The 128,578-nt window shown below is 38.0% G+C and overlaps 2 protein-coding genes across 10 annotated transcripts; both read left to right on the forward strand.

The window, feature by feature from the left end:
* Positions 1-14,288: 14,288 nt before the first annotated feature.
* PDPN (podoplanin) lies at positions 14,289-32,101 on the forward strand. Of its 6 annotated transcripts, none has more exons than XM_049811322.1 (6): positions 14,289-14,585; positions 26,840-26,925; positions 27,550-27,682; positions 29,777-29,812; positions 30,178-30,289; positions 30,913-32,101. In XM_049811322.1, exons 1-6 carry the CDS (start codon positions 14,516-14,518, stop codon positions 30,917-30,919), a joined length of 444 nt encoding a protein of 147 aa, XP_049667279.1. In that variant the 5' UTR covers positions 14,289-14,515; the 3' UTR covers positions 30,920-32,101. The 6 variants fall into 6 exon arrangements, with proteins under 6 accessions (XP_049667279.1, XP_049667306.1, XP_049667286.1 ...); XM_049811349.1 differs by having other exon boundaries at positions 30,178-30,283; XM_049811329.1 differs by having other exon boundaries at positions 30,178-30,279.
* A 15,087-nt stretch (positions 32,102-47,188) lies between these two features.
* Positions 47,189-121,293, forward strand: PRDM2 (PR/SET domain 2). Of its 4 annotated transcripts, none has more exons than XM_049833898.1 (10): positions 47,189-47,277; positions 54,967-55,040; positions 63,956-64,073; positions 65,353-65,456; positions 69,009-69,161; positions 75,386-75,512; positions 97,636-97,746; positions 99,166-103,540; positions 117,025-117,160; positions 118,379-121,293. In XM_049833898.1, the coding sequence occupies exons 2-9, from the start codon at positions 55,032-55,034 to the stop codon at positions 117,131-117,133; spliced, it is 5,106 nt and encodes a 1,701-aa protein (XP_049689855.1). In that variant the 5' UTR covers positions 47,189-47,277; positions 54,967-55,031; the 3' UTR covers positions 117,134-117,160; positions 118,379-121,293. The 4 variants fall into 4 exon arrangements, with proteins under 4 accessions (XP_049689855.1, XP_049690022.1, XP_049689943.1 ...); XM_049833986.1 differs by having other exon boundaries at positions 47,221-47,277; positions 55,013-55,040; XM_049834065.1 differs by lacking the exons at positions 117,025-117,160; positions 118,379-121,293 and adding an exon at positions 105,534-107,363.
* The last annotated feature ends 7,285 nt before the right edge of the window (positions 121,294-128,578 follow it).

The raw sequence follows: 128,578 nt of genomic DNA on the forward strand, positions 1-128,578 counted from the left end.
GTTTCAACCTGCACCTAAGTTTCAAGCAGTGAAGCTAAACAGAGAAGGAAATTTGAGCAATTTCTCAAAGCCCCAAGATAACACAAAATTTAACCCAGCTCTGATGTAAAGCTAAGTAAGTTGTTATTTTTAACCCATGATTGCCATTATAAACATGGCATATTTGCTTCAAAAGACAGGAAACTAATAACTCTTGGGAACTGATTTCCTCCAAATTGTGCACTCCACACTCACTCTTTCTAGCCCTTCTAGAGAGAACAACTGCTAAACACTTTATCAAAGCATTCAGAGGCTGAACGCACCACTGTGCAACCTGGCTGAGCAGAGGGTAAAGTATGACAAATGGTGGATGTTCTAGTGAGAAGGAGGCAAGTTTTCCTTTCTTGTAAGGAAGGAAAACCAAAATTATTCTGAAATATCTGGGAAGCAAATTTGTATTCTCTCAGTAGGAAGTATATAGTTTTAATTTGTACTCTGTGCTACCTAGAAAACCCTTTGGAGATTCCTCTTTGTTCTAATGAACAGCAAACAGAATTACACAATTAAAACAGTTGACAGCTAATGTTTATAAAACTACCACATATATATTCTTTGAGTATAAAACCCTTCCAGATCATTGGGTCTGCATGGTACAGCAGAGAGTAAAAAAAAAAAACCAAAACAACAAAACAAAAACACCCCCAACAACCAAAAAAACCCCAAACAAACAAAAAAAGGACTTGAATTAATTTTCCTATTAACATTGTAACATTAATGGGCCAAATGTCTTTTCCAGACCAAAGAAGAAGCTGCACTTGTGAGGATTTTATGCAAATTCATACCAAATATACACCCAGCAAGAAAACAGTTCCATTTACAAAGGCACAGCTAATTTAATTGGAGGTCAAGGTCTTTTAATGACTCCTCAGTTTGCTTTGATAAGGGAATTTCACAAAGATATTACAAGCTACCTTCCTTGGCTGTATTAATTTAATTTATTTAATGTGGTACAAGCTAGTCACAACAGGGAAAAAAAAAAACCAAACAGGCTAGATCTTCTAGATCTTTTTCTAATGCAGAGAAAAAAAAACCCAAGACAATAATTTGTGCTTATTTCCCTTCTCCCATCTACCATACTGACTATTGCTGCATACACTTCATGGATTTAACTATGCAGAAAGCATGTTTGTGTCAGTGGGAATTCTAAGCATCAGTTGAGCGGTAGAAATAATGGAAATAATTATTACACCCTTCTCTGTTGCCATTTACCATAAAAATAGTTCATGAAAAATATAACTAAGTGCTTAAAAGATCAGACTGTTATTTCCAGATAGGGCTTGAAAACTGCCCTTTGAAGTGCATCACACACTCATTAAATCTCATGCACCATTCCCACAAGTGTGCAATTCCATATTTTACAGGTTAATTTTGAACAACTAGTTTTCTGCAAAATAATTACTCCACAAAAACGCATCCATCTCTGCACTGGAACCATACAACATTAAGGAGCACAAAGGGACAACAAACAATAGATTAGGATTTAAGGCAAGACAAGGAACACTAGAATCTTGCACTGTGTTCAAATGGAAGTAAACTGACAGAATAAGTGTGTGCAAATGTATGTTTGTGTGTATGTGCCCATATCTGAATGAATGTATGTACAGTTCCTTCTTAAAAAAAAAGCAACAAAAAACCACACAAAAAGAAAAAATCAAATACAGAGAGTGCAGAGAGGGCAATCTAGCAGAAACAACTGAAAATTTGGCTCTTACACTTTATCTGTAGAGCTCTTTCTGTGGACAGAGCTGTCATCCTTTTTAATCCTATGTTAAATAAATCAAATTCCCTTTCTACAGTCAAGAAATACCTGGTTCTTTTATACTCACATGAAGAACAAAACCAAACAAAATGGTGACAAAGATCCTTGAACCAACAGAATGAAATCCCCTGATGCAAAGGACTTGTTTTTACCTTTAAAGTATAAAGTAAATGTTGAAAAGGCCCGTACGCTTTAGTGTATGCAAAAAAAGTTTGCAAGATGACAGAAACTCATTATAGTTACCAATCTCTTGGCATAACTGAAGTATCTACAGTCCTGTACATGGTAGATGATCCTGGTCATTCACTTGTCTTCACTCTTTTCTATGCTCTTACAAGTTTCTCTGGCTATACAGAAGTATAATGTCCCTTAGGGAAGGCAGCGTGTTTTGACTTAATGCCTTCTGACATTTCACTTGCGTTGTTAATACGATGGGTGAAATGTCAGGTGAAATTATATCAGTGAGTGCAGCAATCCCCAAAAGGGAGATGTTTGGACCCTTGTAATACTGCCTCCGGATATGCTTTTCAAAAACACGGTGATAACCAATGCTAATTATTACAATAACTAGCTTTCATAATTGTTTCAGAAATTACTTACCTCACCGACAATGAGTTGGGGGTACTTCTCTGGTACTCAGTGATACCAAACATAACTTCCAGAATTTTATTACAGTCACACTTTGAATGGTGCATTAGTAATCACTGGCACAGCTGCTCTCTTTAACACAACTTCTTTCAGCCTACATGCTGATACTGCAGTGGTATGTAGTAGTTTTAAATACTAGAACTCCAGTGGGACCCTTAGTACTGGGAGGTGGGGCTGTCTTAGTACTTGGTTGCACAGTTCCAGCATCCAGGAGTTGTCGCACACTACTACACAGTGCTATTGTGCAAGGGGAACTCACTGCCCTTTGTCAGGAGGTATATCTGTTTTGCATATATAATTAACGTTTGGATGAACTCCTTCATACATCTGTTTATACAGTCTTCTACTATGTTGGGGGCTGCCTCATTTCAGAGATACTAAAGCTGAGAAACATCACCAAAAGAAGGTAAAATGCAGAATTTCCTCCCTGGGGAATGTTAGTGAAGTTAATGGGCATTAGTGCTGGCAGTATGCACTGTGTAGTTCACAGTCATCACAATCTCTGGGATGGTTCTACATCTTTTTTTTTTTTTTTCCTTCAGTAATATAAAAAAAAAAAGCAATCTCACAAAAAATAGAATAAGTGAAGTCTCTTAAATCTCAAATTTGAAGGGAAGCCAGAAGAAAAAGTCTGTTCGCTTCAGGCTTTTGTAAATTTTTCAGTAAGTTAATAGCACAGGAGATGAATATGGTCAAAATATTGTTCACATGGTAACTCGTGGAATGTACTATACTCTCAATTTTCTCAGGCTGTGCTCTAAGCAAAAAGACATTTTTAGGGATCATGGAATGGCTGCAGACCAAAAATAGAGAAGCCAAAAATGTCCAACAAAACACTATCAACAAAAAACTAAAATTGGAAATTAATTTTAACCGCTAATTTGTTTTCTTTTTAGAAAGTTTTTTCAGTTTTTAACCAGGGATTTAATTTGCTAATTCTCACATTTTCTCTATGTTATTCCTCAGTAGGTTATCATCTTCCAAGTTTTCCAAAAAGTCACCTCCTATAACTTATGGTCAGAAATGTCTCATCTAAACATATAATGCAAGGCTTCCATTTATTTCTTGACACAGACACTTACACAAATTACTTAGTTCCTTCTACCAATGCTAGGCAAACACTTGCTAAAATTGTATGTGTGGCTTCTTCTGAAACAGATCTTACCTTATAAACACTTTATTTGCTTTTCCTGCAAGTACAAGTCTATCTTCTTGCTTTTCCTTAAACAAGAAGGTTTTATTTGTTTTAATGAAGATGGTTTGAAGTTAACTTCTTAGTAGGTGCAGAAGCAGCCTAGTTATTCAGAGCTACCACAGACAGTACTATATCTGTGTCAAAGCATTTATGTGACTATTGTGGACACAGGCATGGAATAGCTGTCAAGGCATTGATATGGCACCCGTGCAATCCTCCATAAAAGTTACCCACCAAGAAACAACTCTGGAGTGTTTGGAGTTACTGACAATGAAAGATTTTGATGGTGGTGGGAGGGGCACTTAGTTTAAAATCACTTTTTGTTATATTGCTATTGTTGGATCCCTAAAAGTGGGACCTTTCTTTTCACCAAAATGATATAAGAATTCACAGGTTATCCAGAAGAGCATGTTCTCTGGCTACTATTCCAACCAGGTATCACACGCTGTTCCGTGGGATGGCCAAAGGAATCTAGTTACAAGTTGTACCACTGAGAAGGATTTTAGTGACTAGTTTTAGAATAAGATGAATCATTCTAGATGCACTTTTGACGCTAAAAAAACCTACAACAAAACGCCCCATAAAGGATTAGTTAATGCAAGTGTTTGGGAAAACCCTAATGATTTTTAGCTTGCTTTTAGACTTGTCAGTTTTCAGAAAATATAGTATGCTGAAATATTGTCACATGGCTACTGGGCATCACTCAGTAGAGCAGACATCTTATTGTTACTTTTAAAAAGTACTGTCTGGTCTGTCCACTGCCTTGTGGCACATCATTATTACCTTAAGTTGACACAGGGTAAAAGCAGAAGGATGAAGGGTCACAACTGCTGAGCCAAGAATAGAGCTCCATAATTCTTGATGAACTTTCTGGAAGATTTATGTGCACACAGTTTTATGCAACATAAATATTATGCACGTTAATAAAGTGCAGGTCAGACTCCCTGGATACATGTTCTAAGGCAAATAAAGCCATCTAAACCCCAGCATTTTACCTTAACCCACACATACAATGTAACACCTCAGGGCCTCAGTTTTCCTTTTTTAAACAGGGGAAAGGATAAAACTACTGTAAGACTTACAAGCTATACAGGGTATAAGATATATGGCTCTAAATCCCTTATTTTAGGAGTAATCTTCTTCACTGTGAAAGATGCTGTATTATCAATAGCGCCTGCAGGCAATTAAAATTGTTAATATTCTTTGTATTGTACTTGGTGTACAGCTGCCTACGCCTACAAATACATGAATCATGGTCCTCTAATTCAGTTTCCTGCAGTGAAACCAAAAAGATACTAACATTCCAATAAAGAGAAAACCCTCTTAATTCATTACTTACATTTAATGAAATAATTTATGGAATAGAGACAGTGTTGGCACTGGAGGCAGAATCTGCAATACTTCTTTCCACTCCTGATCTTCTGTGTAACCTTGGAAAAGTCACTACAGCACTCAGTGCCTCAGTTTCCCCACTGTTTCATATGGAAATAACTAGAAGCAGCAACAGGATGGAGCTTGAAAGTCAGATGATATTCACCTCAAAAGCTTTCAGCATTACCATTTTAAAAGGCATGGGCTTTTAAATATTTATATTTTAACAATACAATAGTGCCTTGATCCGAAGACACAAGTAGATGGCTTGGGGCTATTAAAGTGGTGAGCAGGCCTCCAAGAGAGCAACTATCTCATTCTCCTTTGTGTCCTAGAATTAGTTTATGCAAGACAGGTCTTGCAAATACAGAGCAAAGCATAAAACATTTATTTCCTAATTTAAAGCATGAATTAACTTACCCCTTAGATAGGAAAATCCTGCATTTGGACTGCCTTCCCTTCTTTCCCTCTCCCCTGACAAGCTAGTATCACAAAAAGTGATCTCATGCAATGGTTTGAGTAATGCAAAGATAAGGTCTATCTTTGTGAATTCCAGTTTAATCACATTCCTCTACGTCCACCTTCTAAACTCAGACTGGGACTTTACCCCTCTACACATTCTCAAGTCATCATTTCATTTTATCCAGACATAAATGATTTATAGTGTAGTTCAGAGAATAATCAAGCCCTGAATCTAATAACTGTTTTAATTATGATGAATGTTCATTAGATATTTTTTTTTTGTGTCCTCTATTGTTCTTGTTTCCCTTGCTATGATAGTTATTTACTTTATTTTTCAGGAAAACAATCCAATATTATAAACATTTGGCAAAAATATTTGTAAAGCCATGCTATTAGTCTAGTATTGCTGCTAGACAAAGCGCTAGCAGTTGCAGCTGAGACTCTTTATTAAATTCAGTGGTATAGCATTTCATTTTAAGAGATTACAGTACCCGATTCAGTTACGTGTCAGTGGAATAACATCTGAATTAATTCAGATTTTGCAACAGCTGAAACATCCATGATTCCTGCCCTGATTTCAGTGCTTGGTTTCATTTTCATTTGAGGTACCCTTTGACCCTTAATAAAATTCTTCAAATTGCTGCTATTTGCTTAATTTGGTTGCCATTCAGAAGGTGAGCTGGGGTTACCACAAGAGCTGTCATTTCAAGAAAACCCTTGGTTTCTACTGTTGAAAGATCACTATGCCTTATTTCTCTCAGCAAACTCTTCACTGAAGCATGTATTTTCATACCCATTTGGACATGTAGCCAGGATGGAAAAACATGCTGCTGCTTGAAGATGTGGCAAAAAAACCTGTAGCCCAAAACCTTACTTGTCTGGAACATATTTCTCTACTCCATTTCCTCACCGGGACTAGGGAAGTGGTGAAATCCAGCCCTGCAGTGAGTGAATTTTAAACAAAACAGTACCTGTGAACGTATCACTCCCTCTTGTGGCTGCAGAGTACTATGTAGATGGTCTCTTTCTGTTTATTCATTTATATTATTTGCAGATAAATCCCAGCATATGAAATATGGCACAGTCAGGAACGGCCACTGGAGAACATCACTTTGGACTCACTCCTTCCCCACATTCATAAGTATCCATCCCCACAATCAGCCTGCTTTTCTGTCCCCGCCTGCCCTCCCCCCATTTGAAACATAAACTATTCTTTCCACCAGCTTTTGTTCATCTTTGCAATTCCTCCATGAAGCTGCTTATTCTTGGGAACATGCTTTGTATACAGAAAGGAAAAGAAACCACATTCTTTTATATGGGATTCCTCCCTAAAATCAAAGTTGAAACAGGAATTCTGTCATGGAACTTAATGGGGGTAATATTTCTCATTTATTCATCCATGTGCATTTCATTTATTATAAAAGACACACAAGCTTATTCAAAGAGACAATTACTCATTTACAGAAAAACTGGGTGCACCCATATGCTGTGTGTGCCTTAGTCCGTCCATCTCCTTGTAAACCCAGGCAAATCCTGCCCCACGCTGAAGATGCCCAGAGAATTGATGGCCTGGCTGCTAGGACAGAGTATGGCTTCAAATAGTACAGGGATTGTGCTGGGTTCTGCTTAAATTCCAAGTAGGTGTGATCTCAGCCACATTGTCAGGATTGCAACATTTCTTGGTGCAGTTTCAGCACACTAACACAATGTGTATTCAAAAAATAGGAAATGTAAAATCCTAATGACAGGCATTTGCTTTATCTGTATAAACTCACTATAAAAGCAGTGAAAGTCTTTGGAAGTATTAAGAAACAAACTCATAGAACCATTCTGTAATAAATGAGAGACTGAGTACACAGTACGTGTGTGTTTTTCCCCCCCTTTTGGCTCCATTGCTGTGTTGCTTTCCTTATATAACTGTTCTAGTTAAAAGAACACTACTGACCTAAGAAAACCTACGTCAACCTTATAATTTTTTGTTAAATACATGGTGGTCATCCACAGGTTTAAAAGTAGTAAAGAGTGGGCATTCCATATTTAACTCTGAGTCACTCCATTGTATGTCACGTAGATACAACTGCTGGCAGACTTTGGAAAGACTTTTTCTGGATAAGGTACTTAATAACAGAAATCCCAACTCGTGTCCTCAGGAGCATGCCCACTCCCTACACTGTATGTAACCTGTTGCATTCCATGAAATTTATGTTTTCAGGACTGTGCCCCCAGAGAACTTCACTCTCTCAGGAGAAAGCTTTATTGAGAAAGCAGCTGAGCAGCTCTGCTCCAGAGGTCTTTTATAAACAACCAACACACATATCCTCTTGGGAAAGGCTGTAGAGACTGTCTACCAAATCTGTCTTACTCCCTTCACATAGGTATTTTGCTTCAGGTAGGCAATGGTGTTACTCAAAGGTTTTAATTCATGCTTTTGTGTTAAAGAGCTCCAATTAATCTGCTTCTAATGAAGAGCTTCACAGTATGAACAAAAGTAATTTCAATTTTGAAATTATAAAAGCAGGAAATAAAAGTCACTTCAACATCAAACCACAGACTTTGAAACATCATAGAGAAATCTTGACGTTTTACATAGACCAACTTGGTCTTACATAAAACTACTGTGTAGCCCTCTCCATCCTTTCCCTGTCCCAGCCCATCTTAATCAAATCTTTTCAGGACTGACTGAAATGGCATCATAGAGAAAAGCAGCTTGTACAAAGAACAATCGCCCATAAATCTCGAATTAAACTATTGCAAGTGTAGATGCTTACTTCTTTTCCCTTGAATACTAGTTTATTTTCAGAGTCAACTCAATACATCTGGATTTCCTTGCTAGGATGGGACCTGCCTGCTTCAGAATTGCTCTCTCCATCAGCCTGTTGTATAGCCCTGAGGCGCTGGCTCAGTGTGTGCCTGTTTGTCAGATCATAAAATATTTTAGCTTGCCTCGATGCCCCATAGATTGGAGCACTGGTTTTTGAACACTGGTATATATTGATTTTGGCGAAACTGAGTTATATCAGCTGAAAATCTAGCCCCATGTCTAAAACTGGCTGATAAATATCATTACTACTCTAGCTTAAGATCTCTAACTTCAAGCATTGTTGCAATTTTCCAATTCGATTATCTCTCTTCTCTGCATCTGACAGCTAGGGTTGCTCACACATCTGTGCATATAATATTTTACAGTCAGGAGCACAGATGGTCAAGGAACAGGATTTGATTTATAGCTGCTTATCTTAGAAATAGCTGCATATATGAATATTAGTATTTGTCAACACTAATACCAATCCCTTCCCATAGGACACATTTTACTTTTCGAACAGTGAATTCTTCTGTCTTATATCAGCTGCAAGTCTACCTTCACATCAGAAGTGGTATCCCTGTCAGTCACGAAAGCTTGCCTGAAACACAAATAGGGTGAAAGCAGCATCCTCCAGTTCTCCCATTCCCTGACACCTGCCCAATGAAAAGCTTCTGGATTGCCATTTTAAAAGCTAGAGAATAAAATGCAAGCTATGAGAATACATACCAAATGCATTTCCAGAAACAAGAAACTAAAAGCATAGTGACTCAAACCCAAAAGCTACCACAAAGCCACGGCTATTTATTTAAGGCCTACGCAAATCAATGAAAGAGATAGGATGAACTTCAAGAATATGTGAATAAGGGAAGGTAAAAGCCACTTCTGAGGACGAGGGTCTGTATTTCTGCAAAAGGCTTCTAAGAATGACTTCCATGTAAATAATCCCATAAGATGGGAACATAATCATCCATAACTCTCAGTTTAAATTCTCCTATGTACATCTAAGTATGTGCATGTACATATACAGATGACTTCTCTCTATATACACACATATAAAAAGGCCACACTAATAAATGTCTCATCTCTTGAGAGAGGAAGATCCAAATTACCCCTCTACCATCCCACAAAGTCTCACAAGTTGTCAGAGATTGTAGCACGGTGACAGACTCAAATGTCCTGGCTTCTGCCTGCTTATTACAGAATTTTCCATGAATGTACAGCTCCATGTGCTGCTAGAATTTCTCTTTCCACAAAACCATCTCCAGTACAAGTGAAATCTTAGCTTACAACATCTCCAGAACATGAAAGTAAACCCATATTTTCCCTTCCTACTCTTTCACTTTTCAAAAAGTGTAAATTAAGCATTCAATTTGATGATATCTTTTGCAAATCTGCACTGTAACTAAAAAGGTACTGTCTCTTTCTGTTGCCAAATTTCCTGTTGCTGTACCCTGGGGGCCCTGCAATATTTGGTCAGAAGCATAAAAACTGTTTTCTGCAAGCTTTATTAATTTTCAAGCCATTTCCTGTTTTCCCTTTGCAGCCAAATCCACCCCTTTTGGCAGGTACTGAAATATAAAAACACCCGATTCAGTCTGAGGAAATGTTCTATTACTTGAAAGAGGAGATCCAGAATGATAGGTACAAGTTTTCATTACCTGCTTTCAACAAGGCAACTTTGCTTTACTGTGGGGTAATCTTTCAGCAAATCATGCTGTATAGAATTGCCCATCTCAATTTTTGAATCCTTCACATAATAGATTTAGTCTTAGAAAACATTGTACAAGTCACAAGCAGAGCGTGTCCACAAAACAAATTCTTCTGGAAGCGGGAATAGAAAGCAAGTTCTATTCATAGGTTGCATTTTTCAAAACTGATGTTTAGGCAGCTTCTTTTGATACGTAACCCAAAACTGTAGAACCTTCTGTCCAGTTTGAGACACTAGAGCCTCAGTTTGCAGAAGTGACAACCATGCACAGGCTCAGACAATTTACAGGAGCTCTGCATGCTTGGCACTCCTGAACATCAGCCCTAGAAGATGCAGGTGTCCTCAAAGGGTTTCTAAAAAAAAAAGAAAAAAAACAAACAAAAAACCCCAACCAAACAACAACAACAACAACAACAAAACCAGTAAAACAGTCGCCCCCCCCCCCCCCCGCAATCAATTCTGGTAATACAGCCCTAAAAAGTTTAGACCTTGATACATGTAATTCCTTGTGTTTTAGATAGCTGTAGTGAAAAGGGGAATCATTCCTCAGATATTCCAGGAAAATGGTAATAATTTTGTTGTCATCCAAGTACAATTAACAGATTCATGCCACACCTGGAGCTCTGTAACAACAGGTCCCTTCTTCTCTCCAGCCCATTTACCCCAGAAGCTGAATCAGCAATGTCCCCAGAGTTCATTGTCACACTTTGCCCTACGTAGTATTCCTTACTTTTTGGATGATAGTTGCAGGGAAAAGAAATCTGGAGCTAGGGTTTTGAGGTGTAAATGAATTAAAACTACACATACACATTATTTCATTCAGAAATGCAATCAGATCCAGAATAAATGGCCAAACAAATTGCCAGTTATAAAGCCAAACCAATACCAGAGAGCATCATAAAGCACTATGCTTTCAGAAGAGTGTACTTAGGTGGACTGACCAACCCTAATACTGCAAGCAACCATACATAGGCATGCACAGTCATAGAACTCAAGCTGTCTACATTTACCCCCTGCATGACATCTCTCTTATCAGCAGAGTTATACAGAATCAGTGGCAAGGCTGCCTTTGCTGATACTGGAGTAGCCGTTTAAAGGCCTAGTTCAAAACCCATCTATGACAACAGGGAGTCTTCCACTCCCTTCAGTGCTCGTAGGTTCATACTGCAACATTGACTGATTCAGGGAAAAACATACCATCCCACACAACTTCTGCCACTGAGGTGGCAGTGGATACAGTCTTCTACTTTGCAGGATACAGCCACTATTTTCCTACTCCCCCAGCTATGAGACAGCCTAAGCCTCTCAAGGCTGTACAAATGACTGATATGGTCAGATGGAAAGAACATATTATGAAATGAAAACATAAGGGCTGCTTGTACTCTAGACCCTTTCCACCTCCTCCCTTAGGTCACTGTGATTAAAAACACATAGAGCTGCCTGGCCAAAAAAAAAAAAAAAAAAAAAAAAAAAAAGAAAAGAAAGAAAAAATGTGACCCATGCACTCATATCCTGGCAATTTGTCGGTACCATCATAACACACCCAGAACAAAAAAGACCAAATTACAACATCTCTGCATAGACCTAAACCTCATTTCATTACAGAATTCGAGCACATGTGCAAGTCCATTATCAATCAGCAGACATACACTTACATATAGGTACACACTTACCTTCTATTTTGAAACAAAGAGACCACGTAATTAAGTGCTGATTTAAATGCAGATGAATTGTTAAATCAGAACCTTAGAATAACTCCTTTCTTTTCACAAAACCTATTGGCTTAACAGAATTATAATAGTGAACTATAGTTTAATTAAAAAACCCTCCATTTGGTACAGTTCAGAGGAAAACTGCTCCCTCATCGCTCTCTGGTTCCATACCCTCTCCCAAGGGTATATTGGCTCTTCTGAAAGAATTTTGTTGATATTTTAAGTCAGAGGGCTCAGCAATGGCTAATCTCCTTACTCAGCAACATGTTCACTAGAAGGCAAGTTCCTGTCATGGTTGTCATTAAGGAACAATTTCATCCCAAGATGACAATTAGTAAGACATTCCTGGCTTTTTCACCAATTTGCTTTGCACCTGTAGGCAAATTTCTTTCCCTTTGTTGCACTTTAATACTGTGATAGAAGCTGATTTTATTAAATTCTTCATAGTTCAATAATTTTATCTAAAGAGTTTTTCTTTGAGGAACAGGCTGGAGCAGGAGAAATAGGCTTATTGGGAAGAACAATAGAAATGTTAAAAAGTGTTGAAGTAGCCACTGGAACTTGGACATCTCCACTTCCTGAAAGCTCAAAAACTCCAGTTCTGTACCCAGAATAGAGTATAGTTTAAAGGAAGAACTGATTTAATTAAGCAAATAGCTTATCCTTCTTTAGAAGGGCTTATTCCTAAACCTGAGACAAATTTGCTTACATGAATAAACATAAAAGTGAATGGTCTTCAGAGTACCTTCAAAGAAAGTTGAATGAAATCCTAAAAATACTTTCTTTTTGTACCTGATAAAAATTTGTTAACATTAAAAAGTCAGTGTTTGTTCCAGTTTGTCTTTCATAGTGTGCTACATTCATTTTTTGTTCTGAAAATACATACAGAATTCCAAATGTTCCATTCTGATAAGGTGAAAAATGATTAATTTTGATTTTTCAAAGTAAGTTTTAACAAAACTGACATACTCCCCTACCAAATTTCAGTTTCATGCGAGTGGCATTTCTGAGTAAGCAAACATTATTTTAAATAAATTCAAACCAGCATTATCAAGGAATAACTAATCCCAGATTTTAAGATTCAAGACATGCTGAAAGTTAGTATATGGGAATATTTATTTCACTGTTTTTCTAAAGACAATAAGCCGGTATTGCTTGTTGTTTCTTTGGATTAGTATTGACTGTTTTCATCCTACTCTCCTAGTGATCTTCAATACAAAGAACACAGCTATAGCACCATAACTTATATCTATAGCTAACAAATTCTTTTGGCACCTATCACTTTCAAAAGTAAACCCCTATGGAAGGTGTTCCATTTCCCATTTGCAGCCCTCTTTACATCACTGTATCATTGCTTATATTTAGACTTGCTTTGGTCCTTCATAGCACAAAGTGTTGTGGGGTCTTAATGACAGGTCTGACTCACATTCACTGAGCAAAACAACCTAGCCATGTTTTAGGGTTTTTTTTGGTTGGTTTTTGTTTTGGTTTTTGTTTTGTTGTTGTTTTTTTAAAAAAAGATAAAACCTCTCCCACAAGCCTGCCCCATCTTCTGCACAGGTTACCTCCTCCACAACTGTCAGCAGAAAAGAAACAAATTTATGCTTCTGCTGCTATGCTTCAGAGTCTGATGTCCTAGCACTTCAGGACTTCGAGGTACAGAAACTGAGGGAGAAGGTCAAATACTTCCTCCACTCAGCTATGTGGCACACATAGTGATACAGTTAGTTCACATGTGAGCACTGATTAAAACTCACTGCATTCCTAAATAGATGTGAATCAGTAGATTGATTGTCCAAGACAAGGGAGGGTTCAGAAAAGGATTAATATAAATCATTGGTCCCCAAGTCCTGCTTCAGCCCCAGTTGCTGTCTAACCACCATTATTTGTGAGAAAAAGTATCTGTTACAGGTGTTGGTAGAGTGTTAATCTGGTCTTGCATACGTGCCATGCAATGCTGATGCACAGAAACATATAGAAGAAAAAAAGTAACTAGTCTTGTACAGACCATTGTATAGCTGTAGTACTAATAGTTACATACGAAAAGCAAAAACCCTCCGTCTCTGAAGGGTGATATTAGCACACTGAAGACAGCAAGCCTGTGGGCAGAGGTAAATGCTAGAGTAAGGCTAGGATGTCACTTGAGGACACAAGCTGAGGGAGACTTAGACATGCAGAAAAATTCAGACAGTATTTACTGCAGAATTAAATAACCTGTCCTAAAACTATTTCAGTATCCCTAAAAGCACATTCACTACCACACTTGCTCAGATAAACATGGGGGCTCACTTTGAAATGAAAAAACCATCAGTTCACTGCTGGAAATAACAGCAAAAAATGTCCTTAGTGTTGTTCCTTAAATATTTTGTAAGGACAGTTTGCAGAAGGGAGGGAACTCCTTGAACACCTCAATCTGCCTAAATACCCTTTCCCCCCTTGCTAAATAAAAGTCTTCTGAAAGCCACAACAGCTCCTGTAACTTTAAACCTGGGCTGAGATCATAATTTTAGTACTGACCAAACAGAGTGCAGAGGGCGGGCCTGGCTCTTCTTTGAGGACCACCTTAGGCATGCTCCCACCCCTTGGCTAAAGAAAGTAATGCCAACTCCGTTCAGTTTTCTTTAGCTGTATAGTTATCATCTGTGAAAACCTTCCCCCTTTAGACTGCAGCAGTTAACGGAATATTTGGAATACCAAAGTATTTTTTGCAGTGATTCCTTTTTGTGATGTCAATTCGCCTCTGCCTCTAAAAAAGTTAATCAGAATTTGAATCCATCTGGTCTCAGGATTGGAAAGCTATTCTCGAAGCAGATCAAAGATGTTTATTAAAGTTCAATTCTTCATCTTCGTTCTAGGGAGCATGCCCTTCATAGCACTTGCTGAAGAAGGTAAGAAGAAACTTCGGTTAAAATTATTTCCAGTCATTTCCTGTAATTTAACAGTGTGTGTGCTTACTCATAGGCAATATCGTTGTTCTGTCCTGCTTATAAAACTTTCTTTTGAATTCTTAAGCTACTACTGGGCATCTACTATGGCTGTAATCAGGAAAGAAACACATCAAAAGTTTTCAGATGGGCTGAGTTATGCTCTATTAGAACAGAACTTTCTGTGTGTCTGTGTAAGGGAAGGAGAACGGTACAAGCAGTCAGGGAAGGCATTACATTAAGAGCCCTTGGAAATGTCTTCGGTTTCACTGTAATATATGGAAAGGAGACTGCAAGAAATAATTTAGTTCTAACTGACATTTAGGTGGTGAATCTCTCTATGAAAGTAACTTATAAATCTTTCCATTCAAGTGTTTAGCCTCTATACTTAGAAGCATTACAACAGCTTAGAATTTGAGCCTTATGCAGGGTTCTGCTAATACTAACTTAGCCATAAGCAACATATACAAGTGAAGGAAACTAAAACAGGAAGAAGTATTACCTAAGACAGATTTGAAGTGTTATGTATCTACTCAGATAAAGTTTATTTGGCAAACTATTTCTTGTGAATTTTCTAAGAAAAACAGATGGTACACTTTTGGGTAAAACAGACATTTAAGTCTTTTTTTACAGCTAAAGGAGAAGTGTCTGATTTATTAACAGTAAATCAGAGTTACCCTGAGCAGTACTTGATTCCAGGAACATCACATTCAAATTCAGTCTTTCTGCATAGTATTTGACTCATTATGAATGAATTGGCCATCAGGCAATGTGCCTGATGTATGATGTACGTGCAAACAGAAAGTGTGCCTGTAGCAGTGAAATACAGCTACCGTTGCTATGGAACATGTTCCAAGTACTAGTGCTCCAAAAACAATAACCTGAAACTCAACTCACTAGTCTTCCAAAGCATAAATCTACTTGTCTGATTTGAATTTGAGGACCCTAATTGAAACATATGACCTGATTTTGGCTTGGTGACAGTCAATATTCTGCTGGAAATAATGGAGCTATATCAATATACACTATGTGTGGGTGTTGGCTTGAACCTTCTAATGGGAATTCCAGGTATTCTGTATGTCAGATTATGAGGCTGAAAGTTTGGAGTTATGCTCCAAAATTTCACAGAAAGTCTAAAACCTACAGATATTAGGCAAGTCCCAAATACTGCTTTCTAGGTTTTCTCTGGGATATGCTCTTTATGGCTTACCCAGCTAGCTTACCGTTAAAAAGCACCAATATTAAAAGCACCAAAGTTTAAAGACACTAAAAATGATGCAAAACCCACCACAATTTTCCAGAATTACCTTAAGCAGTTTCTAGGATACTAGAATTACAGGAAAAAACATCTTTTGTCTTAAGGCTTTTGGGGAATTTTTAAGCGTATTCTCTCTCAAGTCTGAAAGGAAGAGTCCAGCAATGATCACATTGAAACCCTATTAGCCAGAAAAATGTTAAAATATTTCCTGCTTGCAAGATTCTACCTCTGTTTTATTACCAGTATAGTCTGCATTGAACTCCACAGTTGGATTTAGAATATGGTTTAAAGTATTTAAGGCTTTCTGTGTCTGTTCAGCTTTTATGACTTTTTCCTCACATGGGGTCAGTCATTTAGGGTAACCTCCTAAGGATACACCAGGAAAATAGACTCCAGATATAAAATAAGGAAGTCCCAAATATTTAGCATGGGTATCACTGCTGTTTACTGATAACCATCAACAATTACAAGTTAGAACAGACTTAAAATGACAATGCCACATTCTGCAACCTGTGCCTGCACTGACAGTGAAGATGGAGAATTTTGGGGGCTTGTATAATACTAGGTGGAGTGGGTATTCAGATACCTGAACTTCTGGGGTAATTTGGCCGGAGGGTTTTAGAGAAAAAAGTTTCCTTATCAGATTCTAACACCTCTTAACCCTGATCAGGCCATAAATAAATCTACAGCTACCCTTTTGTTGTATTTGGGCATCCCATTTTCTGGATTGAGACTGAATCAAGAAAAGCAGGTTTATTTCGATGAGGAAGCATATTTTCAAAATTGTTATTAATGGTTCCGAATTACTCCTTGAATTGCCAAGTAATTTGGTTTCAACTGCTGATCCTAGTGGTAAGCATAGCATTTTTCCCCCTCCAGATAGCAATCCACAAATTGAGTAGTTTCATTAGTATCTGTTGTCTTTGAGTTACTGCAACTTTACAAAAAAGCCACAGGCATGGAAACCATCTCAGGACCACTGTGAACCAGAACCATGATTGAAAAATAGCAGTTACCACTGATCTAATAACAGGACAATCAGCCCATGAACAACATTTCAGTTGTAACCTCTGAATCTTAAAGGAGACTCCAGAAATGTGTAAACATTCTTTGCTCATAGAGAACATGCAAATAACATCTAACATTAGTAAGTTAAAAATGAATGAAGATTTCTGTTAAAATTTCCTGGGTTGGTGCTACTCTTAACAGGAATATTTGGTCCCAAAGTCAGTTGCTTTCCAAACGAAAGGATAAAGGCTCCTTTAATTGCGTCACATAAAGCAAGACAAAGCTGTAAAAGCATAAAATACTATACTGATGTGGAAGAGAAGGAAAATTAGCTTACTAATTCACTTCACTCTTCATATGTGAGCTTCCAAATAAAATTAATGACAGAAATTAGCAAAAACACAGGAAGAAAACCTAGTAACAAATCTTACACCACTGCCTACTTAAAAACACATTCACACATACTCTATTTGTGTTATCCATTCATGGTTTAAATCCTGACTGAAACAGACAGTATCTTGTCTTTCTTACAACCAAGGACAGCCTTGAGCGCTATACAAGCTGATGAATATTTAGACTAAAGCATTTCCTATTGAATGATTAGCAGATACATTTTTGTCCTTCTGTGATCCTGTTAGGCATATAAAAACTCAGGCAAATCTTCACACACAGGATCAGACCAAATGAGCTGAAATGGAAGTTGGCCTAATTTTTTTCTGGGCACAGCATTAATCAAACAATTGAAAGCTCAAGCATTCAAATGAGTGCTTTACAGAGACAACACATTTCCTAATTTGAAACCCTTCCCATGGTGCAAGTATCATTGCAGAGAAGGAAGTTACTCTATTGGCTGTCACATAACATGAACAAAAATTAACATGATTGTTAAACAAGTTACCACATGTCACTTGAGCTGTATCAGCTGTCCATGTGCCTGATCTTACCTAGAGGCAAATACTAGGTTATAACTCCTTATGCAAGTCTCAAACAGGTTTATACTAGGTCATATTACTTTACATTTGTTTTGGACTAAAACTAAGCACATGGACAGGATAATTCAGATGAAAAGTGTTTATATGGTAAGAAAGCAAATTGAAGTTTACAGTCAACCATGAAAGTCTAAGAAGTTTTCTATGTTTTTCAAAATCATAAAAAAGAAAATGGACAAAGTTACAAGAAATTATTTTCTTCAAAAGTATCTTGATTTACCCAAATTCTGTTGCCAGTTCAGTAGCAAAACTAAGCAACAAAGTCCAGCAACTCTAAACTTTTCTGAAAATCAAGTTCTGTAACTGCTGGTACTAAATAAAATGAACAACCAAAATGAAGAGTCACACGTGACTCCAAAAGGGAACTAGTCTTCTACTAAATAAGCATGACAAAACCTTTCACCCTGCATCTGGCTGCATCATGAATGACGAGTGCACTTGCCCATCTGTCCCCATATATGTCTCTTGTGAACTACATTAGTGTGATATGAATGTAGCTCTACATGTCCAATACCTGAAACTTAATTACCACAAAAAGTAGAAAAACATCTTACTGGGTCTCAGTGAGTATGCCTGCAAATTAGTGAGTCTCTATTTTGCAGTGTCATAGTGAAAGACCAGCAGAGAACAGAAAAAATTTGCTTTCTCCTCTTCATTGGGAAAGCAGAAGCTTGCCCATCTGTATCTCAACAGTTAGTTTTTGCATCTGTGTAACTTTAAAAGCAAAGGAAATAGTCATATTTAAAGGCTCACAAGTGGACCTTTCATTAGCTCAGGCTGCACAGTGAAAACTGGAAAGAGAGAGGCCAGATTCTCAGCTCCTGTAATTCAACGGTTTCCACTGAACCCATGCATTTACCCCAGATCTAGTACTTGTAAATCATCTGCAAAAATAAGCAGCTGAGAACCTAGAGAGATAAAAGAGAATTTTAATAGATAATAAAAAAAAAAACAGCAAAGGAAGGCTAACCCACAGCATGCAGGCTGTTGGGCTCTGACAGAAGCATGCAGTGTTCCTTCCTTGCGTCATTTGAGGCAAGCCATACATGCACACCACAGACATGACTACTGTTTGCCCAGTTCTAACATATGGTCTGTCTCAGTTGCACGTTTGTTTTGTTGGTTTGTTTGCTTTTTGTCTGGATGCGGTCAGGGACTACAGGATGGAACCCAAATGCTGCCAGGTCCTACTATTTGCTGCATCCCAGATCCATGCTGCAGACAGGCAGCCTCTAAAAGGGCCTCCTGCGATTTGTGTGTGCACATCCCATACCCTCAGTTTGAAATAACGCTGCAGCAAAGCTCACATAGCTGTGTGGTGCACAACTTGCTATGCAACATTTCAGAATAAGATGTAGGATTGGGAATATAGGTACGTTGGGATGTTCTAAAGAGAAACAAATGAGAAAAAGTAAGACAGCAATTTGCTATTGATTTTCATCTCACTGTCTCAGAAGCCTGGCCAAAGACTCTCAAAGGAAATAGAAACTGTGATGCTGTGCACATTCTCATGTTGCTTTATGACTTCCTTGTGTTTTTCCATCTTTGTATTTGTTGGTTAAAAACACTACAAGATCCAGCATAAATTTCATCAGGATAATCCTTTGTGAGGGCACAATTCCACTGTGTACACCATTTCAGGCAAACACATACTCTCTTAGGAGGGCTTAAGTAGTATATGAGCTACTGATGAATTTGTAAAGGGGACACACTTAATTCCAAATGTATATTAAAATGTTTTTATGACTATGAAACCCATCCAAATATTGGCTAGCATGTTATTAGTTAGTATGAAAGTCAGACTAAACGTATCTGAATGGATCTTGCTTGCTGTGTGGCAATGTAAAGCAGCTAGCCAAAAATCATTGTGTGAACAAAATTAAAGCCTAACCAGGTTCTAGTTATAGTGTTTAGCATACATATTTCAAACAAATTAGTTAAGAAATTATGATGCAAACAGTTCTGCTGGCAGATAGAAGGGGTTAGTAACCTTCATCAAGGCAACTGTGAAAGGGCATATGGCTACAGCCTCAGAGTTTTGGGAAGGAAGTGATTCAGGGAAAAAGATTAGTTTATTACTGTATTAGAGGTCCTTTCTTAATTCCTTTAATCTGCATTTACTTATCCCAATATTTGTACACAGATTGTCTGCTTTCTGCTGCACACCCCATAAAATTTGCTGATCCATTACACGAAATTTTGTACTTTTCTCCTTGTCTTAGCTCCAACGCTCATTCCTTGTCAGCCATGGAGTGATAAACAGTACTGTAACGCTTCAGTTTTAGGTGCCACTTACAGAATGAAGCAAAAGAGACTTACACCTTGATCACAACTCCAATCTTGTTGCCCCAGTCAAACCCTTACTGCTCAAAGAAAACAAAGAAATTGCTAGTAAGACTTCAGTTGCCACAGGGTCACGGGCCAGCAAAGATCAGTAAGAAAGTGACTTTATCCCACATTCATGGGATAGCAACTCCGAGGTCAGTGTACTTACCAGACAAGAAATCAGAGACTGACACAGCAACACTATTAAAAGCATAAACCTTAGAAGTCTCATCACTAGTTCTGCGAGGAATATTTTAAAGGAATATCCCATAATGGAGCTAAATAGTCTTTTTCTTCTTAGTGCCCACAGCTCTGTGGCCAATTTTATCATGCATAAGAGAAAGCTTTGTAAGTTACCACCTTTTCCTCTCGTGCCTTAGTTTCATAACTTGGTTGTGGGTCATATACATATAGCAAGCACTTGAAGAGCAGGTTTTTTTCTCTGTATCTGCCCAGTTAAAATATATTTTGTTTTGGTTTCCTGTGGGTATCCTATATATGGACAATGTAGAATATTGTAACATTGAGAAGACATGTGATTTGCTTCACAAGCAGCTGAGTGGTTCTTTGCTACTTGGCACTGTACATTTTTAACTCTGGCTTTGTTCCTTTGGCTAAGCCAGCCACAGCAATAGAAACCATCTGTAGTAGGGTGTGGTGACCAAAGGAAATGTTTCTGACAATTCAGCAAAACATTGTCATCATGAGCTACATGGAATACCTGAACAAAGTCAGTCATACTCTAAATGAGGCTGAGCTAAATCCTTCCTTGTGCATCATGGCCATTTTTCAACTGCCAGATACTTTCCAAACTGCACGGTATTTTGTCATCCAGCTTCCTTCATTATATAAAGCAAAGCTGTCAGTCTTTGTATAAGGCAAGTACAGTAAGCACTTCAGGATTTAGACAGACAGTACATACTTTCTCCTGAACAACAAAAAGTCTAGACACTTACACATATGCCAGAGCATTTCTTTATCATGGCACAACATATTACTGCAACTTCCAGAAAGAATTAACAGAAAAGGAGAAAATGCCAATGCTGTGGCCCCAAATGGGCTAAGGATACTGCAGATATCATGAATTTTGCAGGAGCCACAAGTACAAATGAGAGTTTCAGTTTTCATTAAGAAACTTCCTCACCTTTCTACAGTCTGAAAATTTTAACTGTCCGAAGGCTCAAAATCCAGAAGGCAAAACCCAGAATCCACTCTACTATAGTCTTCAAAACCTCAAATTTTCGAAGTCCAAAATATTTTGTAGCCTAGCTTTTCCAGTGTTACACCATTTCACAAGAGACACCTATATGCTTTTTTTAAAACACCCCAAAATGCTTAAGAAATTATAGAAAAATAGAAAACTACTTTTAGAGAAAACTAAGCTGATGAGGTAGATTTTGGACTCGACTATGGAATACATTTAAATTGAGGATGAAGCCAAATAACAGACAAAATTGTATTTGAAAACTACAGAGCTGCTGCTGAGACATTATGTATTCAAAAGGCAGATACCTTATCAAATCACACATTTTTGTTAAACTTCCACCACCATGAATAAAAGTTTCCACTGAACTACAACTGAACTGATTCCAGTAATGAGATACGGACTTTAAGACTCATTTTGCTCACAATCAAATTAAAGTCTGTGAGCAAAGAACGCTTCCTCAGGGATTTTCTGTATCGGGACATAAATTCTGAGTAAAATATGCCCAAAACAGGATGACCAACACACACGTACATACACAGCCCTTCAAACACCACCACCTGGTCTGTAACAGTTCAGGAAGCAGATACTGAAAAACATCAGTCAGCTCTAGATAGGTAGCTCAGTATTACCCCAAGCAATCAGTCCCACTGAATTCTGTCCCTTGCTTTTCTAGAGAAGCATTCCACAAAGCACCTATCTAGCACAGCTGGACAGGATAAAATATGATATCAGTAAGATACAGATAAAAATAAACTTGAATTTTAAGAGCCAAGCTTTTGTTTGACACTTAACCTGCTGGTTAATTTTATTAGCTGTTTTAAGTAACTGAAGCTGCCTTTCTTTTTTTAAATAGGAGCAAAGGGGCAATGACCAATAAAGATTACTTCAGCTCTTGCTAAGAGGGAATCCTTTAGGGTTAGCAATTTTTACCTACGGGTCTCTTATCACAGAGATGGAAATTCATTCTATTTTGAGGGCTTCCTATTTCAAGGACTAAGCTAAAACACAGGCTTAAAACTATCTTTGCCCACTGGTGTCTGGGTTTATTCAGACCACTGGGAAAGAAACAAGATCCGACAACATTTTTCATCTTCAAAAGTATCTTTGTTGGTTTTGGAAATACCTGAAAGAAATGCTAATGAATAACAGTTTTACAACTCATTCTCCATTCCAACACAACCACGGTGCTTTGAAAGCAACCCTCAGAGGTTTTTCTAGTAAACTGCTGCTCCATGCATAACAATGACTAGTGAGCTCATCTTCCCCTAAGTGGGTCATGGGATGCTTAACCATGGGATGCTTTCAAAGCAGTATTAAACTTTTAAAGACATCAAATTTTCTCCTGGTGTGAGAAGTTGCAGCCTTATAGCAGCTGGGGACTTTGAACTGAAACGCACCCAGCTGGAACTTTGGCAGAAAGAAATGCAATGATTAATTCACATCTGCAGCAATGTATAGCTGCGAACAGAAGAGGCCATAGTGCTAGTTGGAGACAATCACAGCACTGTGAGGCACTGTTTTTATTTACAGTCTCCTCTAAGATAATATTAAGAACATATGCAGAAGCACTATTTAACCCTATGGCTCTTGCTACGTTTGACCCCCCATCAGATGAAACCAACAAATGACTAAAGCACATATACCCTTACATCCCATTTACATTCTCTTTGATGTCAGTGGTATATATGCCTTGTACTGGGTACAGGGAAAGACGTTTCAAGACCAATAGTTTTTCTCAATTTCATTTAAATATTTTTTACTTTATTATGACTTTCTCTGACATAGAGCTGTCTAGTATCAGATATTCCTTCCTACAAATGCAATATGCTGGTAACAAATCACCTCCTAGTCTTTCTTTTGCTAATAGTTCAGTAGTGTCTGCTTAAGTACCACCCAGATTACCTCCAGTGTCTGTCCCACAAAAACAAACATGGAAATGTAGTCCAGGCACTATTCTCCAACAAATACAGGACCTCAGCTTGAATGCAGTATTATGCAGATTGGATAGGGCTGAACAAGACCTTCACACTGATAGAAATCAGTTCTACCTGTGAGCTTTAGGAAGTTAATAGGGGAGCCATATTATTCTAGTTTCCCTTTACAGTTACGGAAAGGCAGCGCTACCAAGGACAACCCAAACCTCAGGTGAGCTGAATTACCTTCTAGAAGTATTTATCTTTCCCTACAGACCATAAAAGAAGATAAGGGCAAGCAGACACCTTATTTAGGCATCTCTATTAAGAACCTAAAATTAGGCAAGATTAATCTGGGCCACCTCCTTTTGTCAGTCACTGTACACAGAGGCCCAATGCACTGAAATAGATTTTCTACATGTCACTCATTATCAAGAATCTGCAGTAACTTTATCACACAAAGAATAATTATTTCCTGTTTCTTTGTGACATTCAGTAATTCTCTACATCTTTGTTCTGTGACACTGTTTCCTTTCCTGCCTTCACTGTCAGGTAATTCTTCAGGGCTGAAAGCTACTGCCATGCCAAGACTATAAGTAGCTTCTCTGAATAAGCTGCTTGTTGTTAACATAAAAAAAACCCCAACTTATTTCACTTTCTACTTGGGGTTTTTCCTCTGGTAGTTGGTTTTCTCCATCTGTGCTTATTTTGCAACTAGTGAATAAAGGATGTTTTTTCAGTTCCAACTGGGGTTATGAGGTACACTGGTCCTTCCACAATTCATGTTGTTGAGCTCTATTGCTATTTCTTTCTTTACACTTAACATTTACATTGCATAATCCCAATATTGTACTTTAAAGACATTAATTTATAACCAAAAAAAAAGTATTATAAAGTTATGCCATATCTTAAAGTGCCCTGATATTTAGAAAGTGGCGAAATCAAGACAACTTGAGTGATGTCAAGCTCCTTTTATGCTATCTCAGCAGAAAATTTTCAAGGCTGCTTACCTGGAGTATTTCAATCAAAAATGACCAAAACATTATTTTTACCATCTAACTTAGAAATATGATGTACCCTGGCCTGTTCTAGTCTTTCCATGGATTATAAGGTGACTGGCTGGCTTAATTAGCCACTATATTAGGGAGCACGTTGGCATAACATGAATATACTTTTTTCATCTGTTAGTGCCTAAAGTACTACTTGCACACCCTTTTGGCTCTTAAATAGAAAGTGTATCTGTATTCAGGCTTATAAAGGTATAAAAATATAAAATTCTATTTACTTGAGTAAACATGGAATTAGAAATCTAAGTTTAGATCAGTGTTTATTCTCTTGGCGATGGGACAAAGCTCTCAGTCTTGCATTGCTAGAGATGGATGAAAAATTCTTAGTTTGGTTCTAAAATGAGTTTTGGGAACAAGGAAGAATATTTGCAAGCTTTCAGTAGAATTCAGATGAGAGTTTCAAGCAAAAACAGAGATTATTTTTTTCTAATATCAAATCGTTCATCCCCTGTATGAAAAATTTCCTTTGAAGTGCCAGTGCTTTTTTTTTTTCCCTACTCGTTTCAAAATGAAATATTGGCTTTTTCATTTGAGATAACATTTTTCTTTTAAAAAGAGGCAGATGAAAAAAGAGCAAAAGTTAAACGGAACTCACAGTTAAAGAAAAGTAATTTCCAAGTGATATATGCACAGCTGATCCAAAGTGATTCCATCCTTTTTCTGATTTTGACTGATATCGAGCAAAATAACCATTCTTTCTAATTTCAGTCACAGAACAAAAATTCTGTTTACTTGCCTCTATATCATATACAACACAAGTAGGGTACATTTAGGAGTATTAAAGTCTCTCATAAGAAATAGTCTTACTATTTGGAACTAGTCTAACAATTCAGGAATAGTCTAACTTCAAGTGCAGAGGAGATGAGAATGTTTTTAGGTCACTAAATAAAACTAGGTGAAATTAGTAGAAACTGTGTTAAGATTTAATAAAACAGATCATGAATATTTCTCTTACATAAAATATTCAAATGGTACAATAAATCCCTGATTTTAAATAACTCATGTGAATAGCTGTCTCCTCCCTGAAGAGATCACTACACAGCACTACCAATCTACTACTTAGTATTTACCAAATTACAGGGGTATCAAACTATCTTGCAGAAGAATAAAGGATTAGGTATTCTTTGTTCATAATTAACCTATTAGCAGCTGACAGTTGTTACCTTACGTACATCATAGGCAAATGATGTGTGAGCATCCAGGGTTTTCTCCAACACCCCTAAAAATTCTCTGCTTTTTAAAGAGAATGAACATGGCTCTCATTCACATAACCTTCAGCTATTATTGCAATATTTCCTAGCAATAACTCAGTATTATGCCAAAAAAGTATAAATTGGATTTGAAAATGTTTGGACAAAATATTGCTCTGATTGCTGAAAGAAAAGTTAGATGCAGGAAAGAGTTTTTCAGAAGTCTGGGGTTTTTGCCTGAAGTTTTTGCTCAGGACAATGTCTATTATTAGCTCTTTGCTAAAACACTGGTATCTGGAATTAGCAGAACTCTTATGCCGCAGGCAACAGCATAACAAGCAGCCTCACCTAGCTTTATAATTGTGGTGAATTAGAAACTCCCAAGAGATATTACACTACATTAACATCATACTGTGTATGGTCATAGTTTTATGAACCACAAGAAACTTAATCAAATGATACTTATGTTTTTGACATTTTCTTGATACTGCCAGTTATCTTCACATATCCATATCCTTCACATTCTACCGTGTTCCATCTCATTTTTCCTACTGATGAAGCGTGGCTGTATTTGTAAAGAAAGAGCATTGTGCGGGCCAAAATTTAAATGTCCGTTACACGAAAGAGCACAGATGACATATATAGGTCTAGAATAAAAAAGACGACCTTACATTGTTACCTAAAAAATTCAAATTATGGCAAGTAAGGTTTGCAACATTAGAAAAATCTTTGAATAGATTTCTGTAGGAATATTTTCTAAACTATAGCTACACCCATAAGCATTAATGGTAGTTCTAAAAATAAAGGTTGCACCTGGGACCGAGCTGAAAGATGGGAGAAAGCTCTTACTATTTTAGGAAATAGAAGATGCTTGAAGTAATTTATCCCAATACAGAAGGTAATGTTTAACTTGAAATCTGGAGTGGTCACATCCACCCAGGAAGGGAGGGGGGAACCTTTTCTTAAAAGAATAAAAAAAGAAAAAAGAAATCTTTTCTTGGACAAAGTATTTAGTAACCAATAGGTTTCAAGGTTGTGCCAGGGCTAAGTGATATGTACTTAAGCTCTTTGTCCTACAGCTGTGTGCAAGAGTATAGCAGAATTCAAAGTTAATCCAAATAATTTAGCAAACATAAGTGTGCAGGGGCAGAGAGATGGAACACTACATAGATCTCATGTTTAAAAAAATTTACATGTCAAAGTAGCCAGAACATGTGACTACAAAGTAAAATCTTAACTAATTTTCTAAAATTTTATTCAGCAAGCTCAGTTCTAGAAGGAGAAGAAAGTACAACAATTGATTTCAGAGACAGAAATGATACAGAATTTGAAGAATTACCAACCCTGGTGAGTATCATTCTAAATAAAGGCTCCTTTAGGTTACCCTGATTTCATATTCCTGGTATTGTCTAGTGGCTTAGATTTTGAATAATCATTATAAAGAATAACCTTGAGTTCTAACATAAAAAGATCTAATGCCAATGCTTTTGCTTTGCAAGCAGTCAGGTTGAAGGTGACAAAGTTGAAAACTTTTTGGCAGTTCTTATGTCCTGCAAAAAGCACTGGTAACCTGCTTATTCACTGCCATTTGCCTCTTCTAATTCAGTATCTCTCCACTAGCTTCAGTGAAACCTAACTGACAAACTAGTGTAAAAAAAAAAAAAAAAAAACACCCCACAATGAAAAGAGGCAGGTCTGCAATATTCTGCAGTTCTCTCCTACACCTTTTGTAGTCCTACTGAGAGGTTATCTGATCTAGAAAGCCTCTAGCTGGGCATACAAATCAGCTTACTACTATGTTTTGGTGTATTGTTTTTTTTGTCACTGTACACAAGTCAAAGATGACAAGCAATAGCTTAAAAGCATCCACAGGGCACCTGACAGGTCAAGAAATTTAAATGCGTATTTCATACACATTGACTGAATGTACTGAGGTTTTGTTTTCCCTCTTTTTCCCCCCAATTCTTGTAGTTGCCCACAAGACTACACAATGTAACAAATCTCTTGCAGTTTGGACAACTGATGACCACACAAAGTGCATTTGCCCCAGCTGAAGACAGTGATAATTCTACTGGTTACGAAGTTAACACAGAAAGTGTTGATGGTAAAAAATATTTAATTTCTATTTTATTATATCAAAGTTCTACTGCCATCTACTAAACAATATCTGGAAAATTCAAATACCAAGTTTAAGGTGCTGCCAAAGGTAGCATTGCTGATTTTGGAAAGGGAAAAGTAAGATTTCTAAAATTACTCCTTAATAATCACTCTGCATCCTAACTTCATAACAGCTGTGCGCTGACAAAAGGAATGAGTTGCTATACGATCTTGTTCACAAGTGCACTGCCAGTTCTGCCCCAAGGCAGGCAATAACTCTGAAGCCTACACCTTCTTTTCAGATTAGTATGAAAATCAAACAGCTCTCCAGAAAAAGAATTATTTTTTTTTTTTCTGGACCAACTCTAAGGTCATCAAATGCAGAAAACATAACTGTTACAACCTGGCTGCCCTCTTGATTTTTGCTGAGTTGTCTGCCTTTGTTTCCCTGGAAGGACACAAATTACTGTCATGCACATACAAAGCAAATTGCACCCATGTTCATACAGTAGTCAATGAGCAACAGATTAGTACAAAAGGTTGATAAAGTGCATTCTGACCTGTTTACCTTATGCCTGCTTAGCTGTCTTCCAGAGAGCTTGCTGAGTACCTATGCTTTTGGGTCTGATTGTGTACAGAAGAATGTATGGGCACAAATAAACAGGCACATACTCAATGTGGCTTTTGGACCAGGATTGCTCTTAGCTGTTCAGTCTTGTGCATACCAGTAAAAAGTAAGAGAACACAAGCATTGTACTTTCTGCTCTGATATTCCAGTCCTGTTACAGTGTCAATGACTGGTCATAAGTTTAACAAATGTCACTTTAAAATGGTCAGATGAGCCATTATGAGAAAAAAGGTCTTTTTGTTTCCAGACCAACTTTTTGATAACTAAATGCAAATTTTGCACAGTGTCTAAATAAATGAAGAATGGTTTCTCCGATTTATGCGAACAGTAGTAGCTGTTGCCAACAGATGCTCAGAATGCACTTTACCTGAAGTACAAACTTAAAACTTAGACCACAAATATTGGAAATCTGTGAGGCTCACAAATATGTCAGATTCACCTGTCAGAATACATTAGCGATAAACTAATTCACATGAATGACAGTCTGTCAATCACATTTCAAGTCAGTTTGGTTTTTGCATATAGGTTTTGCTTTGAAACAGATAGTCAAATCAAATCCTGTGGCAGTTGTATTTCTACAAAGTCCTGTATTATGTATATTATTTACTACTTCTCCCCTAAGTAGCCTTAGCCAATTTCCTCTAGACAACAGCTATGAGCAAATACTTGCTTTGGCTAGCTTCTTTCTGAAGCTTCTGTATTCTACAGCAGTTTCATATCCCTCAGTAAATCAGACACATTTGTTTAAAAATTGTATGTGCTTTTACCTGCTTTTCCCAGCCTACTTGTCTCTGCTAAGAGTGTAGATCTCTTGTTTTGGCTTACCATTAAATAATAGAAGCAGCGTTCAGCAGATTTTAATTTTAGATAGAATTTTCAGACTTTTCCTAAAGGATATGGTAAACATCCAGAATGACATACTTCTAATGAATTAAAAATAGCATTTGTGTTTCATCTGCTTCTGATGGGGACTCAGCTACAAATTCAATTCCAGAAATAAAGAAGTGTACTAAACAGATTTTGTACACTTACACACACACAAAAAAACCCTAAGGAATTTAAGGAATTTTTAAACTGACAAAAAGCCTTTATAAATAGTTCAGCAGATACACTGAGAGCAGGGCAAAATTTTATCAGCATAAATCACTCAGACAACTAAAATCTGATTTCTGTCTTTATTATTATTTTATACCAAGTATATCCTTATTGATCTTAACTAGATCACACTTAAGTTTCACTAGTATATATCAGATGACAGTCCCTTAGATTTTAATTTCTGTTAGAGAGCTCTTTGCACTCATTCTCTCAAGCTTTTCATTTGCTCATTCTCTATCAAAAGAACAACCTATTACACAGCCCTCAAACCATTGTGATATAGTTGATAAAAATTTTCCTTGCATATGACATTATAAAATTGGGATGCAAAACTCTGTACAGAGTAATTAAGTAATTATTCTCTTTCTGGCTTTACAGGTGGACTGAGTGGGGAACCAGAGAAAACTGAAAAAGGTATTAAACAGAAGAAATGCTTGTAGAGACAAGGGAGAACTTAACTGCCAGGCGATACCCTTCTAGAAGCCACTAGCTATGCCCATGCTATTCTTAGAGTCTCAGGAGGAGCCACAACGTGTTCCCTGATCTGCTTTCTCTGGTTCACCTGATTACTGTCTCCATAGCCACATCTGTATGGAGCCCTCCAGCCCAAAGGCACAAATAAGCCTGCTGAACTTACCAAACGTGCCTCAGAGTTCACAAGATATAAGGAAATTTTCCCCAAGGAATGGGATGCAGCAGAACAGTGTCAGTTCTATCAGTAGCCTCTTATCAATGGTCTCCATGAGAAATATGCTAACATTCCCAACTTCCTCTTTCAGGTGGTCTAGAAACAATTGCACTGGTTGGAATAATTATTGGAATCATAGTTGCAGTTGGAATCCTTGCAGGAATAATAATCGCTGTTGTAAGGAAGATGTCAGGCAGGTACTCGTAAGTAAATTGCTAATCAGGCTTTTTAAACAAGCATTATCCTCTGAGCAAGGTCACAGGAACCACTCTGGAAATTTCGAATACTTCTATTTTGACAAAATAACTTATCTTCATGTTACACGGTGCCTATCAATTCAGCAAGAGCTACCAATGTAATGTGGGTGATCTAACCCCCCTCATGTGCTTCAGAAAAATTTGCCAGATACTGCATGCATGCTGTTACAGTACTTGTCAGGTGCATGGGTTTTTAATTACTCTACTGCACAGAGGTAAAATTCACTATGAAGTATTACGGCACCAACTTCTGAAAGTGCTGGATAACATGTGAATGCTGACAAATGACCTTTATCTTATTACTCTGGACATTTTTGGAAGCTGTTTTGGTAGCAACAGGATTCACTGGTGCCATGCAAATCTAAAGTGCTTTAAAACCTCCCAAGTAATAAGAAAACCACACTACATTTAAGAAATACTATTCACACAGCATTAGGAGAAAGCAAAGTATGAACTGGGAAGAGAAATAAACCAGTGACAGGAAAGACAAGGAGAGGGAAGAAAAGATCATGTAACTAACATTTGGGTAACTATGAACAACAATAAAATGTCTGTGGTTTTTTTTATAGGCCCTGAAAACAGTTGAAGCAAGCAGCCATGCCATTCTATGCCAGAAGATACAAGTGCTTCTTATTTTATAAGAACTAAAGACTCTTCCTGTATTGGTGTGAGAAGATGATCCATGGAAAATATGGTCAAAGAATTCCAGATCTATGGGGATCCCACACAACTCTAAGGACTCCCTCCCCCAGCCCCCCCAACTACAGAGTACAGAACATTTAATAGGATTTTTACTAGCCAGGAGTTTACTAGAAGAAAGAAAAAGATTACACAGTAAGAAAAAACCAGCAGCAATGAGACTTACATCTGAAATACGATTTGCAGGTAATATTTTTAAATGCTACCAAAGATTATTTCACATTGAATTTTATACATTTCTTTAAAAAAACACATCCAGAATCTCTTAAGTGTTTTTGGCTTGTTAATTGCTTGTGGCATGTTTATCTACCAAATGATGTATCAAAACGGAAAAATTAGCTTCAGAGAACTGATTATTTACAAATTTAGAAAATGCTAGATATTGGAAGCTAAAATCTTTCCACTATTGATACAGATTTTCTGCTCTTGATGCTTATGTTATTATGTGATAAAATATGGTAGGCCCAGCTGGAACTGACCTACCAACTCAAAGCTTGCTCATCTGACTGTTGCACCAGCAATTTCCTGTCTTCTCTTGTTGCAGAGACATGCAGGGATTGAAATACACATCCTGAATTAAAGGGTGCTTGGAAAATACCCAATTTTGATGGGTCACTTTAACCAGTTACTCAGCATACTTTAGAGGCAACATTTAGAAGCTTTTGAATTAGTGTATACAATTTTTTTTACTTTTTAACTGTCTCATTTCTAACTGTATAGTTGGCTTGTTTGATAACGTGTGCAACACTAGATTGGAGTATGTTAATGAGGTATAAAGAACCTTTGGAGTCTACAGCTTTTCTGTGGCATATTTAGTGCAGCAGTACCTGAACACACAAGAGTTCAGAGCAAAGGCTTTGTATGTCAAGTGGCTGCAATGTATCGTGTTTTCTAACCTTTAAGTCACTTAAATGTTTGGTGTAAAAATCCTGATAATCCATATGGTCAATAACTGCTATATATGTCAACTTAACTAGACTTGCTTTTCTGTTTCTTTCATGTGCCATTAACTATCATATCAATCTGAGCTTTGGAAATAAAAATTATAATGTAAATTGTCTTATTTTACAATAATTGTTCTTTATTTTCTTTAAAAAACCCCACCCTATAACAAGTTTTAAACTTTCCTCAATCTTCCTAAATTATTTTGCTACTTGTCAGTGCAGTGTCTACAACCAACTCATTTGACACCGATAAATGAAACTATCATCAAAATTAAACATGTAAACATGCAGAGCATATGCATCCCAGAATTTGTCCACAGTAGTACAATACCATGGAATAATACATTCATGTGTCACCTCCAGCATAATCTCATTTGGTTTATTTCTGTTTACACTCAAAAGCTGCATAAAACTAAAGGGAAGAATTAATGATACCACTGTACAAAGTCACATAAGCACTATATAAAAATCTGTAACAAGATTAAGCCTAGTGTGTATCTTAAGTCAGTTCTTTAGTAGAGCTAAGTTGGTATTGGACATTTTTAAAGTACAAAATCCAAGGCCCAACAGTGGGCTTGAAGTAGGCTGCAAAGTTTTCACTACCTTTATTAAAGCCATGGGACCTCAATTTAACTTATTTTTTTAAAAGGCATCTTTATTTAACTTAAGTGTCAGTAAATTTTTTTTACCTATGACTCATTATATTCTGCAGCATTACTCTTGTAACAGAGTCATGCAGTTAGGGTAAACTTTCATTTCTGAAAGTTTTGGTATATTAAATCAGTTATCTTTCAAGAAAGCAAGTCTGCAGTCTCTTACTGATAAGCACATAAAGTCCCATCCCTGAAATACAATTCACACACACCTTAATACACTCCCCAATCGCTGTGACTCAGTTCAAGTGAAGACATTTATCTTGGCAAGAAAGAGTTTAACTTTCTACTCAAGCATCTTTTGCCCCTGTACTTTTCAGTTACAGTACTTAAAGGGGGCCAGATGACTTCAGGTATTTTGTTTCTAAGTGTCCATACATCCCACTTGTTTTTAAAGAATTATTACTAAGTTTCATGCATGGCTGTTCTATTTGCTTGTGTGACTTACATGAATTAGCTAAAAATGCATGTAAAAATCACATGAAAGCAGGAAGATTACAGCTTTTTCTTATGGTGGCAACGTAAAAGAATAGTAATTTGTTACTCTAGATTTAACAATTTCTTGTCTATATTGGAAAATACCCTGTAAGATGCACTTGATGTCTGACCAAATGCATGCCATATGGAATTATGAATTATTCAGCCATTGTAGGGAATAGCACAGATGTCACCAGTTTCTTCTGCACAAGCTCAGTTGCTGCTAACTTGCAAATATCACAAAATGAGAACACCATTCTTATGCCTGTTCTGAATACTGGTTAAACCAGAAGTAGCAAGACCCCATTTGAAAAATGCATAGCATTAGAGGAGACAGCCTTTTTAGGAAGTTCTGATTTTTGCTAGATCATGTAGAGAACACCAGCTGAACAGCCTGCGTTCTGCTAAAGTAAACTGTGCTCTGCTCCTACTCCAGAATCTTTCACTAAGAGCCATTTTAACTTCATATACCAGCTATCTAAGTTTTCTGGTCTTAACTGTGCCCTTACATTCTGCTCTCTAGTTTGAAGAGGGTTTCGTTAATCTTAGGTGAAATTGACCCCTAACCAAATGGCCCATGGTCCCCCAAAACAATGTGGGGGGCCTTCTAGCACTGCAGAGTCAGTACTAAGTATTGCGCTGTACTAAATCTGAACCTCCAAAAATGAAAAGACATTAATTTCCTTCTGATTATCAGCTGGAGTACAGGATACTCAGTATATGGCTAAAGAAAGCAAGGGCTCTGAAGAATGAGAAGACTTCCATTAGTCTGTCAACATGAGGAAACAGCAACTGCTGCTACAGTGATACATTTAATATTCTGATGATTCATACCACCTTGCTGCAAGTGTAGAACATTCCATTCAGCATCAAGCAAACCTCAAGAAATAATGGCTTCTTCATGAAAATCTTTGTTATATTTGTTATCTATTTATATGCCACTGAAGAATTCTTAATTAAATTCCCTTTTGTAACTTCCTGATACAGATGTTCTAGAAATATAGACTAAAAATCCATGCAGAGGTCTATATTCTATATGCAAACTACTGCAATGTTCTGTGACTGAGCTTTCATTGACTTGTACTACCTAGCTTCCCATTACTAGTTCAGGACTTCAAAGTTAGGTTGAACACAACCTACATGTTTTTTGGTAGAATTTATGCGGAAGATGGGATCTTTTCTGCTTTGCAATAAGTCAAACAGCACATGGTCCTAGGGCTGTCTGTAAGCTGAAATGAATGATCAGTATACGTGCTTGCAGAATCAAGGCTCAAGGTCAGGAGACTTCCTATGCATGAGAACACACCAGGAAACAACAGCTCCAAACTTTCACCAGTTGGCCAGGTTTTATTTTTACTCACAGGGAACAACATTCAATATATCAGCACTTGCTTTTAACTTGAAGTCCTTACTCCTGATCACATTCATTCCTTTATAGTTAGTAACAGTAATGTTCCCTTCTGCAGCTTGTCTTTTGAGTCATGAATGTGGCTCCCCCTAACAGACAAGCAGGCACCAGGCTTCCTGTGAGAATGCCAGATGTCACTAAAAAATATCATAAACATACTTGTTCCCTTGTATTTGTGTCTGTGGGGAAGATATACAGCAGTAGTATACTATGAAAGCAATGACTTGATGCATCAACATTTATGATACTTCTAAGCATCAGTACAGCCATTCTTAGAAGAGTTCATCTAGGGCATGTTTTTACTATAAGAAAGAAAATGTCAGAAGAATGAATTCAATAAAAATAGCAACAATTAAGTATGAACCAGAAGAATTATGGAGATCTCAAGTTACTCCTAATTTAAAAAGTGTTCATTTAAAGTTAAATACCAATCAAAACATGCAACAATTGCTTTTAAATGCAATTACTATTTTAAGAGCACCTGCAGTATGCAGGTACTATTCTAAGTATCTTAACCTTGTATTATTTCATTAAAAAGTAAGTACAACCTACACATTAACACCTTCCGTAAAGTTCTCAAACTCAAAAGCACTAATGTGTCATTCACATAAGGATGGCAAGTACTACCTCCGGTTCGGGACAGTGTGATAAACTTGCCAGGGATAATAACCACAGGTAAGGGAAAACCCAGGAATCTTTAAACATTGGTCCTGTTGCAGCTTCATATTAGTTCAAATGAAGTGATGTTCCATTATGTTTTATGGTAACATGATCCTTAAGATTCTTTAATGTAAGATGGCAACAAAGGACACAGGAAAAAAAGGCAACTTACTGAATCTCCCGAGAACCCTTAGGTCAGAAGTATGCTCTGATTGTTTTTGATGAGAAACCATTCTATCTAAAAAGAATTTCTCCTCCACCATCTGAAGTTTTGCAGTGTAGATGCTACTGAACCACTGCAATTTAAAGCTTACATCACAACTGCCCTACACCATGCCTGAAGACATCGTTATGGCTATTTATACACATCTACTTGGTGAAGTATCAGATTAACCATACCCATGCTTTTCCAGACAGTTTTTAACCTGACATATTAATCATACTGAAGTTCGCAGCATTTAGTTTTATTAGACAACTACTGACAGATACAGAGGGTAATAGCGGATATGTAACTTGACACTAGGTGCCATAATGAGAAGTTTGAATTAGTGCTTTGTACATTTTTCACAGCTGCAGTGTGGAGGCATTTACGTATAAATAAACCCAGCATCACACTAGTCATGTGTCTTTGTCCAGGCCTTGTGGATTTAGGCATCGGACCAAACCCACAGCTCCCCCTGCTCTGCAACAAACAGTTGGACTGCAACACAAAGATCCCCATTCAATCATGTAGCTTGTTATGCTCTTCCAGGCTGGAGAAGTCAGATTTTCAGACTCTGGTAAATGCTAAACTGGCAAGTGTCTTAGCAGACAAGGAGTGCTGCACATTCCATGCATTTTCAAGGTTGTGTTCTGTTTCCAGAAAGCAGTTGGCAAGGATGATTGATTGTGAGAGTTCAAAACCAAAACCAAACAGTGCCATCCACAAAAAAAGTGGAAAATGGAAGGAGTAGGCAAAGTTGAGAACTGCAACACATAGTCTTCACTAAAATTTAATTTTAATACACATTTCCAGATTGAGCTAAAACAGAACAATGGACTTGCCCACCTGTGGGGACTATTTCAGATGGTAAGTCACATCAGTATTCAGATAAACTTGCATCAGGGGAAAAAAATTCTTAAAAATGTTTTGTTCTGACAGATTACAAGTTTGTCTCAAAAACCCATTTGTCCAGGGTCAGGCATACAGGAGCTCTAGGTCATCAATCCAGTCTTTTCCTGGTCTACACTTCAGGTTATCATAGAATCATAGTTCTAAAGCGTTCTCTGGGATCTCACAGCACAAATACAAGGATAAGGAACCACTCAATCCATCCTGGGCTGCTCTTGCAGTATTATTCTACTACATAGAAATGCAACATCTTTATTTTTATGTGCAGTCAGAACCCCATGAATCACCACACATTAAACCTTGAAGTTCACTTAAATGGACTTGGATATAGATGAGCTGTTCTTTTCCCCAATTGCCCTTAAAACCTTCTGAAATAGGTTCTTCAAAGGATAAAGAAGGGACCTCCTTACATTAAACCATTCCAAGTTTTATCCAAGTTGAAATAAAGAAACAAGTTTTACTGAAAAAGGAATACTGATGGGGACAGAAGGGTAGAAAAGAGTTGCTCTTCAAAGCACTCAAAGTCAGATCCTCCCTCTACAGCAAATCTGTTGAATCAGTAAGTGTACACATACAGATTCTCCCAAAAAGAATAATTTGATTTTAAGCTTACTTTTTCCTTAACAGACTAGAAATTCAAAAGACATGCCTCAAATCAAGCTCATTAATTTGGTTTAATAAGAACACAACTTTCAAAAAAATAGGCTTTTGAAAAATTTCTAGAGTCTACCACACTTTCTAGCAAAATATACCAATACTTAACTATACTGTCAGAAAGGTTCAGCTTCTCTGTGTATGAGTTACTGAGCTGTGTGCTGGTTCTGTTAGACTAGAGCTGTATTCATTAGCAAACTTCCCCCAATATAGTAACTATAGTCCATTAGGAAGTCAGATGGCTTTGATGATTTCTGCTGAGTATTTTCTGGATTTTGACATGAAGTGTAGGCTACAATCAAATGTATTCTTCCTGTAATATGCCTCATGATTCATATCAGTAACATAGCTTCTCTTTGTGCTTATAGTACATAAAACCCCAGAATGCACTCCTCTACAAATGAAAAACTGCTTTTTAGTCAATAAAGATTGAGTTTGCAGCAAATATTTTTGCACCTCTCCCCTCCCCATTGCTAAATCTGCCTTAGGAAGATTAAAAGGGAAAGAAGGATTTTTTTCATGGCTCATCTTTCTGAAAGCATCATAAATTATAATGCAATTCTATCAAGTAAACTTGAATCTTTTGTGCTCTGCATCTAATTTAGAATTGGACTATTTTGCTTCTGAAATGGTACAGCAACACTGGTATAAGCAATGTTTAGTTTTCCCAACAAAAAGTAATCTAGAAAGAGGATGCACTAGCAGAAAGTAATTGCAACCTTATCTTCCAATGGGAAAGTGAGCACAGAAAGAGTGATATTGATGAAATGCAGCAATAATTCCAATAAGCGCTGGGTAAAAATAGAAGCTCCCTCTGTTTCGTGAGGGGAAAAATGGTAGAAAGAATCTGTCCTATTCTTCAGAGAACCCCTCTTTCTTCTTTCTCCTATGCAGGACAGGAAGCTACTGATGTTTTAAGAAAATTGATTTCTCTGTACTACATAAGCCCTTTAACTGATTTTTCCTACAATAAAACTGCCATCTGGTAAAAACTTAAAGGCAATACTGACCAGCAACTGAGTGAAATCATCGACTAGAAGTGGATGAACCTAAATCCTTATTAAAACACTTCCTCCTTCCCTCTGGAAGGACTCAACATTTTCTAACAAGGCAATTTTAAATGTACTGATGTTTGTCTTAGGAAATTAATACTGTATGCCTCCTGTGAGGTGGGAAGCAACTCCATTTTCTGCTTTTATCAACCATATTATCCTCAAATAACACATTCCTTTGGAGTCCTGTGGATATTTTGCCTCATGACATTTTTGATTCATCCTGTGCAGGAAACAGGGAAGGAATTAGCAGGTTCAGCAGGTGTACTCAAGGGAAAGAGATGGAAGAGCTGACATTGCCTCATTTCCTATCTACCATTTTGCAAAAAAACATAGGATTTGAATAATCAGTAATAGCTGAGCATAGCATAACAGATGCTAGCTTCTTTCTTGAAAGAACATTCTCTCCTGTGCACTTAGGACTGATGCAATTTGCTGAGAAATAAGGGACAGCCATTTGCAGAACTGTCAGTGTTTTCCTGCCTACATCCATGCAAGCTGTTTATACAGAGAGAATTAAGAAAAGTCCACTTCTCACAACTTAGACATAGCTTTAGAAATTGGTGGTAACAGAGATTGACCCAAACCCCAGGCCTTGAAGGTAAGTTGTGTAATAAAACACAGTTTACTTTTTTAACAGTCAGCCTTTGCCTTATTAGTAAAGTAGTGAAAGAATTTACATAGCATAAGTTGCTGCATAAAGTTACCTCTGTGATCCAGAGCTGGACTCAGCCTGAGGAAGCTACTCCTAGCACTAAGATCTAGCTCTTACAAAGAGACAAAATATTAATGACATTATGAAAACACACATTGCTATTAACCACAAACTCACAGGGAGGCAAACCCTGCCATCTGTTCATTTAAACCTAGAAGTGCTAAACTTCAGAAATATTTAACTCACAATTTTGAAGTTACTCCTTGAAAACAGTTTTCCTGATGCATTTTTCTAGCTCATTTTGTCATGATTAATAATTAGCTTACTTCCACATTAAGTATGCTTGATTGACTGAGTGGAAAGTAATAGAAGTATTTGAGGAGGTAAAGCATGCTTGCATTTCACAAAGAAAACTGAGCAAGAACCACAAGAATGACTTAAGATTTGATACACCTGACAAGAAGAAATATATAAAGAAGTACACAAGCAGAATACTAAAGTAAAAGACTCCTCACTGCAGGCTAATAATGCAGATGCACCATGACTGCACTCTCAGTAAATTGTATCCTAGCACCAGCTAGTGGTAAGAATTACTGAAGGCATTTTTACAAGAACAATGAACATGTTCATAATAGAAAAGCTTTGGATTATTATATATTGCCTCCTAGCCATCAAGCCTGATTTTCTTTTTAAAATGCTTCCAAAAAACACAAAGTTACATATTGGTTTCACAGAATACGCCTACACCATCTATACAGCACCTCAAGTGTTTCTGATTGATCTAATTGCTGTAAGTTGGAAGAAACAGTAGTACAACCAATCAGATGCTTTCTCCATACTCAGTGCTACTTTATCCTCAGAGGCAGCTTGTCACTACACAAGTAGTAGGTAGCCAAACAACAGTTAAACACTATTCTTACAATACTTTCCCTTTCAGAGTATTGCCAACATCTTCTCTCAACATAAACTTACTTAAACACAAGAAATATCTAAGTGATTAATTCAGCTAAGAAACTCATGGTCATCCATTTTCTGGACCAAATCCTGTAGTGTTTGAACCAGTTTACAGAGGCAGTCCTGAAACATCTACTCTAGTTTGCAATGGATACCATCCAATGTCAGTTGATAAACTTATCTAAATTTAAATGGACCTTATCTTTATCCTTGTGTCACTGTCGGTGTAATTGACACAGATGAATTTTAGCCAGTTAGTAGGAGTAGTACGCAGGTAATGGCTACGAAAGTCCTACATAACTTACCTGATGGACTGAAGCTCTCAGCAGCTGTCAAGTTCTAGAGAGGGCAATGTTCAAGTGAAGCACGTCTATTCAGTCTTGGATGGAAGTCATCTGTTCTATAAAATGGAGAAAATAAAGTCTCTAGTTCCACAGCCTGTGATCAGGAGGTAGTGAACTAACTTCACTGAGCTGACACCATTACCCTGCCTTATCAGATACCCTGATTACCTTTTTGCTGAAGTTAGTCATATGGGAATTGTGGGAAGGCCACTTGGAGCATACATATGGAAGCCAAATATCTAAGACTAACTAGGTATGACCATACCATCAACTCCATGAAGTGGTCCTGAAAGAGAACCTCTCCATAGTTATAGGAAAAGAAGCACTTACTGGCCAGCAGACGAGGAACTTAACACACAGTGTAACAGTCAAGCAACAAATTCAGATAAGAATGACAAGCAAACCATGAGACATTTATGAGTAGTGTAAAACTCCATTAATAAGCTTGGATACTGCTTTAAGTTGTGAAAAATTAGATTTTTGTAACAAAACCTGCTACAGTGCAAAGATGACTCAGGCCATAGAAAGCAGAAATAAAAATAAGGACTGTAAAGGACCTTGAGGCTAAGTTAGAAAGGATCATTTAAACCAGAAGGAAGTGAAAGAAGCAGGAATACTTAAGTGCTTGAGTTCCAAGAGTCTCATTCCCCAGGACATTTAAAGTACAAGTTATCTTAGCAGCTCAGCCAATTCTTTGTTTTATCTGTCAAAAATGCTCTTTTAGAGAAAAATGGTAATATTACTTAAATTCAGAGCTGTTAAGTAACCAGTAACCCTAGACATTCAACTCTATCAGTCTTTCCCAGAAAAATGAGTAGTTTAAGCCATACCATGTAGCACATTGTCTCCTACATTTATAAGAACAAACTTGAATAGAAAGTTTTGATAATAGCAACCTTATTCCAATTAAGAAAAGAAGAATTGGCCATATTGGTATCACTTGGCTCTAGCTAGTTTCAAGGCCACTTCAGACCCTCTGATGAGAAAAAACCTTTTTTAGAAATATTTTTTCCTGCCATGCCATGGCTCCCTGTCAAAAAGGAACAAAAGAAGTTCCCTGTCTCTAACCACGCAAGAGTCACCTTTTCAGTCACCCTGAATATATTTAGTCAGACATCCAGATTTACAAAAAAGGTTTTGCTAGTATTTGTCTCTGCTGTGTGCTGGTATTATGTGCCTGTGTGTGCTTAGGCACACCCAGGTAACCTAAAACACTAGTTCATTACTTTAGAGAGCACAACAGCAGCAATATTAATATTTTCAGAATACCAAAAAAAATTTCCCATGCTCAGAATTTTAATCAAGTAAAGATTTGTAGGCTTCTCTGACTAACAGAAATAGTGCAAATTAAGTGCAAGTCCACTGGAACACCACCAGGTGGTATATATTCTCAATGCAAATGCAGGGAAAATAAAGATGACTTGTACACACATAGCCAGGTCTACCTTTCTAGTAAGTGACTACACGACATAGCCAACAAAAGCAAAAACTTCCAGGCAAAGAAAATTGACAAGTCTATCTGGCAATAAATGGGGGCAAGAGGGGAACAAAGACCAGCACAGACTATGCTAAAACAAGACAGCTTGTTCCTGTTCAGTGTTATTGAATTATGGGTTCTGGAGAAACAGTATTAACAGCCACAGTGTGCCCCAATACAAGTGAAGAACACTACAAGGAAGTGACTGAATAAGAGTGGTGTAGACAAGGTTGATACTGGAAGCTGTATTTTTGTTGTAACTATGAAAGTTTCTGTCACGTTTCCCTTACAATTAGCCAAAATCTCTCACCTGCCTTTTTAATGCTGCCAGTCTGTTAGCCTCACTGGTTTTGGGTACCTCTGAAAACAAGGAGTGATGTGCCTGCTATAGCATTTCTCACTCTGAGAAGGTTGCATGTTGCAGTAAGCTTCATAAAGACATTTATAATTTAAACGAGCAGCTTGAGAGCCCTAGGATTCATACATGGAAGACTTCTACATCAAGAATAACATGCTAAAATATTTACAAATAATGTGAGTTTCTGCTATTTAATGACTCCAAACTAGCAATATTAATCCCAGGCCAGAGATAAAACAGAATTTTGCTTCTCTACATCCTTTTTCACCTTTTGCAAATAAGCATACAATGACATTCCTAAACTACAAATCCCTTTATCCACATAAGAAACTCCATTTGTGTCAGTACTTTGGTTATCACGGTTGAGATAAACACTAATTATTTCCAGAAAGAAATGTAGCTTTGAACTTTGATCCTGTTGGAGTCTACCATAGCTTTAAAAACATACTGTCCAAACTACACGGATCCTCAGTTTCCTCTCAAATGTTAGTAAGGCCTTACAGCAAAACAGGAGCAAGTCTCATCCAAGTTTCCCTTTGGTGGTGTTCTGTTTGAAGTGAAGTATTGAAATAACACCTAACATTCTATCTGGGAAAAGCAGCAGTTATTAATGAAAGAAATGAATACATTTGATTCAGAAGGACATATGTCAGATTCAACTACCTCACACAGCTCTTGCATTTCTTTAAAAGAAAGGGTATTAAATACCAGTGTCTTCCTGGTCCACCTTTCACTTTTAAGAGCTATATATTAACTGAATCACAGCAGGAGCACAGAAAAGTGTAAGTTATTTGGAACTTAGATAATCAACGAGAAAACAGGGGAAAAACGTACTTGATTACAAGATTATGGGTCTCACTACATTAGCAGCATATGGAAAAAAATTGTACTGAAGGTACGGAGGTTATTTTACTCACACTCAAAGCATGCAGACTAAATATATAAAACCTGGTTAAGTGACAGATAGTTGGAAAACAACAGTGTCTACTCAAGCAAAGCACAGCTGCTTAAGAGTAAGAATGATGGGGTAAACCAAAAATACACAGGCTGGGAAACTACCAGTGAGGCCCCTAAGGTAGAATAATTGGAATCCCTGTAGTTCCATATATGGAATACTGAGCTGAGAAATCATGCCTTATGCCTCAAGTTTCTCCAAATCTTCAAGTCTACTTTCACAGAGAAAGTGAAAGTTTGTGTTTGTGGATACCACATTACTCCATATTTTTGTGTCTCAAAAGGCAGCAGACATTTGTGAAGATGATGTAGAATTTAATCCATTACAAGTCACTGTATGAACAATACAAGGATTCTACAAAGCAATTTTACTGCCTCTTGTCTAGCCTCTTTTGGTTTAATGAGTCCCACTGACACCTAAAGAGATCAGTATTACTATTGGACAGCTTAACAACAACACTCAAGTTATTTCAAGCAATTCCAAAGCAAAGTGTGTGTTTTTAAAGTGATTGCTTATCACACAAAACTAACATGTTATTATTCAAGGATACCCTTGTAACAGATTCACCAATCATTTGACGCAGGCACTGTTATATTTGCAGTATTGCTTATTTGCACCCCTTGTGTGTTTGTTTATTCTATTTTGTACAGTAGAAGCTCCTGTACTAACTTTGTCAAGTTAGTACTTACTATTACATCCACAAGCTAGCATTCATCACAGGCATTCCCATCTTTATCCTAAGGAGATCTAAAGCATAGACAATTGGCTTGTTGTCATAGATATTTTTATTACTAATTCATTATTGTGATGGAGAGGCTGAGTTGTGGGTAGACAGACTCAGTGCAGTATTTAGGAAGTTTTTGATAAGATTTCTAGCACACAGAAGTACCCTACCTCTTTCCTCTCACTTTTCTTTCATGCTTTTATCTTTTTGCCATCTTACTTCTATCATTCTGAATTTTGGAAAGAAAAAGAATCTACTGTAGGACAAATAGAAATGCTATACTATGCAATACTAAATGAGAACCTTTTACTATATATATATACACAGTAGTGATGTTTACAGTTTAAAAGAAAGTTTCTTGGTCAGAAATGATTTCTTAAACGCACTGAGTATCCTTTTATTCTTTGAGAGGTCCTGGGGGAATGTTTCAAACTAAAAATTACAAATATCAAGCCTAGAAGAAACTGTGCACCCATTTGTATAATAATGGAAACAGAGAGGATACAGGTACAACAGCATGTTTACTACCAAATAGCTGACACAGTTGAGTAAATGGTTTAGGAATACCTATAGAAAGGCCAGGACTACACACAGCTCATCCCAATAATACTATTGCAACAGTTAGTTACCAAAATTACTGATAAACTGAGAGCACCAGAGAAGTTTCCCCCCGACCCCCCGCTTTTTACAGTCATATATGTAATATGCTTATGACAGCTACATTTCATACAGTTATCTAAAGAATATTACTGTTCTCTACTCTGAGGACTTTGACTGGAAAAAAAATGAACTAGCACTTCTTTAAAACACGTGCAAGTTCCTTAATTGGTAGATAAAATAATAAATGCAAATCAATCTAAAAGCCTATCATGTCTTAGAGAATAATTAGCAAACTTTTCAACATTTAGAGTCTTTGTTTTTACTTACTGTTATAGTTAAAGCATCAGACTTCAAAATAAAAATTGGAATAATACAGTTTGTCTTCACATTCAAAATTCTTCTAACGTTTATGACATAAAACTTCTAAGAAACTATGAACTTTAACACAAACTTTTTGGAAAATATTAGCTTTTGTTATTATAAAGCTATAACCTTGTATTAGTAGCAATTACATACAGAAAAGTAAGTTGGAACTAGCTACCTGAGAAAAGACTGTTTCTACTTAGTTCAGAGCTCCAGCTTTTCAAGAGTCCCTCCTTCACCTAAAGTATAATAGAGTACAACAAAAAATAGTTAATAGAACACGTAGTAAATGTTAAAAGCAACACAGAGTTATATAGTCTTCATAAGTAATTATACAGCTATAAAGATTTTCATATTGGTTTAGCATTATATTTCTACACAAGAAGAAATAAAATTATGTCTTTGAGCAAGTATAAACAATTCAAGGTTTAAAAGCCATCCATTAAAAAAAAACTGTTCAAGAATAAACATTTAATACTATAATATATAAAAAAAATTTAAAAATCTTCAATTAATCCAAGTATAAACCAAGAAAATAATCACTGCTATACAACATTCCTATTCTATCGCTACAAAAAGCCAAGGCCAAGCAAAATCTGTAAGAAAGTAAAAAAAAAAAAAACCAGTAAAAGAAAGACAACCAGCCTCACTGAAAATAAACTCATCTTCACACTCCAGCCCTCAACCTAAAATTACTAGTCTTCCAACATGAACTTTTAAAGTGACATCTACCAATCAGTAGCAGGGTGAGTCTTCAAATTAAGCCTCTGAAGAACCAACACAGCCTTGACCAGGAAGGAATAGAGAAGTAGTATCAATATCTGATCAAAAGCCTTTACTCCTTTCAACCTTCAACAAGTGAGTAAACATTAGTTCTATAGTAATTAAGTTATAAAAGCCAAAGAAAATTAATCAACTCAAAGAAAGTGTTTAAAATATCAACATTTTGTAGTTAGCACTGTAAGTTTGTGCGTTGGCTTGTTGATACCTACCCTGCCTAGCTTACAACCTCAATACTTCTAGAATACAGTGGACAAAAAGAAGGACGAAAGTAATAGCCTAACTTATTTCTTGAAAGGGCTGTGTTTTGAGCTTTTTTGGAACTTTTTCGGAACTTTTTCTAGACCTATAAATATGTTGAGGAAAGTAATAATTTGTATTATTTGTCATCCTTATACTTAACATTAAAGGTAGAAAGGTTTGTACTCTAGTTGATATGGTGTGTATTTTGTTCTATGTTTTTGTTTTCTCTGTTATAGGTATAAGGCTCTAACCTGTCAAATGTTAGCCTTGACTTTTCTTAAAATAACCCCAAAACTTACAGAGGTGTAATTACTCTAGCTTACTTACAAAATGAAATGTTAATACAGCCAAATTAGAACTAAATTAATTTAGCCTAATAAGTTAAATTAGTTTAAACATATTTATATAAGGATTTGTTACTACTAAAATTAGAGGTTTCAAAGCTGATTTTGGTATATTTAAGCAACATTTAAAAATATAAACATATCCTGCATATTCCAGGTGGGAAGATCACTGCGTCCTGTTATTTTTCAGTCTGCTGTTGCTCGGTAAAGTTAAGCATTACCACAGAGGCATTCAAATTTTCTGGCTTCAGAGCATGCATCTTCTTTACGCTTGAAAAGTTATCTTTGTAGCTATGTTTGTTGGAAATACATTGGATTGTTTTAAAAAGCTTCAGTTTGACAAGAGTTGGTAGCTGGGTGATTTGCTTGGCTACTTGCTAAGGAAACCTTCCAGCTTTGTGGAATGGGACTCCTCTATCCTGGTACTGGACGAGCACTTTGTGTGTCCAGGCTTATCGACAGTTTTAACGTTACTCCTTGATGTACATGCAAAATGAATGTGAAAATAAAATAATTAAAAAAACTTAAAATATTTTTTGAACTTTAGACCTCTAATCTGTAACTGTATTAATGCCTCCCATCTCCATGGGTTTAAGTCAGGGGGTTTTACTCTGGAAAAATGGCAAAATCTTAACTTTTCCATGTAAAAAAAATAGTCCTAGCCCAGGAGGATTACATCTCTTTTGAGAGTATTATGAATACAAAATTGAAGTGAAAGAGATAATGATTTTGCTTTTCTAATTAGGGAGACACTCTTATGCCCTGCAATACGAATATGAACATCTCCCAGGAGGTGACTGTGGCTTTTTTTTTTTTTTTCCCCTCTCGCGTACTTCCTCAGAAATTACAGTGAGAAAAAATTCTTTTACTCGGGACAGCACAATGTATGTGCAGCAAAAATGGGTCTCAGCCTGTCAGAGCGCTAGCCCAAAGAAACCGCCCGCGCCGCCTCAGGGGTGAGGATCTTTCCACACATCACCTCCAGTTACTCAAATAACTTCCCCTCAGCCACTGAGGGTTTTTTTTTTTATTTTCGTTTTCAGTCAGAGGCGAGACCACCACCTCCCTGCAGAGCTGCATTACTACGAAAGGAAGAAAAACAGACCAAAAAAAAAAAGGGGGGGGGGGGAGAGAACCTGCTCTTCTCCACAGCTCATTGTCTGGGATGAGGGTGGTGGCTGGAGGCCGCGGTGCGGAGGCCGGCTCCGGCAGGTGGGATGAGCTGAGGCGGTTTCGGGGAAATACTGGGGGGGGGGGGGAAACGGCGGCGGGGAGGTGGGGGGGGGGCAGAGGGGAGGTGGGGGGGACAGCGGGGGCCGGCCCCGCTCCGGAGGGGGTCCCGCGGCGGGGGGACCTGCCCGCTGGCCTCCCCCCAACGTCACTTCCGAGGCTGGAGACAAAATGGCGCCCGGATGGTGCCGGAGCTGAGGCCGCTCCGCGCCGCTTCGAGCCGGGCCGCAGGCGGCGGCAGCGGCGCAGGTGAGAGGGAGGTGGCGGGGGCCCGTCGCGATGCCCGCGGGCGCCGCCGCGCCGGAGGGCGGGACGGGGCGTGGGGGCGGTGGGCAGAGCCAGCGGCGCGGCGCCGGGGGCGCGGCTGGGAGGGGGCCCGGCGCGGGAGGAGGGACGGCGGTGGCGGCGGCGGCCCGGCCCGCCGAGGAGCCTCCTTCGGGGAGGTGGAGCCGCCCCGGGGGGGAGCCCGGAGGAAGGTGGCGGCCGGGGGCGAGGCAGCGGGGTGGGCGTGCGGGCAGCGGCTGCAGGTGCGAGGAGTGACTGTGGGACTTGGTGCCCCGCGGGAGCTGGATGCGGGAGAGCTTCATGGAGAGAGGGGGTCCAGGGAGCGAAAGGAGGAGGATGGCGGCAGAGGCCGTTTTGGAAGAAGGTTGCTCCATCACCTGGGCTGCTTTTTCAGGCTTTTTTTTCTTGAAAATGCTGCCTCGGAGGTGTCAGCTGGCAGAGCGGCGCTCTATAACCGCTGCCAGCCTGACGTTGCGAGACAACTGTTGTCTTCCAAACGGTTCGTAATACTCAGTCTTCGAAAGTTTTGGCAATTCGCATGCCTTAAAGCTCGCTGCAGATGAAGTGTCTGCCAAGTTGAGTGAGCGGGGCCTTGGAGAAATTAATTTCAGACTTGGTTTCCTCACTGGAAATGTTCTTCCTAGGACGTGTCATGTAAATCCGAGATTTCTTTCTGATGGTGCAGTGGTACCGTGGGGAAGAATGTTTGGGGTGAGAGAGAAGATTTTCATGTAAGACATTTAAGACAGATCACAAGTAGTATCTTTGAGTACTTTTTATATTTGAAGCCAGAGCAGCATGTGGAGCGTTGCTGATAACAATCCCACGAGCAGGTAGCTGAAGTCTTCAGTAGAGTTTCTAGTGGTTTCCAATTCATAATGAGGCTGCCAAATTTCCATTTTGAAATAGTAAAGAAGACTTTAAATTGTTTGCAACTGTTGAAGAAGGAAGGGAAGGTTATGTGGCTGCACCTGCTATCTGATCGCTCAGTGGCAAGAGAAATATTTTTCTTATTTTACATTTGAGTAATCAACAGTGGACAGCTCTTGAAAACAACAGGACTGCTTGCATTTCTGATGCCACTCCAGTTTGCTGTTCCCGCTCTATGCTCTTGACTTCGGGCATGTTATTTGGATGCAAAGTCTTTTTTAAAGTTTATTCACACATACTAAGTTGATTAGGAGAACTGCAGATGCATAGCAGTGTGGTATATAATTGTTTTGCTGTTGTCTTTTGACACTTGCCACATTTTAATAAAGATGATGTGGATGTTAAGAATTCAAGTATGCTTTCCTTGGTATAGACAGAGAGGCCTCCAGCTCTTCGAACTGTTGAAACGCACGATGGTGAATCAGTGATAGCATTGGCACTCTTCAGTTAGAGAACCCCATTGTCGATAGATGTGGGGGAGTGACTTTTAAGACACAAAAGGACTATTGGACTTGTAGAGACAACAGTCAGAACCCTGTACTAGTACCTGTTGGTTTTTAAGCATATAGCTCCCAGGATTTGTTAGGGCAGAAGTATCTCAACAGCCTGTCTGCCCCGGCATAGACCAAAAAATAAGGCCAAGTTTCACTTATAGTGGAACCCTAGTTATGTTAAATAAAAGGCAAATTATCACTTTGGATAAAATATCTTAGGTAGAAATGCCATGATGAGTATGGTGTTTGGAGATTCCTGAATTGATGCCTCTTTAGTGTAGGTATGGGGATCCAAAGAACAGCCTTCTTCTCAAGTAGCATGGAAGATGGGGGAAGGATGCTGAAGTACTTATGTTCGTTTGTATAACCCATCCTTATTTTTCTTCATGAATGTTTGCTTGAAAATGGAAGTAAAACAGAAGGTCAGAGCAAACTACTATTTTTCATAAAAACTAAAATAGCTCTTGAAGTCCATCCTCCAGTGCAGTAATGTCCCCACTTAACTGTTTTACATAAAAGCCTTGATCCTTAGGGGTAAACAAGTGATGGTATATAAAAAGGAGATCTGAATATTGTTGCTTACTAGGTGGCTGTCTGTTGAAAATAGAATTTCAGAGAGATTTAGAGATGACTAGTGTGGTAATGTATTTGTGTATCATTGGTAACCAGTTGATAGTTTATTTGCAGTGTGCTTGCAAGACCTTTGAATGAAGATCTCGGCCAGAAGAAAAAATTAGTCTATGGCTTATAGCAATAGCACAGTACCTTGATCATCATGAGTTATTTGCTTACTGGTGGAGATTGGAGACTGCTACTTGTATGTTTTTTAGCAGGGATTTATAAACAGCTGGGGTTCATAAACTCGTGTGTTGGGTATCTGCATTGGCATACCTTTTTAAAGGACTGCAATATATTTGATGTTGAACTTGTTAGCATGTGAAAAGGCAGCTATGATCCTTATACTTAATGACTCCCCTCAATGAAGTAATTTCTTTTACCAGTGTGTTTTTGATCTGATTGTATTCTTAGCTGAAAAATATTTCTTCTCTGCCTCTACATAAAACATGCCTGTAGACAAAAGTGGTGGGAGGCTGAGTCCTGTTTTGTAAAAAGAAATGACTGAAATGGACTGCTTCACTTAGTAGTAAATTAGCAATGTACTTGTCTGAGAAAATTTTCATTTGAATTTACTGTCTTTGCAAGTAGAATAAAAAGTGTACTTCTGTCTGAGGATTGGAATGGTATTTCTGTATATTTGCAGTTGTTAGAGACTTGTTATTTTCTGTTGACTTCTCTTGACTAGTTGCTGTGTAATTAATAAACACGGGTTTTACTTTTGTGTTGGTGATTTCTTGGCTTATTTTCTTGGTTATCTGAATAAACCTTTCTAAGGTATAAGAGTTTACTTGGTTACATGGCACTAAGCAAAGTCTTTTTTCTTAATGGACAATAGCTAATAGATTTTAGTGTTTGTTGTTTGCCCATTTTTTCTCCACTCTTATTCTGGCAGTCTTGAGTAACTGAAAATGTCTTTGCAATTAAGTGCCCATAGGTAGTGATTCTTGTTTCTATCAAATACATGTTTTAATCTTTCAGAGCTAACATGAACTTAATTTTTTTTTCAAGCCTTGTTTCACTTAATACATTGAAAACTTGTGGATTAGAGTATTTCAGATGTAAATGTCCTGATGTGTGTTAAAAAAAAAAATAAAAAAAAAAAAAATCACATGCTGTAACTAAAAACTGAAACAAAGAAAATGAGCCCTGCAGTATCCCAGCCTGAACCCCTGGTCATTAGGAAAGCAGTGTTGAGACTTTCAAGTTTTGTTCCTGGTTCTGTAATGAACATGTTTTTACTGGAGCAGTGACGTAATGCATGTTCCATTTTCAGCTTCCAAAATAGGATTGATACTCTTACGCCTGGTTTTTCCTTTCTCTGAATTGGAAGCAACATTCTCTTTCAAAGTGCTTTTTGATTCTGGGATTTTTTTTAACACCACCCCCCCCCCCCCCAAATGATAAATATGGCTTTTAAAATCAGAAGATAGCTATTTAGTAAAACCTAGGAATGCTTACTAGAAGTACCATCTGATTTAGTTTGAAAAAGATGATCTGTAATGTTGGTTTTGTATAAAATTACTTGCTCTTGTTTGCAAACTTTATTCCCAGCAATTTATATTTTTTGTAAGGGAATATTTAAAATTCTTAAGTATAGAATTCAGAAATAAGGCTAAAATGTTTTTTGTTTCAAGTGTTTTGTTTGAGAGTGACCACAATATTCCTTAAATACAAATGCCTTATACATTCTTATCTAAATAAATATACTGTCTTGAGAAAGTGCCTGGTATTTTTGTACTCATGAGATACAGTAGTAGGTAGTGTTTTGAAAGAAGTATGACTTGGCAATGTTTTCTGGAAATTAATTTAAAAAATTCAGCTTACTGTATTGGTGAGTATGCTTCATTTTTGGCATAGAACCTTTACTTATCTTTTCTTAGGGACTTCAGTGAATCTTCAGAGTTTACTGTGGTGGGTGTTATTAACAATATTCAGGTCTTTGATAGATAACAGGTATATGTCGCTGTTGAGCTTGGAGGAAAGGTTGAATTGAAATCGTTACCACCTCTATTTCATGGAGTTGCTGACGTGACTTTTTCAAAGTACTAACACAGTTGTAGACTATTGCTAACTTTAAACCTGATTTAATATGGTCATCATCCCTTCTTTAAACTTAATATATCACAATTCCCCTGATGAAAAGTCAGAGCAGTATAATTTTCTTTGGGGCTTTCCTGGAAAAATCTTGCATTGGACTTGACTGTATGGGTAGCTAAGAAGTCATTAGTGTATGAAGTGAAAGCTTGTTTCTGCTTGCAGTGTCGAGTAAATACCCTGTTGGTAGCCGTTGATCATATGGGGAACTAATATTTTTGCAGCAGTTGTAGAATTGTTTCATATTTTCTTGTTTTTGTTGAACTTTGTGTACTAGAAGTTAAACCCCAAATTTAGTGTTCCGAGAAACTTTGTCTTCATTTAGGTAGGAAGAAAACTAGTGACTGTACGTAAATCTGTATACACTCTTAATTTTTTTTTTTTTTAGGGCAATTAATCTTGCTTTCCACATAGTTGAGTTAATTGTTAACAAAATAGGTAACATGGAGGAAAAAGTGGGGAAATATTTTCAGGCATTTTTTCAGTTAGAGAGCTCATACATGTAACTTGCCAGAACTGCAGGTATAAAATTTTAAGGTGAAGTGTGTGTTTTAAATTAATAGCTTTATAAACACTTCTTGAAGCTTTTGGTTTACTGGAGCTTAATTTCTCATCTAACTGTATTTTACGGTCAACTGGTTCCTTGGGTAACTTGTAGCTGAAAGAGTTGAGTAACGCAGTCTGTTAGGAATCTACCAAAACTGTGTTATGCGGATGTTTAAATACATCAGTATGTTAAGACCTGTCAGCTTCTCCCGAGAAATACCACTGAGAGGTCTGGATATAACCGGTTCTATAAAAGCTGAATAAAGCATTTATAAAATTTGTAAAAATACCAAGCTTATTTTTTGTTTTGAAAATTCTTTGAAAACGATATTTATTCTAAGCAAAATAGTTTTGAATTGGTATATGAAATACAAGAAAAGTGTATTTTTACTGCTCAAATAAAGTAAAAAAGAAAGTTTTTGACTGCTTTTCAAATTTTTGACTAATCCATTTAACAACTCGGGTAAGAAAGCTTAGCTTAGAGGAAATGTTCAGCTTGATAGGACTTTTCCTTTAGCATTGTGCCCTTCAACCCATCACTTAATGGGTATTTACTTGTCTCTTGAATTCTTTACCTTTAGTGGCTGAGTAGTGATGATGTTGAATGTTTGCTTCTGTAAGTGCTTGAAATCCTTATTGTCTTTACATATCTAGAGCTCTGGGTTAAATGCCTTCCTCTTTTATTCAGTGTTGAAAATGGTATATGTGCTTCAGATGACTGTCATTTACCACAGTGTAACATACGTGCACTTACAGTAGGTTTTCTAAGTCACTTTCTAGAACCATGATAGAAAATGGATATGTGAACAGTTATGCCCTTGCCATTGAGGGACTGATAATCTTCAGTGGGAGGGAGGAGAAAAGGTAGAAATAGGCAGCTGGAGACAATGACCACTTAAACTCCTGTCCTACAGCTCTAGTAGCTCATCAGTCTGTGCTCTAAAATCCTGTCAATAAAAGGTTCTTGTTTTTGTTGTCTTTACGTGAGTAATCGTTTTTTGTTTTGTGGCCAAGTATAGAAAAACATGACATTTGTTACTAAAAATAAGTTGTTTTTCACACTAGGAAATGTTTTGATGCCTCTCTTGCTATCCAAAATGTTTCATTTATAAATTGACATTGTGTGGGTATTGTCCCAATGAACAATGAATAAGAGCACTGGATTCTTCTGTGTTATTCAGGCCTCATCTCAAGTACAGTTTATACTGACTCCAATTTTTGCTTTTTCTTTAATCAGCATATCCGTGTGCTGAGCGACTTTCAGCAGAAGTCTGTGGATCAAATTTCAGAAACCATTTGCCTAAAGCATTTGTGTAAAAATGTGTGAAGTAGAAATCATATTTGTCAGGAGGGAAAATGAGTTAAGATATCAAGGCTGAGGGAAGTAAAGGGTATGTGGAATCTGTGTGAGAAACAACTGTGTGCTAATACATGAGAAACGTAGCGCTGAAGGGATGTTATTGTCATGGCAAGATTTAGCAATCTCAGGAGTGACTGTAACTAGTAATGAAACCTGTGGAGCATTCCCTACTTGTTCAGTAGTTTCTTGGTGTTGGCTATGTTCTCTGTCAGTGCTAGGGAAATTTTTAGGAAATCAAAAGCTTGGGATGTATCATTCATAGGAATTGATTTGTATTTGACAGATACACTGAAATAAGTTAAAGTTGTAACAGTACGTTCCAGAAAGAGTGGTTTTCTTCAGACGTTTAAAAGCTGTTCAGATGAAGCTCCTTATCCCGTAACTGGTCTTTGCTGGCAAACTGTAAATCCCGCAGAACCAGCTGCAAAACTGGAACTGAAATACAGATGTTTCAGCTCTTTGTTTAAATGCTCTCGTAGTATAGAAATATCAGGACAAAAGGAGGTAATCCTGGAAGAGCTGTATAACAGAAATATGCTTTTCAAGGAAGTTTTTCCTTTTCTTATTAATTTCTTAAGCAATGCAACATTTGTATGATGCTTGGCAGTATTTTCACTGTTATGCAGCATTAAGATTTCTTAGAGTGCAAAGATGTGAAGGATTATATGAAATTTATTTGGAGTATTTGTTTGGAGTGTATTTTGCTTGAATGTATTTTAAATTAAATGTTAGTATTTATACAAACTACTTAGTAAAAAATTAGTTAATCATTGTTATAATAAGAAAACTAAAGATAGGGAAGAAATAGCAGTACTTGATTAAAGTGCTTTAAGTGATCCGGTACCAGTTAACCTCTGAAAAAGGGCAGTGTTCATTTATTGAAAATTCTGTATGATACCAGGAAGGATAGTGTTTCCAGCATAACTTGCAGTAATGCTTTTTTGTATATATTTAAAAAAAAAAAAAAAAAAAAAAGGAAGTGAGTTGATGTACTAGACTCTTAGATTTGGCATCATTCTGATTAGTTTTGTCATGAGTTTCCAAATTTGGTGTCTACCTGAACTAGGAATTTCTGTTGGAAACCTTTTGAAAACTTAGGCTTCTGTTAAACAAGAATGCCAAATGTGTTAGTGTAATAAAATACCTTAATAAAAGGCTCAATTTTAAGGAGGAGTTTCCTATTTCCAATATGGGAGAGTAGAGACTCAGACGCATGCATTTTGTGAATTTGAAAACCACTTAAGGTCTTCCATAATGCTTTGATACTAAATTCTAAAGAGATCTCACTCCTAAAGTTCTTAAAAGTGCTCAATCTTGAACAAGCTAACGTGTTTTTAAAAACAAATGAAACAATTCTACTTGAGCACGTTTCTGTTGCATCATCATTTAAAACTGTCAGAAAGATTAATGGCAGATATCTGTCCTGAGATTATTCATATACATTTGAGCTATAATAACAAAAATACAGCTTGGAGCAGATTTTTTTTATAAAGCGATATGCTCCTTTGTAACAAATGCTTTAGGAAGAGAAACTACAGGTCTGTGTGTACTTTCAATTCAATGTAAATTTGTAGGTAGGTACGTGTTACAATTGTCTGTTTTTCTTTTTAGGGCTCATGTAATCAAAGGAGTTTCTTTGTTGTGTGTATCTTTTCAGAACACAACAGGAATTCAAAATGAATCAGGTGAGTATAAATGTAAGACTTTATCAAAATACTTAGATGTTAGAATAGTTAATCATTAATAAGAAAAGTAAATAATCCACTAAAAAAGAAATGTTCTTTAAAATCTTCAGTGTCATTAAATTTCATAATCCTCCTTTCCACAATGTTTATGCTTGTGAGATTTATTTTATTTCATGGATTTAAGTTTTTTGTGTATGAATTCCCTTTAGCAGCATGTAAGTTATTACCGTTGGCACTTCTTATGAGAACACCTCTCCAGGAAAATCTATTTCATCCTGAGGCTTTTGGTAATAATTCAGCTCCTTATAAAAATGGCTTGAAAATTGAAGGATTCAATTTTTTGTAAAACCTTTTTTAACCACTTTACCATTTTGAATGTGCGGTGAACAATCTGTCACAGAAATTCATTGATCAGGAAGTTTCACACATTTCTTGGACCCTAAGCATTTCCCCTATAATGAAGTGAAAAGATGGGGAAAACACATTTCTTTTGTGATGTAGTACTCCACAACGTGGATGCAAGAATATCCCGACTGGAGGGTGTTGTTTGAATCGGTGCCAAATGTACATGATTTTATTTTGTGTTTGTCTATCCAAGTAGGAATTATACATCTGTTTGTCTATCAGGCACAATTGTATTACTTAAAGATACTTACAGAAAAAGTACATGTTGCCTTAAATTTTTCTTATAAGTACTTCTCTCTTTGGATGATCGTACAAAGTCCTTTTGGCATGGGAATGTGAACATAAGATATTAAACTGAAGGAATGACATTTTTAATTTGCTAAAAAAGTCAGCTATGAACAGAAGCTTTCTTAGCCAGAAACAACGGTACACAGTCATGTTAAATGCTTTGTATACTTTTTCATTGATGCCTGTATCTAGTGTGTGCTTTTATTGCCCTTTGTGCCCTTATTTTATCCTCAGCAGCATTGAATACAGTTAGCACTTTGCTGAAGTTCACTGAAGTTAAAGAAGTATATACCCAATACAAGTAATTACAGTGTGAAATGTGTTGGTAGGATGTTTCCTTTGGCTTTTTTTCCTCTGATTTAAAGTAAAAAATCTTCAATATATATGTGCTTATTTAAAAAGTGAAAAGGAAAATATAATCTCTATCAGAGCCTTGAAATACGTATTGTAAAAGTACATATTTGTATTATATCTATACACAAATATAAATTATCATATATAAAAAACAAATAACATTTGCATGAACACACTTTTAAGCATTAGTAGTCTAGTTTGGGGTAGCTAGGTTAACTATTGTTTCACAATTTATTTCTACTGAGACTTGAAATTTTTTCATGTGTAAGTCTTATTTTTAATACACTTAGTGGCATGAAGCAAACAGCCTATTGCTCTGCCTGCCTGAGTAATAATCCTCCTTTATTAGTTGTTCTGATAAGATTTGGATTCTGCTATAATTCTGAAAGCCATAGATCCTAATCTTTAATTGTTATCATTGGCTGTTTCCTTCCCATTTGTGTGTCCATGTCCCCTCGTATCCTGTCTGTGTTGTGTTCCCCCGCCCCTGATCTGTTTCTAGAATTAAGATTTCTGTGCTGTATTAAACAAAGTCTTAATCTTTCTTATTGGGACTGCTAATACTGTTTATGCAGTGCTGTGATGTATGTCATCTTACAATTAAATAATGGGATGACCCTGCCTCTGGGAGTAGTTACAGTAGCTTAGAGTCCTTCTTGGTGTTTCTGGTTTTCATATTTAGCTTCCAAAGTGTACAGAGCTCATATGGCTTTTTATTGTTCAATTACCATTCATATTAAGTGTGTATTTAGCATCAACCCTGTGGTGTTTTTTCTTGCAGTGCCCTTGTCATTTCATTCACTGTTGACAAGTTGTAGTGCCAGGTCTGTATAAGAAATGTTTTTGCCTGATGCCAAACATCTTTCAAGTGTTCTCTTGTTGTATTTCTTCCGTTCTGCTTATCTTCGCTTTTGGTGTGACTTCAGTGACCCTGAAACTAATTGGGCTATTGTTAATTTGGTTTTTATGAAAAGACTGCTAGTTTTGTTGTTTATCCCATAGAAGTCTTGAAGTAGTGAAGGAAAACCTTTTCATAAATGCTTTGATATGGCCTTTTTGTATTAAGGAGAAGGAGGATTAAAAAAAACCAGGTGTTGTCGGAAATAATATTTTTGGGTTTCTTGGAAGATTGCTGTCTCAGGATAGACAGAATGCATTCTCTATCTGTTTTAAAAAGAAATCTTCCTTTAATATGCAAACTACTTCATGTAAACTACTTCATCAGAATATGCTGAATAATTTATGTAAAAAAACCCCAAGCAATCATGGGGTTTTGATTGGTAGCATGTACTGCATCTCAGACTGTATTAAGATAGAGTAGGAAGAACGTTGTGTGCTACCTGGAAAACTGCATGGGCAGTTATTTAAAAAATGGTAAAGGGATACGTTAACAAATTACACCCACACTTGTACTAAAACTCCCTCCCCACATTCCCTCTGAATTTTTCAATTATTATTTAAAATATTTCTGATACATCTTTAATTTTCAAGCACACATGGTGAAATTGTTGCAAAGAGGGTTAGCCAGACAGTTCTTGGACAAACGGAGACCTTTCTGCTTCTGACTTACCTTCCTTGTGCTAGCTGGCTGTTTGCATCAGCAGTCTTCCCTAGTCACTTAATCTCCTTTTCACAACTACCTCTTCTAACTCCTCTGCCATGTCCCTCTCTCTGCAGTGGCATCCTTTCATTTATTTGCACCTAAACATGACACTAACTGAATGTTTGTCATTCATCACATTGTTCAGGATGATTTTTTTTTTCTTTCCACTCTAATCTCTGATGATGTGTAAACATCTTGTTGCAGGTACTGTTTCTACTCTGCTTAAATACTGCTTGTAACATTATAGTCTTCATTTTTGGTTGGTCCATAGGTACAATTATATTTAAAGTGGTGTGAAAAATTCCTTAATGTGTTGAAAGGTACTGTCAAAATGATTGGACTCTGATGCAAACAGGAAAAGATACTTTCAGTTAAGGCACCCCTTCAGCCCTCAAATGATTTTTTTGCATTGTTCTTAAGTCACTTCACCCCTGCTAATTTGAATGCTAGCAATGTGATATTTCTGATGAACTTCAGAGTATGAAGCTTAAAAGTAAAATAAGCTTCAAGTGCTTTTGTATTCAAAATTGCAGTCTTGGAGTGAATGAAAAATACCGTATTAGGACTTTGGTTAAATGCAGAAGTTGGCTTAGGACATGTACCAGTAGACTATCCTTACCAAGAAGTGAATTTTTTAAATAGAAAAATCAATTTAAATGTGATTGTTAAGTGTTGATGGAAAAAATGATTAAAATACAGTGTTTTTTCATTTGGTAGACAGACATTCCTTGGGGACAAGTTGTGATCTGGAAAATGTTTTAAGTAGCTATATTTAAATTGCAAATAAAATGAGATTGCACTGATTTGACTGAACTAAATTGTTGTTTATTTTACTGTCTAGTATTTGGTTACTTATTACCATTCGTTTGAGGTGTGAAATATATTGTTACTTACTAGGCCATATCCAATTTTCTTGTATTTGTGAAATCCATTAATATGACGTGTCAAATGAGTCTGAGTGCTGTGTTCTCTGAATGTAGCTGTTAATCTTTGATTTATGTAGGTAGATGCAAAGTAAAGTTCTGATTGTGTATTACTCCACGGGAATAAACTGCTTAAGTGATAGAATGATGGTTTTGGGATATTTATGGCTAAAAGGAGATGTGACTATTGAGGAATATGTCAGACACATCAGAGGATATGACACAGTGCTGTACACTTCTGTCTAAATCAGTTGAGTCTGATTTTTAAAGTTCTGGTAGGTGAAAATTCATTTGCAGGCTTGAGATTTTTAACTGCTCATCTAGCTATGGTTGTAAAGAAACAAAAAACCAAACACAAAACCAAACCAAGCAAAAAAACTCCCAAACAAACCAAACCCCAAAGTGAAACCCAATGAAAAAAGCACCACAGTTTTTTTAGCTTGAAACTCGAAGTACATCGTTATGATAGCTGTCTTGTTCATTCTTTCTGGTCCCCCTCATCTATGCCTATATATAATTTGTTAGAAACCACTGTGAAAAATAGACTTGGTTCTCTCCTAATGAAATCATGGGATAATGTACTGGAAAGGTATTTAGGTTTCTCTGATATGCTGAGGAGAGCATGTTTCTTTTTTGTCTGATGAGACACAGCTTCTTGTGTATCAGTTGAAGGCTAACAGATGTCTGAAAACCAGACTTCTTTCATTACTCTTTTTCCCTTTGGATTGTTGGAAGAGCAAAATAAAACTTTGCTGTGCTTTGAATAGACTTCAGCTCTTATAACTAAATAATAAGGATTTCCCCCCCACACCCCCTTGATCTCTTCACTCTCTTGGATGGGAAGGGATTTCTGGCATTCTATTCCTTCCATGGTTTCCAATTTGGAGGTCTTTCTGCCCTACAAATAGCTCCCTAGGATGTGTCTGTGCAGCTGTTGGGGCTTACCAAGGCAGCAATAGAATAACATTGCTATGACTCCAGTTTTACAATTTTTCTCATTGTTGCTGTTGAAGCTGGCAGAAGACATGTTCTTGTAACTTAAGGCAGCAAGTCACATTCATAAATGTAGAGAATAATTGCCATACGCAGCACCCCCACAAAGAGTGGGTACTAAGTAGAACAGGTTGAGAAGCTTTATCTGTTTTGCTTTAGAGATAAAAACCTTAAATTTGATAGCATATAGAGATACATTTAAAAATATATTTCCATTAAACTTTCAGCATAACATATTTCATAAGTGCTCAGTGGAAAATGCTCTCAGTATTACTCAGTATATGAAAACTACTATCATATCTCTGCTTTATGGTTATATGTAAAAGCAAGAATAATTTCCAGAAAGTCGGGGCTTACTTGGACAACTGCAGTGTTGCCCAAGTTATTTCTCCGTTTAGCGCCTCCTAAAGCTTGTTCAGAGCTTAAGTATAACATCCTGCTTATTAGACTAGTTACTGCCATCACCACCAGTATTCGTTTCTGACCAGAACGATCAAAGTTCGATGTCAGAGGGCAGGTACCTTTTTTTAGGGCTGTTGCATGTGATTCAACACATGCCTATTTCTCACCAAACACAATTCTTTCATAATGTGGGCAGATTTTGTGGGAAACTGTACATGCTTGTAACTCTGAAATTCTGGTCATTTTTATCAGGAATAGTGTTCTGTTGATTATAATTAGGTAATAAAGAGCTAGTTGTTTAATGACAAGTGTGAGTAGCATTTACTGTTGTGTTACAAAAATAGTAGTATGAATAATATTATAAGCAGACAATTGAACCTTGTGGGCTCTTTAAAATGGAACTAATCACTTTCTAGACATTCATAAATCATTTATTGGCTTTCTGTGGTCTTTCAAACTTTAATATAGAAATACCTTAAAACTTTTTGTATTAATTATAACCTGCTGGCTAAGGATTCTGAGCTGTTGATTTATTTGGGAGTTATGATTAACGTGTAGGAGACTGAAATAACAACTTTAATGACATTATTTAAAACCCTTTATTCTCTCTAAAAGCTGCTTTTAGCTTATTCTATTTGTTGCAGACCAGTAAACTTGACATGCAGATACTTTAATGTCAGTCTTTGGAGTGAAATGTCATGCTTGTAGGTTGTATACAGAGCGGTAGAAAGACAACAACAGACCCAGCAGTAGCTCTGCGAAGTACATTAAAATACAAGCTTCATCATGTCAGCTACTCTACTGTAAGGGTATTATGTGCATTACTAGTCTCCAGCTACTCTACTGTAAGGGTATTATGTGCATTACTAGTCTCCAGCTACTCTACTGTAAGGGTATTATGTGCATTACTAGTCTCCAGTATGTGCAGGGTAGCTTGTCTCTGTCCACCTAACATTGAGTACTGGGTAGTACAGGATATATCTGTGTTTATGACAGAGTAGATGGTGTATCCCAATTGCATGTTCCAATATATACATTGGAGTAGTTAGTTTACCACAACATCCTCAATTCAATAGGTAAAACAACTTTTCATTTTTGTGAACTGTGTGTGCTTCTCAGAACTTTGAGTATGTTTTTTTCCTTGAGATTCTGTTTAGTCTTTCTCACAAGTGATACGTTTCCACGTAAGGCAATACCAGAAACTATTTTAGATTGGTTTTTTTTGGGACTGATTAGATTGAGTATGCCTGGAAGTCATCATTTGAAAAGGGGAAATAAAGAGTTGCTAATATATATGAAATTATCCTCAATGTGGTAGGTAGCTGATGTTCTGGCTTTGCGCTGTATTTTGAATGTCATCACTTGCATGTTTCTAGGCAAGTTGTTCCTGTTACTGAAGCTTTATATCATTCTTTCCATTATGCACAGAGGCATACACAGTTGTTTCGTTTGGAACTTTTATGTGCATATTTAGGAAATGATTGACAAAATTAAAAAGGAAGGTTGCATGAGCAGGTCTGGACCCTCAGACCGTAAGTGCTCTGGACCTGGAATTGCTCTTTGTTTTGAATCATACAATGGTTTGGGTTGGAAGGGACCTTAAAGATCATTTAGTTCCAACACCCTGCCATGTGGAGGGACAGATTTGACTTGTCCTTATACTCTAAGCTGAAATACCAGTTAGCTTTCATTATGAATGATGAACAACTATGAAATAGTACAAAACTAGGGTATACTCAGGAAAATTGCAGTATATCTCAGTTTTCAGTTAAAAGAATTGAAGGATTCTTTAAATAATACCTAGAAAATGGAAGATGCTTAGAATTGTGTATTGAGTAAAAATAAATATTTTTAGAACTTAACAACTTTTAGCATTTAATTTCCTATTTATCTATTAATAGACATGCTGTTAATAGTTATTTTTTTTTCCCTTGCTATTGGCTACCGTTACTTTTTATGGGCAGATATTTATGCTAAGTCAAGCAGAAAATGAAACGGATGGTTGATAACTGTTTTTTCAGTCATCCTTTTCATTAATGCTGTCAGTTATAATAAAGATAAGCTACCTGCCACACCTCTGAAGTGGATCCAATCAAGCCTACATGATTTTACTAACCTTTACTAAAAGTTACTTGCTGAGGGTCATAATGGAGAAACTGCTTTGCTGGCTCAAACAGGTTTATTTGATCCACATTTGTTCTACGTTTTGAAATGGAATTTGCAGAAGATGAGCGTCTAGGTGTTAAGAAAAGATAATGGAATGCAGTTGCTGATGCTTTAGTACAGAATCAACCTGCATTATACTTCTATTTTTAGGGACTTTTACTGTTATATTCTTTGTAGGAAACCCAGGATTTTAAAAAACTGTTACTAGGATGGTTATGAAATAAAATGAAAAAAAACCCTCCTTCCTGTGATCTGGCTGTTTTGCTGCATACTGTTTTAATCAAATAAGTGTATTTTAGCATGGCAGTTCACTTGCCTCTTGTTACTTTAATTGCCAGTAACATGTTTCAACAGTGTAATTTGGACAAATGATGTGTGTGTCCTGAAACGCTTCTAACAACATCTCTCATCTTCTGACTATTCAGTATTCAAAAAGTATGCAGTTTACAAAGATTTCTACTAAAAGCAACATCTGTTGCTCTTAAATATACTAGTCTTTCAGAAGCAGTCAGAAACATTTTCTAGCAGAAGAGATTGTATTTAATATCTAATGTACAGCTGAAACTTAATGAAAACTTTTTGTGGCTTATTATCAGAAAAGATTAGGACTGAACGTTAGATTAGGTCTGTTGTAGCTGTCTGTAATTTAAAGGGAAAATTAATCTATCTCCTTTACTTTTTTAATTGAGTTAGACTTTCCAGACAGGTTATGTAAGAGCTAGAATGTTTTCCTGCTACATACTTTTTTGAAAAATTTGAGTTGTCGATTTTAAAAATAGAATTAAATATATTGTTTACAAATATGTTGTGTAATCAGAGTAATTCTAATGCTTCGATAGAGTGTTTAAGGAAATGGCGATTTTTATAGTGATAACTCATAGATACTAAAACTTTGGGACTGTTTCTACGAACACTTACGTGATACTTTTTTGAGGAAGTCCCAGCATAATAGACTAGCCACGTAGATCAACTTTACAATGATTTTATCTGAAATTTAGAAGAACTTTAATCAGAAACAGCACAAAGGAATGTTGTCTCAACATAATGTACCATGTAACAATACTATTACTGACCTAATTGTTAAATGTAGTTTCTCATGGCATAACTGATCAGTAAAAATAATGCAACTGAAAACTGTTCCATGGATGAGTTTTAGCTTACTGTATTAATGAGTGGTTTCAAAGACTTAACACTAAGCCTGGACACATATGGAAGTATATTCTGAAAAATATGGATTTATGTTTATTCATCTTTAGGTATAATATAGTAGTGCTGTCAGGTAAGTTATAGTCAGACAGGAAAAATAAAAATACCTTTAGCTCTATTCTCCAAGTAACTCAAGGGAGATGAATTTCTTTTTAAGGAGAGGGCAAGGAAAATGAATGAAATGGCAAATGGCCTAAGAGATACGTGAAAACCCTTTCAGATTTACTTACTGTATACTGCTTGTAATCAAAACACTTCCATTAACTAAAGCAAAAGAATATTTACAGCAACTTTAGTTACCAGTGTTTTCTGTATATCTCTAATGTGGTCTTAGAACTCTGCATTAAAGCATATACAAGTGTAGTGAAAATAATAGTGAAAACTTGAATGTTTTGATAAAAAGATACTTCTACATTAGCATGTTGATGGAGGGGACCCTAGTTGAAATGGCAGCTTGGAAATTTTACTTTTAATTTCAAGTCAGGAGTTTTTGTAGCTCATATGGGTGGATCATCTGTTGTGCTGTTGTTTTTATCTGTTAATGGTTGTGGCCCTTCTGGCTTTTTGACTTGTAGAACACAACTGAATCAACTGTCACTGTGGAGACCTTAGATGATGTACCTGAGCATGTGCTTAGGGGGCTTCCTGAGGATGTGAGGCTCTTCCCATCTGCTGTTGACAAGACACGTCTCGGTGAGTGCTACAACTGTGAAAAGAGAATTAAGATTTTTACACTAGCTCTTATAAATTACAGTTGCTGTGAAAGTTTGGTGCCCTCCTGTGCTGAGTAGAGATCACGCCTGGTGGATTTATCTGAAATAATTTCTCTTGGAAAGAGTGGACAGCTTCTAAGTTTCTCCAGCATCCCAAGATGATGTTCCTAGAGCACCAGAATTGGGGTCAAAAGTGGACCAAAATGCAAATAGATTAGGTTATGAAAATACTGACAAGTTACTTCACTGGCACATTTTCACCTATAGCACTTTCTTACCAGTTTTGAGTTTTGCAATTATCTTACTGTTGTTTCTCTTTAGAATGCTGCATCTCACTGTCCAATCAATATAAAAAGTTTGTAAGAACAGATTCAGTGCAGAAATGAAAGCTGCTTTATGGAGCAAAGTGTTGTTTCTGTAATATGTCCAGAATGCTTGGCTGCTTTTTTTAACAGAGTTTAACATGGGAGAACTTTGATGGAAGTCAGAATTGTAGACTGGATGCTTGATGTTGAAAGCTGGTAGTTAGAGGAATAAGCCTGACAATAGATGCATTACTGTTAGTAACAACCTTGGAGCAAGGTTAATCTTTTCTAGTATGAAGCTGATCTAGCATGGTCTGAATGAGAATATTATGTTTAATTAGCAATTATTTGTCAATCTGTTCTTAGGTTTTGTGCTGTAAAATGTGAAATGCAGCTGTCTATTTTCAGTTCGGTTAAATCTTGTAAATTAATTTTTGGGCAGATGCACATATTTTAACCAGTCCTAAATGTTTTTTTCCTTCAAAATATACTATTGATTAGTTTCACAACTTTTGAGAGGGCTTCATTTGCCCGGCATTGTTTCAGAGAAAACAAGTAGGTTTTTTGTTTTAATAACATGTTCACCTAGCGAAGCAACTGAAATCTGGGACTTTACAATGTAAAACCTATAATGCTCTTATGGTATTTTGAATATCACCTGGAGTACAAGAAAAATCGAGGTTGTTTTTTGTCTTCAGAGCTACAGTGGCCTGTGAGCAAAGAATGAAACCAGGTAAATGCTTAAACGTTTCATGATTGTAGTGAGTTTTGGGGAGAAGATTGCTTGAATTCATTTTAGTAAACTTCAATTTCCTTATTGTGATCTTAATATTGTAGAATGCTCCCCAGTCTGAGACAGACACATGTAATGATCTTAAGAAATAAGAATTGTGAGTAGAAGGTTTGCTTGAGATAAGTTAGATTAGTTTTAACTACTGATATGTGTCTCTTCAGGTGTCTGGGCAACAAAATCAATTTTAAAAGGCAAGAAGTTTGGACCATTTGTTGGTGACAAGAAAAAAAGATCTCAAGTTAAGAGCAATGTATACATGTGGGAGGTAAGAAACAGCTTGTAAATGGAAGAAGGTATCTGTCACTAGGTCAATATTTTGTATTTAGCCTTTAATTTTTCCAGAGAATATAGAAACAGACATGATGGGGAAAAAATTGCCATCTATCTATGTCTACAGTTACAAACAGTTATTTATAGACACCTGGATTGAGCAACCATTTTGAATTACAAAGCTTTAAACTATTGGCATTGTTTGAAATTGCTGTATTAATTTTCTTTTAAACTGTCTCTGGATCGCACCTCCTCCTAGGAGTCTATTGCTGATAAAGCTTTGCTATGTCGGCTTGAACCCTAACTGATATTCTTTCTGGAACTGAGAACTGTCAACTGCTTATGAAATTAGGAGGCTATGGAATGTCTTAAGGAAGCCACAGCACTCCTCCTCATTTAGCTCTTTGAAAGCCAGCTTTGTTATGGGAATCGGTTTTGCTTTTGGAGTTTTTATAGAAGTTCTCAACTGTTGCAGTATTTCTTGTGCTGCTTGTGTTTGGGCTTGCCTTAAAGCAAATGCTGTCTGGACAGCTGAATAGCTCTTTAAGCTCCACTGATAGTCATAAGACCTTGGATATTATGTAGATTTCAAAATGTAGGTGCCTTAATCTGGAGTTGAATCCCATCTGCGGTGTCTTTAAGGCAGTTCATAACTACTTCCGAAGACTTCTTCAGTCTTTCTGAAGACATATACAGCAAATTACTTTAGCAAAGTGAATGGTCAAGGAGTGGCAGGGATGGAGGAACTGTGGCATAGCATGTTCTGGATCAGAACTTGCTAGTTTACAGATTTTTAGGCTAAAGATACTGATAGTAGTCATCCTGGCCTCTGGCCTGCAAAAATTCAGCTGCATAAACCACTGGATACATGTGCAAAACTTAAGGTTAATCCCTATCAGAGGAATTGGTCTAGAACAATTTCCCATAAATGCAAATTCATATTAGGAAATTAATAAAGTGTTCAAGTATAGTGTTTGTTGCATTGAGCCAATATTATCACAAACTCCACTGCATAAGGTATCTCCAAGTTTGATCTGGTACAAGAACACTGAGTGAGATTGAATCAGTCAAGTAAATTATTGACCTTGCAGTTGTTTTTCTCAGTGCTGGATTTTGAATGTTCTCAGTAGATATGTCTTAATATTTTTTAAATTTGTGTTGAGAAATGATAGTTACAAACAAGCTGTTACGAAGTTTCATAGTTTGCAATCCAGGCGATAATGGGTACCCTTGCTAGATTTGAAAGTAATTGTGTGTTGCTTTAATATTGATTTTGGAATTAGAAAAAAGCAGTTAAAATGAGACCGCAACAGTTGGCCCCATATGCTGATACCTGAAACCGCTCCAGAATCATAACTTAGAAAATACAGTTTGTAAAAGGGTGGTGGTGTGTGGGAGTAGTTAGGTTATGGACCTCCAACTAGGAGAACAGCCTTTTCCGCAAGAATCCCATTTGTTTCTTTAGTGAAGTTAATCAGAAGAAAAAGTAAGGCTTCTAAAAGCTGGCATCTCCAGTAAATTTTAATAATCTTGAACTGTCATGCTAGAGGATCATTCTGAAAAACATGAGTTTGGCGTGTCAGTGTATGTTTGCCATGTCTGAGGAGAGAAATAGCGACTTGAACACATTTTCATTTTCTGTTGGAGAAAAGCCATGGATAGGAAAATGACGGCAAGTGACTGAAAACTGAGGGAAATGCCGTCTGCCGATTCAGAATGACTGGCACAACTGTGCTGAATGATCTTTATTGTGATTCACAGGAATCACTTAAAGTCACAATGTTATATAGAGGAGTTGGAGCTATTTCCTTTCTCACAGTGCACGAGGCTTTTAAACAATATTCTGTAAATTAGAAGTTTTAACTGAAAAGTAATAAAGTATTTTGTTTTGTGCAAAAAACCGTAATATTAAGTAATATAAAAACATAATAAAGTAATATATAAAAGAAATAATCAAGTATAATGTTTTGCTATATATTCTATACCTGCTAACTCTTCCACAGCATTGTTTGGCTCTTTGCTTCCATTTTAACCAAAAGGATTGCTTTTACAGTCTCGGTCTGTGAAGCTGTTTATGCTTTCATATTGCAAGGGCTGGGTGTGCTGATGAACGTTCTTTCAAAAGTCAGCTGATGAAATCCATGCTGGAATAGTTTAAGGAAGATGTTTTCTGTTTGCTTGGAAAGAAACTTAAGATGATTTTGGTATATTTATTGAAACTTTACCTTTATCAATAAAACTCTATTTTATTAAACCAACAGTGTATCAACACAAAAGAAATAAAATTTATTAAATGGTTCTTGTTTTAAGCTGTTGTAGAAATGTATTTGAAATTGAAAATGTAAAACAGTTTGAAAAGACTTAGAATTACTTGTAAAATAGGTATCAGAAACAATAAAAAACTATAACATTGTATAACAGAATGGGAAGGTTATGGTGAAACTGCAATTTTAGTTTGTTCCTTATCTGCAGTGGTGCTCAGTGAATGTTGCAGGAGGTAATGAGCTAGGGAGGCTGGGTTTTGAAAAGAGAGCTTCCAGGCAGAGACTGATATTTATAGACTTGACCAAAAGGAAAAAAGCAAATAATAAGATATAATTAAATTGCATGGAGTATTTTTGTTTTGTTTTTTAATAAAAATCTGTGAGCTGCCCAATACTTCTGAGACATTGTGTACCTGTTGGTATTGCTGTGTTCTGAGACAAAGTAATTGAAGAGTGATAGTTCCGGTTGCTGAACAGTGGTGTGTTCTTTGGTTTGGAAAAAGATGTATAGCATCCACTGATAGCTCTTCTTATAGGCATCTAACTTGGATTATAGTAAGAAGAGTGGGAGATGCATAACATGTCTTTGAAAGAGAAGCAGAGTTGCCTGTCATCAGAAAATACTGAAGATGTCAGTAACCTTGCTTTATTGCAAGCTGTCTTGAAATGTAAAACAGGAGTAGGTGTTAAAAATTTTTCTCCAAGAACAGAAACCAAAGAATTTACCCAGGATCTTGGAACATGCAGGTTTATTGACATGGTCAATTTTTAAGGTGATCACAAGATTACTGAAAGGTTAAGATTTTCTTTAACACCCTGAAAAAAGATTAAATATAAATTATGCTTTCCCTTTCTAAATAAAGCAAATGCTTCTAACTTCTGTGTAGTTACTTTTCCCAATTCACCAGATAGTAAAAATAAAGCTCTATTGCCTTTATACCTTAAAATCAGTCATTTTACTAAACGCAAAATCTAGACAATAATTTCAGGCTTGCCAAACTGAAAAGTATTTTGGCTTTTAAGCCCAAAGCTTTCAGAGAAGGGCTTGCAGGCCAAAAGTTACTTTTTTTTTCCAGTTGTACCAGTTCCATTAAAAAGTCTGTGGAAAACCAGCGATAGTCCCCCTGAGTACAACCCCTACCTCTGCTCATATCCTTTGCGTTATCTGTGTCCTGAGATGATAGCTACTACGTTGTATAGCTTTAAAATGTGTAGTGTTTTAGTGCATGTACACTTCAGCGTCAACAGTTGTCCATTTGCTTAATGCCATTTTTGTCTCATAGGTGTATTACCCAAACTTAGGATGGATGTGTGTTGATGCAACTGATCCAGAGAAAGGGAACTGGCTACGGTATATAAACTGGGCACGTTCAGGAAAGGAGCAAAATCTTTTTCCTCTGGAGATCAACAGGACCATATACTACAAAAGTTTAAAGGTATCAGTGTCTGAAGAATTGGTTACTGCTCTGTACCTTTTATTATTAATACTTTCTTTCCCCCTTTATTCAAATCCATTTTTTTTTTGCTATTTGTATTAAAAATGTTTTGAAACATTTTATGAAATATAATTAAAATGCTGCAAATGCTACATTTCATTGGTCTAAATTCTTCTGTGCCAATGCAGTTGACATAAGATCTACCGTTAAAATGTAGGATATGTATGAACACTTAAATCTATCTTGTTGGTTAATAATTTGCTGTAGTGCCAAATTTGATACAAACTAGAATGCAGAACTATAGCAGATTACATAAAATAACTGTTTTTCTATTTCTGTAGATACTGAGACACTTCCTACTGAGGATTTTTTGCAGAAATTGGTTATTTTTATGGTCTTTGCATCGTATGACAAAGATTGGTTGTCGAGACACTTTTATAGGTAGCTTCCTGAAACAAGTTTCCTGGTTTTATACCATTCCGGTTTTATTCAGGGAGTGGGGGGCAGGAAAAAGGGTGTAATTCCTGGGGCATTGTATCTCCCAAACCAAGAAAATAAATGGTTTAACTATACGTAGTGGTAGAGTATGTTAGTGTTAGAATGTTGGGGCTACAAAGTATTATTTGAACCTCTGATCAAGAACCTACTAGCAGTGAGTATATATAGCTTGACGTAGTTTTTATTTAAAATGCTTTTGTTATTTCTTGGTATATGCAGCCTTGCTGTTATGCTGTTGCTCTTCCTGACATTTCCTTGTAGGGCCGACAACATCTGTAAGTAAATGATCTTCACTTAATAAAAGAATGAGTTGATACCATGCAGTTTTGAAGTTTATAGGGCAGTGTAGCAATATGTAAAACTGTTATATTGTAGGTCACTCAAGCTAGATTGAAAAAAACCCAAACTTCTAAACATTTTCTGAACTTTCTGATAGCTTTGAGATAGCATTCAAGTAGAGGTTTGCTATTGCTAGTCAGACTGTTGACTTCTTTTCAGTGTTTATTCACTGAGGGCAGGCTCCCAACGTGCATCTGTAGCCAGCTTAGTTTTCTCTAGACACTTTATCTTGGGTTGCCTCTGCCTTTGCCCATAGTCACATTAGTTCATTAATGTAAGTGTGCTTTTGGAGTCACTTTGACATTTTAAATTTCTTTCTCATGGAATCTTTTCTGCAGAGGTTTTAGTCCTGATAAAGACAAGCATTCACATATTTCAAATTTGTTTTCTGATAGAGAATATTGTACTTTGGAAAATAATTGTACTGCTAAAAGAGTCCGAGCACTGCTAATGAAATAACAGATACCTTACCTCAACGTTTGAAATATCTTTTTGTTCCTTTGACTGTCTTCTCTTGCGACCTGATGGATTTTATCCTAGTAGGTCTTGCCAACAAGATCATGCTGCCAAGCAGCTCTTTCTGAAGACTGTTAGAGCAACCTATAAAGATCAGTTCTATTGGTTTTAAAAACTGTCTGGGTTTTGTTGCAGTGTGAGATTATGAATTTGGGTTGCGAAGGGGTTCTTCAAAGAGCTGTCTTCAGCAGGCTTTATTTGCCCCTGCAGCAACCACTTAGATGTGTGTGTGCTGTGGGATTGTTTATTAGCTTCAGTTCAGTGTTGGCAATACCAGTCCCAGTCAAGCTTCTGGAAATTCATATTGGTGTCTACACCGTATGCTAGTTGGAGGGAGTGTTACATCAGAAATGGCATTACCTCCAGGCTGCCTCTGCGCAAAAGCTTGCTGCTGTACCTCTTTGAGGCCAACGTAGAAGCAGCAGCTCGGAGTAGTTTTGGGCTTGGATGTCGCACAAAGCGGGATGCGGGGACCTGAGCTGGTATAGAACCATGGAGTTGTTTCTGCCCTGTAGACTTAGTTCCATGAACACAGTGCGGACATGCTCAAACTAGTTCTGCATGAGCTAGGTTGGGATGGCTTGTATTAGTAATCCCCAGCTTCACACTGCTCAAAAGTAACCAAACTGTTTGCAGGACCAAGTTAGTCCAAGAAGCATTGCAATCATGTGCTCCTGCTGTTCCTTGATTGTCACTACGTCTAAGACAGAGGTATCTTGGAAGGCAATTTAAGAAGTGGCTGTAGAAATGTCTGAGTTGCTTCACTATGCAAAACTAGGTTGTCATGTAAAGTTTAACTTTGCTCCATATTGGGGGAAAAAAGCTCACAAATCTGTAATAATGAATGTTGTTTAAAGTGCATATTGATATTCTAATTATTTTTTGAACCATCTATTTCAATATATTTTATTCTCTTCTCCCACCTTTTAGAGAAGTGATAGGTAAGGAAAATTCTGATCTTGCTGATCTGTGATGATTTTTGAAGTGAAAGCTTGACATGAGATTGGACAGTTTTCACTACCATTAAACATTCAGCATTCAGTCAGCATACTGATAAATCAGGTCAAGATTTAGAAAGTCACATTTTGTGGTTTTTAATTGCACAAGTGGACTATTCTTGTAACTTAATAGGAATATTTTAAATACAATATTCTGTTTATTTTTTTATCCATTCCGAGAATATGAAAACTGAAGGAAGTCATTAAGAAAGCTTGTTTTGTCTAGTGTTTTGTAAACTTATTTTTCATTATTTAAAGTGACAAATTTATAGTTACTATGCTTTTTAAATAAAGTTAGTGTGAAGAAATTGGAAGTTAAGCTGCAAGTGACTGACAGTGTAGGAGAAGTATAATGTAGAGGAGGAGATTTTGAATGTGTGGTCTCAAGAGCAAGTTACTACATTAAAGCATTTGAATACTGTCTGTTGTATCAGTTTTTACTATTCTATACCTTAGAAACTGCAGGGAAGAGTCATACCTTGGGAAAAAAATTGTGCTGTTTTCTGCTTTCTTTACAAAATACGGTTGCTTATATGTCTGCTTTTTATTTAAATCTTGTTTTTGTCTCACCTGTATCAGGGATGATGATGTTCGTATAGAGTCCGTATCAGTCTTAGATTCACATCACACCTTACTGATAACTGAGACAAAAGAAAGCATGTAATAAATAATCTTACACGTCCTTCTCTTTCTGCATATAATGTGTTATGGTGTATATACACTGCCATTTCAAAACTGTTGTACATTTACCAGTCAGGTATGTACACATGGTTCCTTCCTGGTCTTTATGATAATTCATAAATTTAGGGGAATTCCATTTGGTGATAAATAAAGAGCACAGTTTTTATTTAGCCCCAAAGGAGAATTAGCGTGGCTTGTATGTAATTTTGTTCTGCTTGACCTCAAAGCATTTAAAATATTGTCATAGGTATTTATTTTTTTCCCAAGGTTTTCTTCAGCTTTTTGTGGGTTTCTAATTTGTTAGTTAAACAGGCTGATTTCCAAGTTTCATTGCTAAGATAAGCAAAGTCCAAATTTGCTTGGTGTGAAAGAACCTCAAAACTGCACAGAGCTTTAACTTCCCTGTTCTCTGCTGTAAATGAATAGGAGTAGGATAGAACTTTTAAGTGAGTACAAGCAAATACCCTTCTCTTCTATCTTCTCTTTATCTTTACTGAAGGACTGAGGATATTTGTAGGCTTCTTTGCATACGCTTTCCCCAGATGCATATGTGACAGTTGTGATATTTTGATGAAACAGTTTAAACTCATTATGGGGTTTCAGAAGTTTTTCCTGCCTCTCCTAATGAAATGAGCTAGTTGAGTGGTGTTATTCTGCACATGTTACAGGACTTTGTAATTCTTGAAGAAGTAAAAACTCAGTTTCAATAAGCCTTCTACATAAGCTTGGCTGTGAAACTGTCCTTGATTAAGGTGAAATTAATTTGTTTATGGAAGAATGTTCTGTCAAACAGGTTTATAATAACTCAGGAGCCTCCCTGTTACATACAATATGAAAAATGCACACAAGTACTAATGCCACAAACTGTCCTCTTTGGTTACATTTGGGGAGATAAGGCCATATCCAGGTGCAAAAGCACAATATTGCAGTAAAATGCAGTGTCTGCGGTGAAAAATATATACTCCAATAAGGTCAGACAGGCAAATGGGTATCTCGGTCTGTGAAAGACACACTGCAGTGCTTATATGTGTACAATGAATTTTAGACAATCTGTGCTAGAACTTCTTGGGATATAACTGGTTAGGACATTACCTTGAAAATAACAAATTCTGAAATTCTTTTAAACCTACTGAACAGAAAATGCTCAGATTAAGGAATGCTAAATGTTGCAGGTAAAACATAACGCACCAAAAGGTATGTGGGAGTTATTAACCTAAGGAGCCTTTCCAAAATTCATACCTTTTTTTAACCAAGCTATCCCAACCTGACACTACTACACAAAAAATCTGTAGGTAATAAATGGTTTGGAAGAGGTAGGGTTTTGGCGTTGTTATTAGAGGGTGTCATCAGTAAGAGATGGCCGTCTGTTCTCTAGTGTCAAAGTAGCGGTGGAAGTGGCACTTGATCAGTGTAGTCCTTTTCTCGCTCGTATTGCTGGTGAGGGAGCCGTTTTAATTGTCTGGTTTTGAAGCTGCTGCTGCATCTCATTTTAGAAGTACAAGGTTAGAGGGCTTAATTTAGATTCTAGAGTAGTTACACCAAAACTAAATTCATAAAGTTGAACGTTAGCTCCAGCCATGCAGCTAACAAATTACGTGCTTGTTATCATTGTGTGTTTGCATTGCCTAAAATTTTTGCCAGCTCTTTTCTCTGAGTTTGTATATTGCTTAGATGATAAGTTGTTTGCATCAGACAACTCTTCTTCATTCCTTGCTGCTGAACAGCTGCAAAATGGGATCATGCAAGTAGGTTTACCACTATTTATCCTGTTGGGCCTCCAGAACTGTTAAGGAAGCCAAACCATAGGCTTTGCTTGTATTGCAACTTAAACACTTAACATAGTTGTTGAGATCTTGCATCTCTTGTTGTTCCAGTGGGGGGGGGGGGAGGGAGGGGAGTATAAAGATAACTATCACCTTTATCAAGTGCTGTGAGACCTTCTAAAAAAAAAAAAAAAAAAAAAAAAGTGCTCTAGAGGAAACAAATATTGCTATTGTTCTTGATACAAAAATTCCCTTTGGTTTCAGCCTTGAAATAATAGTGTAAGGATACCCTTTGCTCTAATGTAATGACTCTAAAAATAGTGTCTTATCTCCACAAGCCCAATGTTCATTAAGCCCTGGAAAAAGGGGGATTGTAGCTAAGGTAAAGGCAGGCATTTAAGTTGATTTTTCTTGGTTTTGGATAGAATGCTTCAGGAATCGGAGAGATAATTGCGAAGATTTAAAAAATAGGTAGAAATGCATCTTTAGTCTGCGAACTTGGGGACTTACTAGTTCGAGTCTGATAATGTAAGGAGCGTGTGAAATAACCAGAGAAACTAGTACCGATCAGTTCAGTGACAGTGCTGGGAATGTGAGTAGTAATTGCAGTGATACCTACTTGACTAATTTGGTCGTTGCTGTGCATTTTCTAATTGGATTAAAAAATTTGAAATAATAAATTTGGAACGGCAAACAAGTCTTTCATTATTGCGATTAAGTGGATCTCTCTGATTTGTAATCGCTCTCGCTGTTCCTCTGTATTCCCTTTGCTCACTACGACAGTCTTTTCCTCTACCTTTAGATTTTGTTCCAAATTCCAACTTTAGTGGATGACTGAACAGTTTTTTACTCGCTATTTAACGCTGCGTGTAAGGTAGGTGTGTTTAGCTGGAGGAACGCGGCTAGCTCCCTGAGAAGAATTCAACTGTAAAGAGCACCTAGTGATAAACACCGGGGATTTCGCTGCCGAGAGTCCGGCCTGCGCGGATTTAAATCAACGGCAGGATTCGAGACAAACCAGAATTGGGGTTGAAGTTGCCAGTCTATTTAATAATTGTGTCTTGCTGTGTAATTAACCGACAGCGCTGGCGGAGAAGGCCGGTCTCTCGGGGGCGAGGCGCCCTCGTTACGGTCGGAAAGAGGTCGGGGGGGGTGGGATGTTGCTCGGGTGCTGCTTTTCCGCGGGGACCGGCCCCGTTTCTGCGCGGGTTTCCTTCGGTCCCGGCCGGGGGGAGCTGGGCGCTGCGCGCCCTCCGGCCGGCAGGGGGCGCGGGCGGCGGCACCCTTGGCGCGCGGGGCGCCGCGGGCTGCGCGGGGCCACCGCCGTCGGCGCCGCCGCCGCCGCCGCCGCCGCTCCCCCCGCCCCGCGGCCCGCCGCCAACAAGCCGCCGCCTGATTGGCGCCGCGCCTCTCTCTTCTCTCCCGGCAGCCAATCGCGCCCGGCGAGGAGCTGTTGGTGTGGTACAATGGGGAGGACGACCCGGAGATAGCCGCCGCTATTGAGGAAGAGCGAGCCAGCGCCCGGAGCCGGCGGCACTCCCCGAAAGCCAAGAAAGGTAGGGCCCTCCCCGCCGCGACGCGACGCGGGCCCCGGCCCTCCCTGCCGCGACGCGCCCGCGGCCCGCCGCGGCCGGCCATGGCGGCGGAGGAGGAGGAAGGGGGGACGACGACGACCCGCAAACTTTTGCCGGGGGGGGGCGGCCGCCGTGACCTTCCCCCGCCGCCGCCGCCGCCTTCCGAGCCGAAGGGAGGAAGGGCCGGGTTGGAGGGTGAGGTGGTGGTGGTGGTGGTGGGGGGGGGGGGGGCGGCCCGCGGGGCGAAACATGGAAGTTGCGTCGTCTCCCGGCCCGTGTGGAAAAGTTGGCCGGGGCGGTGTGAGAGGCGCGGGGCTGTTTTGGAGGAGCGGGTGCTGCGCGGGGGAGGGAAAATGTCCCCGAGCAGAGCCGGGGCTGCGCCGAGGGCTCGGTCTGGGGGGGCTCGCCGGGAGTGTGGGAATGCCCTTTGCGCAACAGCACGCCAGGTTGTGTCAGCCTTCTTCAAACTGCAAACTTTTTTGTGTGGGTGGGGTTGCTGCTAAAATTATTTGCAGGCAGCGTTAACAAGTGAAGTGTCGCCGAGGAATGGGTTTCTGTTACGCGCATGGATTTTTTTTTTAATATTTTTTTTTTTTTTTTTACTTCGGTCCAGCGCTGGTGCAGATGAAAAAGTAAGGCTTTGCTATTTTTTCCGTGGGTTTTAATTTCTCGTTACTGTTAGGGTAGTGGTGAATCTTGTTGGTTATGAAATTTTGCAGGCAGCGTGAGCGACTACTTCTTGGCCGACTTCGGCAGCAGAGGAAGGATGGGAGAACAATTTCGGGGGGGTAGGCACGTTAGTCTTTACGTAAATGTGTATGTCAAACGAGAAATCCATTCTTTTTTTCCGTGGTTAATTCAGTAGCGATATCTTTTAGAGTGCGTGTGCCTCCACGCATGGCCTTATATAACTGACATTTTGGCTACCGTTTTAGGCCAAAATCACAATAGAAGCTATCACTTACAGGGAGTAAATAGAAGAAGAAAGTATTTACAGTTGTAGCACAAGGGCATCTATTCCTCTTGTAGGTGAATATGTATATTTTGGAATTCTCTGAAGGTTACAACCGAACCAAAGAAGGAAAGGGGATAATATTTTAAATGGCATCGTTGTAAATTTTTTGAGCTTAAAACATAGGGCCTGATCTTACTTGTGGTGCAGTTGACTGTGGAACTCACACTGGGAACAAGCTCAAATATTTAGGAGAACAGTTATTATATAAATTTTTTTTTATTTTAAAGATTGAGGAGGGGGCTGGGAGAAAGAAGTGGTGCAAGACAATTGGTTCTTCTTTTGAACAGTAATTCATAGGTTGAGCTAATACAAACTGAAGTTCAAGCACTGATTTTTATTTTGCTGCCTGTAATGAAAAGCATATTTAGCACATATGTAAGTAATGCCTGGTAAATTAGAGGCCGTATTATGGTTTTTCCTAAATGTACATTATCTTAGTAAATAGAATTTGTGTGCCTGTAATTTACCTGAAAGGCTAGAAAAACAACTTGAAAGAATTTGGTTATATTATAAATCAGAAAAGCCAGACAGAATAATTTCTAAAGTAATTTTCCATGGCACAGGAGTTTTATTTGCATTCGTGAAGTTATAGATAAAAATGTCAGTAAACTAATTTGGTGGTTCCTGGGTTTTGGTTTTGTGCTATTTTGTAGGTTTAAAGTTTTAACTGTTATGGGTTTTACAGATTTCAGACTGTCATAATTAGGAACAGTTGATCTTTTCCCCCATTTTGTAAACATAAGCTCCTTATCAAGGCTCACAAACATTAAAAAAAACAACACCCCACCAAACAAAAAAACCCCAAACCAACAAGCAACCCCAAATACAATATAGGTGAGGCATTTGAGAATAACCAAGAGTAATTTATTTATGGAATTATACTCCTGTATCATGAAGCGAAAAGACCAAGTTCTTAGTATTTAGTTGCTTTGAATTGTTATGATTAAAGTTTCAGAATCCATGCTGTAAAAGATAAGGCAATTCATAGTATGTGCCTAATTCTTTCCTAATACTTGCATATTTTGAAATTGTATAGTTCTATTTTTAGTAGGTTCCATTGGAATTATTTTTACTCCTCTACATTTACTCTCAGTTACTTTAGTATTTGTAGTAACATCTGCTAATATTTGCAATTCACAGCAATTTTCTTAGAAGAAACACAACGTTTTTCTGCTGATTTGATAGCAGTAGCTGCAGTTAGGATTCTAAAATGGTTTCTACTGATCTGCCTTCTTTTGCAGATTCAGCTATATCTCTTGGATATGGCAGTTTCTTAGCCCTGGGGTTGAGGTTTTATGCGGAAAACAAAAGAAATTCTGATAAGCAGGATTAAAAAGTAATTTTTTAAAAGAATAATTCTAACTATATGATGAAAGGGTGGTGGGAAGAAAAAGTTGTTGTGACTTAACTTTATACATGTGAAAAACTGGGAGTAGTCAGTACAAGGTAATCTTTTAGATTAAATACCAATTTAAGAAACTTGCTAGAGAGTGGCTCCTCCAGGGGGTTGTGATACTTGAATTTATTAGCTACCTAAACAGATCAATTCTTTTTTTATAAACTTTATTTTGGCCTGTGTTGCAGGTTGTTGTCTTAGACACTGAGGAGAAAATAGAACTAAGAAAGAACTGCCAAGTTTAAACAACTGTGAATGAGTGTGTCCTTTAGAAACACATTTTCCAGAAAAGTAAACTGACAGTTTAATACCTTAGAAATTACTAGGCAAGACATTATTTGAGAAGTGTATTATAATTTAGTTATTCAAAACATGCCGTTATTAAATAGCTCATAATTATTCTCTATTCAGTAAAACGAATATCCTTTTGAATTTTTAATGCATCTTAGGCCTTGTCCTTCGACAGTTAAGATGGCTATCGTTTGACAAATAGTCTTGTTTCTGCAATTTATTTAATGAACTCTGATTATATCAGAAAAGGTGACCATTTCACAGGTATTAAAAATGTGATGGCTTTTGCCCAATCAATCAATCAATCAGGACTTTCATTATTGTAAAACTTTTCCTAATTGCAGTAGGAATACTTGTTATTTCTGAACAAATCCTCACATGCTGTCAATTCAGACTGTTTTACTAAATTTGTAAAGTTGAGATGGCATTTAAGAATCAGCAGTTGACCAAGTCTAGGGTAGACACAAAGTACAGATTCAACTATTTTCCTTGACCTTGATCTGACCTCTGTTTGCAAGTGATTACTGACACAAGGTTCATAATCTCCTTTAGACCATATTTAGGATGGCACCTGGCATTCTTCTCCATGTACCATTTTGCTCTAATGTGTTTGCAAAAGGTGGGATCTTGGTTATGCCTCAGTCGTGTTTTTCAAAACTCGCCTGCTGTTTACTTGCACAACTTCTTCAGCAGTTCAATGTCTTGCATATTTTTGTTCTTGTAGTCTGCATTCAAAATACTTTATACCTCCCAGGTGTTAATGTTCAATAGTTACTGCCTGGCTTGGTTGTGCGTTTTCGTAGCTGGAGTAAATCCTTTACATCTTTCTTCTACTGTGCACAACAGCTTAAGCGTCCTTGAGGAAAAGAGGCAGTTCTTACTAATTTATTTTTATGCACTGAAACATTGCATGTTGTTGCTAAGGTGATGAGTGCATTTGAGATTTAGAAAGAAATTTAGTAGGATAAAAGCATATTGAGGGAGGGAATACAACCCAAAAGAAGGAAAACAACTTGGTGAACTTGGGTAGCATCTAAGATTTTTATCAGAGCCAACCCTGGTTATCTTTGACATGATTACTACATGGTTAAGAACTAGCAGCTGCCATTGCACGGTCAACAACTAGCAGAAAAATGATCTAGTTTTTTTGTTGCTTTTGCATTTTCTGAAATTTCACTTATTTGTTAAGCGTTTAGCATCTGCTTCTCCCAAGTTGTAGTTAATATGCTTCTGTCCTGCCTGCCAAGCTTGTAGGAAAATTTGTTCAAATCACATGCATTGGTACGAGATTTTTCATTGATTCCCTTTTTAAGGAGCTTGGCTTTCACTTTACAGTTGAATTCATGTGTCCATTAGAGGAGTAGTGTGGACACTTTTTTTTCTCTCATCAGGATATTTCTTCCTTTATATATGACAGTAGTAATATGTAGTAGTAGAAAGCAGTAATATCGAAGATGAGTGTTTCCTTCACGAAGAACACTTTTGGAGTCTCTGGCTTCAGACTCTGTCTTCCTTTCAAAAATAACTTTTCACTAACTAAATAAAAACATAAAAAAAAAAAAATGGCCATACATAAAGATACCCAGTGGTTTTATCAGGCTATAATCTGCTTTAAGGTGCGAAGTAGGCTCCAAAGTGTAATCAAACAATGCTGAAATAATCTAGGCAGTTTCTGTTATGGATTATGTGGCAGAACAAAAGTCTGTTCTTGGAAGAAGAAAGATACTGATGTTACACAGGATAAAAGTTTGCTCTGCTACATGCTTGTGAATAATACCTTCTAAAAAACTTTTTTTTTCGTGGGGAGGGGGAGAGGAGGGCAATGTTTTACTTCTTCTGTGCTTATTTATATCTCTATGGTAGTGGTTCCATGCTGTGCTGCTTAGCTGTATTTGTGTCTTAGCTGTGTTCTACTTAGCACTTTATCTAGGCAGCAAACGCCAGTGGCATAATTCGTACTATTGTCTGGAATGAATACTGCATGTGCCTCTTTCATATCTTCTGTCTGTACAAAGTCAGGCTGTCAAGAGGGGAGGGGAAAAAAAGTCTGTAATTTCATTTTACCAAAAGCACATGCTGCATAAGGCAACTTGAGTGGGAGTCTGTCATGAAACCAAATGACCTCTTAAAAAACCCAGTTGTGTCACCTCTTAAAATAGAGTCCTCTATTGTAGTGTAAGCAAAACCCCTGAATTGGGTTCACCTTTATCTTGGACAGCCCCTGGTGATTATTTATTGTAGTACAGTTTTAAAGTCTCAAACCATTGCTAATAAATCTTTTAAAACTTTACTACCTTAAATGGCTCTACTGCTATCAAAATGTTGCAACTTCCCATAGTTCTTATGAGATTTCAGGGAGAGCATGAACTATAGGGTAACTTTTAGTAAATAATACTGTCCCAGAGATAGTGTGAGATTAAGGTGGGTGAATTATGAATCAATTATCATCTGTTATAAATAATTATTATGACTTGGTTTATATCAGTCTGAATGCAAAGTGCAACTTTAGGCTTCTGCTTCACAGATTCTAAATAAATACTGTCATAATAAAAGTTACATGGGATTTTCTTTTGTCTCTAAGTGTGACTTGCTGAAACTGTCAAATTGCTGCAGAAAAGGGAAATGTAAAGATGAAATGAGCAGGTTAAATTCTGTGATAGTAGAAATCCTTGCTTTTTTTTTTGTTAATACTTTTATAGGCATTCTCACTTAGTTCTAAATAATTAGCTGTACTTGAGAGTCACATAAATATGCATCCTGTTTACAAAAGGTAGGGCTTGGATTGCCATGTGGATGTCATCACAAATGGAAATCACAGCCAAATGATGCCCTGATGTCTGGTTTTTAAGTTAAATGAGTTTATTGGGCTTGCACTTGGAATAAGTTTAAAAGTTTACTTCCAAACAGAAAAGAGCTTGTGAGAAAAATGATTGTGTATTAATTGGAATGTAGCTTATAGAAGGATGTTAAAATTCTGTAACTTGCACGTTTATAGCAAGCATAACATGAAATGATATTCTTACCTAAGCTCTGTCTCCAATAGATTTAATGAAAAACTTAGGAACTCAAGGCTTCAAAATTTCCTAGCCAATGACTGGGAAAAAACAAAGGAGGAAGGAGAAGGTCAACAAGATCACCTGGAACAAAACCTTAAAATGAAGTTTACTTTGATTTCCCAAAATCACACTGATTTACGAGAAGAATTCTGTAACCCCAGTTAAAAAGCTGCATTTGGGATGTCGGGGAAACTGTATCTCTGTGGCAGCTTCTATCTCGTGAATATCTAATATATTTGAGGTTGTCTAACCAGCAGAAATTTTCTTTCATCTGTCACAAATGGGGCCCTTTGAATAGGAGACTCGTATTACTTTAAATTCCCATCTTCACTTCTACAGCAACGCCCCCAGTTCCTATGCTAGCTGCTGCTCTGAGCTTTCCCGAACAGCACAGTGAAATTGGTATGATTCATTCCAGCCTTGCTCCTGCCTACGGGTTTAAGAATAGGAGAAGATAAGCCTTCATTTCAGAGGTAAAAAAAATAATTAAAAATTCACCACTAATTTGCATGTATTGACACCTTAAACTCCATATTTCTAAGCATAAACTTTTGGAAATATGAGGCCTTAGCACATTCAGTTATTAAAAAACGTAAGTGTTTTTGCTTTAGTCAGGTTGTATCATATTTATGTGAACATTGGGAAACTTGTTTACTTATGTACTGTAATTATAAGGTTAGGGAAGGCTGTAAGGTTTGCTTCTTCTTCAGAAGTCTCGGATGTACTATTGTGTATACACTCCCTTTAAAAGTTTCCACATGTGCAGCTGGTAATGGAAATCCACAGGTGCTATCAGTGTGCTCTCTTGGCAGTGTGGGACTGTCACTGTTATCGGTGTATCATGGTATGTATTTGTACTAGAAGTGGGATCGGACATCCTGATGTTTGTAGTTCGGGGGCCCCCCAGCTTTGTCTACACAAGCATCTGGCTGGTGATGCCACTAAGAAAGCATCATCAATGTATAAGCAGAATTTATTTAGCAAAGGGCTTGAAGGTGGTCAGGAATGCAGTGTAAGGACTCAGTGCTGATTATCAGATCTTTGTTAAAACAAGTACTACAGCACCTTGCATATTCTCTCAGTTACTTTATCTCTGGTTTTTTGCCCTTAACAAATAATAATCTGGTCTTCATGATTGTAGCAAGTTGGCATGTTTCTAGCTACTAACTTATTTCTGGTTAGGGCAAATGTATGTATTTGTCTAACAAAATAGAAATATTTTTCTTGGGTTATTTGGTTATTCAAATTCTAAAGTGTTTCATATTTTTCTTCGGCTTTTTCAGCCACCCTTCCTTACACTATTTTTTCCAAGTAAAAAAAATAAAATAAATCTAGACCACAGTTGCAGCATTTCCTAGCAAATTTGCTAATGCTGTCTTCAGTTACATAACCTACAGTGGGAAGTGAAATAAGGCACCAGACAGCTTTCTAGTATTAATCAATTTTTTTTCTGTTGATCAGGGTTAGCTTTGAAACAATGAGTGACCTGGAAGAAAAGCAGCTTGGTATTTCACTGCTAATTTTTTTTTTTTAAATTAAGCCAGTTTTGAAATTATTTTTCTCCTTTCTTAGGAAAATACTTTTCCAGTTTTCCTGAAAATAAGTTAGAAGTTACTAAGCTTCTATTGAAATGTTACTTTCCTTGCAGAAATACTTTATTGTATTAGGATTTTCCAAAGCTTTCTTAGAATATTCTCTTCTGAATCACAGAAGTCTTTAAATGCTTCTGTGTAGAAAATGAGGAGAATATTTACTGATTGCTGTTTTAAGGAAGAGCTTTGAGATAGATAGTTTGGAGGTTATGTTCCAAAATAGAAAGGGGGTAAATTCCTGCAGAACAGAAGAATAGACACTGTTTTCTGAGTGAAACGACTGCCTTTTTTTTAAATTCCCTTAAATGACCTGTTTTATGATTTAGAATTGTCCTGTTGCTTATAGCATACAAGAGAGCAAACTCAGTGAGTTACTGACTGCCTTACCTATATTAAAGTGTTTGGGTTTGCTGTCTCACTTAAATCTGGATGACTTTTATTCACATGAATAATCCTTTCTTGAATTCCTTTGCATTACCTCATGTTAAGTCAAGGGTTGACCAGACACTGTTGTTCTTTCTATGGTTTCCTTCCCTCCTGTGCAATCTCCTACTTTGTTTTTTGTTTTATAATAGGACACTCTGGCTTTTATAGCGAACACAAGGTAAAGTCAACGATTGAGTTTCAGTGCATTCTTATTTTATTTACCTCTAGCTTGAATCATATCTTAATTCAGAGAAGGCTTTAAGTTCTCCTTGTAATGAGAATCTTCCATACCTTTTAGTAATTTTTACTGCCTTTCTCTAGGTGTTTTCTTTTTATGCTTCATCTTTTCAAAACCAGTTGAACAATATTACTCATACTGATTCTGTATCATTAATGGCACTAAACTTTTTCAGTGCTTGTTTTTATTACCATTTACCATAATTTTGCATCAACCATTTATTTTTCTTGAATTGTTTACAGGGAACATTTACACTGAGGGCCTATCTACAGATGTCCTGTGTAATTTATTATGCAGTGATAAACAAGCACATTTAACTTAACTTCAAGTGTGTGCATACAAAGTTTTGATAGCTGGTTTATTTATGGGAAGAGAAGCAGACTCCATTTGTGTGTGCGTGTGAGAGCTGTTTTCTTTAATTGTGAGATCTCCTTTGTAAGGCAAGGGGTGTTTGTAAAGTCTCTCTGAAGATTCTCATGTCACTGGATTACGAAACTGCAAAATATCAAAGTAATTTTATATTCCACTTATTAAGTATTCAGTACATTTTCCGAATGAACAAAAGGAAAAACAGTTGTCAGACCAGAGTGTATTTATTTTTTTTTTAAATCTGTCAAACCTTCAAATTTATTTTGTTATTCCTGCCAAGAGCCTTACACAGATTGGCGGGAATGACTTTGTTCTGAAGAATTCTCACTGGCCTGCACTTGCTGTGTCAAGTTCCTCAAGGAAATGTTGTAGCTGTCTTAAATTTTTATTTGGGTTTAACAGTGACTGAAATAAGACTCACTGGTATTTCAACTTTTGTAGCTAAGAAATTAGATAATGTCTGACCATCAGATATTCAGCAGCAAATATTTACTTACCTTTATACATTTTTTCCCCTGGACTAGGCAAGCACACTATTTATTTGGATCACCAGGGCATGTAAAGTTAGGATGAAACTTTCAGAAGCACTTACAAGCTTACCAGGGTTGCTGTTAAAGAGTTAATTTTGTTGTCACACTTTCTATCAGAGTTCTGCAAGAGCATTTGATAGACTATGATTAATGCTTTAGAACTTCAAAGAGGCAGTATTATTAATGCGATGATTGACATAAAGTTACTCTAGTGAGAGTATTATAATAGCTGAAAATTTATCATCTTGATTATTATTACTGCAAAATGCCATGGGAATGGGTAGTCAGCTATACATCTATTCTAACTTGCATTGAGAGCCAGATGCCTCACTTGAATCTAGTCAAATATGAATTTTGTTTTATTTGGCTGTCCATAAGAAACAATTTGATTGCTGAATGGGAAAGACGTAGTGTTTCTGAAAGTGACTTGATTCATACAAATCTTGGTAAATTTTCTCCTGTATTGCCTTCATTCAGAGCCAAGGCCAGTGCAAACTTCCTTATGTTGCTGCCAGGAAAGTTGGAAACTAAGTGTCTAGGTAGTGTAAAGCAGCTCAACTGCAATGATGGCTGACCTCTGTTTAGCAGTAAGTTTGTATCAGAATGTTAAAACACACACCTTTGAGGTAGAGTCATACTCTTAAAAGGAAATGTGTGTGATACTGCTGCCAAATACTAGAGTTGTCTTGGGCTTTTACCAAGGAGCAGGTCATACTAAGTTTCAGTGAGTTGAGTAAAAAATTGACTTTCCTGCAAAGTGTTCTATTTCAAGTTGCAGGTAAAGAGCAAAGAGTCCAGTGTTTCAGATCTTACGGACCCTTGTGAGGGATTGCAAAAGCAAAGTGGACTTTGTGCTGAAACTTCCCTCATAGCTACTGAATCCTTAACTGTTAAGTGTCAGCCTCCAGTCTCTCCACTCTCATATACCAGAGCTATGGTTTTTTTCTGGTTCCTTGCCTGCAGATGAAAATGTCCAAGTTACTTTTCAGTGACCTTTTTTTTTAAATTCTGTTTTAGTTGACATTTTATGCTATGAAAAGATGTGTGCAAAAAACTTCTACACCTTTAAAATCTAGTTTGATCTAAACAGGTTAATCTGGAATTTAGCAGTTAACTGAGCAAAAGACAAATACATTTGTGCTCTGACTAGCGTTTGTTTTCACTTTATTTGAAAAATGGAGGAAGTTGCCATTCCCTGTGGTGACTTTATGAGCCTATTGACCTTTCTTCATTTCATAAATTAAGCAGATACTAGTTTGCTGTCGTCTGGTTTGGGGCAAACTATAAATTTAGTAAATTCTGCTGTTGGTTCTTTTAACAAAGCACCAACTGTTGCTGTTATCCTGTAGTACACTCTTCTACATCTTGAGAAATGCACTGATGGGGCAACTGGAGCATTACAGTTGGAGTTCCTTTGGAAATATAACTCAGTATATCTTCTGTTATCAGAGAAGGCTGAAAAGCATTTCTCTAAGAAAATATCAATGGGCTGCAGCTGAAATGAATGAAGCACTTGGTTTCACAGAGAAGACTAAGCAAATCTTTCATAATTTCTCAGCAGATAAAAATTATTCGAGGACTATACTATACATTAAAATAATGAGTTTACATAATGTTTACCCTCCTCCTTTATCTACTTTTATATACTAGAAAGGACCTGCGGTGATGTTCTGCCATATGACCCTTGGATTATCACTCTGAAGTTGGAAGGAGATGAGTCTTTCCAAATTTAACAGATGCAGAGAAGCAAAGTTTTCATGGCTGCAAATGTGTTGTGACAGTAGCTACTTATTGATAATTAAAGATGTTCATTGTTAGGTTGGAGACCCAGTTCATAAAATGCGATAATATTTTTAATGGGGACTAATGGAAATCACTGTGTATTTACTACTACTAGTAGGTAGTTGGTAATTCCATTTTTGTAATTCCACTGTTGTAATTCCAAGTTGTAATTTCATTTCCTGCTTAAGTTGTTAATCATATTGTTTTCCTTACCTTGTACAAATAAGAGTGCATGTCATTTGCCATATATTGTTTTTACATCTCTGTTTTTAGTGTCTGAGCAAAAAGCTCGGGAAATTAATAATGCTATGCTTGCAGTAAATAATAGCCTTTAAAACTGTACAGAAAAAAGAAATACTGTTTAAAGCAAGCTTACGCTGCATGCCAAAACTGATACCTTGGCACTTTGGAATGCACTGGTTAAAAGGAGGGCAATAAGCAAGTGTGTGCTATGGGAAATACTACTGAATGTGTTTTCCAAAGTAATTTTCCCTTTTTGAAATGCAAGGTATGAATCTATTGCAAATCTATTGGACTGCTGCAGATAATATTAAAAACAAATTTTCAGCAACAAAAATGTGTGCTCTATCTTATGTGGTTTTCTCTATTGAATCCCCTAAGGTAAAGATTACCTCTGCAAGTTGTATTGAAGAAAAATAAGAGAATAAGAAGGTTAAAGGAAAGAAAACTGGAAATGTATGTCAAGGAGGGGGATGAAATACACTGTAAAACAGAAGAGGGTGATATTCCTGAGAATACTGTTTTGTTGGAGAAAAATTTCTGACAAATGACATGTAGTTACAGTAAACAATAGGATTCAGTTGGGTAAAAATGAGTAACAGAGGACAAATTGGAGTGAATGTCAATAAAAAATGCCGAGTGTGACCTTGTAGCAATTCTGAGGGGTTTAATTTTATACATGGGAGATTTAATCTGGTGGTAGCAGCACTGTCTGGATCCTACATCTGTGAGAGGCTTTGCTCTTGTTTCCTCAGTGTTAGAGACTCCTGTTACAGTAATCCCAATGCTCTGGTTAGATACAAAGGCAGTCCTGTTTCCTGGGAATTGTAGCCCTTGTACAGCTGCATTTTCCAAGCCAAGCCATAGCCCATGTCTGGACGAACGTTTGGATAAACTGTGCGTTTTTGGTCTTCCATGCAATTGCAGGTTTTCACTAACCTTTCAAGAGTTCTGTTTGGCATGGTGGAGCAAAATTGCTCTTGATAGCAGAACACCACCTTTATCAGCAGTGTACGAAGGGCATTAGCTTTTGGGTCTGCATGTGGACTCAGCAGTCCTGTTGGTTTTTTTTTTTTTCTTTTTTTAAAATGTCACTTATTGATATGACCACTACTGATTTTGAACATACCCAGTTTGTCAAACAGCAGAATAAAATGGCAGGTAAAGTCCTAAGCAGTTAACCTTTAAAGATAACTTATCTAAAAAACTGAGATATCTTTGATCTAATCCTCTCAAATGTTTAGTAATCAAATAGGGCCATGACGAGTATTTGGGTTATTTATTATGGATAAAGGCAGACTGATCTAATAGTGATCATTTTAAACTTTGTGGTACAAGTAGTCATGTGAGGTCTGTCATTTGCATTATCTTACAAATGATGCTGTCAAAATGCATGGTGTTTCTTAATTATCTGAGTGCAGCTACATCTTGGGGAGAGCTATAGTGAATGTGGAAGCAACGTTTTCTGGATTCAAGTAAAAGCTCATACTTGTTAAAGCAGGAATTCAAATTTTGACTAATTCTCTGTATTTAAATACAAAATTTGGATGCTCTATTTTTAACTGAATTGTACATAAAACCTGGCTAAATATAGACAACACCAGTTATTTCTGGAAAATCTGTATGCCAGCTGTCACTTCTTTTGCTGCTTCTTTTGTTTTAATACTTAGCAAAATAAAAACTAATGGAGTATAACTACAGAGAAGAATGTTTATATTTTCTGTAATGAGTTGGCTGTGTCAGTGGTAGCTGTGGTTAGCTATCAAGTAACTTGCTAGGAATTTGTAGTGAATGGTGGGAGGTTGTGTTATTAGGGAGGGTAGGAGGTAGAAATACACAACTACGTTGAGTGATTGAGAAATTCTAGAGCAAGTCGGATTGCGTATTTGTGTACTCTGTATCTGCTATTTTAGTTTTAGAAATACCATCACGTGGGCAGAAGTAACATTTTTAAATCTGGCTGAGATAAAAGCCCTATGTTTAATTATTTACATTTAATTGTTTGATCACAGCTCTTGTGTGGGTTAAAATTGCATAGAATTAAACCTTGTGGATGTTTGCCATACTTTGTAATTGTTAGGTGACATTCTGGACTACTTAAGTTATTAAGGATGAGTAAGTCTTCTAGTCTTATAAATTTGAGACTTCCTATGATTTATACTCGGGTTAGTCAGAAGGCATAACATACTAAGGATTTGAATGAGATGCTGCAAATCTGGTACGGATGGCATACTATTGCAAACAGGTAACAAACTACTTTTTGCTCCTCCTTCTGTTGCGGAGGGTAATGGTACGTAATTTAATTTATCAAACCTGAAGTGTATGAAGAAGATGAGACAATTCCTATTTCAGTTTTTGTGGACTGCTATAATACTACACATTGAAGATAGGCTTCCTGCTTGTAGGATTTTTCAGCCTAAACGTTTGGGTTCTATCTGTTTATCTGCATTTTGTGAATAGCTTGGGCTAAGATTTTCTGGGCTCATGAAGAACTCCCTATAACGGCAATATACTCCCCTTTGCTTCTTGCGAACTGTTGTATCATTTCTTTATGTTGGCATGGCATACCCTATGATGCCATCCTAACATTTCTTGTACTGATTATTGTATAATTTAAGAAGTTTGTGGTCAGATATAGTAACATGATCTTCAGTGCTGTCATTAAAGCAGAGACTTTGCCAAACACTTGCAGAAATTGGTGTTTTAAATAGCCCAGCTCAGAATTTTCTTACACTTTCCATGGCAACAGGTTCATCTGTTATGCAAATGTCATGTTAACAGTCTCTGTAAATGCATTGCTCTATTTCTTTTCTGCAAAATGGATATTTAGTGCTTGGTACAAACGTCTGTTAACATAGTTGGGTGTATGTGCATCTGTCTTCAGGTGTTATTGAAGTATCTTCCCAAGTCTTCCCAAGGCAAGATTTTGTTGCAACAGTTATAATCTGGTTGGAAAATGCAGTGATTCAAATGCTGCTACTACTTGTATATGAAGTGATGGTTAATGTGTAGCAATGTGTTTATACAACAGGCAGTTTGATATTAATAGAACCACTGTGAAGTTTGTCTTCCATGCTTATTCTGTTCCCTGTTCTCCTGCTTCTACTGTGTAAGCTTGAAAGTGTCTTTTTAAGGAGGAGGAGATGCAAGTTCTTCTGGAAAAAATTACAGAAGAACCTTTACTCGCTGCATTTGCTTTTATGCTTGATGTCAACCAGCCATTTATCTCTGCTGCTGTTGTTTGTGGTATTCAAGCAGCAGTATTAGTACCGCTCATTGAGTTTCAAATTATAGCGAGGGAAAATACATTATCTAGACCAATGGGGCATGCAGTTTCTCTTCAGAGACCTTGCTTCCCTAGCTTTTGCTTTTGAAAGATCCCTCCTGGAGACCTTCAGTATCAGTTGATGTGTGACCCTGTTGCAGGAGAGACTGTGTGCATGCACCGCTTTTGCCTCTCCTACCAGCCTGTAACGAAAGGATGTGGAGAGTTGAACTAAGACGAGTGGTCAGCCCCTGGCATTTCAATTACACGGGGATCGCAAGCAGTTCAAGTGTAGTGCCCTGCCGAGTCTTTGTCGTCAGAACAGTGGCAGGGTTGTGCTGAGCACAAGGCCTGACAGAGAATACGAGCCTCCAGCTGTGGGAGGAAGCAGTCCAGCAGAGAGCGGTGAGGCCAGCATAGGCTGAATGTCCATTTTTTTAGGGCAGGGATGGGACTTTGGCTATAGATAAATCTCAAGGGTTTTTCCCAACTATATATAGCTATAGGTATTATTCCTCTCCACCTTTAAAATTATTTGATGTAGTAGGTTTGGGCAGACTGACAATACAGAACTAAGGTCTTCTGTAGCTCTAAATTATTCTCATGATTCTCAGGAGTCAGAAGTTAAAATTATGTTGTGATAATTTTTGTACACTGTGAAGCAGCTCATGTCAATCTTAGCGTTTTATTTGCTTAACGGTACCTAAAATTGTGCCTACATAAACTAGTTGTATCTGATAACTTCATAATGGTATTGCAAGAAAAATGCCCCACCAATTATTTATAATAATGATGGTTTGAGGGAAACAGGGTAGTAAAGGCATTTAAATGTTGTCTTTTTCTGCCCATTGTCTCGTATACTTGACAGCATTGTTGAAACAGGCCTCTTAATGATGCTTTGTATGTAGCCATTCTGATTTAATTGACATCCCCTTTAATTAGATGTTTGTTTCAAAAATTGAGCTGTGCCTTGTATGGCTTGAATTTCACCCTCAGAATTTCTGGGATATGAATAAAAATGTGCTGCTTTTGCATCTTTTTTACATCTTTTTTTAATGTTCAGTTGTAGCAAGATTTAGTCTTGAAAATGGAAAAGTCAGTTAATGTTGTCATACTCGGCCTGTATTTTTGAATCGGAAGGATAGGTGCCTTTCTACCTAGGGGAGGAGTTTTCTCAAAGGGTGTGAGAGTTTTATGTGTGCATACCCACAAACAAGTGGGATGCATTTCTATAGCCAAACTGGAAAATGCTCCTAGTATAGCATATCTTAAACTAATAATAAAGTAAAAATAAAAGCTTTTTCTGGCTTGACTCGTACCAGTTCAGTCTGTGAAAAAAATCTCTGTTCTATGGCAGCACTTGAATATCTGAGCCTTGGGGTCTTGGGAGGCATCCTCTTGGGTTCTGTAGTAATTTTTCTTGCTGGTACAAGAGCATTTTTCCCCAAAGCATTTGGTAGGCAGTGGTCTCATGTTTTGTTTCAGTTAAGATGCAAGCTTTTGAGTTCAAAAGGCATTCCCCCCGCAGGTGATAATGTACGTGTGTGTTCAGAAGTACGGTTCAGAGTTTTTCAGCTAAGCTTGCTCTAATCAAGTTTCAAAGCGATATTTAAATGCAAGTAGTTAAAAGGAACTTTGCTATATTATTGTATTAACAGTAATATTATGTAAGAAATATTGGAAGTTGATGTCATAATATTTAAGTAACTTTGTTTTAATAAAGCAAAATTGTTGAGGTTTTTTCTTTCAAGGTTGTAATCTTTTCTATTTCTAGCCTAATATTTACTAGCTTTGTGACTTATCCCTACTATTTTTACTCTCTCTTCCTCTTTCTCTAATAATTTGCAGTGTGACTTTTTGAATGATGTAGTGGAATAACCTCACCTATCCTAGATCACTTAAAACTTTGGGCAGCAATTTAAAAATTATTTAATTAGCATAGGCTATGAGATGGTGGATGCGGTAAGTCAGATATTATTTGTTGCAGTAGTATGATGGAGGTTTAAGTCTGCAGTGCTTAACATGCAGCCCCTCATCAAAAAGGAATGAATAACTATGCAATGAACCTGTACTATATACTTTGAAATGTGGCTCTTGGTTTAGATCTTCAAATAAAATATTTGCAGAACCTTGTGGGTTTGAGGTCATGTTTTCAGCAAATTTCTGTAATCCCTATGATTATATGAATAATTCTTATATACATATATTTATATGTATGAGGGATGTTGTACCTACCAGCTTTCCCTAAATGTTAAGAGTTCTTAGCTGTTCTCAGCTGCTGTAAGCAGCTCTTAACATGCAGGTATGTTGCTGTTTTAGTCAAGTGGTTTATGATTTGGCATTACTGTCTGAGCAGGTGCTGGTAGATAATAATGAAAGGCTTTGTAAACAAGATTTCACTATGTAATGAACTGTAGCTAATGGTAGAATAAAAAAATAAAAAGCAAAATGAAAACACTTAAATGCTAACAGAGGAAAATGTGTTAAAAGAACAGCCTTAGTATTCACGTATTCATAATGGGCATTTTGAATTCAATACTTTTTTTTTTTTGGTGCTTAGTTACTTCACTGTTTAATCAGTTTTCGATTTATTAAATATGTAAGGTCTTTAACATTTATATGCTGTGACGTTCACAGCTGGACAAGATTCTAAGAAGTCACTGCAACATGTTTCTGCTTTTTTTTCATGTTCCTTCAGCCAACACAACTTGGATTTAATTTTTTGGAGCAATTTATGCTGTTATTTTGGATGTGGCTTTTTATGTGTACAAGGCATTCATTTTTCTTCTAGCCTGTCTTCCAGAACAAACAATTAGTCAAATTTTTACAGATGCTTGAAGGTTTAAGGAATTTACTTTGAAAAGCATGACATCTACCAGTATTCTGGATACAGGAACAGAGGAATTCTGGTGCACAGCAAACTGTTTCTCAAATGAAAAATCAAGTTGCATCTGTATTTTAAAATTCATTAATCAAAATAATGTGGAAATGGTCATGCAGTTGTCTTCTGCTGAATTTGCCATAAGGATTTTTAAGCTTGTATATACCACTTAATCTTTATTTTATTCTATCCAATGCCAAAATACTGATTTTTTTCAATAGGAGAAAAAAAAAAAAGTTGATTTATAGAATAGTAGCAACTACTGCATGGGATTGATGTAAACTTTCACTAATCTGAACCAGTCCCAGAGGGATTTGACTAGCAAGTTTATATTATTATACTGTAATTCACATCATGAAACTGCGTGGTGGTCGCTGTCGGGGTATAACATGCAAATTTCACTTTAGCCATACCCTTTCAAGGTGGCTGCACTTGTCATCTGTGCTCTAGGAATACTTTTCAAGGCGTCTCAGAGGTAGCTTCTCCAGTGTTTTCCAGGAAGCTTGAGATTTGGGCAGGTATCTGTGGTACTTTTAAGCAACAGCACAGATGGGGTATGGGGGTGGATATGTTACTCGGCCGCAGTTAGTTGTTGACTAGAGATTTCAAAGGAATACTGGAAACTCATACCAGTAATTCTCTTCCCTTATTAACCCAAGATTTTTGGAGAGGCAAATGTCTACCTTTCATATTTCTTGTAACAAAACGAAGTGTTTGAAAGTGATCAAAACAGTGTTTGAAATCAGATGTGAGTGTCCTTACTTCCTGATCTTAACTGTGAACGTGTTTGGAGCTGCATTTAAAGGTTAGGAAAGATAATAGCATCTTGTACAATTTGGCAATATTTAATTACAGAATTTAGCTCCAAGTGTATGGAAAGACTGTGTTTAACTTCTTCCCTCCTGGCATCTGAGTATGCTTATCCCATCCCACCAGAAATAACTCAGTGGTTTTACAGTTCCATTAGTATTTTGGTTAACAGCGAAAATACAAGCACAGATAACTGTAGGTTGTTTTGAGCTGTCTTGGTTTGATCAATAAAATGATGTATGGGCAAATAAAGATGAGTTCTCTCTTTTAAATTCTTACTCTGTTGCCATCTGAACGCCTCTGGAATAAGTGGGACTACAGCATAAGTATCAGCTGATTATCTGGACGTTGGCAGTAGCACGAGATCTCCTGTGCCTGTTGCAATGCGTGTGCTAAATGTTATAAAGGTATTGTAAAGATGTAAAGACACATAATGCCTGTGCTGACCTATCTACAACATAAGTGGAAGAAGGGGAGAAAAAGGAACCATATTTAAAAATAAAGTTGCAAGACAAGTTGATGCATTCCTCTTGATCTTTGCCACTATAGACAAGTAGCTACTTTCCATCTATTTCTTTCATTTTCCTTTGCATCTTTCTTTTGCAATTCTTTTAATAGACATACACATATATTAAGTTCTGCCCTTCATTTATTCTTTTGTCATTGTTTCCATTTCACTTTCCCTGTGTTTCATTCCTGTATCTTTCTTGTTTAGAACAAGTGGTGGATCCAGCTGGCAGTAGCAGCCATGTAGGACCCTTCAGGAACCTGATGGTAAGTGCACGTGTGTACTTATACTCAGGCTTCCACCAGGTTCTGTATTCAGAGGCATTTTCCCCCTCCTGCAGACTTCTGTTAGTTCTTGACACCTTAAACTGTAAGAAAATTAAGAGACAGACCTTGGGCTACTCATCGATATCCTTTATATCAGAATAGTAGGTTGCGTTTTTCATTGAAAATCTGCGGGAAGAAAATTATGCAAATCTTGAGTTTTACATGGATTTAAAAAGCACTTTGAGAACTCATGGAGGAAAGTCTATCAAAAGCTGTTAAATATCTTCAGAAGTTCCTGAACTCTAGCTACGTGAAAGCTGAGAGAGCATACCAATGAAGTATCACTTTACTATTACTCTATTCTTAAATTCTCTCCCTGGGCATCTGCTATTGAGCATTCAGGCCCATGAAATGGATGCATCTGGGACAGTCATTGCCATGCTTGAGTATAGTGGATTCTTTTAACCTTTACAAAGAAAGCTGCAGCCTAGAAAATGAACAGACTAAAGCTGGTAAAAGGAAAACATCAAAAGTTGGTTGGTGTCTAGTTGGTATGAGTTAGAAATTGATCTGATGCATCTAAAATTATGGCTGTAGGTAAGCAATTTTGCTCGCTATTCCGAGTACGAGCAAGTAGGTGCTGGGTGAATCTGCTCTTCAAATGCCTTTATGCTCAAAGGCCAAGAACTTGAAACATTTCCAGCTGTATCAGTGAGAAAGTTGCTTTTTTTTCTTCTTTTTTTTTTTTTTAAAGGTGTGTGGCAGGAAAGCTTGCAAATGATCTTCTTTCCATCAGTAGCATAAGGAAGTATGTGATTTAGCAGAATTTGTATGCAAAATTGAGTTACTCTATTCTAGTGATTTCCCAGATTATAATTGAATTTGAGGTACTATAAATTTTAAATTCTCTAAATGGATGACACTTTGGAAAACCTATGCATGCTTTAGCAGTATGAGTGTTTTTCATTGTTGCTTTTACAGACTTTACCTCATACTTTAAAGAGCACAATGTATCTCTAATCTTGTTGTAAGAAAGGATGAATTGGGTCTTGGTTTAAAGCCTTTTACGGTAACCTGTCGTTATGCTGAAATTCAGTGCTGCCGTAGAATTAGATGTAGAATTGCCCAGTGACTTCATCTGCAATACCATCATATGCTGTACCACCTAGTAAAATGCTGTCTTTAACTGTGTCCAGGTTTGGCATAGATGAGAGGGGCTTGTAGACCAGTCTTTTCCTTCTTGTTTCCAGTCTCACCTGCAGAGATGGGAGATGAATCTAGAATTTGGTCATTTAAGTCAAGATACTGATGTTGGTCTTCAGGTGATAAGCAGTCTGCAAAAAAGTTGGTAGCTCTTAAAGGGTTCTGGCAATTCAGTACATTTTGTTATGTCACTCCTAAGGTGTATTGTGATGCATGTTTGATTCCCTAGGAATGTATTGAAATTGTACATTTAGACCTTTAGAAATGGAACTGTTTGTTGATTGTGTTACTGTACATTTCAAGAGTGATTTCAGGTGACTCAGCAGATATTTTGGAAACTTATTTGAAATCCTTCATAGTCAGATCTTGGTACTACCAGTTGTAATTACAAACATTAGAGGTGCTGATAATAAAAAATTATGTTAAAATTGGACATTCAGTAGCCTATCGGGTAAAGACGCACTTAAACTCCTCATGCCTGTGTGAATGCTAAAACAGACGCTAAATCTTCTGACAACTTGCAAGTGTTTGGTACAAAATACAATTGAATATTGTATTGTCAAATAAACCAGTGTTGGTTCATGATGGTAGATTTAGACACAGGGATTGTTACAATATTTGGGGATATTATGAGATAATCGCTAGTTCACTTTAGGAAGGGTGCATCTGTATTTCCCAAAGGTGAAAAAAAACTCATTCTGAGTGACTATTGTCAGTTTCTTGGACAGAAAACTGTTAAATTGGAATAAGGAAATTTAAAAAAAGGATAATTATATACAAGAAACTGAAAAAACAGTGGAATCTGGGGAAAGCCTGTGAAATCTGAGCTCCTTGAGAGGAAATACAGATAGTTGTTTAGATAGAATAGAATGTTCAAATAAAAACAAGCGTTTCCTTTTAAAGCTGACCTGTCTCTGATCTGTTCTATTGGAGGGAGTGCATACTTGGAAATTTTCAGTTTGAAAAGAGGAACATTTTTTTAAAAGGCATTTCAGTTTCTTGGCTCAGGATGGATGTGAAAAAAATTTTTGAGGGGAAAAAAAGGAGGAACTTGCTGACAGGATTGTGAGTTGGAGGAACGAGCTTCTAAATAAGAAATGGGCTTAGGACTATGATGCACATTTCTGATTAGAAGGGAAGGGTCAGTGCATTAAAAAGTAGAATTTTGTGTGTGAGAGGGAGTAGTGGAAGAATTTGGATTGCTGCTTCTGGACAATTCTCGTTCCTAAGAGGTGGTATGTAGAAGTGTGAAGTTTCAGGAAACTGGTGTCTCAACTGCAGTGTTGTGTGTAAAATAACTATTCTGTATGGAGAATATGTCTTTGCAGTGAATTGAATTGGAAGACCTTAAGAGTTTCATTTGTTATTATGCAGTCCTTATCATAATTGTGATATATTATAGGACTGAATCTTTAAGATTAATGGAAAAAATTAGCAGTATAACTTTGTAGTGCATTGATAAATGAAGTTTTCAATGTCTTTACAGCTTGCGTCACTGATTAGGTGTTCGCATAATGCCATTTTGGCCTAATCTTCGTTGTGTTCATCATCCTGTACAACTAATACATGCTTCTTGATTTTGCTTACAGAAAGCAAACTTGTTTGTGTCAGTGGATGTGATGAAATATCTTTATATTTTGCTGTTACCCAGTTCCATCTAATTTGGTTTTACTGTCTTTGCCTTATTGGTCAAGATCATGCTGCTTTTAGTCTTCTCATAATGTTGTTACTTCCTTGCTTTTATTGTAACTCCAAGTCATTATTCAGAATGTTCATACAAGTAGAGAAGCCTCTGTGGGTTTCTATTTCATGAGGTCTTGCAATTAACATTAAGGATTTATAGTATATGAAGAAATTTCATATTTTCCATATACTTCTATGAGATACAGTAATTTAGTAGTCATATGGAGGTATTGGGTAACTGTACGATGTGTGCTGGTTAACTCTGGACGATACATTTCTGTTATAGTCTATTCTGCTTTGAAAGTGAGTAAAGTATTTTGGCGTCTTAGGTTTTTAGAAACTCATCTTTACTTTTTAATTTTTTCTGGGCTCTAGGGACTTACTACTTTATCTGAATGCTGTCCTTTTTACTGATCTGTCATTTATATTCCTCAGGAAAACAGGGTTTCTACAGAATTTTATATTCCAAAGCTGGGTGTTTTAATTCTGCCACTCAAATATGAAAAATAAAAATTGTTGAAGAGGATAATAAATGTTGGATTTTTTCTCCCCAGGAAAGAAAAAGACTCAGGAAGGTAAAAACAAGGGAAAGAAGGTAGCAGATACAAAGCAGAAGAAGGCTGTTTTGGATTCTACTTCTGCAGATATGAGGGATTCTAAAGAAGGTGAGTTCTTGAGTATCTTATTTTTTTTCCTTCTAACTATCTTTTTTGAATCAAAGGACACTTTTTGTCACATTCAGTATGTTAGCATGTTACATTAGTGTAGCAAAGTGAACATATTTATGTTGTTTGCCCAAACTTTTTTATTCATAAGGAGCTTGGATATCAGAAGTATGTCATGAAACATGCAACTCCGACAACAGGAAAAACTAACGTACTGTAAAATGTAGACATAAATCCCAAAACTTTAGAACAGAAGAGCAGAGAATAGTCCTTATTCTAAAATAATATCTTTGGAGCTTAGTTATACAGTCATTATTTATTGCTGTTTAACAGAAGTCAGTGTCAAGGGGAAAAAAAATACAGTATTAGTGCACCGGCTCGCTAAGCATGCTGTTTGTCCTGAAGATTATCCGCAAAGCTTGTTTATAAATTGGCGTGGCTTTTTTCACATGGTATGTACGTTAAAATGCCTGAAAGAGATTTTAAATATATATTTTTCTGTCTGTTTTACAAGAATGTAAAAATTGCCACTGCTGTGTAACCAATAAATGTTTAAAGCTCTGTAGAGGTACTGATTTCTTTGAAGCTTCTTTGCTTGAACTTCTTTTGGCCCATAACTCTTCCATTCTTTCACTCTGTTGTCCCTTCTGCTTGTACAACATGTGCACCACTGTTCCAGGCGTCTTATGCCCCAGCTAGGGAATGGAGAGAAACTTCTTGCTCTGTACGTGTAACCACTTATGCAACATTGTGTGAGTTAGCAGCAAAGTTATGATATCTGACAGCAGATAGGTAAGACTAGCGTGCAGAGGTGTGAATAAAGAATTCATCCACACCAATGAGATGCATGCAGGCTCTGATTCAGAAGTGTAGGAAATAGCCATTCAGGCAATGGCCAATAGAAAATCTCGTATAAAGAATGGAAAGTACTATGCCAGAGACAAGGTCCACCTTGCTGTGCATTACAGTACAAATCCAGATTGTTTTTTTTGTTAATAATTTTGGGAAAATGGTCAAAATTGCTTGACAGGCTCCCTGTATACTTTACGTATATGTATTGCAGTCCTTCCCTGACACTTATTTGCCATAAGGAAAGCCAGTGAAAGTTTTTTGGAGGTTTCTTGAAATGTTCTGGTACTCTTCAGGCTCTTCTGGGTTTCTTGGCCACAATATTCAGTCCAAAGATTCTCTGTTAAGTCTAGGCGGCTGCCTACATTTTGCTCAAGTTCCAGAAAGGAAATTTCTGACTACCGTTTTACTCTCAGTACTGAATCACAATAGTGAGAAGTAGTGGTATTGTGTTGGGTCATAAGTTTTGGATATGATGTGTTAAAGGAAAAGGTAGAAGAAAGGTGTAGCATACTTTGAAGTGTTTGGTAAAAATGTCTCACGCTTTTCTTTGCATGCTTTGTGTATCAGGTCATAAAGAGGAAGATGAAACGCCTTCTGTTTCTGCTGTACTGTCCCTGGAACAAACAGCTGTGATTCAGGAAATGGTGAATCAAGATGTACTTCCAAAGCTAATGATCCCCAGTCCTACCAGTGAACCACAAATGGTAACTGAAGACAAACAAGGAGAAGCAATAAACTGTGTTTCAGATGATTTAGATGATGATGACGAGGATGATGATGATGAAGAGGAAGACGAAGAGGAGATAGAAGATGCCAACATGCCTAAAGAAAATGCTGAAATGCCTTTGATATGTGAAGAAAAGTTAGACTCTATGGAAGAGCAAAAGAGTACGTCAGAAGAATCTCCAGAAAGCTCTCCAAAGAAAAAACTTGTTGTGAAAATTCCAAAAGCGAGAGGTGAATCAAATGGTGATGTTCAGGAAACATTCATGTTTCCCTGTCAGCATTGTGAGAGGAAGTTTACAACAAAGCAAGGACTTGAACGCCATATGCACATCCATATATCTACTGTTAACCATGCTTTCAAGTGTCGATATTGTGGGAAAGCTTTTGGAACTCAAATTAACAGGCGAAGACATGAGCGACGTCATGAGGCAGGGCCAAAAAGGAAACCGTTCTTAACACTAACATCATCACAACACTTGGATAATGTTGCTGATAACCAAGTAATTGTGGATGATGGTCTTAAAGATGACATGAATGTTTCCAGTCTTGTGCAAGACTCTGTTGTCTTGGATTCTGAGAAAGTTTCCCAAGAAATGTCAAATTCCGCTTTTGCTGAGGAAAACAAGGAGCCCAAAGAACTGCATCCGTGCAAATACTGCAAAAAGGTTTTTGGAACTCATACCAACATGCGGAGGCACCAGCGTAGGGTTCATGAGCGTCATCTTATTCCCAAAGGTGTCAGAAGAAAAGGATTCTTCACTGAAGAGCCACCGCTTCAGACAGAGCAGGCCCCACCAGTCCAGAGCGTATATATAGCAAGTACAGAAATAGAAGAGGAAGGTGAAGTAGATGATGTCTATATTATGGATATTTCCAGCAATATATCTGAAAATTTAAATTATTACATTGATGGTAAAATTCAGTCCAACAGCAGCACTAGCAATTGTGATGTGATTCAGATGGAGTCCAACTCTGCAGACTTGTATGGACTAAATTGTATTATCAGTCCAGTCACAGTGGAAATTTCCCCAAATTTAAAGGTTACACAAACACATGTGAATGAACCTCCTAAGGAACCATCTAGCAGTGGGAGCAATGAATCCAAAAAGAGGAGAACTGCCAGCCCTCCTCTTGTACCAAAAATAAAAACTGAAATAGACCCAGAACCTATAACTCCTACTAGTTCTTTAAATCTTCCTCTTAGCATTTCAACAGAAAGCTTACCTTTTCATAAAGAAAAAGGTGTTTATTTGTCGTCAAAATTAAAACAGCTTCTTCAGACACAGGACAGTAAGAAGATAACTCCATCAAGTGAAATCCCTAAAATAGGACCTTCTGTTACATCATCACCTATTTTGCCTCCAGTATCCAGTAGATTTAAAAGGAGGACCAGCTCTCCTCCCAGTTCTCCACAGCACAGTCCAGTACTTCGAGACTTTGTCAAATCAGGTGAGGGAAAAACTGTGTGGAATGATAATATTCGGAGTTCAAAAATGCCAAAGTTAGAAAGCCACAGCAACTCACCTGCTTGGAGCTTGACTGGAAGGGAGGAAAAAGAGACTTTGAGCCCTCTTTGCTTTGAAGACTATAAAATATCAAAAGACTGGACAGCAACTCCGACTTTTGGCAATGTGTGCAACCAGCAGCCGCTGGATTTATCTAGTGGTGTGAAACAAAGGTCTGATGTCAAAAATAAGAATCAGGTTCCCTGGGAATCTGTTCTGGATTTAAGTGTGCATAAGAAGCCTTGCAGTGATGCTGAAATTAGGGAATGTAAAGAAAATTCCATACAGCCAACCTGTAGTGGTGTTAAAAAGAAGAAACCAACCACTTGCATGTTACAGAAGGTTCTCCTGAATGAGTATAATGGAACGGATACAGCCACAGACAGCACACTCGGTGTAAACAGGAGCGTGAGCCCAAGCAAGTCCCTGGAGCCTCAGGCAGAACCTGACATGGATCCCAGTCTGTCTGCATCGTCTTCTGTTGACACTCAGCCCCTTAGTTCCTCTGGTTCCCCTGTGCCACAGGCATCTGCTGTACCTTCCATGTGCCAGCTGCCTCCTTTGTTAACACCAACCAATCCTCCCTCCCCACCGCCCTGCCCGCCTGTGTTAACGGTTGCTACATCACCTCCTCCCCTTCTTCCGACAATGCCGTTATCGATTCCAGATGTCTCTGCCAGTGCCACTAACACTTCTTCTTGTCCATCGCCACTTTCTAACACTACAACCCAGTCTCCACTACCAGTTCTTTCACCTACAGTTTCTCCTTCTCCATCTCCTGTTCCTTCTGTTGAACCTCTTATTTCTGCTGCTTCACCTGGTCCTCCTACACTCTCTTCCTCATCTTCTTCCTCTTCTTCCTCTTCTTTCTCCTCCTCTTCATCGTCATCATCTCCATCTCCACCTCCTCTTTCTGTAGTTTCTTCTGTTGTTTCCTCTGCTGATAATCTTGAAAATACTCTCCCAATAATAAAACAGGAGGAAGCTGAAAATGAACAACAGAAAGCCAGAGAAGATCCTCATACTTCAAGTGAATCGGGAGTAGTGCAGGAAACATTCAATAAAAGCTTTGTGTGCAATGTCTGTGAATCACCTTTTCTTTCCATTAAAGACCTAACGAAGCATTTATCCATTCATGCTGAAGAATGGCCCTTCAAATGTGAATTCTGTGTACAGCTTTTTAGGGATAAAACAGACTTGTCAGAACATCGCTTTCTGCTTCATGGAGTAGGAAATATCTTTGTTTGCTCGGTCTGTAAAAAGGAATTTGCTTTTTTGTGCAATTTGCAACAGCATCAGCGGGATCTCCATCCAGACAAAGAGTGCACACATCATGAGTTTGAAAGTGGGACTTTGAGACCCCAGAATTTTACTGACCCCAGTAAGGCGAATGTGGAGCACATGCAGAGCCTGCCAGAAGATTCTTTGGAACCTTCTAAAGAGGAGGAAGATGAAGATCTAAATGATTCCTCTGAAGAGCTTTATACTACTATAAAAATAATGGCTTCTGGAGTAAAATCTAAAGACCCAGATGTTCGTATGGGCCTCAATCAACACTACCCAAGCTTTAAGCCACCTCCATTTCAGTATCACCATCGTAATCCTATGGGTATTGGAGTTACGGCAACAAACTTCACTACCCACAATATTCCACAGACATTTACTACTGCCATTCGATGCACAAAATGTGGCAAGAGTGTCGATAACATGCCTGAGTTACACAAACACATACTGGCCTGTGCATCTGCCAGTGATAAAAAGAGATATACGCCTAAAAAAAATCCAGTACCACTGAAACAGACAGTGCAGCCGAAGAATGGCATGGTTGTTATAGCTGGCCCTGGAAAGAATGCCTTCAGACGAATGGGTCAGCCTAAAAGACTTAATTTCAATGTTGAGATTAGCAAAATGTCCTCAAATAAACTAAAAATAAGTGCATTGAAAAAGAAAAACCAGCTTGTCCAGAAAGCTATCTTGCAGAAAAAGAAATCTGCCCAGCAGAAGGCAGAATTGAAAAATAATCCATCCGAGTCAGACTCTCACATCTGTCCCTACTGTAATAGAGAGTTTACTTATGTTGGAAGTTTGAATAAACATGCATCATACAGCTGTCCCAAAAAACCTATCTCTCCCTCCTCTAAAAAGAGTTCTTCAAAAAAAAGTGCAAGTTCTTCTTCACCTGCAAGCAGTGAAAAAGGCAACAACCAGCGTAGGCGAACAGCAGATGCAGAAATCAAAATGCAAAGCATGCAGCCTCACTTGGGCAAGACAAGAGCACGAACCTCAGGACCTGCACAAATCCAGCTTCCGTCTGCATCCTTCAAATCAAAACAAAACGTTAAATTTGTACCTCCCATTCGATCCAAAAAGCCAAATTCATCATGTTCATTGAGGAACTCTAGTCCCGTAAGAGTGTCCAAAATGTCCCATGTTGATGGGAAAAAAACTAAGGTGGTCGCTAAGAACAGCTCGTCTGGAATCTCAGGCAAAGCGTGCCGGAAATTGCATGTCAGAATACAAAGGAATAATAAAGCTGTTTTGCCAAGTAAGTCTGCTGTGGCAACTAAGAAAAAGGCAGACAGATTCACTGTAAAATCTAGAGAGAGGATTGGAGGACCTATTACACGAAGCCTACAACAGGCGGCAAATGCAGAGGCAGCAGAAAACAAAAGAGATGAAAGCAGTACAAAGCAAGAACTAAAAGATTTCAGGTAAGCATTTAATTTGAAGTTGAAACAACACAGGAACACATTGCTTGCTGTTTTGCCAATTTTCTTGGTCTTTTTTGAGTTTCTCGTGCTTAAATAAAAAAAAAAAGGTTACATTTCCTAAAACATGGTTAAGTAGTTCAGTCATGCTGAAGTATGATGTACATACTTGATGCATTTTGTCATGTTGTCATGAAATAACACATAGTTTGTATAGAGAATGTCTTTAATTATAAACTGAATCGAAAACTCTGGAAAAAAAATGTCAGTACCTGAGTGCAAATAAACTTTACGTCATTGAACTTAATGTTATTGGAGACACTGACCTTGCATTTGATATCTAACATACATGGTGGCACGAAATCATTTTAGATTTAGTTTATGGCAGTCCACTAAGCTAAAAATTATGACTGCATTTTTTACTCACTAAAATAACTTGCGTTGTTGGTTTTTCAATAAAAAGCATTCTCTGCATATCATATAAAAAACCCATGACCAAATACTTCAAAAATGTATGTGCATACTAATTGAGTCAGATCATGAAATGCTTAATATAAGGGAAATAGACGTGTAAATAAGGGAAATAGACGTGTAAGAAAAGTTACATGAACATGTAAATTTGTTAGAAGTATCATGCTCTTATGTTTCAGTATAAACAAATTTTATAATTAAAGTTCTACTTCTTTTTGAGAAGAAGCATTTTAATCACATGAAAGGGTAATACTTCAATAAATAAATAAATAAAATCTTAATCTACGTGCCTGAGTCCCGACTTACGTCTTCATGTAGTCTCTCAAATCAACAGGATATTTTGCAAAGTGTTTATAACTTTTATTAGCATGCTCCTGCCATGTTATTCTTGGAAACAGGTATCTGATTTGCTGAGTAACTCGGAAAGCTCACTGGTAATGAAGAGTTCTTTTGGTTTTGGTAATTGCAGTGCATGGCTCTGATTAACACCAGATTTATGGCTGAAGGTAGTATCTTTTTTTATCAAAGTAATGGTTAGTGGAGGAGGGGAAGGAACTGGCAGCCTCCTTCAGAACAAGTGTCCCCTAGCTGAATTTGTCAAGAAATGTCAAAATCCAAACTGTTTGCAGCTTGTGTGTCTTATGGTGAAGACCTCCTAGGTGAAAACGTTGTGGAAATACTTTGTAAAGTAAAGGTTCAATATAACAGAATTATTTCAAAGTGCTAGAGGGGAATTTGACTTAAAATAGTCAATACCCAAATTAGGATGTGTTGAAGGAGAAAAATGTTACTGGAATTTGGAGACTAATGGTGTAAAAAATGCCTTTAAGGAACAAGAAATGTCTACCAGGCCTGTTCTCTTGGGACATAAAGATCTTCATGTTACTTAATTCTAATCAGCTGTTGTCTTAGTCTTAAGTGTGAAACTGTATTTCACATGATGCCAGAACAGATCGGTAGTATTTGAAGCCATAATGACACATCTTTCCATCTAAATTAATCATGTGAACTTAAGCAAAATAACCGAGTACTTGGAAATCTGTGCATTTGGAAATTGTTTAGTAGTATTTGGGGTAAATAACAGTGTACCTAGTCGTAAGATTTCCTTCACTGTCTTAAATACTGTTAGTTTACTCTGGCAGCTTGCAGTCAGTCTTTACTGGTTTAATGAATAGTTATTCTAGAAGAATTCTTGCTTTTTGTTTCTGAAATAATGTTCATAAATCTAGATTGTCTAGTCAACTTTTTTTTTAATACCAAGTACATAGTATGAAGAATTTTTTTGCCTTCATACACTAATGTCAGCACAGGCTAACTTCGATTCTAGTCTATGTAGGCAATGTTGGTGTTTGGGGTTTTTTTTTCCCAGTAAATATTAATTCTTTGTATTTTTTCAAGACTTGCTTCATGTAATATTTGTCTCCAGATTTGTTTTTCACCTTTCAGTTTTTTCTGTGTAAACATACTCCGTTCACAAATAGTTTGTTTTGTCATTTATCTTCAGTTTTTGTTTTTTATTTTCTAGGAATCTCCTGTAAAAACAAAACAAACAAAAAAATCCCTTAATGACATGGTAGAGCTGTTGCATGCTCAACTTAGGATAAGCACTACGACAATGGATGTGAAATCCACCAAGGTTGCGAAACCAGCTGAAGCTGACTCACAATCATAAAATTGCCTGCAGGCTTCTTGCTAACATTCAGTGTCAGGCATAGATTTTCTTATTTCGTGCCTGACACACATGCTGGGCTACGGGATGATTCAGATAAAAAGAGAAGGGTACTATTAAAACCAAAATGAAACCCACATGAATCCATCAAAGAAATAGGGGGATTAACGAAACCAAATCTTTTGCTCTTGTGTTTGCTTAGATCCTGGTTTTGTCCGTACCTTCGTGAATGGCATACAGGCAGTTCAGTTGTATACTTGGCAAAGCAAGTTCCTTAATTTTGTCAGTAATTCAGTGTAGATTCAGGGACAACAAATGTTGCTGCACTCAAAGTATTTTTGTCATGTATTAAGTCTTTTAAAGCCTTTTGTCTAAATGAATCAGTAGAGGCCATCCTAGCACAACAGAATTTCCTTTTCTTCTCACCTTCTCCTCGCTTTCTGAGTCTTTTAGATGTCCAGCATACAATGGGAAAAAGCCTGATTTGGATGTTTTATGGATTTTCCAAATTCCTATTTATACATGCAAATGAAACTTTATATAGCAATGAAATACAAGTATCAATTTCTAAATACCATATATATAATGAATGCAGTGTATCTTTTTATCAATAAGAAGGCTAGACCAGGACTACATACCTGTATATTTTGAAAGTGAAATATATAATTACTCTAAAAGGTCGTACACCTCTATCTAATAACTTAAGACAACAAATTGGTCTGTTGTTCGTAACAGCTTTTTATGGAAATATCGTTTGTCATGTGTTCATATAGCTTTCAAGATTAATGACAGAATTGATGGAAAGTGACTAGTTTTCTTTATACAGCCACCCCTTTTATTTTTTTGTTCTTGACTTAAAAAGTAATCTACCTCTTAAAATTTGTAGTTTAATACTTGTTTGGTGAATTTGTGCCACTTTAACTTTCACTTTCACTATCATTCCCATTTTGTTACATTTCTGTTATGGGGACTTTATGTTGAAATATTGTATAAAGCATTTGTAGCAAGTTTAAAAAATAAAATATTTAAAATTATTTAAATTGTTTTGGACACTTCAATTGTACTATATGTGATTTACATTTTACATTAATTTCATTTTGTTTTCATTTTGGGTTGTTAATCTTGGAGCATGTTCCTGTATTAAAGTTTGCTGTTAGTTATATTGTTTCTTCTATTGGAGAGTGATATAAAGACTATTCTAATGAAAACATTAAAAATTGCAATTTGACATAAAAGTGGGGTTGTCATTGCTTTTGAACATTGTAGCCTTGCTGAAGATACTGTAAATGCAGGTAAGCAACCGAAGAGGGATTTTTCTCCTCCAACATGCAATACATCATGTGAGTTGCAGATGTATTAAAGAGTCTTTGTGGTGTTGCAAGCACTTAATGACCAACTAGATGGAACCATCATGACATATTTTATATAACTGTAACCAATAAAGTAAACTTTTTAAAAACTTGTGGGAAACTTGCCTTTTGTATGGAAACCAGATGTACAAGAAAAAATGAAACAATGTACATCTAGAAGGAATTAAGTGTGCTTGCATCCTTTAGTTGTCTACAAACAGTTCAGTGACACAAATTTATACCAAATTTGAGACTTCTGAGTTAGTCTTAGACTTTTTAATTGTGGACACAGTTAATAAATTTAAACTGTTTTAACTGAAATTACACACACCCTTTCAACTTTTTTCTGATACTATAATGTTCTAATTTTATGTGCTTTAAACTTGTGAAATAGCTTAACTTAGAAAATATATGAAAAGAGTTTTGGCTTTGAGAATTTCGGAATGTTGTATTCCACCATCAAGATAGGCATTCTCCCTCCTGCAGTGGAGCTGGAAGCATCTGTGTCCATATTAGCGTGGCAGTTGGATGGAATAATGTAACACCATTAAGACTAACGGTATTACAGTAGCTAATTTCTTAGCATAGTCACTGCTAATCCAGTAGTAAGTTAATATTTTATGTAGTTGTCTATTCAAATTAATATCTCTGAGTAAGGTTCTTCGGCAACTCCCTGTTTATTTTCTCATGTTATACGTCATTCCTTGAACATGTTATCCTCTCCATAACAAAGTTTTCCCTGAATTTTAACTGGTAGGGAAAATCTGGTACCCTGATGCAGAAGTTTTAACATTGTTCATTGAGTGTTTTTGGAGGCACATCTGCATTGTGATAATATACACTGCAGTTTGATAGTTGCACCACAATTAAAGGGTGAATTCTTAGTCTAGTTTACAGCAGCAGTTTTATCAGTTAGGTGGTAAGACAGCCACAGTGAAAGTTTTCAGTGTTGTTTAGGTTTTACTATGTTTACTGACGTGACAACATTTTTTTTTTTGCATACCCTCAGTTGTATTTGAATATTTTATAAGAATTGGGAAGCATGAAAAAAAGGTAAAAACTCCCATAGTTTTGATGTTACCGAGAGTGGGATATAAACTTGTCCTTAATTAGTTGTCTCACACATCTTTCTTCTGTTATTGACAAATGAAATACCAGTTGGTGTTTTGTCTTACTGCAGTCTCAGTATTTTGATCGCCTTGTAAGGATTTATTAGAAATGTCTAGCAGTGAACTGATCATAAATAAACCAGCTTCCTTCCCTCATTTCTTAATATTATGGCAGAAATCCTGTTGCAATTGTTTTTACTGTTTCTCTGCTGTGATATTAAATCCTGTTGTGTCCCAGGGATGTTGTCACACCGAGATGTTCACACACGTTTGTACACACCAATTCTCGAGTGCTGTGTGATGGAGATCTGTATTCAAAATGAGAGACGATCATCAAGGAAGAAGTTTCATTCCTAAATAGGCACCTCATCACAGATAGGATATGTACAGCTTTTATAGTTACTAATACTGTTGCATCTCATCTGCATAATTGAATTTCTATGGCTTTTATAACTGCCTCTTTATGATCTGAATGCAACAATAAAGCTGTAATGCTGCCTACAAAGTGCTGACATTTCTTGAAATGCATCCAAACAGGCAATGAAAACAATTAAACTTGTCCTGTTTACAGAGACTAACTGACATGCTGGTCAAGATCAAATGCAGTGTCAGTTTAATAAAAACAGTAATGCTGAAGCATGTATGGAGATGGGAGATCTAACACACTGCGTTTACCTTTTTTTCCCCCCTCCATTATAGTTTGCTAGAAGGAGTTAAAACCAGCTTGTATCGGAGAATGTCTTAAATATGTTCAATCTTAGGCATTACAAGACAGTCTGGGTGATGCAGCCAGGCCCCCTGCATATAATTTTTCCTGCCTTGCTCTGCAAGCTCCTGACCCTTTCTGTAAGCTACCTGTAGTTGATTTAGGCTAGTGTGTTTCTGGTACTGTTTGTCAGCATTTTGTATTGTAAGCCTTTTATTTAAAGTTCTAGTTTAGCTCCTGATGATTTTCTTTAGGGAGATGTCCTAGAAAACTAGACCTTGGCAATTTGATACATAAATTTTCAGTTTCAAGTGTAGAAATCAATAGCGCTTCCTTTACTTACTGAGGTTTGTGACTTCATTTCCAAAATTATGGGGCCAGTTCCAGCTTTTACTGGAGTCAAGTTCAGCTAAGAAGCTGAGTTGCAAGTGATAGCCTGTGACAGACAAAGAGTTTGTGAATGACCTTAAAAAGAGAACTTGGAAGACCTTACATACTAATTCTAGCTTTTACTTACTGAATGTGTGATCTGCATGAGTCACATGATGTTCTGCTCATGATGAAACTGAGCTAAAGGACAGATTCTGAACAAGTCCATGCTGTTTTGGATCTGAGCTTTTGTGGTAAGTGAATTATGAAAAAGAGGTAAACTTCCATATCGTCTATTTAATTAAACTGGTACAGAATTACAAAGAAGCTCTTGGGACTAGCATGAAATTTCATAGTAGTACCTGAAGATACTCTGATACCAATAGAGAGCAAAGCTGATTTTGGGTCACTGCTATACAATATTTAAAAACAGAATATTAATACTTGTTTTAGAATTAATGTTTGGTGTTTTTAAGCCATAGCTGGAGTTTTGAAAAGCACTCAACAGCTGGATGCACAAATCTTACAGAAGTTTAATGGGAACTCTAAAGCTTCACCTACACAGCCACAATAATCTGAATTACTTTTTGAAGTGGGTTGCTTCATCTGAACTTTGTGGACAGGCAGTTATCCAATATCTAGTGAACTGAGAGCTAAAGGCTACTCAAAAGAGATGTCTTAGAAAACATGGGAATAAAGTACAAATGCAAATGCTCAAGAGATTTCAAAAAATCTCTTTTATTCAGATTGTAGTAAAACCCCATAGTTTCCTGTTTATGTATGCCATGTGATGCATTTTAATTCTGTAGTTGTGTACTGTAATTTTTTGGTAGAAATCGTGTCACTTAGTTCATAGGGTGGAGCTGCTCTAAAAGTGAATAGCAGCTCTCTAACGGAAGAGGGTATGTGTAGGACCTTCCAGTATTTTTTGGAAGAGTGGGAAGGTGAGGACAATAATTCTATTTCAGAGCAAGATGCAAATAAAACTATAAAAAAGGCATGATGTATGAAGCGTACGGTTAATGGTCCAGTTTACACACCAAGTGAGACAATGGAAAATGTTAATGTTATTAAAGGTGGGTCTTTATTTCATACACATGAATGACTTGATGTCATTTCTTAAGCTTTCTCTGGGGTCTTGACTTTGCAATTTAGGTAATGTCTTACAGGTATTTTTTGAGTGAAACTAATACCAAGGTAACACTCAGACTGTAGCTGCAGTCAGTGCTGCTTTGTGCTCATCACTTACAGTCAGGTAAGGCTGCCCACCCAAACGTTTAAAATGCAAATAGGTTATTAGACCAAGAGTGGGAAAGGAAGCTGTTGGTGTAAAGCATCTGGTGTCTAATAGGAGATGACTGGCAGAACTCGGAAAGGAGCAGGAGGTCCTAGAGTCCTGTTCTTTCTCTGGACCACAGTCTCTTCAGCTGCTGACTGCTTTTAAACCTCTTCCTTACTTAAGAGGAAGCCTTATTGCTATTGAGTTGTCTCTGACTACTGCTGCTTCCCATGCACGCTTCATTGCTTTTCATTCTCATTTTGCTGATCCTGCATATTTACTTCCCTTAGTCTTTAAAAATGCTTTTGGTAGAGTGTACTTTTGAAAGCATGCATTTGAAAAAGAGCATTGAAATACTGCTTTTTTTTTTTTTTCCAGATACAAGGCAGTAAAACACTGAAACTCAAAAGGGAAGCTTGAGCAGGCATCAAGTTGGAGGGAGGCTTTTTCTTAAGAGATAGGTAGCTGCTTCATTTTCCTAATTTATTCAAAGCTCGAGTGGTTTATGGAACATAGTATAGTAATCCGCAACATGCACTTTGTATATATCTCTCTGCTTATTCTTTTGTAAGACTTTTACGTTTCACAAGCCAAACAGGGTCTCTGAGTCATGTTTTGGATGACAGTACTCCCAGAAACTGCCAAAGGGCTGTGAGAAACAGCTTTGATTATTCAGCAGGTGATGTTCCATTTTTCAGAAATACAGGCTCAGCGTTCAGTCTGTATGCTGCAAGGTGGTATTACATGCTGGAGGTGTGCTGCCTTCCAGATGAACAGCAAAATTGACACTTGCACTACTTACAATAATGCCCTGTGCCAGTCAAAAAAGAATAATAATCTCGTATCTGGGCCTGTTTCAGCAGAGCCTGCCTCGATTGCTCCTGCAGTTTAGGCAACGCTACTCAGCAAAGTTAAATGCCTACGGTATAGTATACGCAAGGACTTCTTTTCAGGGAAGCGATTTTGTTGAGAACGCAGAGGATGTGCTACCTGCTAAGGGCATTTGAAGGCCTGGCAGCAAGTGGAAACAGAAGAGAGCTCAGCCTGTTGTCCTTGCTGCAGTTCGGGGTTGGACCGTGAGCACTGGTGCTGCCCCGGTGCTGCTCTGGGAGGGAGTTTGCGTTGGAAGTGCTCGGGCAGACTGAGCAAACTCGCTCTCTTGTGCAGATCGTGTGTGCGTAGCAGTTAGTCGTGTTCCAGCTGTGACTTGATGGTAGAATTTAGTTAGCGTTTCGTTTGGGTACTGTGATTTCTGCTAAACACTGCAGTGTGGAAGGAGGCAGGAAGATGAGAAATCATGAATTCTTCCATCACTGAGCTGCTTTGAAGAGTTGCACGCTCCGGACTCTGCTGTCACGGGAGTTAGACTGAAGTTGTATTCCCCTTTCATTATGGCAAATGCTTTCACTCATCTGTCTTTTTAAATCGAAAGCACATCTTGTTCTGTGGGTTTTTTTTTATGTAGAGATGTGCAGGACTGAGGGGTCATACTAGTTCTGCTAGCCTTCAGTAGTCAGTTTGAACTCATTTGGAGTGACCATGTCTGCATAAAGCGAAATAAAATCAGCTATAGTCTTCCCTGTGTGTGATAAAAGTTTTCTCATTCTTTTCCTCTGTCATGAATGTGATTCAGTAGATGCAAATTTTTTATCAAATTATCAGATTAGATTACTTGGCAGTGTAGAAGTACTATTTTTAATCCAACATTCTTCACCTTTTGGCTTGCACAATGCTCTGTGCTTCTTTAAAAGGGCAGGAAGAAAAACTGCTGATGTGATACTGTTTACCTACGTTTATATAGCTAGACCAAGATTTCTTAAAAGTAACTAATAATTTCTTTGAACTCAATTTGAAGTAGTGATTTTCTGAAAGAGCTCAGTAGCCATCCTCAGTGCTGAATCCCTTTAAAGTGGCTACTTTAGATCACTAGTTGCTTTTGAAAATCTAGTTATATTTAAGTAAAATGATATTGATACATTAATTTTAGGTAGTCCCTCAGGTGAGTTGTAGGCATGGTGTGAGATTTCTTTCAACAGGTCTCCGTGTTGGTTTGGTGTTCATCACTGAAGTTAGTGGTGGTCTGAAGTGGGATTTCACTGGGAGTGAAACTTAAGTCAACAATGAAGAAACTTGAACTCTAGAGCACATGTGTGAACCAAACCATTTTTTGAGTTATTGTGAGGGAGCAATGCTACTTTAAAGGTATTAAGTTCTTTGAACCACTGTGGTTAGAGAGTGCTGCTAGGTATCTTCTTGAAAGTTGAGAATGCAGAGGATCTCAGTAACAGGTTTTTCCAGTTTAGATTCATGAAAGGCCTGACCATAAAATCATAATACTCATGTCCTTTAGCGTCACGTGATTGCAAGATAAAATCCTGACGTGTTCCAGCTTTTTCACCCCTTTCATAAATAAACGCATGTAAGTCTCGAACTAGCTGCAGTACAGCACATGAAGATCCTTTTTGCTTTCTGCTGTTCCCCTGATTTCTTTTGTGCACAAAGGCAGGACTCCTCCGCAGAAAAGAGAGACATCTTCCTCAACAAAATTCTATCCACAAATCTTTTTGTCCTGCTAAATATTTTGTTTCACTTAAAAAAAAAATAAATTAAAAATTGTTCATGTAATTGGCAGTTGATGTTTTTCCAAGTCCTTGTTTTGTGTATTTACTTTTCCGTTAAGCAATATGCTAGTGCAAGAGAGTACATGCCATTTAGGTTAGCAACATGATGTTTTAGTTCTCACTGAGTGCAGAAAGCCCAGAAATCTCATTTATCTATGCCCCAAACCCCCCTTGCTTGCCTTCTGGCCTGTAAAATTGCCTAGCCTAATTCTGCAAAGCCAAGAACTTAGGCTTAAACATCCATACCTCTTTATCTTTTTTTTTTTTTTTTTTTTTTTTTCCCCCAGGCAGTTAATTATTTTAGAAGGTGGTCTGTGTCAGTGTAGAAATTGTTTTAAGAGTAGGAAGTACTTTTGATAGAACATGTTCCTGACACGTTTATTGTTAGGAGGTATGTTGGTATGTGTGTGTGTCTGAAATTTTGGACCAAATGCATGGGTTTTTTTATATTGGGAGCATAGAAGTATAAGCCCCGCAAGAAAAACACACTTTAATTGAGGTAAAAATGTGAATCTGTATTACCTGACTGTTGTAGCATATAGTATGATGACTTTGTTCACTGATTTTCACTGGTGTGACCAGCAGCAATATCAGATAATGCCAGCCTTCATTCCCACTAGTAACGTGGCTTATTTTTCTAGGACATTTCTAGTGAGCTAAACTAGCAACTTAGAAGAACGTTAATTGCACAAGTGCGGTAGAAGACAAGGTAATTTGCATTAAAAATACCAAATGTATTTTGAGAATGTCTGAGGGAAGGGTGTGTGCCAGGGTCTGGCATTTTTACTAGCCGCCTAGTTTGTGTGTGCTGTTTATTTCAAGGTGCAGTGGCCTAGGAAGATATATGGAAGTAGGAATTTGGTTTAGACAAATAAGGTGAAACTTCTTAAGCATTCAGGAGAGTATTTAACTTGGGGAACAGTAACACAGTGTGATGGGGGGGAACCTTTGCCTTTGCACCTACCTCTGCTTTAAGACTGCAGATGTTCTGGGTGACCGTGGCAAATCACTTTCCTTCTGACTCAGTTCTGCATATGAAAAATGGAGATGATTGTACTGACTCATGCTGCAAGACACTCTCAGATCCAAGGATGGAAGACTGTAAGACCTGGGATTTAGTGTGTTTTTATTGTAGCGAGTCTCACCAAATTCAGTGATTTGTCTCTCTCTTTAGTGTGCTTTCAGTTGAGACAGAGAGGTTTAGGCCCTGTCTGTGTGTAAAAAAACAAAACCACCAACAAACATTATTTAACTTTTGGTTTATCTTTCATTTATGGTATAGCTAGTACTTTACCAAAACTGTTTGTCTTGATTTAAAAGTCCTAGATAACAGAGAAAACTCAGTGTAGACAAATCCTTCCTGCTGCCTAACATTTGGTTTCTGTGCCCTTTTCCTTGCAAGCATAGTATGTTTTCTGATGCTATTTCTTTTCTTCTCTCCCCCCCCCCCCCCCCCTTTCCCCCCCCCCCCCCTGAATTTTTCTGGGTAGGACTGCTCCTAAACAATGGACTTGAGAGGGCTGGAGGTAGCACAGGGTGTGCTGTCTGTCCGCTGACGTTTGGTCCAGGATGCGGACGGTGCGCGGTGGTGCGAAGGGGCTGGGGTACAGCCCCCTCGCCCCTTCGCGGTAAAGTCCGTATTGCTCGGCTGCATCGGCACACGGTGTCTAAGAATTCCTTTTCTTTTGCCTGTCTCAGGTTACCCCAGCACGGGTGATGGTGAAAGCAGGTGCAAAGTGACAGTGCTAAAAATAGCGATCTCAATAACTGTTCCTACACGCGATGGGGGTATTTCAGCTCCCCTCCCCCTTGGAGATTAGCTTGCCTTGCAGACCCAGGGAGTTACTCCTAAAACATCCAGACATCCCTGCATTTCTTTAAAGAGGCTTTTTAAAGAGAGAGTTACCAATCCACTTCAGTTTAATATCGGCACGGAGGAGGGCACCGATTTCCAAACCGCTTTGGTAGAGCGAACATCGCTGCTTGGCCGCTGTCGGTGCTTTGCCGTACGGTTTCACAGCTGACTGAGAGCAGAACGCAAAGGCAACAGTGAGAACTCCATTGAGAACTCCATTTCAGTTTCTATCTAGGAAAACAATCCTTTTTTATCTGGTTCCTCCAATCCTCAACTTCCAAATAATAAGCCAATGCTCTATTAGCTTTAAAGCTAGATGGAATTAGGGGGTGAGGGATCCCTTTAGTGTATTGGTTTTGGGGGAGGGTGAGGGATATGCATTTGCAAACGCAGGTCAGATTTTCTCGGATACTTTGTCTCTGGATTTGAGGCTTTTTTTTTTAGGTTTCCCACAGGATCTAGGCATTGGCTCGTTGCATGCAATAACACACAGATGTTATTGATTGTAGAAGAACTTTGTTACAAGTCATAATTAATTTTTTTGAAATTAAGCATTACTTAAATGGAAACGTTCTAAATAAAAAGAAAATAGAATTGCTCTCTTCTAGTTTAGTAGAGAACTGAAGCCAGACAAACTAAACTTATTTTGGATATTCTGCTGTTTCCCTTGGTAACAGTCCTTATATGGGACAATAAAATCTGGCTTTTGTTGACTTCCTCATTATCACTTTCTGATTCTAAGACACTAGATGAATGCTTCAGTATTAAATTCACAAAAGCTGGAGAGTATGATTTACATATAACAATAACAAAACTTTGGCAGACTGTTTTAACCACAAATTTTAATTTGGAAATAATTGAATTCCTTCTTTTCAAAACTTCTGTGGTTTTGTTTTTGTGTTGTAATGGAAAATTTTGCACTTTATGTCTAACTTGCAGTCTCACTGCACTACAAAATCTGTGTGTAAGGACAAATAACAATTGAAGTCTCCTTCAAAGGGTGTATATTGAACTCTAAAAATAACCTGGAGAAAAACCTAACTTTTAACTTTTCTTAGACATGTTGTGATGTAATAAAATTACATTTCAAACGATGTTCCCTTGGAAGAACGTAAGTAGTTGGTTTTGGTTAGACTTTTGAAGAATTTGCATATACAAGGTAGGTATGCAATTACCGCAAGTATGGGGGTGCACAGGTGCGAGGGGGAGCAGACATGCACCTGCATGTACCAAGGAGGAACAAGTATGTGCAAGATAGCAAAAGATGCTGAATTTGAAAACAAATAGGGTTGGTTTTTTTCGAATCTTTTAGTGTAAGGAAATTTAGCTTGCGTTTACATTTGCACTGAGACTGTACGTTTAGAATAGGGTATGAGCTTTTCTACTTCCCCTGCTTTGACTCATGTTTTCAGGCTTTCTTCTTGAAATCACAATTGACAGAGATCGAATGCTGTCAGTTAAAAATCTCTGATTTTCACCTTCACTTTGGGATTCTTGGAGTTAGTTTAAAATTGGAAGGGATATAACATATCCTGTACAACGAAGGCAGTGTAGCAGGGCTCACTGTAGTGACCTGCGTGCGTCATTGTCAAGTCTGCCAGCGCTACAGTGGCAAAAGCGTACTGCAGGCTTTGACCTCGGGAAAAATGACCAGGTGTGGTACCACACTTCTGTAAAGTAAAATTCCTTTTCAGTAAATACGTATTTTAAAACCTGGTATGGACTCTCCTGAGAAAACAGACCGGGTTCTTTACATAACTGTGGATTTGTCTGTCGGTCCCAGTTGGAGGGCCTGGGACATTGGGTGGGAGGCTGGATGCTGCTTCCAGTTGACATTGTCTGTTTCCTACTTAAATAAACTAACAGGGTAAGTTCAGAACAGAGAAAAAAAAACAAACCCAAAACTCTTTGCCTTCAGAAGTGACTCTCCTCAGTACTTGCAGTGTAGGGCTTTTTTTTCCTCATAGCTTACTAAAGCCCTATAGGGCCCTAAAGTCTGCTTTTTTTCTCCCGGTACCCTTAATGCATGTGTGTGAGTTTCTTCTGCCTCTTTGTACAGTTACAGACTCCGCATGGCCTCTAGATGTCCCTCCTCCTCTTCGCATAACACCAGCACCAGGCAATGCAAGAAATCCAACTGCACCGCATCCCACTTCTTCAAGGAATAGACTCTTCTGCATGTCCAACCAAACCAGGTACAGCAATGCAGCCAGGCGCTGCCACGGGAGGATGCGCAGAACTCGCCTACCTTCTGGTTCTGTGGGCAAGGAGTGCAAAGCGCTTTACAGATACTATCCGAGCATCAGAAAACCCGCTGTGTCGGTGCTTTTGTTGTAACTAGTCACTGCTGAGAAAGCAGGCGTGAAGGGGGAGAGCTATGTCAGAAAAATAGGGTGTCTCAGTTAAATCAAGCACAAGGGACAAGGTCTTCTCTAGTGATGTGTACTTATATACTCTGGATCAAGAGGATCTCTTGGGGCAGAGTCAGTTCTTCAGTCTCATGGAAGGAGAGTTTTCTTCCGTTTATGAGCTTTTAAGAGTTGTGGTGTTGCTCCTCTGGATCCTGTGGGGAGCCTGAAGATAGTGGTAAGTTTTGTGAGGATGGGGTTTGTCCACGTCTGGGAAGGAGTGGTATTAGTACCTTGTCATAGTAGTGGGCAAAGTCCTCTGAGATATTTTAAGCTGAATGGGTAAACGCTCAACAAATATTAACTGACCAGAAAAAGTATGCCTGAGAATGTGTATTATGGCTGGCTGCTTTGGTTGAATGCCAGAAGCTCAAAGACCAGTATCACAATGGAAATTGCAGTGCCATGATAACATACAAAAACATTACTCGGGGTTGTGGTGAGATCAACTGGTGTAGTGGAGCTGTACGGGCTTGGACAAATTAATGACCTGGTCCGGTGTTACTGGTGAAGCTGAACTGATGTGCTGTTGGTTGACTTGAAAGATGACGCTGTCTTCTACCTCTTCATTTCCCTACCTGTAACATGCAGGTAATCGCCTCCTTTATACTGATGTAACAGCTCAGGAACGTTAAACTTATATGGGTAAAGCTAAAGGTGAGAATGAGTGCCAGAAAAATCAAGATGCTGCAGCCTGAGATTTTATTCTTTGTAAAATATGTTCAAAAAAATAACACTGGGGGAAAAAGTTAGTAAAATTCTGAAGTCTGCTGCCTCCCAAATAATGGGAATGGTTGCTAATGAGATGTTAACATCCCTAACTGTGGCATAAACCATTTAGTTGTGGGAAACCCAAGCAAAAGTTAAATCATGGGCATCTCTTCCCTGCACAGCACTTGCTGAATGACTTGTCCTGCTTCCAGCTCAGTGTTAATGGGGCAGTTACTCTGACTGCTTCATCTTAAAGCTGACTCTGATTAAATGCAACTCTCTGTGTATTTTCAGGTACTAGGAACTTTTGACTGGAAAAGGTGAGGTGAAGTAATCCTCAAGCATTATCCTCTCCTGCTTTTTCTCGGATGAGGTGAGACCGGTTCCTCACTAGATAACAGGGACAGCGGTTTCTTCTGCTGGAAGCAATGGCACGCTTCAGTCATATTGTCCTTCCTTCCAGAGGGAGAGGGAGAGAGCGCAGAGCAGGGCTTCTGCCTTCTCCAGAGAGTGATGAACTGTGGATGCTGGTGAGAGGGTGATCTCGGGGTCCCCTGCCACGTGGAGTCCCTGCATCAACAGCCAGTGGGATAGCGTGGAGAAATGTTCAGACATTTGCAGGCAGATTAACTGTGTTCAGAGGGTTGTTGAGTCTGATGAGTCTCCTCTTTCTGGTAGAACACAGAGGGGTTTAACATACTATGCAATTAAATTCTGAAAAGACTGTTACATCATTTTAGTTTCTACTTTACATCCTAACGGGTAAAGAACTGGGCACCCCACAAAAATCCACTGAAGGGAGCGGTAGGTTTTGCTGAGGTTTCCACATCTGAAGTCTGTGGGTACCCCAGTCTCTTGACTTTGCACCATTAGCTTTAACGGGCACGATGCCATTGCTTTCGAAGTGCGTCAGGACCCACGTTTTTTTGGAAGACCACCTGTTAAGTGATCTCTGTGAAATGCACTGATAGCCCAGTTTCATAAAGGGACAAGCATCCATTCCTCAAAAACTGCCATTACATTTGTTGCCAGTCTGGTACTCTTGTTATAGTCGGGCTTTATTTATTTAACGAGAGTATCAAACACAGCATCAAGCAGTATCAAGCAACACTTTTCCTTAAATACGGAGCTTGTGTTTGTGACCCTCAGTACAGACATGTTTAGTTTCCAGTGGTCCTGTAGACGGGGCATCCATGAAGGTAGCTGGCAGCCAGTAAAGACAAGTTGCAGAAACGTACAGGTCAGTTGGTAAAATGCAGTGCAAAAAGGTCTCTTACCTCTTGCTCCAAAATGGTGACAATCACACACAGGTGCATCATCTGGCAGGGGTGCTCCTCCGCACCCCTGCAGATCTCACCTCTGAGATGAAGGGTTCCTTCTGTCAAGACAAGTTTTTGCAGGATCCCTGCTAATGCAGCATCCGGGTTTGGGATTTTTCAAGGAAGTCAAGGGGGTTGATTGCCCTATTTCCCTCTTATTTCAGTCAATTTATTCCTCTCCTTGTCTTTGCACTCCACACAGATAAGCAGACATCTGTGTATGCGCACATTAGTTAAGAAAAAAATAAGTGCCCGGTTGATACTCCTTCCTGCCACCCTGAAAAAGTCAAAAAAACCCGATCAATTTTATATATATCTTCATATATATATATGACATCTATATTAATATATATGTATGAAATTGCTGAAAACAGTTAATTTTTTATAGTTTTGATGAAAATCAAATTGTTCAAAATGAATACAAAAGCTTTAAAAAAGAAACACTGGTTTTGTTCACCATAAAAATGTTTTAGCTATGTGTCATTTGAGTTGGAAAGAAAAGGTCTTCGGGATGTTGTATTACCTAGCTAGATGTTTTTGGATAAACCCCTGTTGGAGGCTTTCTAAGTGCAATTGTGGTTTGGGGGAAGGCTGAGATGTTGAGAACTAGATGAGCCATAAAAAGCTACATCCCCTCCCATGTTGGAAGTGATGCTTCCAGTTCAAGACTGTGAGACGGTTGAGATGCAGGCTTTGTGGGGAGAGCTTGTGCCACTGCTGGCTGCTCTGTCTCTTTCCTAGAGTGGAGAGTCTCTAGGATTTGTCCCCCCTTGAGCTTTTTGCTAGCAATAATTTCCTCTTGAAATATGTGATGGACTAATTCCAAACAAAGGCTGACATTTTTCACAGCAGCCTTGGAAGACTGAGATTCTCATTCTTCATTAAAACTAGCTCGAAGTGAGTATCCAAATCTGCTAGGCAGCTTGGTAAATCTTGGTCAAATAGCACAGAAATTAAGTTTCCTGGCCTTATGTATATCTCATAGAAGCTGGCGTGCACATGCAGCTCTCTAATCAGTTTAGCTCACTTTCGTTTTGCACATTAACTTTCTTTTTATTTTCTCTCCACGTTTTCTTCTTCCTCTCATCATCTAGTATTAGTATGGTAAACCCTGTTTTTTCAAACAGGAATTATCTTCCTGTGTGTCTGGACAGCATCTAGATCATTTTGAAAAATGAATATACAGTGCTGATAAAACCCAGCTCCAATATACTCTGTCTTAAAGCACCCGTATGATACACCCTTGATTTTCCCAGTGCAGCTTTGCTAGGCATTTTGTGGAAGATGACTCTTAACTGTATAAATTTTCACCGGACACTTGAGGATTGTTGCTAAGGAAGAGCTTTCTTGCCATGCAGCCCAAATCCTGCTGTAAACAATCAGTTCTTCTGAAACCCACTCAACTTCCAGCAACAGTAAGTTAAATTAAGTACAGAGTTTTTGGCACGGATGCTGCTGAGTTTAGTGCCTTTAAGGCATACCAATGAGGTTATTAGAGGTCACTTTTGTGCAATTTATTTTTGCTGCTTTTTTTAGAGTGGTATTAACTATAATAACAGACAAACTCAAGGAGAGAAGTATGTAAATTGTTGTGATATATGAACAGTTTTCCCAGAGAAATTCTGGTTTATCACACAAGCCTGTAAATATGTATTTACAATTTTAAAAGCACGTCTTTATGTCCCTGGTTGTAAATGCTCCGTTTTTAAAGTTTTATAACATGTGTTACTCAACCAAGAGACCACGGCACACAGCTTTATATTGTACCGCTCTATTTGAAGGATCCATTACGGTCTAAGCTGTGGCAGAAGAATATCCACGCCACTGACAAGAAATAACCGATGGTTGCACCAGACTTTTCATCATTTTCCCTCAGATAACAAACACAGATTTGGGGGGGAGGGTAGGGGGGTTGATTTTACTTGCAGAAAAAGAATCAGTTCAAAATGGTGTCATTTCTCTAGAACGACGAGGATGTTTTATTCACAGCAAATTCAGGAAAGTATGCCTTTTTTTTTTTTTTTTTTTTTTCCTCCCTAGGCAAAATTTCACAGTTTTGCAGCAAACTTTTAACCTCCCCCGTGCCTGCTGATGAAACGTGAAATTTTGCCCTTGACTGATACCACAAGTTCTTGTGAAGATTCAAGGAGAGGGTGGGGAAAAAAGCTCAGGTTTTGCATGTAGGAATTTGCGAGGCTGACACCGGTAGCTCTGCAGTGCTCTCATGACAATGCTGATACCGAGAAGTTTATTAAAAATAAACTGTGTGGAGATGTGGTATTACCTGGTTGATGCTTGGGTTCTGAACGTAGCTCTGGAAGACTGAAAGCTCTGTTGTCTGTCTGCCATGTAAAGAAAAAGAACAACAATAAATTAATGTGACAAACCGCATCATGGCAATATTTATTATTAGTTCAGCAGAGGAAGTCTTCAAAACGGAGTTCCGATGTTTTCTGGGTCTGAAATGGCTGAATGGTTTGGGTTTTTTTCTGGTGGGTGGCAGGAGAGGAGGAAGGGGATAGAAATGTCACCTTAGTCTATCAAGCTCCATGCATGCAAACAGTAATTACTGCAGACCGAGCTCTCCTGACAGCTTCAGACTCTGGGTCTACACGCTTGGATAAGCAGCATGCAAGCCCTTTGTACTTTGGACTCTCCATTCAAAGCCAACCCTCTTGTTGAAGCATTGCAACATTGTGGAAGCAACGCAATACAGTAAATTTCAAGGGTTGCTTGTCCTCCATCGGAGGGTGAAAGTTTGAGCAGGGCATGAAGTGGGAGGGGTTTTTGCTTCCTAGAAATGGTCCCTGTTTCATTCTTGTCTGTTAAAGGATATGCCCCGTCACACCACCTTGAGGGGGGAGTTTTATAGCTTGTCCAGGGCCGTGGGACTTGGCACTTCTGTAAGGGAATCGCTGAGGGTCGGTGGGCAGCCATTCATCAGTGGTGCGTTAATTCAGCCACATTCCTTAAAAACTATCAGATACAACAAACGGGTTTGGGAACAGCTGAAGTATAGGTATTAATATTAATTTCACATAGGCTAAAAATGGCTCTTTCGCCCCAGAATATCTGAAGATTCCTTATGCATTACAAATCTGACCTGTTAGTAAAAAATCACTGTTGTCACCACTGCATGTCATTGCCTTGCCTGCAGCAGCCTAGCAGTCAGTCAATCTCCTCTTGCAGCGTTGCAGCCTACCTGATTTTTATTAAATGGCATTCAGTTTCACTTAAGTGTTGAGTGAACAGATTTTGCTGAGCTGTCATTCCCTCCCTGCCTGAGATTCTTCTGAAATATTCTTTAACTAAATAGCTACATACCTTCATTCATCTGTCTGAGCTGTCACGTGAAGCAGCACTAATTACTCTTTTTTTATAAGAGCTGTGGCTTTTTTTGGGAGAAGACTACCTTCAAAAACAGGTAAGAAGAAAAATTTTCTCATAACGAAGCTAGTGCCTTAAATACTGTTTACTGTACCACCATATGTATCAGGCTGCTTGCAGCTGCCAGGAGGATGCAGACAACATGACACTGCCAGTGGCAGAATCCCCTCACAAAATCTCAGTTAGGAAAACTGATGAGGCTGTCTCAGTCTTTGATGGCAGTGCCAATTCTAAGTAGTCCTTCAGGGCTATAGGACATGCAGAGTATAGTGTATGCTCAGGAAAAAGACCCTTAGTGGACGTGGAGGACACAAGTACATCGCACCTGAGCTCCCCAACAGCTTGTCGTCTCGTATGCGAGACGGGTCAGCCGTGGAAGAACGGGAGAAATAGAAATGCACGTCAAGCGCTGCTGAGTAACCTTTCCCTGGATTATGAACGATGGAGCCTTTCACCTTGGGGTCGTTGCCTGCATCAAGCCGAAGTCACTGCTCGGAAATCGTTGTGGCTGATGACTAGCAGCCCGGGTGACGTGAGCAGCGGATGCTCCCAGATGGCTCGCGCAAGGGTAGCGGAGGGCATACAGAAATAGCGCTGTGCCTTTCGGTGCAAGAGACCTTTCTCTCGGTTTAGGGATGAGCTAGCCTGGGAAGTTGACAGAAGCATGTTCTGGCCTACTGATCGTGAACAATTGACGTTTATTCTCCAGTGAAGAAGAGGAGGGGGACAGACAGGTGCTCGGGGGTAGGAGAGAATTTCAAGCTGTGCTGCATTTGTTTTACGACTTGCTTTGCAGCTGCCTTGGAAGAATAAGAGGCAGTTGTTGAAGATTAGACTGCTCTGGAAATATTATCTTAGATATGAGATACTAATGCAAGTACCACCCCTTTTACTGCTCTGCTAAGTTTTGGGTCCCCTGGACTGTAGCAGGGCGTAGCAGGGTTGGTTTTCTTCTTACTAATTTTTTTTTTTTTTCTCCTTGCTTTGCTGGTGTCAATGGCTGTGCAAAGAACTAGGCGAGAGGATGTTATCGCCAGGCTCATCTTCTCCTCACCCCTCTAGCTGAAGCTCTGTGGAATAGACTGTTTGGGGACCAGCATTACATCAGAAAAATTGTATTATAAAACATATTGCTTGTTATTATAGTCGCATCCTGTCCTCTACAAAATATATTTATACATTATCTCTTATACATTGAGTCTTCCTATAGCCAGAGTGCTTTAACTGATGGACTCCCTGAACTTCATTCTTTGGTTTCTCTATTAAGCGCAGTGCTAAGGCTTACCTAGGGTGTATCGATTTAGGAATGCATCTTAATTTAACCTTGAGCAGTGAAATACCCAGACTGTTTCCTTTAGCACTCTGTCCTGGTAGATAACGTCTGTATCTGAGTTCAGCTTCTCTTTGCGCCTGGCACCAACTGATTAGAGTCCCTTCATCGTTGGTATTTCTTTTCTACGAAGATATTTATACATTAAGCAAGCCATACTTCAGTCCATACTTCACTCTTACTTTTGACAAACTATCTGATGAATTCTCTAAGTTTTTCAGAGTAGGACTTCCTCTCTCTGCACCACTTAGATAATTTTCTTCTGCGGCATTCAAACTTTTATTTTTTGGAAAGAATAAAACCCGACCAAATACGATTCTCTTTCAGCCAAGAATTGACGGAGGTATAATCTGAAGGAAGGAAGAAATATGTTTCATTGCTGTCTCTGATACCAAATCTTAAGTGCATTGCTTCAACTTCATTGCGAGTACTACAAAATATTCCATTTTCCTTTCATGACACAGGCATCAGAATTGCATAAGTGTTCCAGAACTGATCTCAGTAGTGTTGTCTGCAGAGGAGTAATTGCATCCATACTTCCCCATGCATCCAGCCAATGATTTTGCCAGCCCTTCTTGTGACAGTGCTGTGCTGGAAGCAAATGCAAAAATCCGTATCTGTTGCTGTTTCTCAGAGTCTCTGCCTTGTAACAGTGAAACACTGACTTCCGACACACAAGAAATGAGTTCTCCCTTGTTACCATTCCTTGCCAATGACATCTCATTAAGGATAATATCTGAAATTTTCTATTGTATTTCCTGAGTCCTCCTCCATTCCAGAATCCTTTGCTACTAAGAACGTTGTTGTCAATAACCCCCTTTTCTTGCACAGGGTATTTCTAAAGATGTTAAGTATCACTGTAATGAAACGCCTATTCTGTTGGTGTAATGAGTTTAACTGAGTTTCTTTCCCTTTCGTACATCTTCACGTGGCACATTGTTGTCTGTTCAATGAGATAATTAGATAGGGAAGAGAAGCAGATCTTCATTAAGCTGGCGTTTACCAAGGCTCTTCTGTCCTGATGTGAACTGCTTCTGTGCTGCTGTCACTGTGGGCCTGGTGCTGGAGGTGCACAGAGCTGCTCCCTTCACATTTCGGGACTTCTGAACTCCCTGTCAGATTGACCGATCATCAGCGTGGAGAAAATGAGTTGCTACATCCTCATAAAATGACGTGGGGAGACTTGTCAGCAAAGTTGTTAGTCGTTCCAGATGGAGCGCTAATAAAGGTGTGTTAGATGGACCTTTCACTGCACTTGGTGATTTGACGGTAACTCAACTGCGGTGTTACTAAGCTGCTCGTGTTACTGCATTAGAGGAAATTTCCTGATAAACAAGTCGGTCTGGCTCCATCAATGAATTCCTCTGCTAAGCAGAAATGTTACAACCGTATTGTCTCTGACCGGGAAGCTGACATCAACCTGGGGTAGAACAAGGCTCTTCAAAGAAGGGATGCCATGCAGCGATCTGGTAGATCCCAGATGAAGGGACTGGACTGCTTAAAGTCACCTGCAGTGTTACTTGTGTGGATTTTTCCTTTGAGAAGGAAGCAAGAGCCCAGCTGAGATTGCATATCTCTCCTTCTTGGTAATCGAAAGGCACACGAGACCAAATCTGCCCCTTAGCTGGCTAAGGCTTTATCTGTGACAAAGCTCGTAGGAAGCAAGCGCAGATAAAGAGAGTGAATTTTCGTTTCTAGAGATGGCTGTCAGAAACACAGGCTTTCAGAGCCAGTGATCACCGGAAAGCTTTAATGACTGCACAGGACTCCCATGGAGAAAGTGAAGGTCCATCAGAGCAAAACTGCCCGTGAGAGCTCGGTCCGAGGTGGTCACAGTCACTGGACATCTTTTGGGGCCCACAGGGCAGCTATCGGAGCCCCACAGCGATAGATGCTCTTTGCTGTGTACGGGATTTCCCATGAACCAGGCTGCCAGACAGATGACTCGGGTCTGGCAAGCCCTGCAGGCGCTGGCAGAGTGCACCGTAAGGAGACGCTGGGTATTTTGAGAAGGGCTGGCAGAGGTAATCAAATTACCTGGTTGGGGTTTTTTTTGCCAACAGAAGTCTTTTCATACATATTTGAGAATGCTGCCCTTGTTTTTATGTCTCATTAACCTTAAAGGAAGCTGAAACTTCCCGGTTTAGCAGGCAGCTTGTGTCAGGAAGCAGAAGGGCAGAATAAGCTCCCACTTACTAAGGGGTAGGGATCGACCCTCTCTACTTCACCTTCTTCCCGTGCTGCCAGTGCAGCACGTGCACGTTTCATTCACCGCGTGCGAGCACAGCACCTCTTAAATTGAGCTCCAGTGTCTTAACAAGGGTCACACTATTTCTAACCCTAGTATTTTTCCTTTTCACCTAAAAAGGTAAACTTTGAGTCAGGTTATTTATCTGTTTGATTGGTAGTTATTTTCTATGTGGGGTCAATTCCTCTAGCTGATGGAGTTAGCAATGACACCTGCAGAATGGGGGGGACCTTGAGGAGCCTTGTATATGTTAAATAAACCTCAGTGTTGTGGTAAGCACAGAAGCCCAGAGGAGGAAACCTGGCATTGGATCCTGCATGAGACTGCCCACAGCAATGCAGTTATCAGCTGTGTGAGTGAAATTCAGCTGAGCTGCAGTGAAGTGGAAAATGTCATAGGAAAACTTCTGTACCTCACAGAGGGTCATTTCTTAGGAGCAAAATGTACTGAGCTAAACTGGAGCATCCCTTGGCCTGCTGTTCAGAGTAAAGATCAGGCGCTGGTGTGCTCCTGTGCTGCTGATCTTCTCCCAGCAGCTCGCTGGGCGAGAAGGTAATCGATGCTGAGCAGGTACACGGCCCCCAACCCAGCCTGAACGAGAGGGCTTGTTTTCTTGCTTTCTGTTTTTTAGGGACACGTACTGACTTGATGTAATGGCTGCAAGCTGTGAACAATGGTGTTAAATGAAGCGTGGCCGCTCAGCGTGTTGTGTAACCATTGCGGCGGGTTGTGCTCTACACAGTGCCCCATATAGAACCATCAAACCCTGCAGAGAGCAGGAGGAGGTGGTGAGCCTGCCGTCTCCCCAGCACTGTAGCTACAAGGCATGTTCTGGAAATCAGACAGCAAGCAGGCTTTAACGCTTTCCCACTTTTGCTATTCCCTGTCTGGGAAGATTTCTTGCACCCAGGGTACCCATCCTACCAGTGAGAGAGTCCTTAGCACCTGCAGAATACAGATTTTCTAAGACTTCTGGGTGGGGTTTTTTTGCTTTTCAAGAACCTTCAGTGCCCTCTCCTAATGCGTAATGGAATTAGGGAGAAAGAAAAATGTATCTGTGAATTGCTCTGCAACACTAAACCCCCTGAAATCTTGAAGACCTGGAAAAGTTTTGTTAAGGAAATAGGGGAAAGGGACTTTCAGGTAGCCTCTTGTTTAATTTTTTTTTAATTATGCTTTAATATTTCAGAGCTAGATGCAGCTATGCGGTGGATTTTGCAGAGAAATTGCCAAACAGCTCTGGGAGGGTCTCCTGATACGTGATCAGGAGTACATGTTGCACAATGTGATACTGGAGGTAGAACTGAGTCTAGCCCCTTTGCTCTTCACTAACACCTTCCCACCCAACTAAATGCCACTCTATATCAGCTTTTTTCTGACATTCCGCATAATTTTAGAACGTGCTCTTGTAGGCTTCAAATATCAGCAGTTTTTGCTCAAAGAACAGTTTGCTCTGGGCGGCTGGGCATGGTCAGAGAGCGCAACAGGCAACACAGTCAGGAAGGAAGAAAACAGCCACGGGAATACATACCTGAATATTGAAGACATGTGGACCGAATGGCGCAATTTTTGCTTTCTTCTGTGTAATACATGAGAAGGTCAAGTTACGTCTCTGTCTTCTTGTGAGGACAGAAATTGTTCCTCTGTCTTTAGCAAAATAAACATGCAAAGATGTCTCTCTCTCGTTTGTTTGGGCTGTACTCTGCCATAGCTGATCTGAGCATAAAACCATTTAACTCATAGAATCATAGAATAGTTTGAGTTGGAAGTCACCTTCAAAGGTCATCTAGTCCAACCCCCCCTGCAGGGAGCAGGGGCATCTTCAACTAGGTCAGGTTGCTCAGAGCGCCATCCAACCTGACCTTGAATGTTTCCAGGGATGGGGCATCGACCACCTCTCTGGGCAACCTGCGCCAGGGTTTCACCACCCTCATTGTAAAAAATTTCTTCCTTTTATCTGGTCTAAATCTGCACTCTTTTAGTTTAAAACCATTACCCCTCGTCCTATTGCAACAGGCCCTGCTAAAATGTCTGTCCCCATCTTTCTTATAAGCCCCCTTTAAGTACTGAAAGGCTGCAAGAAGGTCCCCCGGAGCCTTCTCTCCTCCAGGCTGAACAACCCCAACTCTCTCAGCCTTTCCCCACAGCAGAGACGCTCCATCCCTCTGAATCATTTTTGTGTCCCTCCTCTGGACCCACTCCAACAGATC

Source organism: Accipiter gentilis, chromosome 1 (genome assembly GCF_929443795.1).
Source record: "Accipiter gentilis chromosome 1, bAccGen1.1, whole genome shotgun sequence".
NCBI classification, from domain to species: Eukaryota; Metazoa; Chordata; class Aves; order Accipitriformes; family Accipitridae; genus Astur; species Astur gentilis.

Excerpts from the sequence above, each read along its gene's own strand:
- PDPN (XM_049811322.1), top strand. The coding sequence starts at position 14,516 with ATGTTTATTAAAGTTCAATTCTTCATCTTCGTTCTAGGGAGCATGCCC. Across the intron at positions 26,926-27,549 it reads TTGAAGAATTACCAACCCTG|TTGCCCACAAGACTACACAA; the intron begins GTGAGTATCATT and ends CAATTCTTGTAG. Across the intron at positions 27,683-29,776 it reads TAACACAGAAAGTGTTGATG|GTGGACTGAGTGGGGAACCA; the intron begins GTAAAAAATATT and ends CTGGCTTTACAG.
- PRDM2 (XM_049833898.1), top strand. Across the intron at positions 64,074-65,352 it reads TGTTGACAAGACACGTCTCG|GTGTCTGGGCAACAAAATCA; the intron begins GTGAGTGCTACA and ends GTGTCTCTTCAG. Across the intron at positions 97,747-99,165 it reads TATGAGGGATTCTAAAGAAG|GTCATAAAGAGGAAGATGAA; the intron begins GTGAGTTCTTGA and ends TTTGTGTATCAG.